We start from the raw sequence: 141,208 nt of genomic DNA on the forward strand, positions 1-141,208 counted from the left end.
TGGAAGAAAAAAACAAACATAAAAAATTGTTGATGATTGTTTTGCGTTCAACCTTTCCCACCAAGACCGACACAAATGTTGGTGTTCTTGTACTGAAAATGAAAGGTTAACACATCATACAGCCGTTGACTGACCATGTGAACAGCATTAATAACTAATGTAACATTATTGTTTATCCTATATAATCAGGTTTTATAGTTTAACTTTTACAATGACTACATATCATTTTTGACACATAAATCCTCTACAGCATAACGTTAGCCAATGCACATGGATGTTAATATGTTACCTAAACAACGAAGTGTGTTTAGCCTAACTACTCACTGTCACAGTTAAGTTTAACTGCTAAGTTACACTTTCTCAGATGCTCTGTTTGTGTTTGTGTCTTTATAACCTTGTTTGTCACTGTGTTGTGAGACCACAAATTGATCAATTAACAATATAGATATAGTTATGGGACAGTATAAAGACAACTATGATGTCGAAGTCCAAGAAAATATATTGATCACATGAGCAAAAGTTGTTGGCCTGTTTTTATGGCATTTGAAATTTGTGGATATCTAACCAGCTGTGCAAATAAAACAAAAAACAAATAAACAAAAAAAAAAACTGCATGGCAAAATACGAACGTTTTGGATTCAGTGTGGAAAGGCTCATAGAGATCAAATTTTTTTTTTACCTTAATGTGCAATTAATACGCACAAATTAATCACTCTTGGTCTGAAAAGACCTTAAAAATGGTACTTTTTTTGCTGTACAATCTTAAATGTGTGTTCAGACTGAACACAGAGCAGCTTTCAGAGACGATGCGATAAAGCCAATCAAAAGATGCACATGGAAAATCATTGGAGTTGGTGTAAAGTGATGTCAGTGCAAGCTGAAATTATTTCAGCACTCAGCTTCATGACCGTTAGGTTAAAAAAAAAAATAAAGAAAAAAAAAAATGTGACCAAAAGCAGAGCAACCACTCGTACAGGTGTGAAAAGTGAATTTCTTTTGTTTCAATTGCATGACTTTCACTGCTGGAGTGTTTTTGCATTTCATGTGCAAATGGCCAGTGTACAGAGCTGTGGCTGTTAGCTGACTAACAATATGTACCAAATATGTGTGTTTAAAGCAAACTAGAGAAAGTGGCTTAGCAAAGGTCATCATTGTGTCCCTGTGAAGAAGGTGACTATAGTGCTAGCACTCGTAAATCACAATACCCTCTTAAAGACACAGTGAAATTTAAAATACATTTCCCAAGATCTATGCCGGTGACCCTGTACTAGTTGTTCAGTAATTACTTACAATTAAAAAATACAAACCAAACTTTCATTCAAGGCTTTTTGCGGGCCCCCTCCCATTGGGACCCTGGGTTATCAGTCCCACGAAGGATTTAAATTCCTCACGTTGTTATTCTCCATTTTCCTCGAGAGTTCGTCACATTACAGGAGCTGAAGATGCTCTAACTGCTGTTTCACTGTGACTTTAAGAGATGCATTTGTTCTAAGCAGACCAAATGTTTACCTGTACCTGTACCTGCTGTGACATCACTGATCGGGGTGTGGCCAAAGGTTTGAACCTCAGAGAGCAGCAGCAGTGAATCAGTGGTTTCTAATCAGAGTTTACATGTGACCACTTTAACTGAAGCTTTTTTGTTTTCTTACAACATGGGTCGTCTTGTACTTTTGGCCAATATACCCATAGGCTAGCATAACATTGTACTCTCAGCCATCATTGTAGAAACTGTGGACACGAGCGCTCCCCAATGGAAACAGATTTACAGCAGCAGGGGAAGTGCGATCGTCAGACAACACCAGAATATTCCTTTAAGCACACAGATGCTCAGAGATCAGACAGCTCCTGTTGCTTCGTTAATAAAACTACCTTACTGTCACTTTCCTCTGACTGTGAATAAAGATGTCGTCCATATTATCACCATGGTGACAAGGGCAACAGAAACAACAGTGTCTATAGCAACGGCCAGTGAGCTGAAGGGTGGAGCCAACATGGCCGACAGTGAAAACTCTGTAGATCCTCTGAGCACTGTGTTCGTTCATGCAATGTGTGCTATAGTCATCGTGTGCTCTTTGGCTCTGTGTGTGTGTGCGAGAAAGACTGAGTGTGTGTGAGTGTGTGTGTGTGCACTGTATATTGTACAGCTGTTTTCTGTATAATTGTATTAAACATTCAGATCTCCACTCCCCTCCTGGTATCATTTTATTATAGTCTTTTGTTTCTTGTACATGATATTGCAGGGTGTATGAACTACAGGTCGAAGGTCGTCTTTACACAACAACAGGCTCACCTCACTTTGTGGGACTGGCAGTGAGCAGCAGCCTGATGGGAGAACAGAAACCTCAAATCAGTGAACTGTGACTGTAAGCTCAGCAAGGTAACCAATCACATCTCGGTTTCTCAACCGTTTGCAAAGTGGTAAATTGCCTCAGTTTCTCAAGGCATTGCTCAAAGCAGTTGGTAGGTAGCTTAAAGCAAAAGTAGCATCAAGAGTTTTCAGGTAAGCTGTCTGAAATGTCTAAAAAACAGCTGGTGAATGTATTGGAAGTGTCAGACTGCTGATGTAGGATGGTTACGGGCTTCAGGGAGAGTCGGGCAAACAGGCGCAGGGTAAAGGGCACATGCATTAGACTTTCTCCTGACCCAAACCATGGATGTGTTAGGAGAACTGGATACAGCATCGAATGTGCGGCCTGTTCTCTCCTGGTTCAACTTAAACCAATTGACCTATGGCTAAGTCCCGCCCTCAAACGTGACGAGCCAATCACAGTGCGTATAGCCATTCCCATACACTGGGACATTCTCTGCCTGGACGTCCATTGAAATGCATTACAGAAAGTCAGTTTTGTTTGGTTTTATGAGCTTTTTCAGAGATTTGAAGTTTAAAAATGGTCAAACGGTGTGCATGGGGTACATGCACCTCTGACACAAGGTATCCTGAGAGGCTGGGCGACCAGGTGTATTTTTTACACTTTAAACCACATCTCAACCGAGAAAAGTGTCTCCTTTGGATAAAGTTGTGTGGTAACGTTAGACCACAACATCAACTCAACGTGAATAAGATTAACAATGATGTCTACATCTGTTCTAAGGTAAGTCAACATTGTGTTTGAGGCAACATATTGTCACTTTGCTGGAAAGAAATATAAAGTTATCTTTAACATCTCTAGCTAACGTTAGCTAAAGTTAGCCTAACGTTAGCTCCTAGCTGCGTTGTTCATCATGTCACCTTGTTTGCTGGGAGTTCATTAGCCTATTTTGTTCTAGTTTTGTACTTTGGTGATCGTACATCATTGTTAGCTGTTGTCCAAAGGGCTCTAGTTAAGCTAACGTTAACTTCTGGAGCTTAGCTTCATTAACTTATCTGTAATGGCAGAGATAACAAAGGTTGGCAAACGTTATGCTGAATGATTCAGTGTAAATACTGTAGCACCAAACTAACGGAGAGACACTCTTGGTAAAGATGGTAAAAAGGCCGTTATCCTTTTCTCATATTCTGAGCCAAAAACCTTAACTTCAGTGGCACTTTAACTTGTTGTCTTTGATGGTGACGGCAACCAGATGCGGTTCACAAGCGTACACTGTGACCTGTAAATTTTGGCTTGTAATTTAAGCTTTTCATCGACCTTCTCAACAATAAAATGATGAATATATCCCTCCAATGCGTAGTTTAGGCCCTTTTGGTTACTTCTCAATGACATCTGATCATTATGTCCCCAAAAATTGCCTCCTGTGAAATGCCGTGCACTGTGACACCTGCCATAGCACCGGTCACTGAATGTTGATAGTTTGTCCAAGTGAGTGGAGGGGGGCGTGGCTTAGCCATAGGTCAATTGAGGAAGTACACTAGAGACGTACGGCTGCCGAGCTCTGCTGAGTGTGACCTAATGGCTGACTTCCGGCCTAGCACTCGACTAAACTGAATCAGTATTTAATCTTGAAGCTCTTCTAGACTTTATAGATGTTATTGGACTGATTAAATTACATCCTGATGTCAAAACGAGTCATTGTGTAGGGACTGTGACGGTCAAAAAATGCATTAACTGATTTACAGACGTGTCTTTCACCATGTTAAAAGTCTAAAAAGCCGGAAGGGCATCAAATGACAGACCCCAGAAATTGCAGTATTACTGTATGACCACTACAAAAACAGGCACTGACTAATGGCGCACTTCCTAAAGGCCTGACCCAACCCCCTGGAAAACATTACATTTGGGTTAAAGAAAATGAAAACATAGACTTAAAGATCCAGTATGTAAAATTTAGGGGCAGTTAGGCAGTTGAGGCAGTCAGAGCTTGTTACAAACATAAGTTACATTTAGCTTTATAGTCACTGCACAGCCTCAAAAACATATGCCAGCTGATCAACTGGAAGCTTCTCCACCTCTGGCAGCAGCTTTGCATTGAGTAAGTCAGTGCTTTGACCTGTTCAGAAACCTTTAGACAGTCTCCTCACTCACACACTGAGACACTGTCAGGAAAATGTAAATACTGTCAAAAGAGTTCAACAGTAAATTACTTCCAATCTGATGCACTTCATTTCAGTGGACAGCAGGGGACAGTGTGAATAAGCCAGTGTGCATACTGGAGTGGAATCCTCACTCTGTGGCTGAGCTGTACATACACTCCACCACCAGAGGGCAGCAGATACTTTAAACGCCAAACATACTGTTGCTTCATGATGGTCAGTGAGGATTTTTTGACATCTCATAATCTGTATTTCAATTTAAAAGCAATTTACAGTCACTTATAACCATTACAATATACACATATAAATATAACATTAAAAAGTGACAAATAAAACTCACCCTTTACTAAGTAAAATAAATAATAAGTAAATAAGTAATAAGTGTAATAAGTAAAATATGTTTTTAGTGTCTCAGCTCATCAGTATTGCAAATATAGGTTTATTGACAAAAAATAGAAATGCAAAAAACCTTTAAAGGGACAGTTCAACCCCAAATCAAAAAAGACACATGATTTCTGCAAAGAGATATTGTTGCTGAATTTCTTGAATGTATTTTTGAGCACGCTTTGAGCACCACAAGCTGAGCTCCGTCTACTTCCATTATATTGGAGAGAAGGCAGACATCACTACGGCTGTTATCTCCAACACTCTGCAACTCACACCCAAAGAATCTAGACTGATAAACAGCACTACAGGTAAGAGGAAGAATATGTATTTCTGATTTTGAGGGGACCTGTTGCTTTAAAAAATACACAAAAAGTAATACATTTGATCTATTTATTGTCTGCTGTTTGTGTATTAAATGATCCATTTAAAGCAGCTTCCAAAATGTTGCTTTGACTTTAGTTGCTGAGACTACATTTGTAGTTAAAGTAGGTTTGGATCACATCAGTCTGCCGTCTCCAGATTAAACCATCCTCAGCACTTTGTCTCTGCACTGAGGCACTCTTCAGCTGCTGCTGCTGCTAATCTACTGATTAGTCCAGTTTAGAAACAGACAGGTGTCTTCAATCACAGTCAGTCAGGTCCTGATTAACAGCAGCAGCAGAAACACAGGGAAAGACAAAGTAAACACTCGACACCGTCCCTTCTCTTCGGTCCAGACCTGTAATCCTCTAATGAAAATATCTCAGTACAAATACAATGTAGACAACCATGACTGAGGAGCAATATCAGAACATTTCATCAATGACATTTGAACATTTTATTTTGTTGTATTTCGTCTATTTGACTCATGACAGTGAAGACAGACAGGAAATGCTGGGAGAACTTTCAACAAAGCGACTGTTTAGACCTGGTATCATCATGCATTGTGACGATCTGAACACAAATGGACAGTCGAGACACGCCGCTGTTACCTACTTACGCTAGCGGTTGTGTCGGTACAGCTAAAGAGATACCACCATCAGCAGAATTCAACACGTGTCCTTCCACAGGGTAAAACGATGGATGGTCACACAACACTTCGTCCAGTGCAACATAAAATAGAGCTTTTAGTGCACTGTCACCAAAACAAACGCTACATCCCGCACCAATGACGCAGTCCTTGTCAGGGATGTGTCAGGACGCATAAGTGTTTATACTACAAAATATATGTGGTCAAATGTGTCCCAGACCACTTCAGCAAGTGGTGAGAGTGATGGGATCACAATGTTGATACAAAGTCTAGACCGGCTCAGAGACAACACTCACCACCGTCCCCTCTCTTCAGTCCAGAGCTATGAAGCAGCTGCTACTACAAAGAAATCCTGTGATGAAGATAGTTCAATATTGATAAGATGTGCACAGCCATTTGTGAGGAGCAATATTAGTTCAGTTCATCAACAATGTTTAGACTGTACTACAAAGGTCTTTGGCCAGAGCTGACATTTTATCTGTCCCCTCTTCTCTTCACTGTGTACATGAATGACTCATCAAAACTATTGCATTTGTGTAACACAGGCTGCCTCGTTGGAAACTGTTGTCAATCACCTTATGTATGCTGATGATCTTGTATTCTTATGTCCAAATAGTACTGGGCTGCAGCAGCTACTGAATGTGTGCTCATGGTTCGGCAGGGGTGTCCAAACTTTTTTTGAACAGGGGTCAGATGAGATAATGTGAAAATACCTGGGGGTCCACTGCTTATAGCATCATATGGGTTATTTAATAAAATCATATACATATTAGGCGACACGGTGGTGCAGTGGTTAGTAGTCAACTTTCTGCTGCCCCTGAATGTGACGGCCCTCGCTGTCAACGTTATACTTCTGTCTTAGTTTGCTTGTTTACCGTCTGCTTATGAAAACCCACAAGTTCCACTTGCATTGGTGCGTGTCTACAAACTGGACGATGGTCCTGCCTTTGTGAGGTGAACGTAAAAAATGCAACATTGTCTTGCCGGATTAACCAGTTCTGTGTGGTGGACCACATTTAGCATATTTTGTAAGATGAGCCATGGGCTGTTTGATATCTGTCGGTGGGTCACAGTTGGCCCCTGGACTGGACTTTGGACATGCCCGCAGTACTGCAAAGATTATGATATGAAATATAATGTCAAGAAGAGTAAGATAAGAGTCAGAGGCAGAGAGGAAATATTTTTTTCCCGTGTTTCACATGTGTGATATTCCTCTCATGAGATGCAAAGAAATAAAATACCATGGCCATTTTCTTATGGATGATTTGAATAATGACAGAGATATTTAACGACAGTGTTGTAAACTGTATGCTCAGGCCATTATGTTGCTCTGCAGGTTTGATATGTGTTCACTGTAAAATGTTCATTATTTCAAGCTCTCTGCACACTGATGTCTTGAGCTTACCTTTGCACTATCTACAGGAAAAGCAGTATGCAGAAACTCACAGTGGCTTATAATGATGCCATGAAGTTGCTGCTTAATGTTCCCAGATTGCATCGTGACAGTCACTGTTTGTGCCCTCTGGTGTTCCTGCATGTGAGACACTTCCAAGACATCTAATGTAGCTAGCATGTGAGTCAGAGTACAGCATAATAGAGGCTTTAACCAGCCCGAGGATGACCTGCTTTTGGTACATATCCAGGCTCAGAAAACACTGGCAAGAATCTGAATTAAAGTTTATAATGAAATTAATACAGTCAGCCAAATCCAGAGGTCATTTTAAAGGGCCAATCCACTGATTTCTACACATGAAGATCACTGTACTCCTCGTGCAAAACACTTTTTACTCTGTAAAAACAGCTATGAAGTGTTTCTGAGGCTTTCTCAGCTTTGGTTTGGAGACTACACATTTTTAAAATAAATTTTAAAGCTTCACTAATCAACATTTGCTCGCTGACAATTAACCACATGACCACTTGTACGTTAAAAGGGTCAGTTGTGGTGACAAAGTGAGAACTCTGCACCTCCCCTCAGCCCTAAGGTGTTTTATATTCCAGCTCTCTGTTTGGTTTTATAGCCTGCACCCTCACTGCTCCCATTAGCAGCATTTTACACACAGCAGGAAGCTGTTTTTTTAAATACATAATAAGATGTAAAAAGCCCACTGTACTCTACCTGCTCAGCAGCACACAGCAGATACACACAGTTAGACACTGGCTGGTGAACAATGTGGAGCATTTAGCTGCTAAAGAGACAGGTGTTTCCCTCAGCAGCCGAACAGACAGTGAATATCAGCTCTCCAAATTAATGATAATGATTCTCTGTTTACCGTATCAACAGAAACATGATCATTACAAATTATAGCATTTTTCAAATTATTCTCATGCCAGACATTTTAGTTGATAGGACATAAAGACAGCTCCAGTAAAAAGTTACTGTCTGTCTTTTATAATGCCACTGGGGGGAACCAAAGTTGGAAGATTTTAATCTCTACATAAAGTCTTGGTTTTATGTTTCCTACATAATTTTGTGATATGGCTGTGTTGCATGCAATTATAGGAATCTTGATAGCAAAACTGTTTCCTTTACAGTGACTTAAAGGAATACTTTGCCCCCCATATTCCTATTTGTATATCAGTTACTCACCCTGTGTTATGCTGAGTTTGTGAAGAAAACTTTCTCGTATGTCTCCATGGTGAACAAAGAATCCAAAAACAGAGGATACTCCTCAAGAGTTAAAGTCATAGGGGTTCTCATTATAATGCATGTTTGGGGAGAACTGTGCATACCACTGGATAAATGAGACAGTTTGTAAAGGGATGTTTTGGCATAGTTTTGCTGTTGTTTAAACTGGAAATCCATGTGTTTAATTCATGAAGGATATTCTCAGTTTCTGGATTCTTCGTTCTCCGTGAAGGCCTGCGAGAAAAACAAAATTTACTCCACAAATCAACGTAACTTGAGGTAAGTAATTGATATATAAATGGCCATTTGGGTTGGAAGTATCCTTTAAAGGTCCAGTGTGTTGGATTTAGGGGGATTTAGTGGAATCTAGTGGGGAAGATTGCAGAGTTCAACCAGCTGAAACTTCTCCTGGTTAGATTTCCTTCAGTGTTCATTGTTCAGGAGGTTTTTACCAGGAGCTGAATTATCCACAGAGGTCTCTTTCTCTCCAAAACAAACAGAAATTAACCGGTAAAAAAGCAGCTTCACATGAAAAGTCAGTGTTTCTTTGATGCTGTTTTTGCACGTCAGAGACCAGCAGCTAGCCTAGCACCTGCTCATCTTTCTTCTCTGATAACTTAAGATCTAGATGTTCAGAAAGTTTTTACCAGGAGCCAAATTATCCACAGAGTCTCTTCCTGTCTGAAACAAACAGACCTGGTGATTTTAAACTGGTAAAAACATTCAATAAAGCAGTTTCAGGTTAAAAAAATCAGCGTTTTTCCAACGCTTCTATTTCAGAGGGTCTGCTAACAACAGTGGCAGATGTGACACCACAAATGTCCCTATGCAGAGCCAGTGTTTGGTTTGTCCATTCTGGGCCACTGTAGAAACATGGCAGTGCAACATGGTGATGTCTGCAGATGAGGACTCGCTCCCTATGTAGATATAAATGGTTAATTCTAAGGTAACGAAAACACGCTTCCTTATTTTAGGTGATTAAACACTAAAGAAAACATACTTATTATATTATATTATATTATAGCCAATAAATCACCTTAAATCCTACACACTGGATCTTTGAGTTGATCATGAATTTCTCCTGAAGTCACTTGAGCGGTCTGTTTCTGTGACACCTGCATCAGTCTGTGTTAGACGCTGGTTTTACTATAGCTCATAATCAGGCCATTTATAGGCTGGAACATGATAAATGTCACAGTAAAGGAGCGTGTCACTCATTTGTCAGAGTAATGAACATCCAGCTGACTCAGCAGAACCTCCCAAACTGAAGTCTGTGGCTAACTGAGTTTCACTTTCTGAGTTTAAAGGGTCAAACGAATGGGTGACAGCAGCAGCAGCCGGTGAAGTCTGGCCAAACTCATTATAATTAAGACTCTAATTGTGATTGTCAGTGTTTGCCAGCAGACACTGGCCTTGGTCAGCAGCTGGAGAAGGCATCACCTTTGCCAACTTAATTAATTCAAAGTGGCATGGCCCTGATCGAAGGCTGAGCCTCGCGTCACTTTTGAAAAAATCTCCTATTTACTCTGCGCATATGACATGTTGATTGATTTTATTGATCGCGGGGTGGAAGTTAGGTTATTGCAGCAGCAAATGGGGATACAGCTGAAAAAGAAAAAGACAACAGAAGCACTGACTGAGTTGTCAAATTATTAGGNCTATTTACTCTGCGCATATGACATGATTGATTTTATTGATCGCGGGGTGGAAGTTAGGTTATTGCAGCAGCAAATGGGGATGCAGCAGCAAATGGGGATACAGCTGAAAAAGAAAAAGACAACAGAAGCACTGACTGAGTTGTCAAATTATTAGGTACAGCTAGCTGAATTCAGAGTGGTTGCAAATTCAAAATGTTTGTTGTTACAGCTAAGAAGACACAGACCATACATTCCAAAGAAAACCTTGCTAAATCTAACTTATGTAACTTTAAGTAAAGTGTGTAACTTTATGTTAAGTATGTAACGTCATTCGTTTTGGCGCTAATTTGTAGGATATCAAATGAACCAACTGGAAGTGGTAACATTTACCTCAACCTTTGACTTGTCTTAAAAAATTGGGGTTGTTGGCACTAAGGAAACTAGTAGTTAAATAGTTAAGTGAAGTGGGTGTCATCCAGAAGTGACTGAATTCCACCTCATAACTTATGTTAGAGTGGCCGCTATCACTATCCATGCTAATATCAATGCTCTCGCTTTGACATGTACAATAAAACAGCAATCTGGTTGTCATGGTAATAGATTACGTCCGATAATTAACCACATAACCATTGTCTGTTTGAGAAAGAATGTTAACATGAAGAATAGAAAGTAACACTGAATGCAGCACAGATGTGTCAAGAAACCTGGATACAGCGTTGGAGACGGATCCCTGTTTATTCCTATGAAAGTTGCTCAGTGGTGCTTTAAGACAAAAAAACTTTATTTTACACATTACGGGGCCCACAGAGCAAGCACAGTAGAGACTTACGAGTGCAGTATGATGCGGTACGATACGATATGAAATTTGTCTTAGACTCAGGAGCTGCATAAGTATTGCTGACTTACAATAATAGTCCAGAAGAAATACTTTATATTTTAATCATAAAGCTCATCTAGACTTTTCAAATGTTATCAGATTGAATAGATCAAATCCTGATAGTGAAACGTATGTTTTTTTGCAGGGTTGTGACGCTCAAAAAATGTATCTACTGATTTACAGACGTCTCTTTGACAATGGGAAAAAGTCTTTCGGGGCCCATGTGCTCACAATACTGACCTGAACGGTGTGATTCCATTCCGTTCCTGTGCGCTTGGGATGGAGTGAGGCTTTATCTTTTGTCCTGAATATTTAATCTTGAGTGTTTCATGCTGAATCTGAAGAAGTGCTCCAACTGTGACTCATGTAACTTTGTCTTTGTAAATGGATAAACTGTTGATTCGCAGCACAGGTGTAATGATTAACATTAAAGATAGCTGCGTGACAAATACCAGAGTCCTGAAACTACTAAATGAAAAAATCTTTAATTTTACCTTTGATAGCACTTCAGTGTTTTTCATGTATTTTCAGCGGCTAACCCTGGAGGTCACCTGTCCCGTTGTTACCGTTTGATCACGTTGAGACCCGACAGTTTGAGGCACAGCTGACATCCCAAAGGCACAACATTCCCTCAAAATGAAAGGGCGGCAGGTCAACACACTAGAAAGCTGTACTAAACTTTAAATGAATCTGTCTTTGCAGGAAAACAGGAAAAGGTCTTAAAGAGTGTCAGATTCATAACGTACGACCAAAGAGAAATGCCCCCGAAGCTGCTCTCAACCAGCAGGCTGAATATCGACTCAGGTAACGCCTGAGGAGTCACGTTGAGAGAAAAAGGAGGTTGTTGGAGCTCGTTCAGCTCTGGTGAGCAAACATCTTTTCTCTGAAAGGAACTTTCCGTCTCCACTCTGTGATTCAATGGTTCAAGTAGAGGGGCAAAGTTAGAAAAGCCTTTTGTCAGCTGGGAATCCTTTCATTTGGACGAGAGCTGTGAAGTAGCCGGAGCACAAAGGAAGTGCATGTGATCTTCACAATCTTAAGCTGGTAGTGCAACAGAATGGGAAGATGTACCTGTGGCACTGTTTGATAGTCAATTCATGAATGTCTGAGTGACTGCCACCCTCAGAAATATTTTGACATTCACTCAACAATGTTTGACTGGATAAAGGAAATGAATATTTTTGTGGGACTCTGCACAGAATATCAGTAAAAGTTTAGTTTACAGCACACAGGTGACATGAGGTCAAATGATTCACACAAGGAAAACACAAACTTGTAATCCAGCCTCACCTGCATGTGTATTTGACTGGTTTTGAAGCAGCTGTAACTGAAGCTACTGAGGTACCAACTCCTCCAGTTAGATATACATATTTGGAAATTAGAAACCATATTAAATGAAATTTAATGACTAAAATGCAGCTTTAATATAAAATTTTAGACTTCATGTTTTAGGGATGGCAGTGGCTGTCAGTCAATGCTAAGTGGCAACCTCTGGAGCTGAAAAATGAAGCCAACAGTGAAGTGCCAAAAACTGCAATTCCTCTAATGGCCACTTGAGGCTGGCTCAAAGAGTGAGTTAATCCTCATAGACCCTAACGTTAAAATGTCCAGCATTACAGCAGAAATAAACATGTTTACAGCCTGGTACAAAAACAGTTTTGGTCTCTATAGCTAATTTCAACATTCATGACAACTGTACAGGGCTGAATTTTTATATAACTCACCAGTTTCAATGTCATTAAGGCTTAAAGATACATATATTTAAGGGCGTGACAGATGGGTGCCGTCTGTTGACAAGTCAGTACCACATCAACAGTGTTGGTTAGGTAACATAACCATGATGTAAACCCAGACTGACAGGGTATAACCGTAGCCATAGCTGTCACTACTTCACTATGTTTTCAGTTAAAGAAATTTAATTGTAACATTTCAGCAAAAAACATCTTCAGTTCAGTGTTTGGTTGTATTAGAAGACCCTCTAAGTAGTCGGATGTTCAGTTTTTCCAGAAAGTATATTTTGTTTTAATGGTTTTAAGCCAGTTTTTTGCTAGCAAAAATTAGCATTGTCATTATCACATTAGGCGGCAAGGTGATAGAGTGGTTAGCATTGTTACCTCACCACAAGAGGGTTCCTGGTTCAAACCTGGGGTGAGGGGTTCGAGCCAAGGGTGGGAGCCCTGTGATAGTCTGGTGACCTGTCCAGGGTGAACCCTGCCTCTCACCCAATAGCTATGTTTCCATCCAAAAGTGATTAGAATCATTGGGAAATGCGCATTAAAAGAAATACGAATCCTGTGTGTTTCCATTAAATGTACGGACTTTGGTGAAAACTACGAACTCATGCGAGTTTTCCGCAGACTTGGAAACAAAACGAGTCTTGCATTCTTCTTCTTCTACGTTTTCTGGCGGTTGGCAACCAGCTTGTAAATGCATTACCGCCTTCATAATAATTCATCATAATTTTCCGATGCGATACTTCTAGATGCGCATCTAAACAGGCTGATGGAAACATGGCTAATGTCAGATGGGATAGGCTCCAGCAAAGGTTATCTCCATCCCCCTGTCCACATATGGTCACATCTGGCTCCCAAAATATCCAAGTTGGTGATGGCAAAAATGCCAAACTGGATACTGAAAACAGGAGTCCACAAGCCAATGGCTGACGTCATGGTAGCTATGTCCTGTATTTTACGCAGTCTATGGTCAGTCCTCCATTTTAATCCATACTTGAATATCTAAGCAAGTATTGCAAGTATAGTCTCTTCAAATTCATCCTGAGGGGAGCATGTGTCATCAACAACTTAATTCAATTTCAGCTTTAAAGGAATAATTCACCCAAAAACATTATAAGTTTTATATAGTGCTTACCTTCCTTGGCTCTCTATGGTCCCAGAAAAAAGTTATCAAATAGTGTTAAGGAGATGGGAGCACCTAAAGGTTAGAAAGTATTTGAAAAACTGTGTCTATTGTCTTGAATCTATGTGTGGGCTCTTGGAAATCCAAAGAACTGCTTTACAGATTTTCGCCAATCATCAGAAAAAACGTTGTATGTTATTATAGAGTGGATCGATTGAAACTTTGCGTTTCAACAATGCTGTGGTTAACGAGCACAGAAACCACTCGAGAATGGTTCGGAAACGATCATGTTTGGGCTTAAAATACCTGGTTCAGTGACACAATCTCTGCAGGAAACACAGCGATGTCTCAGTAAATAAACTACTGCTTTTCATGGCACTATCCTCACTGGAAGCACAGCGACAGGTTGCTAGGACACAATCAGTTTTGTTGTTTGTTGGACTCGACGAGTGGTCTGCAGGCATCTCGCCTCGGTGACACGCCATCCACCATTCCATCCCATCCCATCCCATCCCATCCCATCCCCCCCTGACGACAAAGTCAGCTCATTTGCTACGCCACTTCATAAACTTTGGTATGATAAAGATGAAACGTAACATAATGGTGGTTTGCAGAACTTACAATGCTGACATCTTCCTCTGGCGACTGGGCTGCACACAGAGTCTGGGGAGGTGAGCACTATATACACTTTATATTGTTTTGGATGAGCTGTTGCTTTAATTAAAGGTGTTGTTATATTGACTTGTTTTACACAGGGAGTTTGCTGTCTCCGATCTCTCCCTCCTCCCAGACAATAATCCGATCCCTGACAGTCATAAACCAACTGTTCCACCTTTGAAATGAAGCCACCGTTTCCCTGCTCCATTTGTTAACCTCCTTTATTACTGTGCTGCTGCAGGGTGCCGATTCTGAAATGAGAGAGTGAACTCATTTGGCGCTGGAGGAAACTTAAAATACCTGCCAGTGTAGAAAACAACTGATGGCCAGTGCGTCAGGAAAAAAGGCGTTTAAATGAAAAAGGAGTGGTGGCCCTCAGAAAATCATCAAAGGCTCTGGGAGCGATGGCCGCCCGCCGCTCATTTGTCTGTCTGTTCACATGTGAATGAAGCGTCTGTCTCATTGTCAACACTCAGTGTGTCTGCTCTTTATTCGGGCTGATGGCGTGACAAATGCCATCAAACTGAGAGGGAGGAAGGGGTCTCGCCACACTGAGGATCATAATAATTGGATTGTGAATACAGTCATTTAGTTTGCTGCTGAATGGGGATGTTATTAACTGTGTTTGTTTCATCACCCAAACCTAATCCCTGCTGCTGATGAACAAGAGGTGCAGCTGCAGAGACATCACACCCATCAGATACAAAAATACATGTTTTCTGTCAGCATTCATATGAAAAACTGACTTCAAACAAAATAACCCACCATTATTTTTCCATTTAACTACATAAAAGTCTAAATTAGATTAAATTCTCTTTTTAAAAACGAGATCTGGTCACGAATGAAAATAATTTTGCAACACAGACACCATAAACAGGCTGAAAACAAAACTAACAATACACAGAAGTGCAGAGAGAATACCTCAAATTTAATCTGACCTCACCCCGAAACAGAGACCGCCTCTCCTGTCATTGATTGATGGAAAGGAACACGCTTCTCCAAGCGTGTAGGCGAGAGTTTGTGGCGATGTGAAGTGAGTTGGTTAAACACCAAATGTTAAACGGGACAGATTGGCTTGTGTTTAACTTAAAGGAGAATCTGTCCTCCATCACTGCCAGAGAAGATGTGTTTGTAGGTAAAGGTTATCTGGCAGGACACAGTTCTCTATGTATGTTTGTACTCTTCTTTGGTGATTAAGTGTTTGTTTGTGGCCTGCTGAGGCTGAGAGAGCTCAACACTCAACTTAAGAAGACCCACGACAAAAAGAGAGGAACTTTCACCACTCGGACAGCACACCTTCCAGAGAGACTCATTCTGAGAGACCCATGGAGTCTAGACACTGGTGGTGGCAATGAAGGTAATGAGGTGAAGAGGGAGCTGAGGATCTGGATGTGAGGAGGAGTGGAATTTTGATGAGCTGATCCTGGGCTCTGGATAAGGTGACTGGAGGTGAATGGGATGGAGGAGGGCGCAACGATTCCACCTCAAAAGACAGCTGACAGGAGCAGAGAGGAGGACAGATTTAAAGTTTGGCAGCAGCAACATGAATGGCTGAAGCAGATCGTGGCTTGTCAGTTTGACTGACTATAGAAAGAGAATTGTGAATGGATATAGCATAAAGAAAGTCTTGCTGATTAAACTAAGGCTGAGCTTTATTACAGATGTGCTGCAAATTGTACACATCAGAAGCATTGAGTCGAAGTCGAGTTTCGCAGCCTGGTCGCACAGCGATACATGAAATGACCACAACCTTTATTTTGCAAAATGATCTTGCCTGATAATCCAATACAGTGTGGCAGGCAACATAAGCCCCTTTTACACTGCCAGAATTTCGGCGAATGTTGGGCCATTTTGCCGGCAAGCTGCAAGCGTTTAGACACAAAGATCTGGATTGGCGAGTTGATCCGAGGTGCCCAATTTTCCGCCTCGTAGGGTAGACATGTTGGCGGAACCCTTTTGGTTTAAACAGACCGAGGCACATTCTGTATAAACAAAAGTAGGTAGGCGGCATTTTGCTGCACTCCCCGATTTTGTTTTTATACTGCCAATGCTGAAAGAAGACTGATTGGGCTTTACTGCAAATTTGCACAACTCCTGTCTAAAAAGGGCTAGTGTCAGCTGATTGGAATAAGCAGTGGGAGTTGGATCTGATGAGAACTTTAAAGTTCTCAAAAGTACAAGGATGAATGAACCGTTTGGTTCTTGTCGGGGTGCGTAGGTGTTTGTCCTGGTTTTCTAACTGTATTTTGGAGCTTCTTTTGTGTGTGTACAGTACGTTTTCCTCAATATGCTTTGGTTCTATGGTGATGTCACTGTCTTGCTATATGTGCTTGTGTGCTGTTGTCCTTGCTTTGTGCTTTTGTGTGTTTTTGGTTATATGGTTATGTCATTGTTTTATTTACAGTGCTTATGTCTTGTTGCTTTTGCTTATGTGCCTTCTTATGTGCTTTTGTCTATGGTTATATGTTTGCTCTGTGCTCATGTGCCCTTCTGTGGACATGTCATCAATCCACTTTTATCTGTGTTTCTGTACTTTATTATTTTAATGTCTTTTTCTTAAATACACATATACCATCAACCTGTCAGTGACTGCAGATGAAAATGCGCCTGTATGGCTAAATCTGGCACATTTATGTGACTTAAGCGATGTTAATTAATGTGTACTGTCCCTCTCTAAATCAAATAAACATAAACATAATATTTCTGCATGTGACTGTGTATCTTTTGTTTTTTATTGTGTTGGTATTTGGCTGTAACTTTTTTGTATGCTGCTGTCTTGGCAGGTCTCCCTTGTAAAAGAGATAGTTGATCTCAGTGGGACTTACCTGGTAAATATGGGTTTAATAAAGTGAAAATAAAAAATACAGTATATTTTGAAAGTCAAGCCAAGAGCTGTTTAAAATTTTGGACATGCCTGAAGTAGCTGATACGACACTGTGGTAAATGTTAGGTCAGTTTTAGGCACAAAATCACTTGGTTATGGTTAGGAAAAGATCATGTTTTGGCTTAAAATACCCAGTTTTGGGGGCAGAGACCTGCTGGAAAAGCAGCAAGCTGCTTTTCAGCTGCTGAGAAAAGTCTCAGTAAAGAACAATTGTGTTTCTTGCCACCACCTCTGCAGGAGAAACAGTGATGAGTCACTACAAAACACTGTGTTTGGAGCCTAAAAGCTGCTGGAAACACAGTTGATGACTTGGTAAAAAACTGTTTTTGCTGTTTCTTGATCTTGAACAGCCATCTTGCTGAAGTGACACAGCATCCACCACCCCCTCCACCTCCTGATGACAAAGTCAGTGTATATACTATGTCACTATGTACGTTTTGTGCAGATGTAACATATTTGCAGTTTCCAGCAATTTAGAATGCCAACACTCATCCTGGTTTTTGCTTTGTATTGAACAGACAGACATGAGAGTGGTGTCAATCTTCTCATTTATCTGTCGGCAAGAAAGCGAATAAGTGTATTTCCTAAAATGTGAAACTAGTCCTTTAAGTTGCTGTTCATTTACAGTCGCTCCCCCGGGAACAGTAGCTGCAGAGCTTTTTAGTTATCATCTGACAAAAAGTGAAAATGGTATCATCGTTTCATAAAATACATTCCCGTGAGAACTGGTTGCCATGTTTGTAAGTGTCTGGATGTGTTTATGAGAGCGCCAGCATGCCTGCGTCAATGTGCCCAGCGTGCCAGCGGAGATGCACATGAGCACGCATGCTAATGAGCGCATGTGCGTGTGAATGATGTCTCTGAGCAGCGTGTCTGTTGTGTTGGGAGGAGTGAAGAGAAGCAGCTCTCTCTTTCTCGAGTGCGAACACCTGAACTCGGGCTTCCTCTGAGACTCTCTGCCGTTGTTCGGCTTCACCTGTGAGCTGAATTTTAATGTGTTGCGGCCTCAGCTCCCAGACGTGTGTCATATCACCATTCACCATGCCTTATGAGTAGAGAATGAAGTGCCTCTGTGGGAGTAGTGGGCTGTAATGAGGATGTGATAGATACAGAGGATACATAGAGGCACTTCATTTCAAAGCAGATTGAGATTTCACATTGCAGCCATTTATGAAATGCATTTCTGATGGGCAAAGACGACAGAGGACAGTCTCTGTGACATTAAAATGCCACTTACTCCTCTGTTTTATACTCTGACCCTGTCAGAATACTCAGGATTGTGCTCATTAATCTCCTCTTTCATCAAATATTTATCATCTTTCTCTCATGTGCTGAAGTCCCTCATGAGACGGAGAGAAATTGAGTCATAAGCAAAGCTGATTGAGTTTGTAATTTAGTTTGTATCTCGTGTAGATTCGATAAGCCTGCGCAGTAAGAATGAAAGTGCGAGCATGATCCCCACAGTGTGTGCTCCATCCTTCATACTGATGATGTGTGTGTTTCATTTGTATGTCTGGGGAGAAAATCATGAAACAGACAGTTTGATAGTGAAGTGAGACACACAGTCTTTCAGCCCACAGCTTTCACACCTCCTCATAATGAATGTGATTTTATCATTTCATATATTCAGCATTCTTCTACTGAAGCTTTAAGATCTGAAAACGTAATTTGTTCCCAATAGTTAATTTGCAAGATGGCAGATACCCATGAATGAGGCAAAAGAAAAAAGTTTACATACTCCTGCTTATTCTTACTCACTCCTGCAATCTATCTATCTTAAAAACTTTACGTGCCCTTAAAGGTTCATTATGCAGGACCTGTTGGTTACTTTGTAAACAGTACAGCCAGCAAATGTAAAAGTGAAAGCTAACCTCAGATTCACGCAGTGTTTTGCCTGGCTGTATTTGCATTTTGTTGGTGCTTCCTCTTGAATACATGCTGCTTGTGGTCTGGCATCAGGTCACATACCTGTTTATAAAGTCCCGTCCTCCACCTGCACGCTGTGCTCAGGAACATCCCAAACACAGCATAATAAGAAGAGAGTAATACAATAGAGGTAGAGGGCAGAGTCTCGATGGATAAAAGTCTCTTTTACATTGCCATTGCGGGAATTTTGATGCTTTCTAGACATCGTGATTTCCCAAAACTGAATAAATACCACACATAGGAACACAAAACTGCTTTGCTAGCTCAATCATGTTGTAACTAAGATATATTTTTTTCACGGACCGTTTATTGAGTTACTACAGACACCACTAACAGCTAACGGTTAGCCCAGCTAATCTACGATAACCACGTTGTTATTTACCAAACGTCACATCCCGCCTTGAGTATATCCAATCAGCACCAAGTAATCCCCAAGCCTCACCCAGGAGTTTCTCGGGGCCGTTCTGAGTACCTACTCCGAGGCAGGGACTTGTTTAGCCCCTGTAAAAGTTCCGGAACTCTGTCCTTCGGGGGTGGTTCCTGCGGTGGAGACACGCACCAACGGCCCCGGCTCCGTAAAATTACCTCGAAGTTCCTGCGGTGGAAACGGGCCTATAGAGAAGGGATTTTGTAGCGGCTCTTATCTCTGTGTAAAAAGGGTTACTGGAAAAACATTTTTTTTAAACTTGAAGCTGCTTCAGTGTTTTTATCAGTTTAAACCACCTGAGAGACCTCTGCGGAGAGAGATGCACAAGACGTCTAAAATATTTTTATTTGATGGAATGATGCAGAAATACAAATCACTGATTTAGTGACTATGTTTACATTGACAAAATATTCAGTTTTTTTGCTCTTATTCTAAAAGAGACAAAATTCCTACTAAGCTCTTTACATGGCTAACGAAAATGATTACTTCACTAACATTCCTGTTTACATGCAGCTGTGCAAACTCTTAACAAAATAACAAAATATCAAAAAAATAAAATAATATCAAAATAGGATATCTTCCAAAGTTTTCCACCAGTGACGGACTTGTTCATTCCTTCAACCACCTTCTTGAAAAGGAAGGTGTTGTGGTGTTTGCTCAGATCCTAAAACCTGTTGATATCCAAGTCTTTCTTAAAGTTTAAAAGTAGGTGAGTTTCTCCTTCTGACCAGAATTGTGGACTTCTTCTTTTGGGCATGCATCTCTACGCCAGCCCTGCAAACTGTTGGCAGGTTAGTTTGTGTACAACGTACAGAGCTGACTGTAAAAAGGCAAGAGGCCGTGTGTCACAAAAAAACGCAGGTAAGATACATACTCTGAGTGTGCTGTACACATGTCCAAAGAATGCTCCTAAAACCTGAATAAAATCAGCATATCCCAAATGTCTTAATCGGAAATTATATAACATGACCTGTATCAAATAAGGAACATTGTCATATTCAGAATAATAGTGGAATATTAGTGTGCATTTAAACCTAGTTAAGCTGCTGTACGACACTGTCAAATACTGCAGATAATTTTTTCTTGCCTAAAAGCTACTTAAGGAGAAACTAAACAAAAGTGGTAAACTGGATGTTAAGGGGTTAACTGTGCTGCGTTCTCAACAAGTATTAAAAAAAATAATGAATGTTGCTGCTGAGAGATAACGATTCTGACTGGATGACAAGCAGGAGAAACAGTTGGTGCTTTTTCAGGTGGATGTCTGGGTGTTTCCTGTCTACTGTCTGATGGTGAGAAGATAATATCAATCACTCATCTGAGGACTGAGGCAGCATGTTTGAAAAGTCACAGCAGAGGTGAGGTCATGGTGTGAGGGTGAGTTACAAACAAGTGAAAATTAGAAGAAAAAAACAACAATGAAGAGGTGAGAGGATTCTTAATACTTAGTACTGCAGACTCAGCAGAGCAGCTCTTATTCTAACTGCTGAAGTGCTGAACAGAAGACTTTGTGACTAACCATGACCTCTGACCTCTGAAGAAATTCAAATGTACAAAAACATTTCTGTAGCCTATTGTTCTCCTAAATCTGTTACTTTTTTTCTGAGGGTTTGTGTGTGTGTGTTCAAAGTGAGATTCATCAAACTCTCACCTGTAGAAACCATCTTGATTGCTCGTTACAGCCTGATGAGTTCCACCTGCTCGCCTGGAGGTGTGAGTTCACTCAGCACAGACCTGCTGAGTCTGGTAGATCAGTCTTCACTCTTTGAGCCAAAATCATGGCTAAAGTCAGCCCAATCACGTACCCATCACACATGAACTCAAACACAATCTTACATTATGAAATCTTGTTAAATCTTATTTGATTTACACATTTGAAAAGGAGTGACAGGAAGTATAAACTTATTGAATCCCACCCCGTCATTGTGTTAAATGAAACAGACAGCTTCCTTGTTTTGATAAATCTGTACCTAAGACTTTTCTAAATATACCATTTAACTTTTAACTTTGTCACACAAAATAACCCATGCATATGTATATAATTACCAAATATCTCTCTTACAAAATAAATTACCAATTATCCGTGACTCACAAGTATAAACCAGTCTGAATGTAATGATATATATAGCATATACCAAAAAAATAAAAATAAATATTGATATTACATATATATCTTCATCAACTTGTCCTGCTATCTTTTTATATTTAAACATAACGTTAGCTTCTTTCTGCCTGGTGGTGGGTGTTCTTTGGCAGACAGAAAGTAGTTCCTACATGAAACTGCTCTCAACCATTGATACATTACCGTACGGTACTACCGTGCACAGGCCTAGGGGCCCAAAGTGTCAGGGTTCCCCCTCGCCTTCACCTGCAAAATGTCAAAATGAACAAGTACTGACCAGGAACAGACACAAAATGACCACCAAGTCTTTGTGTCTTGCGTATCTGTGCCCAGGGGCCCACTGTCTCATATCCGTCCATGCTCACAACAAGGTCTGAGGATTATCTTGAGTTTCTGGGTCATGATTTCTAGAAAGAGACATGGATGTTGAGTTTTTCCAAATTCCATCTAGTTCCATTATATTGCAGAGAAGGCAGACATCTCTACGGCTGATATCTCCAACACTGCAACTCACACCAAAACAGTCTTACTTAATAAAGAGCACTATAGGTAAAATATGTATATTTGATTTAAGGGTGAATTGTCCCTTTGAGGCATTATGGTGTGGACCAGTCAAACATTTCATTCATAATTGCTGAATGAGACAAGTTCTCATCACTCTTACTTGCCATTTGAGAACCAATCTGTTGGCACCAGTGGGTCTTGAATGAGTCTGCAGTAATAACAGAGAGATATCAGGTGTCACAGTGTTTAACTTAAAATGTAAATGTGTGCAGCATCAGCCTCTTAAAAAGAAAAAAGAATTAACATTCAGTATTTGTCTGTATCCCTGCTTAACTTAAACTGAAGGTTAAGACTGATTTGCCTGCGAGTGATTTCACCCTTACTCAAACCTATTATCAGTGTTTTTCAAATATTCAGCCCTCGCCTTTATCTCTGACTTTCACAACCACTTGGCAGCTGCATGTGCTTCATAATTGGTATTTTTGATATCTTACAGTAATGTGCTGAAAACATTCTTTAAAGCCACAGAGCCGTCAGTTAATGCCAACATCACTTCATGCATTACAACAAAGCTGCGCTGGAACGGTGACTTGCCCGGACCTTTGAAAAGCGTGTAATTATAATTATCATAATAATGTGAGGTTGTAATTTTACGCCTGAGTGATGAACTCTGACAGCAGAGATGAAGTGTTGTGCACGCTGACCTTTGAGAGACAATCCAACATGGTGGCAACTCTCTTCTCATTGTTTTTGTACAACATGGTCCACCAGAAACAAAGAAGAGAGGATCTGGAACTTTACTCAAGGTAAGTCACGACCAAAGGAAACCCTCCAAAGTCTTCATGATTTTATCTTTTGAAACATCTTTTCTCAGACCAGACATTTTGACATGTGTTGGCTGAACCGGGTATTTTTCAACAGGATGTTGGGACATTTTTAGCCATGTTTGTGGTGACCTAATCAGGTGTTTTTTTAACAAGACGTTGGGACATTTCCAACCATGTTTGTGGTGACTGAAGCGAGCATTTTCTAACAAAATGTCACGTCATTTTTTTAGCCATGTTTGTGGCAACTTATCCTGGTACTTTTTTTACACAAGACATTTGGACATTTCAAGTCGTGTTTATGGTGACTAAACCGGGTATTTTTGAACAGGACATTGGGACATTTGCAGCCATGTCTGTGGCAACTTCGTTGGGTATTTTTTTTAGCAAGATGTCGGGACATTTCCAGCCGTGTTTGTGGTGACTAAACAAAGTAATTCTTTTACACAAGACATCGCAGCATTTCCAGCTGTATTTGCCGCAACTAAACCAGGTATTTTTTAACAACACATTGGGGCATTTCCAGCTGTGGTTGTGATGACTAAACCAGGTATTTTTTAATAGGACATCGGGAGATTTCCAGCTGTGTTTGTGGTGACTAAACCGGGTATTTTTTTAGCAAGCTGTCAGGACATTTCCAGCTATGTTTGTGGTGACTAAACCGGGTATTTTTTTAGCAAGCTGTCAGGACATTTCCAGCTGTGTTTGTGGTGACTAAACCGGGTATTTTTTTTAGCAAGCTGTCAGGACATATCCAGCTGTGTGTGTGGTGGCTAAACCGGGTATTTTTTTTAGCAAGCTGTCAGGACATATCCAGCTGTGTTTGTGGTGACTAAACCGGGTATTTTTTTTAGCAAGCTGTCAGGACATATCCAGCTGTGTTTGTGGTGACTAAACCGGGTATTTTTTAGCAAGATGTCAGGACATTTCCAGCTGTGTTTGTGGCGACTAAACCGGGTATTTTTTACCAGGACATCACGATATTTCCAGCTTTGTTTGTGGCGACTACCTTGGTATTTTTTAACAGGATGTTGGGTATTTCTAGGCTTGTTTGTAGGGACTAGATCAGGTATTTTTATTTTTTTTAAAGATTTTTTTGGGGCATTTTTAGCCTTTATTTGATAGGACAGACAAGCATGAAAGGGGGAGAGAGAGAGGGAGTGACATGCAGCAAAGGGCCACAGGCTGGAGTCAAACCCGGGCTGCTGCGGCAACAGCCTTGTACGTGGGGCGCCTGCTCTACCACTAAGCCTCCCACGCCCTGGATCAGGTATTTTTTAACAAGACATTGGGGCATTTCCAGCTGTGGTTGTGATGACTAAACCAGGCATTTTTTAACAGGACATCGGGAGATTTCCAGCTGTGTTTGTGACGACTAAACCGGGTATTTTTTTAGCAAGCTGTCAGGACATATCCAGCTGTGTTTGTGGTGACTAAACCAGGTATTTTTTAGCAAGCTGTCAGGACTTATCCAGCTGTGTTTGTGGCAACTAAACCGGGTATTTTTTACCAGGACATCACGATATTTCCAGCTGTGTTTGCGGCGACTAAACTAGGCATTTTTTAAAAGGATGTTGGGTATTTCTAGGCTTGTTTGTGGGGACTAGATCAGGTATTTTTTAACAAGACGTTGGGACATTTCCAGCTGCATTTGTGGCAACTAAACTGGGTATTTTTAAAAGACATCAGGACATTTACAGCAGTGTTTGTGGTGACCTAACTTGGTATTTTTTTAACAAGACGTTGAGACATTTCCAGTTCTGTTTGGGATGACTAAACAGGACTAAAAAGACATGGGGACATTTCCAGCTGTGTTTGTGTCGACCAAATTGTGTATTTAATCCCAAAAAATGATCTTTTAGTTTACCCTAATCAAATGTTTTTTGTACCTTAATCTAGGTTAACCACAGTGATGTCTCAAAATAAAGTCAAAAATTGAAATGAAATTTTGTACCATATCTGCTACATATGAAACGTACAAATTTAACATATCCATTGTTTGCATTGTACAATGCCAACATTTAGTCTGGTGATTGGATTGACATCTGCAGACATTTTGACTTGTCACAGTAAGAGATGCACAGTTGTTACAAACACTAATAGCAGTAGGTGTTACTATCATTAATTACAACTGTGTTTAAAGCTGTGCTGAACTTTTGATGAAGACTTTGATGAGCTTAATACCAGATATTAGTGTTTGGCTGATTTGAAACCAAACCTTCATTAAACATGTTTGTCTGTCTGCTGCTCAGCAAGCTGCCAACGATCAGGATACTCAAAGTGTGTTTACATTTCCTTTTTCCAACAACAGCGCGACTGATTGCTGAGGGATTGCTTGTTAAATATTTAAAGTTGTTTTCAACACATTTCCTTTCATGCAGACACTCCAGCTGCACTCGCTGCAGTCGGGCCCTGTGTCAATTAAAGTTTTTTACACAGCGTCCCGACCACAGGGTTATTACTGTCGAAGTTTTTCCAGACAGTGCGCCTCACTTTGATCCAGAATATCTACTTACAGTCTGTCTGTCCTGCAGCTGCTGCTTTGCCTTTTGATTCTGAACCCCTGCTTCTAAATGTTTTGATACCTCAAGGACTTACAACTCTACTAAAATTCTAATGAGGTTCTTATTTGTTACTAAGTGGAGAAAGTAATAATTTTTAACTGCCATCTTGCTATCTATACATCCATCCATCACTGCACAGACAGTAGAAATGAGTTGTATTTATCAGGACAGTCTCAGTATTATCTGTTCACCTGATGACGTGGGGTTGTTTCCTGTTTAGGTGCTTCAGCAGATTGATTCTTGAGTTTGCTGCTCTGACAGGTGAAATTAAATTCTGTGGTAATTTTCTTATCTTTCATGGAGTAATTTCAAAATAATGGTAGTATCTCTATTATTAAGTCTCCTTCGCCATGTTGTACTTTATCTACATTCTTCAGGCCTGGAAACTGCTCAGACAGCTGAAGGGACAATGAACCGGAGGCAAAATCATTTCCCTTGACAGATATTGATAAAAGTTTGAAAGCCAGAGAGCTTTGAAAAGGAAATTATAAATCACATGAAAAAAAGACAGATATTATTTTGTGTTTTCTTGGGAACATTTTCAGGTCACTTAGAAAACAGCAGTGGAGCTGTTCATTGAATAAGGAACATAAAATGTGAGAGCCTTGAAAAAAGAGAAATTTTAGGTTTTCAAAATAGAAATCATGCCTACAGATTGTGTGACAGTCACCAGATGAAATGTTGGCATTGTGTGTTTCTGCAAACCATGAATATGTTACGTATGCATGTTATTATGTAGTGGTTATTTTCGAACAATGTTTCGACAACACTGTGGTTAATGTGTGGTTAGGTTAGGCACAAAAACACTTGGTTATGGTTAGGAAGAGACTGTGTTGTGGGCCGAAAATGGGGGCGTAGAGCTTAGTTTCAGGTCTATACCACCTTCCTATCAAGTTATAGAGTGTGCCAGTAAACCCGGAAGTCCGTTAGCGCTTTTAGCACTTCCGGTTCTCTCGTCTAAAAGTCAATACGTTTTTTGAATGGGATTTTGGTAAAATGCCTCAAATAAGGTCTGTGGTTAACAAAAGCTTAAGCGAGTTTCAGGTTTTGTTCTACGACATAAAACACGTCAGTAAATACCCTACTTGTGAATTTTGAAGCTTTTACGTGTCGTAAAAAAGGCGGTTGCTAACAAGTTGCTCAATACGACTACAAACCCTGTCGGGGACATTAAACGTCATCACCCCCGAACAGGCGAGAGTGCTGGCAGTCCGCCATTACAGCTTCTTATTTAGCTTAAACAGTCCGATTTCCCCATTATACAATGTTTTTAAAATAAAGCGGCCGAAATCAGTTGAAAGCTTAGTGGCGGTGACGTCAAGAGTCATGCGACCGTGGAGTAGTCATGTAGTCCGTTAAAGCCTAACGTTAGCTTTTTACTTCTGGCGATCGCATTTAAGCTTCAAATGCGGTATGAAAGGTGTTCATATGTGAAGATTATCTCGCTGAACAAAACCTGTAAGTATCATAAACTTGTGTTAGCCACAGAGCTTATTTTCTGACATAATCCAAAACGCAATGCAAAAATCACATTCACTTTCTCTTCCAGGAACCAGCGCGATGCTAAACTTCCGGGTTTTGACGTCAGCCCTGGCACACTCTATTCAGGGCCATACCTTCCTGTTTGTCGACCTGACTCCTCGAGTGTCGAGTTCACCCACTTCCCAAAGTCGTAGAAGGTCAGGGGTGGGCTCTATTGATGCGGAAGGGCAGGAAATGGGGGCGTAGAGCTTAGTTTCAAGTCTGTACCACCTTCCTATCAAAAGTTATTGACAGCCATACCTTCCCGTTTGTGGACCTGACTCCTTGAGTGTCGAGTTCACCCACTTCCGGACGTCCTAGAAGGTCGGGGGCGGGCTCTATTGATGCGAAAGGGCCAAAAATGGGGGAGTAGAGCTTAGTTTCAAGTCTATACCACCTTCCTATGAAAAGTTATTCGCGACCATACCTTCCCGTTTGTGGACCTGACTCCTCGAGTTTGAGTTCACCCACTTCCCAAAGTCCTAGAAGGTCGGGGGCGGGCTCTATTGATGCGGAAGGGCAGGAAATGGGGGCGTAGAGCTTAGTTTCAAGTCTGTACCACCTTCCTATCAAAAGTTATTGACAGCCATACCTTCCCGTTTGTGGACCTGACTCCTTGAGTGTCGAGTTCACCCACTTCCGGACGTCCTAGAAGGTCGGGGGTGGGCTCTATCGATGCGGAAGGGCCTAAAATGGGGGCGTAGAGCTTAGTTTCAAGGAGTCAGTTTCTATACATGATACGTATGAAATGTGCAGATGTAACGTGTTCGTGGATTGCAGAAAAGGACAATGCCAACATTTTCTTCTGGCCTTCATTTTAATTTGGCTTTAGTAAATCAACTGAAGAAGAAAATAAATTACTGAAGGAAGGAAAATAATGATAATATTAACAATAACAATAAATAAATTACATTAAAGGAGGCTGCCAGTGAAGTCCTAACATTTTTTTTTGCTGCTGTAAGGCCGACACAAGTGCAAGTTTCTAATGAGACCAAAGATCTAAAGAGGAAGTGTCATTCAGTAGGAGCAGCTTTGGACAACATGGCACCTGAATATCAAGTAGATTAGTTAAATTTGCATTCAAGGGGTCATTTTAATGTCAAATTTCTGCGGCTATGTTTTTTGGAATTTACCTTTTTCTGTGGTTACAATTTGTGGAGATAAGGCTTTTATTTTGAAGGCTTTGGGATGGGATATGTTGCTGCTGCAGGGCGAACACAAGCGAAATCCTTCTCAGGAGGATAACGCAGAAATGTTCCTGAGATAACACAGAAGTTTTCACAGACTGCTGAAGTAGGTCCTTTTCTTCCTCTGCGTCCCTGCAGGCTCTGCACCACAAGACTCCATTTGTGTTATTGTGTGGACATTTTGAAGTAACTGCACTAAAGACTGCTGTGTTACTGAGGACAGTTGAGATTAAGTCTGTTAAACCCAGATACCTACTGTATCTTCTACAAATTATGCTCCTATAAAATTAGATTGTGTTTTATCAGATAGAGTGATAATGTTTTGTTCATCTGACAATCAAACGTCTGTTTGAATCATCTTGTAGTTTTCATGTTTCTCAGAAATCTGAATATATATTGTTTTACTGTTCCCAGCAGACGTCTGGTTTCTTATTTATGTTCAGTGCAGCGCTGGCTGGTTGGTCCGCCACGGTGGACCAACTGGACTCAACTTTATTATAGTCCGTAGTATATTGTGTTTTCACAGCTCATACTGTCATGTATGTTCACAATGATATGTTTCTAGACATGCTGCTACCTTCTTTTTCTTTCCAGGGAAATCTGCTGTATGGGATTATGAATTAATCGCTCGCTACCTTTGTCTTGAGGAGCTGCAGTATTTATTCATAGACAAACCGACACCTTTACTTGACAACTTTACCGCTTATTTCTCCTCTGGTCCGATCGCCACTGTCACCCTCTCACTCTTTCTCTCTCATTCAATCACAACATGCTACGCACTCAGTCAACACATTCTCACTCCGACCTCGTCACATATCGACATTTGGTCATGAACTTTCCACGTTGACATCCAAGGTACCCTGGGTGTGTTGGTTGTTGACGTTCTGGGACGCCGTGTCAACTTCAGCCTGTTACATGCATTGTCTGACTTCAAAATACACTTCTGTGCACAATTTGAATTTGCTCAGCGAGTCTCTCTGGCAATCAGTAATGATGCTCATTACCCATGCCGTTGGAGCCGAGCTGCACCAATCACATCGGTGTATCTGATATAGGCGGGCCAGAGGCGAGCTAAACAGATGACGACAGTGCTGCGACGACGAAGTCCGGAATCAGTCAGTAAACATTGCAAGATGGCTACGGATGAACACCAGTTGTTTGAAACGGCTTTGGCCGCTACAATGAACGAGTTAGACTTGGCTTTTTCTCTAAAAGAGGAACAGAAGACGGCGCTCGAGTCTTTCCTTTGCAAGAAGGACGTTTTTGCTGTTTTGCCGACCGGATACGGCAAGAGTCTAATCTACCAGTTAGCTCCGCTGGTAGCTAAGCTCTGGATACGTCACCCCGTGTATTGTTCTGATTGGTCGTAGTGTTATCCAATTGCGTGCAGTGATATTTTCAAATGCATGCTTGGTGCCGCCCCTCGAGTTGGGCCATTTGCATTACTCATAGCCAGACTCTAAATCTTTCTAGATTTGGGTCTGGATTTCCAGGCTACAGTTTGCATACAGTCTCTTTCAAAATAAAAGCACAATGTCGGTACAACACTGCAAACTGACTTTTTTTTCTTCAGCAACACACACGCGTGGTTATGTTTAGTGTTATGCTGGTTGAGTTTAAGCAACAAAAGCATGTGCAAAATGACAGGGCTTTGGCTTTACAATCACACAGAAAGCTAACACTGACCCTTTGGCTTTACAATCACACAGAAAGCTAACACTGACCCCAGGGCTAAAGTCGGTGGGTGTTGTCTCGCCGTGTTTCCCCTCGACACGGCCAGGTGCTGTGAAACAATAACACCAACCAGCCACATAAACAGCCGACATAAAAGGACGGCTTTGGAGTGTTGGACATTTCTCACACTCAGTGTTCGTAATGTTGCCTACGTAGCACAAGACATTGGACCACAAATGCTTTTCAAACTTGTGAAAATGGCGGCTGATCAGGAGAGTAATAATTTGGTACTGCAAACGATAACGTGAATGTTAGCTTGCTTCACAGCAGCACACTTTATCATTAGACATTGACGTTACATGTGTTGTGGCATAAACTACACAACCTATGGACGTAAAATATGTGCGTAAAATCTTGTGACCGTCATTTCTGGTAAGTACGCAACGGCTGTGATTCACTTTAGACAACTCCACACTGTCAAAATTCACACACTACTTTAGCAAGAACAGTGTATTGTATGTACTAATGGAAGTATCTGATTTGAGACACAGCAACAGGACTGTTAAATGAATCTGCCCTTTATCTGCTTCGTGTATCATCTGAGATGACATTGTTAAAAAAAAAAGCAGACTTAAAGATGAATTACACAACTCAAACAAGTTTTGCTTCATACATAAATGAGTTGAAACCAACGGCTGCCTGGAACTATTAAAAAATACATCCATAAATCTCAGACTGAATATATAGACAGCCTTTAAAAATGGTCAGTGAAAGTCTGAAGTACATACATTTTTGTCGTTAATGACCTAAAACTTGTGTTAAAGTACTCATTGTTTCGGCAGCTGAGGCCATTAAGTGAAAAATAGTCGTCATGGTTACATTATAAACTGTCAACACTGACGACTATAGCCTAATGAGACAGGATATGAATGATGCCAAGTTTTAAGGCAAACACTTCCACACCCATCCATCACTAGGATCATTACTTCCTGGCTCAACACTGACACACATACCTCACACTCAATGTGAACTGATGATACACAGTAGGAAAACATTTTTAACCCTCTCTGCTGGTGACACCTTTTCAAAAGATGGACACAAGACAACTTCTTCTGAGAGAATGAAGAAAGGTTTAATGAAACTATGGTGGGAAGTGGAGGAAAACTAAGTGCCAGCAGCAGCCCAGAGGTTGGTGTTCCCTCCTTTGTTCGGCCACTTCCAGCATTTCTTTCAGAGGAACAGCTGGAACTGACATCTCCTGCAGACTGGGAGCTGAGTCATGCTTTATTTTGCCTAACTGGGCTAAACTGCTGGTTCATTTGTTCATCGTGAACAGTGTGTTTGTACCATCGGACACACTGGATTACAGAACGTTCCCTCTGACTCGGCACATTTTCCATCCAGCTAATTCTCTTTTAAAGATAACACTGGAATTATCCTGCTAACAAGCCACAGCCTCATACACTGTAGTTTATGTGAGGATATTGTGTTTCCATACGTGTACACATTATACAAATCCTGTTTCAGATTATTATTCAGGCATTTGGGGTTCTGGAGAGAATTAAATTGTAACACAGAGCTGCTCCTTTGGTGCTGATGTGGGATGGAAACCTCCAAACGACAGATATAAATGTAACTCGTAAACATGTTTGATCAGTGTGCCTCTATTTCACATTTTGCATGGACATTTGCAGAGAATTGAGATGAAATCTTCATTTTACATGCTTTTAAATTTTCAGAACAGGTTACAGCAACAAGTCCTCCAACACATACAACCACACAGGTCGTTTGTTCCGACCCTCTAATGCTCATTCATGCTTCATGTAAGATACGGGATGGACAGAGCCTTCTGTCAGTACTACTGGGGCTAACACGCCACAGTTATATATTACATTTTAGCCAGTAACAAAGTAATGTAACACATTATCAACAGGATTTCGGCTAATATTATTACCTTTACAATGTTACATAACACGTTATCACCCAAAATAATCTGTTAAATTTTTTTCATTTTTCATTTATCCACACTGATCTACACCGTTCCACTTCCACCAGTGTGCCACCACAAAAAATATCCCCAAAAAGTTGCTGTGTCTTGTCGTGTCATAGTACACTACAAGAAGATACTGCAAAATACCTGCAGAATCTATGGGAACTGCCCATTGGTCCGACAGCCCATTGTTCCGACCATATCAAATTCATTGTTCTGAAGTCCCGTTGTTCCAAAATCATCATGATGCCCTGTGTTTAAGATCTGGTTAAGTTTAGGCACAAAAACCACTTGGTTAGGGTCAGGAAAAGATCATGGTGTGGGTTAAAATGAAAAAAAAAAAAGTGGCAAACACATAAGCCGTGAGTCTGCTTCACCTCAAGCCTTTCCCAGCTGACCCAGAGCCGGTCACGGCGCACCATCAAAGTAGAAATACGCCCGCCGGGAGCCGTTCAGCACCGCAGAGAGCTCCCCACACAACCCCGACCCCAGAGTTAATAACAGGAGGTTATGGTGTTTCATTCTCTCCTCTCTATGACACTTGTATCTCGACCAGTAGCCTACTTTTGTTGCGTTGCTGATTCTCTATGGTACACAAATACAGTATAGCCTAGTATAATCACATATCGGAACAACGGGACGTCGGACTAATGGGCTGTCGGACCAATGACATGGACCCGAATCTATAACGTATCCTGTTCTGCGTGCTACGGGTGCAAGAAAGTAGCGGGGATAAGGAGCTGGCCTCCGGTTTGTTTTTTCCTCGTCCCGAAGTCTGGGTGATGGTAGTATATGTTGTGTTTCCATCCACACCCCCTACAACAGCAGAGCAACGCTGGCACACAGTGCCATTCTTATGCATAACTCTTGCTACGGTGCTGTTGTAGCTTACCGGCACATTCAAATGAAAGTAACTAGTAACAGGCTATGTAATATATTATATTTTGAGAGTAACTTGCCCCACACTGCTGGAGATCGTTAAGACAGTGTGGTGTCATTCAAGCGAGATACAACCATAGGAGACCACAAAGAAATTTAAATAATGGGAGAACAAATCGGTAGTAAAGTGAAAAGAATTCCTCGTCCATATGTCGGGATGTAACATTATATGGCCGTGCAGACCGCTGCCATCGACAATGTTATATTGTACAAAAGGTACACTATAATGACCTCCTCCACTGTCGCTTCATTTGTTGCTGTGTGAAACTTTTGACTCTGCCCTCTAGTGCCTTCTATTGGCTGTATCTTTACCAACATTAAGGACACATGGAAGAATGAGAGCAGTTAACAATGTTTGAAACCGATGTATCTATTTCAAACATGTTTCTTAAAATAGTGCTCCATACCAGTGGCAGGAGATCAACATGTCCTCATCCCTAAACAACAGAATATGCTGTATATGACCGTTAGATTTAAGCAACAAAATTACATGGTTAGGTTTAGAAGAAAAAATTTGTTACTTAACTTACGTATGTAAGTCCATATGTTGACATTATGCAGATAACTGCATTACGCCGTTAAAAAAAAAGTAACATAGGTAAAAGAACTCAATGTTGAGTTTTGGTTTGACACGAGACATGAACAGCAGTTTCCCGGATCAAAGTCCTGTGTTTGTTTGACACATTTGTCCACTCTGACCTCCTGACATGGACTTTGTTGCTCTTTAGACTACGTCACCTGACTTTTTCAGTGCTTTCGTCAAGATTACTATGAGCTGTAGAGGTTGCCGTCTAACAATGAATGTAAAAATAGGTCGTAATAAGCTGTTGTACAAACAACCTGTGTGAATTTTTTTTGAAAGTGGACAGTCTCGGTTAAAGTGTATTATACCATAATTAATGTGAATTCTAGATTTTGACTGGCTGGAGGGTGTAGATAAAGTTTTAGTAACTGGACAGTATCACCAGACACCTATGAAGCAGGTGCTTTTTTGCAGATCTTAACTAGACTGAAGGTAAAACTGGAGGTAGGACTGTAAGTCTCAGCCAAAGATCCTGGAACTGGGGTTATTTGTGTAACCACCACCAACTGTTGAAAACAAAAAAAAAAAGATACAAAAGCTGAAAAACATCCAAATTTCATTTCCAAAGCTTTTGATATTTATGAGAAACTGGAGGTCCAAACCATCTCACGACAGGAGGAGGTGAAGCTGCAGCCTGAGGACCAGCTGCAGGGAAGAGGGGAAGGAAACGTGATCGAAGCTGCACAAAAAAAGAAAGAGAAAGTATTTGCAATTAAAAGTGTGAGATAGAGTCAGAGAGCTAGTAGTTAACTAGCATGAGTGTGAGGGTGACAGTTTTAACATCAAGTTCCAGTACGCAGGCTATAGTTTGGGTGTGTTCAAAATCTAAGTCTCTCCAGCCTTCAAAAGTATTTTAACACTCCTTGATCAGTCTCCTGAACCTCTTCTGTAAAGCTAGAGGTCGTAAAGCAATGCAAACCGCAGAAATTTTGCAGCTAAGGAACTTTTTTATGATATTTTAAACAGTAAATTGAGATCAGGTTAAAATATGGGTAAATAAACCACTGGTACTTTTAATTTAAGAACATGGCATTTTGGGGGCAAGTGCTATGAGCAGGATAATACCCTCCAAGGTTATGCAGAGGTTCATAGTCATGGCGAAAACTTTATTCATTACAACCATGAAGCGTACAACTTGTTATCATATTATTATTTCTTACATTTTCACTGTAACTTACAGCTATCTCACATGGCTTGACTATACAGGTGTCCACATACATCTGGCCACGTTGTGCACTTATAAACTTAGCAGTAAAGTTTAAAATAATGTCCCACAGTTCCAGTCATGCGTCATAAGTTTTTGTCTGTGGAATCAGTTTACCCAGAAGCCATCAGTGCGTTCGCCTGAAGATGGAGCTTCACAGGCTCCACGGTACGTGCTGGAACATTCTGCAATAATGGCTCCATTTGTTTCATGTGCAAACACGTATTATGAAACTACAGTTACTTGATGCATTTGCAATCCGTCTTCAATCTGCCCGTAAGCCTCAATATTACACCACACATCTTCTTTATATATGTAGAGAAGCCAATGCATTTTATCAAGCCGACATCTCCCACTGAATATAAATGAAAAGATTTTTATTCAGAATGCTCGCTGTTAGTACATCTGCTTTTTCTGGGTTGAGGCTATAAAACATAAAACATTTTGTTAGGTATTCTGAGTTATTATACACTGTATATATTAGCTGCCTGCTCTGTGGTGTTAGTGTAATGCAATCTAGTTTCATGGACGTGATGTTGCGGCCTGTTTGTCTGTCAGATATAAACCCAGACTCTGATTTATTACAGACGAGAGCCTCGGAGTCGATCAATTCCTACACCTCCACCTTGTCATTCATCACACTGATTGAAGATCAATCATTCAGTTTTTACTCTTATTTTGTTTTTCTTCTCAGGATGGCAACATTGGTCCATCACTTTGGTCCAGACTGAAATATCTCAACTATTATTGTATAGATTATACATTTGGGTCCTATCAAGACAGTAAATGGCAGCAAAGAAATAGACGCAGACCTCCTGTCCATCATTCCTTCATCCAACACAACACAAAGCAGAGTCAAGTTAACTAACCAGTTTCAGAGGTTTCTCACTGATTTAGTTAGCATGCTAATGTTAGCATTTAGCTCAAAGCACCAATGTGCCTTATGCTGTGTTTTAGACAAGTCACAACTTGAAAATTTCCAACTTTCTAACACCTTGTCCTAACTGGATGCAAGGCAAGTGAGCATCATCGACTAAATCAGTTTGACTGCATTGTTTTCTATGGACTGTCCTAACTGTGTAAGTGCCACATCTCATTGAGTCGCACCATATTGAGTGAAACTTTTCGTATTGAAAGCGCTGCAATGGATGAGGTATGGCTGTTTCACAAGGCTGAAATGAGGTGTAATCTATACGTCCAATGGGACATGTAGTCCAGTGTAAAGTAATGCGGCGTGACAGCCAGAGGTTCGCTCGCTGTTAGGACACGTTGTACTAGAATAAGTACAGATACCATCACTCAAAGTTTGAATTCCTACTTGTAAATTCAGGGAAAATCCATTTATGAAGAGGAAGCAGTTGTCTGACATCACAAAACAATGGCAGCACCAATGGAGGCGCACATCGTAAAGGTAAACCATCAACTAAAATGCAACATAAAGTATATCTGCCTGAATGTAATTAAAATAGCACATACTGTCATATAGTCAAACCAGTTCTGCATGTAAATTGATGTTAAAATATGTTACTAACTTAATGAAGTAGTTGGTTGTCTGACTCAGTGGGTGTGGACAGTAGCTTTTAAGGCCCGAACATACTCGGGCGTACTATAAGCGGAACGGACTCTGCGAGGAATGTCCGCAGTTATTCGGGCTTTCATAGTCGAGCGCACTTCCGTGTTGTAGTTTCCTGTAAAAATGTCCGTGAAAAATCCCCGCGATGTGACTGCCGAGCAGTCACTGGTGCGCGGAGTAGAGTCCGCGCGGTCGTAAAATCTGAGCTTTGCGCGCACAGGGCTTGCGGACGTCCTCTTTGAGTCCGCGCGGACCTCCGCGGAGTCCGTTCTGCGTACGTTCCGCCCAAGTACGTTCGGACCTTTAGCTTCCTTCCGCAACCTACGTGCTAAAACATCTCATGGTGTTTAATGTGATGTTCACTTTTGCAGGTGTTTTAATGCCACCACTTACCTCTTCACCAAGACAAGTTCCGGCCTGACACTTATTTGCAGGGGCACCATGGCTGTATCCTGGGATTAGCATCGCCCAAGATGATATTGATGGGTTTAAAGCAATACAAACAACGCAGACTCCTTTTTCTCTTTTGGCTATGTGAGAATATTCCACTAGTGGCACATGTCTTGATGGTGGTCAAACACTTTGGCCCATGACAAAGGACCTGCAAAATGATGAGCTAGATTTCCATTAGAATTTCTGAGGATGAGATCAGTCTCCAGAGGATGAATTCTAATAATTTCGGTGCCTCTCAGATTTTTTTTTTCTAGTGCCACAATCAGACCAACAATTCCATTTGTTTTTACACAAGAACTCTGAACAGTTTATCATATTCCCCAGAGTATGAACCATTTTTATTTGGCCATCCAAATAATTCTCCCTTCAGCCTCAGGACAAAATCTCAACTGTTACACAAGATACTATATCTTAAAATCAACACAGGTTTGTTGTTTAATTTGTTGAGCACATTACTGCTCCCCAGAGGATAGATCATTCCCATTTTGGATGTCCATGAGCTTCCCCTCTAGTGCTACCCTTAAGACAAAATGTCAGCCTTTCACCCAAGATACCAAATCTTATAATCAACAGGCAGGTTTGTTGTTAAAAGCATTAAGCATATTCCTGCTCCCCAGAGACTAAACCCTTTTGATTTTAATGACATCATGGTACAGGGCTCGAGTATACTACTTTCTAAATTAAACTGTGTTTTTTTCAGAAACTGTTGTCTTCAAATAAAAGTCATTGTGAGTGAAAATCTGTCCTGAGACACCACAAAGTTTTTTTTAGTTGTTTTTGAGAGATAATCCCCAAATCCAAGGCAAAGACGACACAAGTACGGCAACAGAAAACAGAAAAATAGACAGTATGTTTGTTCAGTAAACCAAAGAAAGAGGCGGAATAGAGAGATGACTCTTTCTATCAACAGATGAGGAGTGCAGATGAGGAGGGGGATGTGTTGTAACATGTTTTGTGTTGTGGGATGTAATGAACAATGTAGCCTTTAGGGGATGCTCAGGGGGCTTATATTCACAACAGTGACTAGTTCAAAATAAACTGTGTGTCTGCACTGTGGACAAATCATCAGTCATTATTTTTAATGTTTCAGAAACAAATAATAATTCAGTAAGAGAGAAAACAAAGACTGTTAGAATCCAACAGAAAAAGTTCTACCATCATAAAGATTCTTATTTCTGATGCTGCGTCTCTGTGGAGGTTGAATCCAGGTTTGATCTTCTGTTTCTGAACTTTCCACAGCAGATCATGAATTATTCCTTCAGACACTATTTTGAACCTCGCACAGTTGCTCACATGTCTCCACATAATGCCAGACTTCCTTTAAATTCTGTGAAATCTAACTTTACAGTATCTATATGAGAGGACGTGCCTGCTCTCACCCACTGTGTCCTGATAACAATCATAGATAGTGACATTTCCATGACGCCTCGCTCCTTTAGAATAATGGGCTCCACAAGTGGTTGTAAAAACAAACATAAAAACAGGTTTTGCATAAACAATAAAGAGCTGCTCTGTTTTTGTTAAACAAATATATTCTATAGTAAGGGGTGGGTGATGCCATGCATGTTATTTTAGCTTATGACTTTGATATCTGCAGGTCAGTTTTATTATATCTTATGTAAAATCAGAGGGGAGCCCTTCTGTGTGGAGTCTGCATGTTCTCCCTGTGTCAGCGTGGGTTTCCTCCAGGTGCTCCAGCTTCCTCCCACAGTCCAAAGACATGCAGGTTAATTGGTGACTCTAAATTGTCCGTAGGTGTGAATGTGAGTGTGAATGGTTGTCTGTCTCTATGTGTCAGCCCTGTGATAGTCTGGTGACCTGTCCAGGGTGAACCCTGCCTCTCACCCAGTGTCAGCTGGGATAGGCTCCAGCCCTCCTTTCAACCCCAACAGGATAAGCAGTAATGGAAAATGAATGAATTATGTAAAATCATAATCTGCAAAATGGTTAGTAACTTCATAAATATGTGGTGGGGTAAAAAGTACAATTTCTCCCTCTAAATGTGAAGGAGAATAATATTATAAGCAGCATGAAGTATCTAGTAACGTACAAGTAGACTTACCTCAAAGTTATTACCAATCAGTCGATTTATATATCATATCATATCATATCCTGCTTAAGTAGAAGTACAGAATAATTATTACTTAATGTACTAGGAGTGTCAGAAGTAAAAATGCTCATAATGTAATGTTAATACTGATGCATCAATGTTAAAGCAGCATCTTATTACTGTAGCTGCTGCAGGTGGAACCAGTTTTAACTACTTTAAATACTGTTAGCTAGAGTAATCCAGTGGTTCCCAATACAGGGGTTGGGCCCCTCCAAAGTCCCCAGATAAGCCTGAGGGGTCATGAGATAATTAATGGGAAGGAAAGAAGCACCTGTCTTTAATATTATCAACCCATTAAATGGCTTTTATCACCTGTCACCAGGAGCATAGATCTAAAGTGGTATGGCTCGACTCTAAAGTGGGATTTATACTTCTGATGCAGAGCCTACTGCATAACACACGCCACAGCCTGACACGCACCTCCTCAGAGATGCAAGTACATGTTGCGGTGACGCAGACCTCCTGTCTGTTTCTGTGAGCTGAAACCATTTCCCTCAGTGGAAACAAAGCTTTTATTTAATTTCACAGATAAGAAACAATAAATTGTGAAGACAATAAAGCCTCCACACAAATAGCATTTAAAGTCCTGTGTGTGATTTATCCTGGCTTCATATGAGCAGAGGAAATCTCTGCTAGCTGCTAGGCTAATGTAGATTCAAGATTCAAGACCTTTATTTGTCCCCGAGGGGCAATTGATTCTGCCGCAGTAGCAATAAAAACAACAGCAACAAACAACAATGACAACAACAAGGTTGACACACACAAGGCAACAGTCACATAAAATCAGTCGTAACTAAATAAATAAAAACGCATACTTGAATAAAATCTGAACTAATGATGATGCTACCTGTACTGTACAGAGTTAAGCAGTGAGATGGCAGAGGGTATGAAGGAGAATTTGTATCTGTTAGTTTTGGCTAATGGTTGTCTGAGACGGGAACCAGAGGGCAGGAACTTAAATTCTGAATGCAGGGGGTGAGTGCTGTCGGACATAATGGATTTTGCCTTCTTTGATAGCTGGTTATTGTACAGATCTGAAAGGGTTTTTTGCTGAGTGCCAATGATTTTACTGCTGACTTTTGTTATCTTGGTTAATGAGTTTTTCTGTTTCAGATTTAGTGATGTAACCCAGAAAATAAAAGAAAAGGTGACAACAGACTCAATAAAAGATCTATAAAACATTGTCATCAGAGATCTGTCGACCTGGAACTTTGCCAACTTCCTTAGACAAAACAGACGCTGCTGGCTTTTCTTGATCAGCATGTTGGTGTTTTCCTCAAAAGACAGTATATCGTCGATTATGATGCCCAGGTACTTGTACGAATCGACAATCTCAACAATTTCTCCATTTACAGTGGCGTTGGTTGCGTCTAAAATCAGTGCACATGTCCTTTGTTTTTGTGGCATTTGTGATGCATACAATGTAAAATGCCATAGGCTTGTGCTAATAACATTAGCATGTTGTATTTGTTTGGAAAACACATCCAGTAAAAGACAAGTGCTTTGTCTTTGAATCCTGCGAGTTATAGTGAAGCTGATTTGTGTACTTCTAATTGAAACTGTTGCTATTAAGCCATGTGTAATGTGTGTTTAATGTGTGTTTTGAATCAACTGACCAGTGTTTTGGAGGTGTAACTGCAGAGTGACACAGACACACCACCAAACAAGTATAAATGCTCCCAACAGCATAGGCTCTGCATAGAACTAATGCACAAGTATAAATCTCCCAGACTCCACTCCTAATTGGCTCAGAGGGATATAATTTATTTTTTAAAAGATGTATCCCAGCAGGGTGGTTCAAATTTGTTCGGTGGTGGCCTCTAGTGGTCATAGTAATTGTGACTGGAGTACAGAAGAAGTCAGGTGATGTAATATAGAGAGAGGAGGTCAAAGTGGATGTATGGGTCAAACAAACACAGCACTTCCACCCTGGACACTGCTGTTTGTGTACTTTGTGAAACCAGAAGTAAACGTTGACCTGTGTTAACTTCCTTAACAAACAGACTTATTTTAACCTTTAACCTATTTTAATATTTTTCTAAACTAATCAAGTAGTTTGTTTCAGCTGTCAATGCTGACCATGTTTTAAAACTGCGACCCTTTCTCTCTCTCAACACGCAGGTAGACACAGTTTGCCCCGTCTGAAGCATCAGAAATCGTATTAAACTTGATGACATAAACATCCTGAAAGGGTCCCTTTGTATTTCCTTGCATTGTATGTGAATGACATCAGCTGACAGGAAGTAAACATGGACCAAAGCTGTTGACTAGCAACTCCAGTGAAACTGTCTATAGTGGTGGTGATAACAAGTGATAGCAGCCATTTAATCAGCTGATAACATTTAAAACTGGTGCAAGAAGAAGAAACTAAGTTCTGATACACAAATATGTTTTCGCTTTTTGTAAAATATTGGACAAAATGACCTGTTTGCACCTCATTTGTTGAAAAAATGAGACCCAAGATAATTTGGTTCATCAACAAAAAATGAACTGCATTATGCAAAATGTGAAAATCACAGATGGAGATGCAACAACTTCCGACTTTGTACGACATTTGACGTTACACAAAAAACAGTAATAGTATTGTAGTTACTGAGATAATGCTTATGCAGCAATCATCACTGCGTATCTGACAAAAATAAAAATAGAAAGTAAGAAATTAATCATTTAATTGAATCGCTTTTTTTTAATAGTGTATTTATAGATTTTCTTAGCCTGGAAATCCAGACTCAAATCCAGAAAGATTTTGAGTCTGGCCCGATAGCCAATCAGAGCAAAAAACAAGGTGAGGTATTCATTGCACTAAGCCCGTTGGTTTGCCGACCAGTGGGGCTAACTGATATATTATGCTTTTGCCGTATCCCGTTGGCAAAACAGCAAAAACGTCCCTCCTGGAAGCGAAGGCTTCTAGGGCAGTCTTCTGTTCCTCTCTCAAGGAAAAAGATAAGTGTAGCTGGCTTAACGTTTCTTCCAAAGCTAAATTGAATGGATATGGTCCTTCGGCAGCTGCCATCTTGGCTGTCTTCATCATGTTACGCCTGCCCAGAGCCCGCCTCTGTCAGATAGACTGATCTGATTGGTCCGATATGCAATTCACTGGGCTCTGCTCGTCGGGGCCAGATCCCCGTGCCTAGCAAATTCGAATTTGCTAGGCACGTGGATCTGGATTTCCAAGTTAAGATTTTGTAGCTTATATCAAAAAAGCACATCATTTTGTTTTAGATAGCTACTATTTAGATTTAATAAAAAAGGAAACCATGATGGCTTTGCCTTTTTGAGGGTCTATACAGCAAATGACGCTGTTTTTAAATCAATAATATTCTTTTTTTATAGGTTTATTTCCAAGGTTGCAGTCTGAATCACTTGCAAGGGCCAGCTCTATCCTCAACCCCCCCACCCCAGGGTTCCCGGTGCCATCGCACTGCCTCCACTGTCTGTATTTACGCCCCTGCATCCATGATTGTTAAAATGACAGTACATTTGACAAAGAGCTTATTATGACTTGCTCAGGACTCAAAACTCAAAGTTTAAGACTTTGGACTCGAGAGCAATGACTTGAGACTTACTTGTGACTTGCTAACACTTTGGTGACTTGGTCCCACCTCTGCTTTCCACCACTGTGTTGCTCCTTCTGCACACATCTAGTGTCCTTGCTGTAGTGTTGTGTGGGAGCTGTTTCCGTGTCTGAGGGTCTCTCTCCACAAACCCTTCACCATTACCAGTCTCTGATAATAAAATAACTGTTCCTGTCTGTGTACTGTAAATCTGCGTGTGGAGTCAGAGCCATTTGAACCAGTGAAGTGACATCATGTGTCCCGGTGAGGCCCCTCCCTGTCCCGGTGACATCAGCCGGAGCTGTGCTGCTTTCCTCCAGGAGCCCACGGTGGATCCGCACACACACATCCAGCACCACCGGGAGAGCTCGACGGAAACTGCGCCTGCTCGGCTGTTATCGCCTTCTTCATGGGACAAAACAAGACTTCTTCTGTGCCAGGTAAGCTGACATGTCTCCTCCTCTTCATCTCCCTCTGTGTCTGTTCAAAACGCATTTCTTCCTCATAATGTGAAAGTGTGAGAACATGTTTGAACGGCTCCACCTGGGAGCGACGGAGCTTCATCCTGGCGCACAGAAGGAACTTTTCACTGTGGGGACTCAGCTGGAGTGGAGCAGATTTGGGGGAAAACGACGATTAATCGACATCAAACTGGTCTGCTTTGGATTCTTTGCAGTCTTTCCAAGTTCTGTAAACACCCAGAGTTTAACGGTGAAGCTCCACGTCTTGTTTTTCCGTCTCGGTGCGAGTTGGACCGTTTGAAGCCTTTCTTTCTGTCTGTGGGTGGAACTGAACCGTACCTGCTGTGAAACTACTGTAACGGCTCGTTGCAGCGTTTGTCTTCATAACGCCGTCGTTTCAAGTTTAAAAGCAGCCTGAGAGAAACTAAAGCTGTGATGATACATGTCACATACTGTGTCATAAGCTGGCGGTCCGTTAAGTCTCTGTGCAGCTGTTTATAATGAACACGGTGCTCTGTCTGTCCGTCTCTGTGTCTCTGTCTGTGGCTGGAGTTGGGGACACCAGTTGCCATAGCATCAAATACACCTCCTCTGATTTCTAGTGAAGATTTGGCGTCATCATCTTCATCATCTTCATCATCTTCACAGTACGTGTTTGCAGGAAACCCGGATCACAGAGGTTTCACATTGCACGAGCCGTCTGAGTCTGAACTGTGGAGCCAAAAATAAACACAGAGAGGAAGATGATGATGAGGAGGGATGGAGGTTAGAGCTGCGATTATTTATCTGACTGAGTCAATTAACGGAAAAATATTAGGCAACAACTTTGATATCTGATTGATTGAGAAAAAAGCAAAACAACACAAAACAAATAAACAAAAATACAAAACAAAAACATAAATAAATAAGCAAAATCAAACTCTGGGTTCAGCTTTTCAAAATATTTGCTACTTTTATGACTCTTCTATGACAGTACATGAATATCTTTTTTTTTTTTTAAGTTTTCAGACATTTGAAGATGTCACACAAGGCAGTTGGAAACATCATTTTCACAGTTTTCTGTCACATTATGGACCGTTTAATTAATTAATCATGAACATTATCTGCAGATAAGTGGATAATTGAAACAATTATGTGGCACCGTGCTAATTAAAATTGTAAAATGCTAAATTTTGGCTCATATCTCCAACAAATATGGGTTTGAGGTTCTTATACATTAACAAGACAGTAATATATATAGATATATATATATATATATATATATATTTATTGGTCAAAAGTCCCTTCAGCTGGGCTATTAAAAAGCTGTGGCAACAATATATACTGAGGTATTATATTTTACAGTTGCTGAAAGTCAACAGTCAAAGATGGAAATTAACAGTAAATGTCAATGTAAAATACTATTTAAAAAAAATGGAAATAAGATATGCAGAAATATTTTGAAGTTGACTTAAGGTAAGGAATCTTAATTTGTTTGGCACCTTAAACACAGAAGCAACTCAAGGAGCTTTACATGAGGAAAAGACATGCATCACAACAGCATCAAAGAAAGAGTTATAGGTAGATTAAAGTGGTTAAAATCTAAATACATAATAAATACAGTTTATTGCAGTTATAGTAAAAATTAGAAGAGAAAAAGACATACAGAGCTAATATCGTCAGTGTGCCCCTGCCCTACGCCAAAATACAAAAACTGTACAGAAACTGTGAAAACAGATTTTATCATTGGATTTTCACATTTCGGACGGACCCTGGACACATCGTGCGCCGTAATGCTCAAGTCTGAAAAAAAAAACATGACCATGCTTTTAACTTTAAAACATTAAAGGGTACGTTTTAAAAATCAAATCTAATAACAAATTTATGGTGGACGGAGGGTTGTGCAATTTCCGCCATTTTTTTCGAGGGTCCAAAAAAACCCACAAAACAAATCCTAAAGTTACACCCCCTCCTCTGATAAATAAAGAACAGTCCCTAATAATGTATTAGTGTCTTTATAATCAGTTTAATTAATGGTTAGTGAGAGTTAAAGGACCAGTCTGGGGGACTACTTCTTTGCAGAGAGCAGCGACTTCACAGAGTTGCTGGTTGCCTGGCAACGTCAATACGACAACTAGACTCCAGGAACTCACTGCAGCTTGACTGAGAGATAGTCCCAGTCCCACACATAACACAACCACCTGTAACATGGAAAACTGTTAATTTTACACTTTGATATTTGTATTAGATAAAGAATGAGATGCAGCATGTTAGTCGTTGAGCTTTAGATGATTGTCTTACCTTTGGACAGAGCCAGGCTAGCTGTGTCCTCCTGTTTCCAGTCTTTATGCTAAGCTAAACTAAGCAGCTGCTGACTGAAGCTTCATATTGAACTATGAATATGAGAGTGATGTTAATCTTTGCAAGAAAGCAAATAAGTATCTTACAAAAATGTCACAGTATTCCTTTGATTGAAGCCACTGAAAATCATCCTAAAATAAATTTGCAATATCATGAGTGTGAAATGGAAACTGAGCATATATGTCTCCTTTCTCCTAATCCCTCACCCGTATGTTTCCTGGCAGTAGAGGAGAGAAGAGCTGTTAACATGCTGAGGCCGAGCCTTCTGACTTTTTCTTCTTCTCCTCTGAGCCGCCCTGCTGCTCTCCACACATAGCACCTTAAGTGGTTTAGTCAATATCTGACAGCAGCATGCTGGGTTTGCTCCTTTGCTTAAAGTTTGCACTTTTAAGCCGCTCTTTAAAGGAAAATGTGTGAGTGTTTCGCTGTAACAATCCTGAGTCATATTGTAGCTTTGAACATCATTTATATCATGATAATGAGTTACAAACCAACTCTGGCGCTGAGACGTGAGGATCCATATGACAAGTTTTCAGATGATGTGGTTTTAAACTGGACTCAAACCAGTCATCTTAACCAAATTACTTGTAAGGCAGATGCTAAAGTTCTTATGTAAGCTGTCTGTTGTAAACACAGACTTCCTGCTTCAACTTTGACCCACTGGATTTGGTGTAATTCTGTGCTCACACTTTTCCTCTGCAGTGGGGGCTATTTATGCACATTTAGGTGTGGGCAGTTTGGTTTCACCTCTAAATGATGTGGTTTTAGATGAAATGCTGAACTGGGAGTTTGTTTACAACCTGTGTGATAGCTGGACTTGCCACACTTCCTGCTTTGTTGGAGTCTGACTTCCTTTCATGAGAGAGCATCTTCAGTTCTACACAGTACTGAGGTCATGTTTGTGGGGCTTGGATCTTGGGATGGAAATGTTGGTCATGTTTGGTCCAGACTGAACATGAAAGTTGGTTCAGATATTTGTGTTTAGTGTCTGAATTCATCGAAAACTTTTGAAGTATGGACAAAAGAAATTAAGATTAAGGAACCAGGTAAAGAAATTTCCTTGAAGTCTGATGTGTGCTACGTCACGAAATGCAGGGTTTCCCATACATTAAATTATTTGTGGCAGTCCACCACGATTAGCACATCTGCTGCCGCACATTAATATATTTTTATTTTGTTAAGGAGCTGGACTGTTCACTATACCGTTCAGTTATTCATTTCTCCACACACTTCATTGCACTGGGTCTTTAAGTTTGCCTCTCATCCATCAATCTGGTCTGATCAGCTCTGATCAGATCGACTGATCAATTATCCACCCTGCAACTCAAAACTCCACAAGCTGCTGCTGAGAGGAAAAACTGACCTCATTAAAGGGATAGTGCACCCAAAAATGAAAATTCAGCCATTATCTACTCACCCATATGCCGAGGGAGGCTCAGGTGAAGTTTTAGAGTCCTCACATCACTTGCAGAGATCCAAGGGGAGAGGAGGTAGCAACACAACTCCACCTAATGGAGGCTGACGGCGCCCCAGATTCAAACGTCCAAAAACACATAATTGAAACCACAAAATATCTCCATACTGCTCGTCCGTAGTGATCCAAGTGTCCTGAAGCCCCGACATAAAAAGTTGTTTGGAAAAACGTCATTTGAACTCTGTTTTTAGCCTCATTGTAGCCTGTAGCTCTGACTGCCTCTCTGTGCACCGCGCTCACGTGTGTGCGCTTGCGCGAGACCGTGAGACATGGGCACCGCCTCCATGTGTGTTCACGTGCTTTCGCTGGTCTCGTGTGCAAGCGTGCACACATGAGTGCCGTACACAGAGAGGCAGTTAGAGCTACAGGCTACAGTGAGGTTCACTTGGATCACTACGGACGAGCAGTATGGAGATATTTTGTGGTTTCAATTATGTGTTTTTGGACGTTTGAATCTGGGGCGCCGTCAGCCTCCATTAGGTGGAGTTGTGTTGCCACCTCCTCTCCCCTTGGATCTCCGCAAGGGATGTGGGGACTCTAAAACTTCACCTGAGCCTCCCTCGGCATATGGGTGAGTAGATAATGGCTGAATTTTTTGGGTGCACTATCCCTTTAAGATTTACGTGCTGCGTTCACGGACCCACAAAAACCTCCCGATTTAAAGGGGACCCCCCACCCTGCCACCATCAGCTACCTCCACATCTAATTTTGTGGGAAACACTGAATTGATCTGATGATGTAGACGTGACAGTGACAAAGTCTGTGATGTGTGTCATCTCAGGCGAGTGTCAGCTGTCTGCAAGTTGATTTTTTATTGCACTGAAGTCATTTCAATCAACGGTTTTTCTGACAAAAAGGCACATTTGAAAAAAATACAATAAAACATGATAATGGAGACTGAAGAATGTGTGATTTGCATTAAACTCGTCAAAACTCACATTATCCTTCAGATATGTCAGACAGTTTATTCAGTTAAATATGAAAAGAGGATGTGATATTTTCTGCTGCGGCACAAACAACATGGAAAATAAACTGGGTGATTTCCCAGCATGCTCAACAACAGCCATCAGTTCCTGGTAGATTTGATTTAACTGGTAACCACACACTGTCATCGAGTCTTGATATAATTTCCATATTGAATGATACATGAATACCGTCTGTTTGATTTAGAAGTGTCTCTCTCTGCTCCAGCACTCAGTGAAATATGTGCTCATTTCCAGAAAGCTGCAGCCGACAGTGTGACCGTGACTCACTCAGTCTGTGTGTTCACATGCAAAAAGCTGATGTGCGTCTGAACACTGTTATGGAGGAGGATATAATGAGAAATGTAAAGATAAACCCTAATGTAGGCGTATCACGGTTGTTATATCTAATGACTCATTTATATTTGAATTAAAAAACAATTACATTAGCAGTGGTTAGATTATGAGGCCTCTCATGTTTCATATATGAATTAAATAATGTAGCTTGCAATAATTAATGGCACCAGAGACTCAACAGGCTCAGTGATGGCCTAGATTGATTAAAGGATGGTGTATCATATTGTTTTAGTCCTCTAGCTGTTGTCGGCTATACGTTAGGTGAGTACTAAAGTATCTGCAGACTGTTTTTGGACAGTAATGGAGCTCTGTGGCACAGAGGAAGAAGATATATTACTTTTGGTTTTAGTGTGTTCATGGGACCTGTTGTCAATAAGAGAAATGGGGAACATCTCCAAAAGTTGTGTGTTGAAGAAATTCCCTTTAAAGGTAAAGTAGGCAGACATACACGCTCCTCCTGCTGCTCTCTGTCTTAAGCCCCTCCCACCAGATGACCACAGACATGTGCACGCACTTATTACAGTAACCCAGTGTTTAATCTTCAATCTTATTTCATTGTAGAGTTGCCTGCAGCTCATTCTCTCAGTCCCTCTTTAACCTGCTCCTTCTCTCTGTTTATCAGATCACAAATGAGACAAGAATTAGCTGCTAGCCCCACAGTTCCCGGGCCTCGCTTCCCACAGCCGTGGACTGTTTCTCTGAGGAGGAGAGTGGGCAGCAGCACGGGAGACAGACCTTCATTTGGCTGAATTCGGCCAGCGCAAGCCCCCCTCAGTGCAGGGTGTTGGGTCTAACCTGTGTCACAGCAGCAACAGAAAGTTTGCTGATCCAATGGGGAGTCGAGACTGTCTTGTTTGTCTGAGCTGGAGTTTGCGCTGGCTGGATTCAGATTGCTGCAGCCACTGACTAGGGGTCTCCGGAGTTCCTGCTCGCTCTCCTCTTGGCGAGATGGTCTTTAGTGGCGGGGAGTGAAGCGGAGGACACGCTGTGATTGGAGGCTCTAGCTAACATCAGCTACTTAAACGTGAACTTGAAGCCACAGCAATGAATCTTTGAATTCAGTTAGCAGAATGCTAAACATTAGCAATATTTTCTCTCCATCTCTTAACACTTTGCCGATATTGACACGTTTTATTTCACATATTGTCAGACTCTCTCTCAGACGGACTGACCAAAAGCAGAGTCTGAAGGCCACGAAGCAACCCGAATGCTTTGCGGTGCAGGCAGTTGTTGCCAATGCTAGGATAACAACTTTCCCTGCAGAATTCCCCACCACTGAATCAGGCTTTCACCATCTGATAGGACGTGCACGCTTATCTGCATTTGTAGATCAGCCAATAGAAACATTGTCTCTCTGAAATGACCCGAGATTGAGCAAACCCTCTGTCACAGGTTTGATTTTTTAAAGACTGAAACCGGAGCCAAGAGGAGGTGCAGGAGTTTAGTTTTCCTTGAGACCACTTGAATTACAATATGCTCAAAGTTTATGACGGGATTTTTGCTCAATGACACCGAAATAAAACTGTCTACCCAGCTTGTAGACTCTAAGACAGTTTACATCAGTGGTCCAGCCACAGGGTCCAGATTTCTTCTTAGTCATTAGTTCAAGGTCCACGCAATTTCATATACTCAGGCTCATACTTGTGTTTGGACACACTGTTTAGTAGCTGTCTGTTAGTGACTCACTCTACAGCAGGAAATGGCACTTCAAAATAAAATTTCTGAGCCAAAAATTCACTGTACTTGAAAATGATGTGTATATTTTTGGAAACTTTATACTGAATCACTTGTGGTCCAATTCAGGATGAACCCGCGACCCTCTTTTGGACTGTGACCCACCAGTTGGGAGTTTCTCATTGCTCATCCTTAGCAACAAAAATAAGAAAACATGACTTTCAACAGCAGCTGTCTTGATTAATATAGAGTAAGTGTGAAGATCTTATCTTGTTTCATCATTTCTTGCAGTATGTGTTGCTTCACACTGAATGATACTCTGAGATCATTTTAGTTTTCTTTTGGCAGATTGTTTTCCTTCTCAGTCCAGATTCACTCCTCCCTGTCAGACATTTCTAACAAGCACTCACTAAATACACAGACAGCAGCATCATTGTTGATTGCAGATTTGAGTAACTGGAGCATGAAGCAACTGTAACGGCAGGTCAGTGAGGAATTACTTAGGATTTGACTTCAGTTCATGAGTCTGACCGTTGAAAGTGGTTTCTAGATGTTTCACCACATTCTGAGTAAAACCTACTTCATCTCTGTGTGTTTGAGGACCTGATGTTGGGTTACAGCTGGACTTGAATAGACTTCATTGTTTGAATGAATGCATGTGATCCCAGATAAGCCCCCCCTCTGCCCTCCAGGGGTGAACGTGCGTCTTCTGGTGTCGCTGAAGCTCCGTTCCAGCTGATTACAGCACGAGTCATGACCGGGAGGGCACGGCTGTAGTTGGCATCAGATAGGCAGCTGGTACCACCCTGCACTCCCCCCTCATCCCCCGTCCCAACCCCAGCCCAGGGCCACCCTTGTCATCTTTGCTTGTCAGAGACTGAAGCCAGCCATTATATCAGGCGTGAGTCATCCTGTTGCTCGGTCTTCCCTCAACAACCCCCACCGCCCCGTTCCTTCATGCTCAGCATCAGCTGGAGCGCAGAGTGAGTTCACTGTTCCCTCATCATCATTTCTATCTGTTATCAGAGAGGAAGTACACTTATATTAGATTGATTTGCATCCAGCCTTTGAGCTTTTGAGCTGTGATGGCAATCAGTGTTATGGGCCTTTTCCACTGTCACTTTTGCCCGCGCTGAGTCAAGCCATGTTGCACCGATTTGTGTTGCTGTTATCATTTAAGACGTGCTCTGCCATGCCGAGCTGTGCCAGAGATGGACCTTTTCCAGAGTAGGTCCAAAAGCCAGGTCGGACACCCTCAGGTGGGTAGCGGTGATGTCTCGCTGACTGCAGCCAAACCCTGATGACCCTCCTCAAACAAGCTGCGTGTTGTGCGAGACTCTCCTCACCTTTCTCTGCAGGAGACCAGAGAGAAAGGTGTTTTTAAAAGTCTCTGTGTGTTCAGCTCTCAGTACGTCTGTAGCTTCTAACTGAATCTCTGTGGTTTGGAGTTTAGTTTCTCTCCTGCGTCCTGTTTGTACTTTAGATATCTGCTTTATTTTACTGTTTCATGTTCGCTCTGAGCTGTATTAGAAGTTGTGTGAAGTTGCTGCTTGAAGACTCAACATTTCCTTGTTTTGCTGCTTCACAGTAAAAGTTTTTCATTGTGAAGAATTTAAATTGTTAGTGGCTTTTCTTCAATAAAGGCAAGTCTAATGGTACCCCAGAACAAGAGTAAAATCAGAAACAGCCTCAGTGCTGCAGACAAACAGATCACCTCTAACAGGTAAACTTCTTTTACCTGCCCTGCTGTGTGATGGAAAAACACACGCAGCAAAAAATAACAAGGGACTTTTAAAGTCATCACTCAAGACAAACCATTGTCAGTTAAAGACACACCTCCTAGTTGGTAGCCCTGTTGTAATGGAAATGAAAATCCCTGCTGTGCTGTGCTAACGGCCCAAACCAAACCAAGCCAGCTCATGACTGCTGAAAAGGGGAATTACGCTCCCTGTGTTTATATTCAGCATATTAGCACGCTGTGTCAGTCAGTCTGTCGGTTTGGTCCAGAGTAGAGTTTGTGGTTTCTGGCACAACTTTATATGTCTGCAGGGTGCATGAAATATGGGTCAAACTGCAGCGACACTTACAGTCTTAAGAACAACTTTATTGCAACAACTCCTTTGGTGATTCCTGACTTTTCATATTTGTCCCACTAGTGTCTTTTTCAGTGGACACAGAAGCAGGGAGGGTGCTTTGCTGAGGAGCAGTTTGTTTAACAGGTTTTACAATCAAAGAAATGCACCAATTTAAGACTTGTTACAAGGCTTGAAAATGTATATTCAATGGTGCACCTAACTTTTTTCTTTTTAACCTGCACCAACGTTCCACATCCACCAGAGCATCTTTTCTTGGCTGAAAGCGACAGGTGCTCCTCGGGATACGCCCAGCTAGGAGCTTTGAGATTGCTTGGGAGGCGGAACATTGTTTTTTTTCATCTCAGACGCTTTGATTGAGTGTGGTTGCTGTGATGCAGAAAATCCGTGGACGTAAACACGTTGGCACAAGGTGGAGAACTTGCATTGGACGAGGGGAATGCTGAAGCAGGCAGGAAGAAAGGACGGACCTGCTGGTCTGTGTGGGTCATGAGAGGAAACATAATATAGGCCTATATATACAGATTTCTACTCCATTGTTGTTGTTATTCAGTGCTTGTACTGCTAAGATGTGATGGTTTGTCTTTGTGGTATTTGTCCCTCCCCCGCTGTGACTGAATGGTAGAGCGTTTTCACATGCCCTTTTTAGATAGGAATTGTGCAAATTTGCAGGAAAGCCCAATCAGTCTTTTTTCAGCATTGGCAGTATAGCAAGTAACAAAACGTGTAGCTCAGCGTGTGACGTAAACAGTGACGTGGCCGCGGCTGGTCAGTCCTTCAGTGATTCTCTCGTAAGTCGGCCCGTCCTTCACCGTCCCCGTCATCTGACGGTTAATGGCCTCTTCGTTTGCGAGGACAAGGAGGGTGTGCAATTCCTTGTCTCCCCAGTTGCTCATCTTTACAGTGTCTGTCAGGTTTGTGTTTCCCTCTTGCTACTAGCTGTTCGCTAATTCCTGCTATCAGCTGTTTCCAGTTTATCCACCACCAGTGGCTCGCACATGCGGCGTCATCAACAGCTCCTCCCACAAGTCATCAACAGCCCCTCCCGTTGCAGAAGGCCGCCTTGGCCTTTTTATACTAAAAGGATTCTGCCAATATGTCTACCCAACGATGCGGAAAATTGGGTACCTCGGATCAACTCGCCAATCCGGCTCTGTGTGTCTAAACGCTCGCAGCTTGCCGGCAAAACGGCCCAACATTTGTGGAAAATCTGGCAGTGTGAAAGGGGCTAGTGTTTCACTTTCACTGTTTTGTGCTGCTGGATTGAAGGTGTGTGTGAAGCGTCCATGTGTTGTAATATGAAGCTTCTTTGCAGCAACATCTATATTTGAAGCATTGTTCACTGTCATGGCTACACATGAGTCTGATTCACAGAGGCATACAACTGCGAGGCAGTGATTCTAGTTTGGTGTCTAAAATGTGAGAAACGATTGCTAAAATGTGAGTCGTCCTTTGTCCTTATTGGGCGCTGCAGGCACAGATAGACGTACATCAAAATCCAAGCAGTGGGTGGCTTGACGGAAGTGTTTTACAGTGCTGCTGTTGAACTGTGCTGCTCTGTCTTGTCTGCTCAGCGACCTCTTCTCATGCTGTGATGCTATTAGTTATAAATTACTAAAGTTATAAACTGCATGAGAAGATGGACGTGGAGTTTGCAGCCCTGAAAAGTAAGGTGCACTGGTGCATGTAGACCTAAGAAACAAATTTTACGGGCACTACCATGCACACGCACGTATTGTTTCAAGCTCTGGAATGGTTACTTATAACAGTCTGTACAGCTGAGTCCATCTCATCTACAGTTGTCGATGTTTTGCAGCCAGTTTTCTGTCGCTTATTTATATGGATATCTGCGGAGTTGGCTAGATAGTTAGAGATAACATCCTTTTTAGGAGAAAAGCTCTGTGGAGCTTTGGCCCTTCCTTCAGGACGCACGTCACAATCCTGGTAAAGAACAGCAAAGTTTCACTCGTCCATCAGCTCTGTTGTCTGCTGGCGTGACTAGCCATGTTGAGGAAAGCAAAGGGAGTGAAGTGTGTGTGTGTGTGATGGGTGATGGGGTGGGGGGATAGAGGTGGCAGTGTAATGTCATTGTTTTCTGGTTCGTGACAAGACTGGCAACAACGAAAAGCAGCCCAATGAATTTGCTGATAAAAGCCCAGAGTGACAGTTTAACATGCTCTCTAACCTCCTCTTTGTCGTCACAAGAATGATGCGTTTTCCTTCCTTGCTCCTTCTTCACATGAATAATACATGATTTCATTCGGAGCTCGGCATTCCTTACATTCCTCCCCGCTTTATCCCCGCAGCCATTCCACCTTGCTATGTTTATATCGTCAAGTAAAGGGATGAATGATGGCTGCAGCTGCTGCAGCACTGACGGAGTCTACTCACAATACATTTCTGGTGGCAGACGCAGAAAACAAACCAATTGAACTGCTGTCTGCGTGCAGAATGTCTCGTAAACATCTGTAAATATGTACTTTAGCAAATGTTCCCTCTGACTGACAGAGCCAGAGGTGTTTGCAGCCCCAGTGTTTTAGCATGCAGTTTATTGCCTCCAGCCAGCAGCAGAGCACTCTGAGGAGAGTTTGTAAGTCAACAAACAGACTGTGCGTCTCATGAAATATAAAAAACAGCATTTAAAATTCTAAGTCTACGAGTCTGTGGGTTTATCTCAGATCAGACAATTAGTCCTCGGGCTGTGTGGACCTCAGGGTGTCAGAAGTGTCGGCTGCAGACTCCTGACAGCTCTGACGGTCAGAGGAGTGAGAAATAATGAACGTGGTTTCTAAAAAGGAGCAGGGATATGATTCGTCCTCTCACCGAGGCTGGCACATCACACAGGGTTCGCAGGGTTTGTTTTTTTAACCCATTTATTTCATAGCCTGCGCTGAACAGCCGAGGGCGCAGGGTTCATTCCAACATGGGTGAGATACGTATGAAGCAGGAGGTCCTTCTTCTGGAAATTTCGAGCGTCAAACACTAAATTTCCTGCTCTCTGGTTATAGTGCACCAGTTTATGGTGGAAATGTTTTTATTTATGTAAAGGAAAACACAAATTCAATTCAATATATAATGGAATATACTGCAGTAAGACTCTCAGGTGTTCTGCATTGCTTTGCTTCAAATATTTATTCTCCTTTAGATCAACTTTTCTGCTGAGTCAATACACCTGCAGGCGTAATCTACTCCTCAGTCTTCCTTAATGTCTTTGGGGTATTAATCTCTTTAAATGTGCATGTGGCACCTATTCACCTCAATGATAATTTAATTTAATTTAAATAATTCATAACCACCCGGGGTTTAATAAGTCACGTGTTTTAGCAGGATTTCTGCTCATGTTCAAAACTTTCTGCAAGTTCAAAACAAATCCAGCACATCTGTGCACTCTGAGATTTCGAGAAGAAAGGTGAAATATTTTTGAGAAAAAGTTGTAATATTACAAGGACAAACCTGCAATCAAACCTTTGTGCCCTGTGGTCTGCTGTGCATTACATTATTCAGAACCATTCAGGACTTTCTAGATAAGACAAAGTTTAAGGAGGCGGCTGCACTGCTCTGAAAAAAAGAAACTAACTGAAAATACTTACTCAATTAGGCACAAATCTCCTCACTGTGTGACTTATTGTCCACATAAATGTTAACTTTACCACCTGCAATAAAGTCCAGTTCACAGCTTTTTACCCAAGCTTTAATTAGGAGGCACATACGTCGACTCAGAGCTCCAGGTCAGCGGGATGCATGTCTAGTTGATGAAGCCAGATGTAGCCACAGTCTCTCATGTGTAAGCAAAAGTGAGTCCTGTTGGTGATATTGGGTGAAAGAAGCAGGAGTCTTCTTAGAGAACAAGGTCTGTTAATCATTGGTGTACCATGGACTAGACACTGATGGACAACAGTGATTAAAAAATGAATCCTTCGCTAAGTCCTGCGCCTCGAATGTAGACGATCATAGCGTAGCATCAGCCAGCTCCGACAAGGGTCCGACAAAAACACGGCTGTGCTCACAGACTGTCACGCAGTTGTTTCAGATTTCCTTCATTTTTCAGGCTGATTTTGTGGATTTCCATTTGCAGAGGATGGCTTCCCCCAGGGCTTTCCACCCGTCCATCACAAAGACGTGGCGCTCAGAGGAGGGACAGTTATTGCAAGAGACAATTCAGTAGTTGCTGGATATTGTTAGGAACATTGTCCCTAATGTTCTACCACACTCTGTGACCTAGTGTTCAGCGTTCTGTGTACAGACACTTTAAAAATAGTGCTGACTGTACAAGTAATAGATTGGTCGATCGACTTTAACTCAAAAGCAAAAAAGACAAATATTGGCTGGTGTTAGCTTCTTTTATATAATTATCTTTGTTTTAATCAAAACGTTCCAGGAAACAGCACTGATGAGGTGAAACCCCACATCTCATGGCTGTTTGCATTTCCACCACATCTGGAGACTCGTAGGCAAATCAGTCAGATGACGGATTAAAAACGTCGGCGCCATGTGAGATGCAATTTTCACTCAGGAGGAAACTACAACTCAGTCTTCCTGTTGTTGCTTGTATTTCGTCTTGCATGACTCTGATGTTTGAGTGAATGTCATGAATAAATTAAAAGGGGACATGCAGAGGTGGAGACGGAGACGGAAACCTCCAGAGCACCTGTCTCCACAGGTGAGTTATTTATTCAGTAAGAAGTAACTGCTGTGAACGAAATAGCACATTTTGGATTTGCTTCCCTGGTTCCCACGCTTTGTTGACTCGCCTTATCTCGCTTTCTTTAGACTCTTTGAGAAAGTCAACAGCATCAAGACACATCACAAGAAATGTCCATCCCTTGTTCTAATATTGGTTCTAGTTGCACCCACTGCTACGCACTGTGTGCATGAAGCTGTGCACAAGTTGTATCAGCACAAGATTTTGATCAATGGCTTTTTTCCCAGATGTGTCAATGGGAAAATGTCAGCAGTGAGCGCACATACTCTGCAGCGTGTCTCCACCTGGAGATATCGGAGCTTTGTTTCCAAACACTTAAAGCCTCGGCCGTGTTGACTCGGTGTGAGACTCTGGCCGAGCTGCTGCCTGAGAACACAGCATCTGGGCTTCTCTCATTATCTGATGGAGCTAATTCAAGGTCTGCGAGTTCGCTGAGCCAGTGCTCGCCAGCGCCTAAATCCTCCGTCACTGGAGACACAACCAGGCGACTCTGCGTGTTTATGGCTCTGAATGTGAGGCTGTGCTGGGATCAGTTTGACTTCTGTTCAGTCCATATGTGGTTAGAGAAGAGATAACGAGAGTTTGCTTGTTTTCATCTCTACATCTTAAGCAGATTAACGCAAAACAAACAGATATTAAACTCTAAATGTTGCAGCAGCACTTTTGTTTATAAAAAACATTACCTGTGTTGTAGAAAATAACACTTGGTTTGTAAAGCACAGTTTTGCTAAGTCGTCCTTCTGCTGTCATGATCCACAGTATGTGTGTTGTATAATACGAGGTGTGTCTATAGAAACATTGTGCTGCTGTGGATGGTGTTGTTGTCACAGCATTATGTAAAGTGCTGTTTAAAGATGCCCTGTGGAGTTTTCTTGGAAACAAACACTGTTCTGTTTATGCTCAGTGTGTCCTCGCCAGAATACGCTGCATGTATCCTTGTTTTTTACACTCTGAAACCACATGTTCCTCGGCACATGTAGTTGGCTTTATACTGAGCTGCTTGTGTCAACCGGAGTCCTGTCGTAGATACAGATGGTGCAGGGTTTGATTTATAGTTCAGTGTCTGATGTCACCAAATCATTAAACTGGTGTATCAAACATGATCAGACTTAAATTGTCTTCTCCTCAGCCTAACAGGCTTTAGGGCTCGACATGAACCTTTTGAGGCACGTTTAAATTTACTTGGTGAAGTAAATTTACTTTTCACGTGTCCAGGCACATACGTCAGAGAAAGAAGTGAAAATAGCTGACTTTTATTTTGTTTGAAAAAATGCAGAATTCAGACGATCAAACAGTTGAAAGCATCTTAACTGTGTCAACATAGTGAGCAACCAGTAGGGCAGGGTGTCGGTGCTCGGTACCTTTAAGGTATCAACTGACTGATTCAGTGATTGCAGGTCACAGTTCTCTATGATGCTTAGCTAACGTTATCTTTACCGAGGGAATTATACAGCTGCTAATGATAGCTTGCTAACATCGCTTACTTTTCAGACAAATTGAGTTGGCAGAATGTTACCTCTTCCTCTTTGTTTTAATGAATCCAGTGACATTTGTCTCTCCAGCTGCTGACGAATTTCTCTTTTTGATTCATGTGCTGCAGTAATGTTAGTTTTTCTTGTGAGCCTTTTCCATTGTCACTTTTGGCCATGCCGAGTCAAACCATAGCCCCTTTTACACTGCCAGATTCTCCGCGAATGTTGGGCCGTTTTTCCGGCAAGCTGCGAGCGTTTAGACACACAGAGCCGGATTGGCGAGTTGATCCGAGGTGCCCAGTTTTCCGCCTCGTAGGGTAGACCTATTGGCGGAACCCTTTTGGTTTAAAAAGACCGAGGCGGCCTTCCGCAACGGGAGGGGCTGTTGATGACTTGATAGCAGGAATTAGCGAGCAGCTAGTAGCAAGAGGGAAACGCAAACCTGACAGACACTGTAAAGATGAGCAACTGGGGAGACAAGGAATTGTGCGCCCTCCTTGTCCTCGCAAACAAAGAGGCCATTAACCATCAGACGACAGGAAGAAGGCACAATTCCTGTTTAAAAAGGGCTCATGTTGCGGCGATTTGCATTTACGTAGTCAGTTTCAACATGCCAGACTGCACCAGAGATGGACCTTCTCTGAAGCAGGGTCAAAAAGGCGCTGTCCGCCTCCAAGTGGGTAGCGGCGATGTCTTGCCGACATCAGTAAACCCCCGACAAATCCCCTCCTTCCCCTGACACAAACTTGTGTGTTGCGAGACTCAGCTCACCCCTTTCTGTGAAGGAGACCAGAGAGAAAGGTGTTTTTAAAAGTCTCTGTGTTCAGATCACAGTACTCCCTTAGTACTAGCTTCTGTCTGAATCTCTGTGGTTTGGAGTTTAGTTTCTCTCCTGCGTCCTGTTTGTACTTTAGATATCTGCTTTATTCAACTGTGTTTAGGAGTCATGTTAAGACACTGCTGATGAAAACTCAACATTTCCTCATTTTGCTGCTTCACAATGAAAGCTTTTACATGACAAAATAAGGGGGAACATTTCCTGCGAAGAATTTATAGGAAATGAAATGTGTTATTACTGAATTAGCGGAACTTTGTTAATGGCTTTTCTTCAATAAAGGCAGGTCTAATAATACAGCAGGGAGGAAGAGAAAAAGCAGAAACAAGAACTTCTTTTACCTGACCTGCTGAGTGATGGAAACAGCTGTTTTTAAATGTCATCACTCAAAACAATCAGTTAAAGACACACCTTCAAGTGGGTAGCCTTGTTGTAATGGAGACGCAAATCCCTGCGGCCTTGTGCTGATGGGCCGAGCCAAACTAAACCAAACCAGCACATGACTGTGGAAAAGGAGTATTGGTGGATTCCCTGGCACTTGGCCAGGCTGCGAAAGCCTGAAGCTGCCGCTGTTCTTGTGAGGTGAAATGTTTTAATTGCAGCAGTTCCTACTCTGCATATATATGGGAAGACTGCATTAGTTTCAAATCAGTATTCTGAGTGTGTTCATTTAACTAAATAGCGGAATAATGAGTGGCACAGAAGGTGAAGACATACAGTGGGTTTTTTTAATGACTGTTAACTTGTTGGGGAAAGTCTTTTTTTTTTCGACTCAACCTGCAAAAAATCCTCCTGTCCTGGACGAGCCTTAATGTCCTGCTCTGGGCTTTTAATCACCTTGTAACACGAGCAACAGTGGGAAGGTCATCCTTGTTTCATTAGTGAATATGAGAATGTTCCGTGCTGTCTCTGTGTTCTCCTGTTCATTGTGGTAGAGAGCGGGGGTCGCAGTGAACAGACGGTTCGCAGTGCACAAGTCAAGACTCATAAAGTCAGTGAACTAGTGGCGCATGAGCTGCTGGTCAGACCAAGAAAAGCTGTAGCAGCAAAACCCACAATGGTATTGAACTGAGCAAGTGTGGGTTTGATTGTTCACAGATTTAACTTCTGCTGTGTGAGAGGAAGAATTTATTTCCTCTTTCAGAAGTTACACAGTCTCTGTTTAACTGTTTAAAATAGTTCATAATAATGTGTTCTCCCTGATGCGCGCTGCCTGCAGAACCAAAATGAAAGCTCACTTAATTACATTTTGAAAGTTCTGACGCAGTTGATTAATTTTCTAAGGAGAGAACAGAGCAGGTAAGAAACAAAAGCATTCCCTGAACTCAGCCTGAACTGCTGAGCAACATTCAGAGTGGAGTATCAGCTCATTTTAGGAGGACAGTTTTCATTTTATTCTTTAAGTGTCATCACTTCCTGTGTGGAGATGATGTCTTGCCAGTGTCCACACAAAATGGAATCTGATATCTCTTCTCTTCATGTTGAGTCTCAAGCATCCTTCTGCACTGTGAGCGAGCAGATGAGAACAATGCGTCAAAGGCGGTGCTTTGAAGGAAATGTAGCAGGCAGGGAGAGCAAGCAGAGATTTGGCCGCCTCTCATCACAAAGGCATTTCCTCCTCAGCCACTTCCTGCTCAGGAGCAGTCGTCCTTAAACTCACAGCAGAGACAGGGCCTGCTCCGAGGGGTGATACGGAGCCAGTCATATGGGCTGTCGTGATGCTTTTATTGCTGCGGGATGAGCGTTGTTTTGTCTTTGACCTTGTACAGTGACCAGTTTTATAGCCCGGGCCTCATTAATGATCTTCCTCTGCAGTCGTTTCCTCTGTACAGATACACACAGAATATATTGTCCTATTAATGTAAGCAACAGCAGAAGCTGAACATGATGAGTAAGCAGGAGCTTCAAGACACAATCCGTGACCCAAACGTCTTCACAACAGGAAGTGATGGATGTTGTTTTCTGTCCTGGTACAGGAGGGTGTGCATGCTTTGCAGAATTTCGGGGGCATCTTGAGGGCTGGGTGATGTGGCCAAAAATGTCATCATGATAACAAATTTCCTGTCAGTCGATATAGATAATTATCACGATAAATGTCATATCATTATTTCTGTCAAGTTTAAAGGCTGATTTTTGAAACAAGATGGTTGATGGTTATTTTCTAAACCAACCCACGTGCCTTTGTTGCACGATGAAATTAACATAAATACGCGGTGTTTTACGGACGTTGTAAGTTTATTTTGGAAAAGACCGTCTGCATCTAACGAGCAGAAACTCTTCATTTCCTGTAAAAACTAAGTGTATTTTGAAGACACACTACACGTAACAGGCGTAAATTGACACAGCGTCCCAGAACATCAACAACAGACGCACCAGGATACCTAGTGTGTCATATGAAGACGTGAAAGTCCACTGATGAAGTGGCAATATGTGACCAGTTGGGAGTGAGAGTGTGTTATTGTTAATGAAAATCTGACGCGATTCAGGCAGAAATCATGTTCACAGATTAATACTTTGATTCATGTCATGTGTACGTACCTTTATTTATGTTTTGTCACTTCATTCCAATTTGTGTGGTGAATTCAGTTTTGGGGTAGTGTTGGGCTGTTATCTGTGGTCAGCACGGTCAAACTAAAAATAACTTTATGAACCTGACAATGTTACGGTACGTTTTAGCTTGGTGGCTGGTCTCGGTCACTTCTTCTCCTGTTTTGCGGTGGCTGGCAACTTGTGTCTAATTACCCAGCGACACCAAACTGACCTCAAAGAACTCGTGGCGACAAAGGTAGACTGTTGCGTTGCCTCATGCTGTCTGAGTCTCAGCCAAAAAGTTGCATTTGAACACGCCACAAAGACAACAGCTAACGGCCAACTAGCATGTGCGTTCTGCGCATGTGTGAGAGGAAATAACTCTTCACACCAGCAGACGACAGTGGTCTGTAATTGTCATTCAGAAAGGGAAACAGCAAGACTGATGACAGAACTCCAACCATAGTCTAACTGTAGATCAGTGTTGAGTCAGTGCTTCTTTCTGTCACGTCTAAAAAGCATTGTTGGAAGAAAACGTTGTTGTGTCTGGTGTTTGTAGGTTTTGATCATTCACAAGTCTGTTGCCAGCTTTTATGAATCATATTCAAAGCATAAAAACTAAAAATACATTTCACTATCAAGGCCCATAGTGAGGACTCGTGATTTCTGAACCTTCGATCTGTGTTCTCAGTAGAAGGTGAGGACCTGCTGTGTCCTATCAGCTGATCAAAGCTGCTTTGTGTTTTCCCCGTGAATCTGTAATAAAATACCACTTGGCAGCGGCCCTTTCCCGGGGGACATCCACCCCACAGGAAGTGAACTGCTGAATAAAAGGAGTGGGATGGTTGACAGCTTCATGGAGCACTTCCTCTGTGGGGACTGTGAAGGAAAGGCTGAGTGATTTTTTTTTCCCTTTCTCTGAAGACGGGCTGTTCTCCCACGGCTTCTGCAGTGAATTCAAGTGTGGAAATCGGCTTATGGTGCCTCAGCAGGGTCAACACGCTGCTGCTCCCGCTGCCCGCTGACAATGACCACCTCACTGCCCAGACAGGAAATGAGAGCAGAGGTTGGAGAAGGGCAGACATGATTATAATTTTATATTCATAGCTTTGGTTTGCGTTGGAAGAGTCCTATCAGTCTGAGGCAGCGGCCAACACAGCAGAGCCTCTCTCCTCCTGCTGCTGCAGACAGTTTGAAGGACAGAGCAGCAGGCAGCCTGAGGCGGCTGAGCTTTAACAGGGCTGACAGCGGATCTGTACCGTTAGACTACTCTGCAGAGAAGGCCAGCAAACAAAAGATATGACCAAATTATCTTCTTACAGTCTGCAGCACAGACCTCTGCACCAGAGCTTACTGGACGATCTGGAGCCTGTTAAATGTTCTATGTAAATAATTTAGGGTTTTATTGCTTCTTGCTCCAACTGTGAAGTTGTTTTGGTCGATATAAAGTCTGAATGCCAACAGCTGTAAAAGGAACAATTAGTCTTTTTTACAGGTATGTTCATGCAAATATGAAAGGTTGAGATTGAGAGACTGACATAAGAAAAAACAAACAGACCAATCAAACAAATCAGTTTCTGCTGAAGACTGGACTAAATTTCTTGCATTTTTCTTTGCAAGTGTCACTTTTTAACATCTTATTTGAGCTCTTAATTGAAGGCACATGATGTTTACACTGAGTGGAACAGTGAAACCCAAGACTCCATGTTTTATTACAGCTGCACCGAGACATCACATAGAAATGTTCAAGATGTTTTGTGCATCATTTTAGACAATTTTCCCCACAAAACATTTTTAATATTTTTGGAAACTTTGAGATCCTTACTTCAATTTAAAAAAAACGTTTGAATAAGATTTTACATGATGATGCAACCCAGTGGCAGCGTACCTTTCTGTAATCCAAAGACACATTACATTTGTACATTATTATGTAGCGGATACGCTGAAACAACGCTGTGTTTATCCTGTGTTTAGGTTTAGGCCCAAAAACCACTTGGTTATGGTCAGGAAAAAAATCATGTTTGAGTATAAAATACATGTTTCATTATTTGGCACTATCCTGACAGTGACACATGGCTAAAAAACACATTTGTTGGCTTAAAAGCTGCTGGAAATGCTGCAATGACTTGCTAATAAAACAACCAGTTTTGTTGTTAGTTGGTCTTGAACAGTGGTCCGCAGCCCGGCAGGCATCTCAGTGTCACACCATACACCATCCCCTCCGACTCCAGATGACAAAGTCAGCTCATATACTACACTATCACTTTAGAAACGTTGATACGTATGAAACATACAAATGTAACATGTTTGTGGTTTGCAGAAACATACGATGCCAGCATTTTCCTCTGGTGACTGGGCTGTGTGATGAAGTCACAGTCACACACACAAAAATCCCTTTTCTTTACAAATATTAAACCTTCATGGGTAAAAAATCATAATACAAAGAGTCATAACTGACCTTATTTTTAGTTTAGAGCATCTCTCTCTTTTATAAAGGCGGTCTGTTGGGAAAATGCTTTTTGGGCTGCAGGGGACTTTTTTTGGTTGCAGTACCTTCGTTGACCAAGTTGAGATAAAACTTTATTTTTTGCGGTTTGAAATCACTGTGCAGCCATTGTAATACAAAGTGGGAAGAGTGTAGATATAAACTGGGATTAATCGGATATTAATGGCTAAACAACATATTCCATTTGGATTTTTAAAATTAGGCCTTTCTGAATCTTGCATTTTGTGATCAAGACGTGAGATATGCCGATATTATTTGCTTTTTAATAGCATTATTTGGGCCTATACACAACACATCTCAACTGGGGTTTTTACTGCAGTTTGCAACACACTGCCTCTTGCCTGTTTACAGTCGGCTCTGTGCGTTGTCATGGAGACGTTGTACACAAACCAACTAGCCAGCAGTTTGCAAGGCTGAGGGTAGAGATGCATGCCAAAAAGAAAAGCCCACATTTGTGGTCGCTTAAAGAAACTCACCTACTGTTAAACATCATGAAAGACTTGAATATCAACAGGTTTTTGGATACGCGGTCGTTGAAAGATCAAAAGTGGGCGGCTGTGTTCACACGATCCAACAAGTCGAAGAAAACTTTGAAAAAAAAAAAAATCAAAAATACTTTCATGTGAAGAAGCAAAAAGGCACAAGCTGCTCCAGCTGTTCCTCTTTTCCATATTTTGACATGATGAGGACACGTTCGTCAGAGTATGCAGGGCTGCATGTACATCAGCCATGTAAAGAGCTTAATATAAGTATTGTCTGTCTTGGAATTACGACAAAAAACAGAATATTTCGTGCATGTAAACATCGTCAGTGTGCAAAAATTGTCAAACTGAAACTTCAAACTATACTCTGTTTCCATGGCAACTAAAGCGTTAAAGACAGGATCAAGAATATCGACGTCACCTTCCTGCATCAGAGCCATAAAAAAGCAACAGGAAAAAGGCCACAAATATGGCGACAAGTGAGGATGAGATGGATGCAGCTGTACAGCCTTTCAAATTAAATCAACATATGTATTGAATGAAGTTGTGAGAAATTGAAATTGCTTCTATATCGCTGCTGAAAATGACACCGAGGGGATGTATACATCACTCACCACACAGTGTTCAGAGCAAAATAAACTGTCCCCCTCCCCCCAAACAAACTGGAGACTGGGAGAAAGGCTTTACAATCTACTGTAACACTGCGTCCCAATAATGAGCAGTGACCAGCTGCTGCACTTTTCTCTGCATCGGTCCAGTGACCTCAGAGTCAGATCAGATCCGTTAGGCTCCAGAACTTAACATAAAATGTAATGTATCAGATAAGAGAGGACAGGTGGAGATCCTGGGATGATTTCTGATTACTTCTGTCTCTTTGCTCCACCCAAACATTCCCAAAGACTCCAACAGCAACATTAGCAATATAAACCATCAATCAGCAGTTAGATCTTGTGTTCATGTTGTTGAGGAAAGTACCGGCATCAGAGCCAAAGACTTTGCTCTTGACACAATCCCCTGATGAGACACATGAAATAGTGCTGGCTGTTAATACCACACATAATGAAAGTCTGTGCGAACGGCCGGGCGGTTAAACTCTGCAGAAATGTTATTAGAGAGGTCCAGAGGGAGGGTTCCTGACATGCTGTAAGCAGGGGAAGCTGGCTGAGCCTCATTATGGCCTCTCCAAGCGCCTTATTACCAGGCAACATGTGGTGATTTGCATGACAGAGTTGTTGTTGTGCTTTTCTCAGATTTACATGCCAGCAGTCCCCACCCACCATTGTTCTGTGCTGGGAGTTAAACAGTGCAGTGTGGTCAGGCTGAGGTTTGGATAGCTGCTGCAGACCACCCAGACATATGACCTGACATCACNCCACACCTCCCCCGCTTCAAAGAGATGAGATCCAGACGTCATGTCGTCGAGGAAGCAGAGCGCGGCAACATTAGGATGGAATTAACGGAGTGACAGAATTTCCCTCAGGGTCTGACTGAGCTGGAATATTGAGTCTGATACTGATGCTTTTTATACACATGTACTAGTGCAGATCAGAGTCTTTACAGGAGGCAAGAATGACCGCTGCAGATTCAAATGTGAGTGAAAATGAGTCTGAATGAAATAAGATATAAAACAATAAAAACAAAACGGGCAGTCAAAGATGAAAATCAGATAAGAGCCATAAACCTGCCAGGCTAAAACTGTAGCTTTTAAATTGATGCATAAAGCTGTCAACACTGACTCATTCCAGCAGCTCAGAGCATTAAAGCTAAAATCTGCAGCACTTCTTGTTCTGCACTTTGGAACGACTAAAGCTCTCGTGCAGACGACCTGAGAGGCCTTCTTTGTTCCTTGTGTACTAAACACTGACCAGCAGGCAAAAGACTTAAAATCTATATTATATAATCAACATCTAGATGTGCTGTTTAGAAATAACCTGCCTCCATGGAGTGAGTTATTTTAGTCATTGCATGTGTCACAGTGGATTTTTCCACTTTCATCACAGTCATTTTCCAGCCAATCACATAGTGACTAATGGTTTACTAAGTGCTGAAATGATAGTCGATTAAAGGGATACTTCAACCAGGTTTGCATCACAACAATGTGGGCAGTATTCAGTGTTAATTTTGACAGCTATTTTAGATTTTATCATAGTCTTGTGATGAAAATCCTCATTTGTTTTAGTCACATTTAGTCTTTTCTATCCTTCATAGTTTTAGTCTAGTTTGAGCTGATGTAATTAACACTGATTATATGTGTAAATGAGCTGTGTTAAACTTCCCTTCATGTTGCCAGTGCCCAGATCTCCCTGGTGACACCTTTTGCATCATCCGGGGTGGGTGCGCTCGCGCTGACAGAACTTTTTGGGTACGCTCTAATCAAGCAATACAATAAATAATCAAAATATTTCCATGTTGAGGGGCAATTAGCTCTCAAAATAAAAAGCCTTGAGGGACTGTTGTCTCAGTTTCCATGGAAGTACATAGGGTCTGACTAAAAACTGGAAAGGAATCAGTCACGTCAGCAGACTGCTATATGTAATGAAACCTAAGCCCTTTTTAAACAGGAGTTGTGCAAATCTGCAGGAAAGCCCAATCAGTCTTTTTTCAGCATTGGCAGTATAAAAACAAAATCGGGGAGTGCAGCAAAATGCCGCCTACCTACTTTTGTTTATACAGAATGCACCTTTTTCGGGGCGATGGGGGGCGTGAGCAAGTAACAAAATGTGTAGTTCAGCGTGTGACGTAAACAGTGACGTGGGAGGGAAGCCGCGGCTGGTCAGTCCTTCAGCGATTCTCTCATAAGTCGGCCCGTTCTTCACCGTCCCCGTCATCTGACGGTTAATGGCCTCTTTGTTTGCGAGAACAAGGAGGGCGCGCAATTCCTTGTCTCCCCAGTTGCTCATCTTTACAGTGTCTGTCAGGTTTGTGTTTCCCTCTTGCTACTAGCTGCTCGCTAATTCCTGCTATCAGCTGTTTCCTGTTTATCCACCGCCAGTGGGTCGCACGTGCGGTGTCATCAACAGCTCCTCCCACAAGTCTTCAACAGCCCCTCCTGTTGTGGAAGGACGCCAAAAGGGTTCCGCCAATATGTCTACCCTACGAAGCAGAAAATTGGGCACCTCGGATCAACTCGCCAATCTCAGCTTGCCGGCAAAACGGCCCAACTTTTGCCGAAAATCTGGCAGTGTAAAAGGGACTCTAGTCTACTACTCCAGCAAGTTGTTCAAACCATAGTAACAACCTACAGACCTGTTTATAGTCCCTGAGTCAGCAAGCCAACATGAGCTTCATACTTTTGAGAGATTGTTGGGTTTCCCAAACTAAATTAATACCCCACATATAAACACAAAACTGCTTTGCTAGCTCAGTCTTGTAACGACTAAGATGTCTGCTGAAAAAAATAATTTTCCATAAACAGATTTAGCTCTTACATACTCAAACTTCACATGTTTTTTTAAGCTAGGAGCGTCGTGTCACCGGCTCAGCTGGTGTCTTCATTCATTGCTAACTGAATATTAGTTGGAATGTTGGTCAGCCAAAATAAGTAATGTGTAGGTCATATTGGGAACTCGTGATGTGCATGTGTAAATTTGTCTGGACAGTTTACAGTCAAAATATTGGTGATATTAATATCTATTCATCAGCTGCAGCCCCAGATGACTCTACTTTGGGACAGTGCGCTCTTGAACATATCTACTTTGTAAGAGGCAAGTAACTGTTGTAAGAATAATGACTGTTAAATGTCATAAAGGTGCAGCCTAGATATTCTTGAACTTTCCTGCACTGAGAGTTTTTCTCATATCTCTCACAGTGATACAGATTTAATGATGTCGTCTTGTTTTGCTCAGTCTAATGTGGCTCAGGCTCCGTACATGTGTAGGTTGATAGAGCAGGCTGTGATGCTGCTGTAAGGTTTATGTTCTTTCATATAGTAACCCCGCGGGGTTTATCTATCAGGATAATATTTCAGCATCAGTGGATGAGCTGTTAGTGGTATAAAATCACAACAGAATAACTCCTCTGAAGTTCTAAATGTCACAGCAACACAGCGGGAAGTTGTGAACATGGTGGCTTCTGGTTTTGCTGCAGAAAACAAACTTAAAAGCAGAACACAAAGCAGAACAGCTGCTTGATGGCTTGTTTCAATCTGTGCGCTCTTTGTATCTCAGTTAGTTCTGTTGTTTCTGCTGCTGCGTAACTGCAGTGTGACTGCAACAGAAAAGTGCTGTCATTTAGATGTTGGAACAAACTGGTTCAGTCAATGGAAGTGAGCAAGAAAGAGCTGGGTGATGTGGTTAATTCATGATATTGATCATTTTTTTCAAATATCAAATATATGCTACAGCTGTCCCCCTTAGCATTTAGATTCCAACCATCAGTTGATAAACCCCTGAGTCGAACCTCATTTTGTTGGTTCACTGACTTTTAGCTGCATCATTGTACACAGAGAGAACAGCATGATGGGAGATTATTCTTTTAAAAACCTGTCTCAAAATCACCCGACTACAAAGCTAACTGTAACAGGAATAAACGAGGGGGAATACTCAGCCTGAACTGACTCTGACTCTCTCATTGACTACATTTCCATGCACACAAGTATTCCATCATCATTCAGAATAATTAGTTATTCAAAGAAAACAATAAAACACAGGATGCTTTGGGTCAGCCTCAGATAATTTAATATCAGATACTGACAGTTATGATTGTCTGAATTCCCACTTTCAAATACAAATACAATGACTGCGTGTACATGCACCCTAATATTACATTACTATTGGACATGATAGGGGTTATTTAAACAGTATATTATGTTATAATGATTCCAATTGGGCTTCAATCCAAATGATGCATTTTCCGATTAAAACATGCTGATATTCAGGCTGAGCATTCTTTGGACATGTACACAGCACATTTAGAACATGCATCTCAGCTGGGTTTTTGCTGCAGTTTGCAACACACGGCCTCGTGTCTGTTCACACTCAGCTCTGTGTGTTGGACACAAAAGTCTGCACGGCTGGTGTAGGGATGCAGACCCCAAAGAAAAGCCCACATTTGTGGCCAGAAGGAGATTCACACCTACTTTTAAACATTATGAAAGCCTTGGATATCAGCAGGTTTTGGATATTTGCAAATATCTTAACTCTGACCTTTTCAAGATGGTGGTAGAAGGAAAGAGGAAGGTTGTGTTCTCCCAGTCCAACAAGTCCATCACTGTTGGAAACCAGTGGAAAGTGTAGATGTGTTATCTTCACATGTTCAGGAGCCACATTTCTATGCAATGCTTCCAATAGTTGAGAACAGACAGAACATTTTTATTTCATCATGCTCAGATGTATACATTTAGACAATAGAATTTTGATGACATGATGACATGATCATGATAGGACCCTTTGACAGAGGACGTTCTGTCACAGTGGGAAAAACACTGGTGCAAATAAAGTTAATGAGGGTTGAATTCCATTTAGCAGCTTCAGTTTCAGTTTCTTGGTGTTGTCCAGACTCACTGTGATGCCTCAGGCCTCAATCACACAGACAGACGCACCACACCGCCTTATTTTTTTTTAAATTGAATACCACTAGTAAAAAAAAAAATGTTGGTGCACCTTTTTATTGTTGCCAGGCAACTACCCTAAAGTAGCCCTCCTGTGTAATCAGTCTACTGCTTATTTATTTCTTTTTTCCACAGTAATTAGTATCTAGAGAGTATCTAGAAACAGAGATCTGTGTGGGTACATGAGACCCTAAAAAAGAGGCTGGATCATGGGGAGTACCACCAGTTGGTCCAGGAGCTTTTCCTCCATGATGGACGTTTACAGGCATATTTTAGGATGACTCAGGGGCAGTTTGACAACCTGCTTTCTATCGTTGGGTTGTATAGCTCTGGGTATGCAGCAGCTGCTACCACCAGTTTCTCCTCCATCGTTTACCAGCTGTAAACTTGTTGTCGTGACCACCACAGAAGGCCCGCCTCACAAACCATCCCATTAGACAATGGGAAAAAAGATGACGACAAAAAGAGATGACGTGCCGGAGTGCTCTGATCCGAGGCGCAAAAAAAATCCAACCCAAGACGCATCGCAATGCAAAAACAGCATTCTCATTCAAACCAATTCCCAACAGCCGCCTCCAGCTGCTTAAACACTTGTGTGTGATCATGGCCTTGCTCATTTGAATAGAGCAGAGCCATTGTTAATGTGATTAGCACTGTAACACCTGTGCTTTTCTTATGAGTCAGAATATCCTCTGTGATAAAGGCCTCTTTGCTTCTCTCTTGATAGGCTACCCAGTATAGTGGAGGAGGCGGCACATGATAACACTAATTACATTAAACTGACAAAACAGATCCAACAACAGCGGATTATCCCTTTAAAGATTTCTCTGTTTTTTCGTCCACTCAACTCACCACTGAATGTGTATACATATAATATTGGTGACGCAGTTTTCACTGCAGGTTTTACAGACTGACAAAAGCATAAACACTATGATATTGTCTGATATAAAAATATAAGATCATCATAACTGAGTGGAGCAGTCGTGGCCTTTGTTGGCAGAGTTTGTCAGAAGTTCCAGCTGAACGTCTCCTGCTGTAGAAGTGCGTCAGTAGTGAACTATCATCAGCCTCTTCCTCTCCGTGCAGTGTCGTCCCCGAGCTGACACCCTTATGAATTATGGATTTAAGTAAAAAGCCTGGTGTCTCTCAAACCGCTGTGTTCCACTGACCCACATCTGCTGTTTGCACTCTCAGCCCTCTGCTTTTTGTTTCAGTCAGTGAGTTTACATTGTACAACAGTGGTGTGAGTATTTATAATACCATTTAAAGGTAGCAGCTCCAGCTGAACCTGGGAGGGCCTGGGGAAGTCGACAGTGTAACTGTTGGATATGACTAAATACAAATGGCTGAGGTATGAAGTCAGTGTTTAACTTCCCCCTCTACAGTCTCCAGAAAATGTTTCATATCTGCGGTTTGTGATAACTGAAAACAGCAGACGACAAACCAGAATGATTCTAACGTTTCTATAGATGCCAAAGAAAAGGGCAGAGTTACTGTCGGACGTTACATGTTTTATTACAATGATATGTAGAGCGATTAAATGCTTTCACACCAGAGTTTAAAACAGGGACAAAGCAAATCTGTGTGACTTTAAACTGAGTTCAGCTTTGTCAGGTGAATTTGCACGGTTGAGTTGAAGTATTCATTTTCATGTAACCTCCATTATCAGTGACAAATTCACAAAAAGGTACTTGTAGCAGTTAAACCTGCAGAAATAAAACGAAAAGAAACTGTAATTCTTTAAGTATCTGCAAAGGGTGAAATGCACCTCCAACTGCACTGCCAAGCAAAGAACATCTTAGTGCTCCTGTGCTATTTAAATTAAGCAATATGCATGCATTTGGGACAAAATTGGCCACTTTCTATGCAAATGAGCCTGATTGCCAGATAGTCTAATTTACAAAGATCAGAGCTAACAGCCACACACAGTTACAGTGGAATTATTAGCGTCTTCATAGAGTTGGTGATAAGTGAAGCACGTCTATAAGGGGGTCCCAGAGGGCCCAGACTTTCCACTCTGCCTGTAGTTTTGAGGAATGTCTCTGCACCTCATTGGTCAAGACCTTTAGCTCACAGTCAGAAAATGTCAGTTTTATTTTTTACTCCTCATTGTTCTGCCGACTGTGTTCTTGGTGCAGAGGCAACACTCATACTTTGCCACGTGGATAATTGCAATCAGATGCAAATGTAGGCAAAGTGCACTGAGCTGCAGAACGTAATGGGCGTGATCGTGCTGTAATATTACAACAGTGTCTTTTGTGAATTGGAAGTATTTAGTATAAAGTGCTCCACAAAAGAGGAACACTTTGCGCACCCTTAACAGACAGGAGTCAGTGGTACAAACTAGATACAGTGTTTGGAGGCAGGGCCCCGTTCATTCCAAGAGCATCCGTATTCTTACAGACATGGATGTAAACTTAAATTGCACGTAGACATACTTCCGCGGGGTGGTGAGTCTAGTTTTCTATGATGAAAAGAATTAAAGATGTTGAAATATTTATTTTTCTCTCAGTTTACCAGCGTGTTACTGATCAAAGAGTCATGTATCAGTGAGGGCTGAATCAATATGAATAAATAATCTGATATGTCTGAACATCACACATCTCCATTTTTGAGTCAAAAGGGAAATTTCTTATTCTGTTTATATTGATTTTCTGTTTCTTCTGTTGATTCTGTCCATGAAGATCCAAACTCCTGAGGGGAGGCTGAAGGATCACAGATACTAACAACTTTAATCACACTCATATGTATTCACATTTACTTAAAACTGGCATTTATTGCTTAGCTTATGTTGATTTGTAGCGCACTGAAAGCTCATGAGTAGAAAGCCAAAAACATTCTGAATTAAAAGTGGGCTGAAAATGTTGTGGCTGATGGAAATGGTCAACATCATCAAGATTCTTTATGTTTCACACAGAGCACTGGAAATCTGAAGTTATAAATAACAAGCAGTTATTTGTTTTATTAAATATGTTCCATAACCCAAATGTCTCCTGTGTCTTTCAGAGATCATGGGAGGCTGCTAACTCGGCCCACCAGCTGAAGGAACCCCACTAGAGTAGCCTGAACACACCGGTTGGTGCTCAGCGAGAGGTCTGAACATGGCCGCCCATCGAATCAGAGCCACCACTACCAACAACACTTCTCTGCCACGCTGCAAGTCCGAGGGGACGCTCATCGATCTCAGTGACGGAGTGTCAGAAGCCAGTCTGAATGATGTCAAAGGTCAGCTGCTCAGACAGGAAGAAAAAGTCACATCAGTAGTTTTAATGGCATTTGAACTGGGGGATACATTTATTTAATCTGATTCTTTTGGATTTGTGGATATTGTATGATGTGTAAAATCTCTAAAACATGTGCCCTTAAATGTCAGCCAAAATACCAGCATAGTCTTTGTGTACCTGCTTCAGTTTACAGGACTGTTGTGGCTCGCAGGGACAGACTGAGAAAAGACCCTGCACACATCTGTTGTTGGTGTTTGTTGATGAGATATTGACCCACGTCTGGTTAGAGAGGTGAAACTGAGCAGTGCCTGGATTTACTTTGTTCAGCTTGTCCCTTCAAGAAACACAAACAGCAGGAGCAGATGAATTAGTGAGCAGACTTTCAGTTTTCCCCCTGTCTGAGCTGAGACAGATTAAGTGGATGTCTGTGCTCTACTTAGTTTGAGCATCTGGTAGTGACAGTCCAGAGCTGCGTGGGTTAGCCTGTGTTTTTTAAAGATGCATAATGATGAAGTCCTTGCACGCATTGCAGCTCTTTGTTTTTCATATCAACTGTTTTGCACATGTAGGCCTCAGAAATATGTGTTCCAATTTTGTTTTCACTCGTTTAATACTTTGCAAGAAACAGCAAACCCTCAGACTGTAAAATAATGGGTGTAGCTAACGTGACGTCACCCATTGGTTTGTGGAGTCACATTTTGAATCCTCAAGTGTGGCATTTTGGCCGTCGCCATCTTGAATATTTGAAGCCAGCAGTGACCATATTTAGATGAGAGGGTTGAGATAATGCTAGCTGCTAGCTTGGTTAGCACAGTGCATTTACTGCTATGGTTAACTTTGATAATGCTAATGCTAATTTCATTGGCGAAAACAAAGGGTTAGAACCATTAAAACGTAATGTACTCGTCCAAAAAACTAAAGCTCCGGCTCCTCAGAGGGTCAGATCCGAAACATTTAGTGGTGATTATGTGCTGTTACCAAGTCCTGATCTGATACTTATATTTTTCTAGATACAGCTGCACAGTGCATGCTTAAAGTGTTCTCTCTGAAAAATGTCTGTGTGACAGTTGACATAAAATGGAACAGATTATGCTCCACGTAGCTCAGTACAGCCAATCCTGATCAGTTAGAGAAAATGCCTCGATGGGTCCCGATACTGATCTTGAAGATCATATCGGTACATCCCTAACAGCTACACCTACACTTTGTGAATCTAGGGTTATGCCTTGGTTACGTTAACTAACCAACGTATGTTTGAAATGTCTTTCAACAGCAGAACATAGTCAGAGTTTGGCGTCTAGACCCTCACCTCATCACTCACCACAGATACGTTTTTATGAGATGTTGGGGAGTGATATTTAAATATCTTTGCCTGCAGGTTGATGTTGGGCTGAAAGAGCAGGCGGCAAAACTGACGCAGTGTAGCAGCGGCGTTGACAAGGCAGAGGGAAAGCTTGGAAAGTTCTGCAGCTTAAATAGACCACCATATTGGGAGGGTGTGTTTTGTAGATGACATGATATGGAGAGAGTTATGACACGTGTGTATGAATCGGTGCAGGTCGAATTAAGTGCCTGAACTAGCTCGCCGGTGTTGCTACATTTGTTGCAGTGGTAGCGACTTGTCAATGGCTAATACCCACCTGTCAATCAAAGCGACCAAGCCCCTAATTATGCATATTTTTAAGCCTTAGTAACATTTTAAGTTGTGAGTTTTATAAAGATTCAGCCTCTGTACAGTTGTCATGAATGTTGAAAGTAGCTCTAGAGACCAAACTGTTTTGGTACCAGGCTGTAAACATGTTTATTTCTGCTGTTAAGTTGGGCATTTTAACATGGGGGTCTATGGGGATTGACTCGCTCTTGGAGCCAGCCTCAAGTGGCCATTTGAGGAACTGCAGTTTTTGTTACCTCCACATTGGCTTCATTTTTCAGCCCTGGAGGTTGCCAGTTGATTAAACTCCCATGTCTGGGACTTTTTTTAAAATTCAGACTGAACTCCACAGTGACATATAAAAAAGACACTGTGGTGGACACCAGTTTATGCCGATGTGCCCCTCACCTTATGGATCTGCACCTATTTTATACCATCAGAAAAATGTGAAAGATGTTATAATCCCAAGTATTGCTACTGGTATAAAACTTTAGATTTGATGTCTCTACCTGACATTGTGTTTTGTTTTTTTCCTCTAGTGCCTTCTCCCAGTGCCTTACGACTGGATGCGACTGCCTCCTTTGGCGCTGCCAGGGAAGTCGTTGCCATTAAGGACTACTGCCCATCCAGCTTCACCACCCTGAAGTTCTCTAAAGGGGACCGCCTCTATGTTCTGGACTCGTCGGGAGGAGAGTGGTGGTACGCCCACAACAACACAGAGATGGGTTACATCCCTGCAGCATATGTGGAGCCCATCAACTACAGAGACTCGTCATTCAGCGACAGCGGGATGATTGACACTGTGGGAGACTGTAACGAGGAGGCAGCCAAAGAAATGGACCTTCTAGGAGAGTGGGCAGGGGTGATCCTGAAACCAACCACCTTCCAAAACGGAAATCCTTTTGCAACAACCCATACCTCTACAAACCCTTTCCTAAATGGGGGTCCTCAGAGCTCACTTGATCAGAACAGTAATGAGAAATCAGTTGACCTTCTTCTGTTTGATACGCTCACTCCATCAGTGCCCAACTCCACCAGCAGCACCGCCATCAATGGTTTTGGCAGTGGCGTTTTTAACCCGCTCAGTCCCACTGCAGGGGTGGGGCAAACATTGCGCAGAGACAACCCGTTTTTTAGAAGCAAACGGTCCTACAGTCTGTCTGAGCTGTCCATCCTGCAGGCTCAGTCCGACGCCCCTCAGGGCTCCTCTGGTTTTTTCGGGGGCCTGAAAGCACCGGCGCCAGAGCAGTTCAAGAGCAGGGAGGACTTCCGGACAGCGTGGCTCACCCACCGCAAGCTAGCCAGGTCCTGTCATGACTTGGACTCACTGGGTCAGAGCCCAGGCTGGGGCCAGACCCAACCGGTGGAGACCAACATTGTCTGTCGGCTGGACAGCTCAGGAGGGGCTGTCCAGCTTCCGGACACCAACATCAGCATCCATATACCCGAGGGCCATGTGGCCCTGGGGGACACCCAGCAGATTTCTATCAAAGCTCTGCTCGACCCGCCACTAGAGCTGAACAACGACCGCTGCACCACCGTCAGCCCTGTGGTTGAGATCAAACTCAGCAACATGGAGACCAAAACCACCATAACCCTGGAGATGAAAGTGTCCGTCGTGGTGAAAATGGAGAGCAGGGAAACGACAGAAGTCTTGTGTGTCAGGAGTGATTGTAAAGAAGGACCTTACACTCCCATTCCTCAGGCGTACATGTATGGGGACACAGTCCAGGTGTGCCTGGATAACCTGGAACCGTGCATGTATGTGTGTGTTGTGGCTCAGTCACAGTCTTTGTCTCCAGACTCCACAGTTTGGGAGCATGTGGTTAAAAAGATCACCTTAGGAGTATACGGTCCCAAACACATTCACCCGTCCTTCAAGACAGTCGTGGCTATGTTCGGCCATGACTGTGCCCCAAAGTCATTACTGGTGAATGAGGTAGGCAAGCAGGCGCAGTCTGCTCCATCAGTAGTGTTGCAGCTGTGGGGTAAACACCAGTTTGTCTTGTCCAAACCGCAGGACCTCCGTGTTGGAGTTTACTCTAACATGGCCAACTATGAGGTAAAGGCTAGCGACCAGGCCAGAGTGGTGCGAGGCTTCCAGGTCAAACTAGGCAAAGTCAGCCGGCTTGTCTACATCATTTCCTCGCGCAACACTGAAGATGTTTCTGACTTCACCTTAAGGATCCAGGTCAAAGACGACCAAGATTGTATTCTGGCTCAGTTTTGTGTCCAGACGCCAACACCGCCACCCAAAGCAGGCCCAAAGACATCAGTGCAACGGCGCTTCCTGAAGAAGAAGGAGGTGGGTAAGATCGTCTTGTCTCCTCTCGCCATCGCCACCAAGTACCCTGTGTTTCAGGACAGGAGAATTAATAACCTGAAGTTTGGAAAATTAATCAAAACCGTCATCCGACAAACAAAAAATCAGTACTTGCTGGAGTACAAAAAAGGAGACTTTGTAGCTCTGTTGAGTGAAGAGAAGATCAAGCTGAAGGGCCAGCTGTGGACAAAAGAATGGTACATTGGATATTATCAGGGCAAAATGGGATTTGTTCATGCGAAGAATGTGCTGGTGGTTGGCAAAGTGAAGCCCATTTACTTCAGCGGGCCCGACCTCACGACATCACTGTTACTGGAGCAGATACTGAAGCCCTGCAAGTTCCTCACGTACATCTACGCCTCTGTAAGAACTATACTGATGGAGAACATCGGCAACTGGAGAGCGTTTGCCGACGCCCTTGGATATGTCAACCTGCCCTTGACTCATTTCTGCCGCGCAGAGCTGGACAGTGAGCCTGAGCGGGTCGCATCGGTGCTGGAGAAGCTTAAGGAGGACTGCAACAATGCAGAGAGCAAAGAGCGCAAGTCCTTCCAGAAAGAGCTCCTGACGGTAAGTTACAACCCCTGGCACGCTCCCCTGTTGCAGTGACTAAGCATTTTCTCCGAGTCATTGATTTGAGAAATGCAAATTGTCCTCCCCTGTTTTAAATTTGGAGTCTCAGTGGCGTCTTTTGTCCTTCACGTGTCAAATTAAACGGTCGTGTGTTTGTGCCTGTATCCTCCTTGTAGGAGATTTCTCTCTCAGAGCACAAATCTTTCCTCTTTCCTGTTATCTGCCCACAGCTGCTTCAAGCTTTTGGCTTTAGGCTGTGGTTCAGTCTGTTAATTCTGCTGGGAGTGCAGTCGATAACTGCTGTGTAGGCACAGAGGTCTAATCGGGACCTGAGGAGCTGTGGAGGGCAAAAGAATACTTTGTTACTCAACAGAGGCTGGTATGAAGACAGTTAGTGTGCAGTATGTGTACTACTCAGATAATTCTCTTTCTTTATGTACATATGAATCAACGCCCACGGGGACAAAACAGTGCAGTGAAACAACTTTATGAAACAGCCCCATACATTTATATTTGCAGTATAAAGTCATTTGAGAAATTAGTGTACCAATATTATGAACTGTTCGTGAGCATCTTAAAGGCAGAGCAAACAAAGCATAACCTTTCTCATTATGCAGCAATGATAGAAGTTTCTTTTCCAGAACGTGTTCTGCTTTAATTTGAATTAAGGCTGCAGGATATTGGAAAACACTGACGTTATTTATATTGATGTATATGATGGATTTGATTTTAAAAAAGCTGCAGACTACTGACTACTGTAACTTGGACAAAGCATGTGTGTGTGCTAGTCTACACACACTTCCCAAAAAATAACATCACCAGACTATGTCACATGCACATGTAGCCTGTCTTTTCAGTTCAATTCAACAGAACTTTATTTAACCCCAAGGAAATTCTTGAGCCAGGGAACGCTTCAGTTACAGTAACACTATGTACCGTAACCACAATGCAACGCTAACAACTAGTAACAAACAGTGGTTTCCCCGGGTCAGGGTCACTCACTGGGCCCAGTTTTAGAGACAACAGAGTGTTAAAATATACAAATATACAAGGAGCAAAGCAAAACCAGTTCCTAACAGAGTAACAATAGGAATTTAATGAGTACAACAGTCACTAAAAATGAACTGAAATGGTGGAGAAAAGCAGACTGTGCCTGATAATGAACGAGATATTGAAAAGTAGTAATGTACACCATATAAAGCAATAGTGCAACTGATGTAGGTGAATATTGTTTTCACTGTCCTTTGTTTCAGCTCTCCTCCCTGCAGACGGGGGAGGAGTTACACAGTTTGATGGGCACAGGTAGAAAAGATGTCCTGTGGCGTTCAGTGGTGTGTGTCTACGTCTGAGACCTTTTGTATCAAGCAGTAAAAAAGTTGTAGCATGAAGTGGCTGAGTTAATTTAAGTTACATGACATAGCACATCCTGCAATGCGAGTGTCGATGCTGGAACAATATATCGTGCAGTCCTAGTGCGCAATATGTGTACGTCATTTTTCATCAATAACCAATACTGTATACTGTTGCTGAGTATCTTAAAAACAGAGCAACCCACATTCAGCAATGACAGAAGTTTCTTTTCCACAGTGTTCTACTGTAATTAGAATATCAGACTTCAGCCCTGTCAGCCATTAGTTTGGATTTGACTCGTGCTTTTCTAATAAAAGAACAGATGTGTCCGCAGCAGATGAACAGACCCGTTCATGCCTCATGCTTTCCTTTCTTTTTTTTCAGTACATTCAGCTTTTCTTCAGAGAGGACAAAGTGCTGAGCTGTGTTCGCTTTAAGTGCGCTAACAAACTCTCTCAGGCACTCGCTTGTGCATCTTCTGTCACGGAAATGTGGGTTTTCATTGTCGCCTCAGGCATTCAGGGCAGCCATTCTCATCCTGAGATGTCTAAACACACTGAACGCCCTCATCATAGCCAGTCTGACACACACTTATGACCTATAATGCTACATAAACCTTTGCATTTTCATTATTATTCTCTGCGCCTGAAATCCTACGCTCTCTCAGAGTGGTGCTCAGCTTCCCTGCTGCTCCTCGACTTAGTTTCTCTGCCAGCACATGATCCTGCTGGGAGTCTCTGTCAGAGGTCACGGACGTACTACAGCTGAAGTAACACGGAGCCGAAACACTGTAATTTACGCGAGGTTGTAAACACTAGTTAGAACCATTTATAGATGGAGAAACTGCAGTATGGAAAAGAACATAATAAAAGGTGGTGAGTGAAAATATGGCCTTTGAGGGAGTTCTGTACAATTCATGTCTGAATATAGGTCTGTGTTCCTGCCAGGATTACACCTAAACTACTGGTTGCTGCGGGCACAAAGCACGCAGCAGTCCAGCAAATTTGCAATCACGAGGACGCTTTGTTTAACCGGCACAAATATGCTGTTTGTTCCATGTGCAAACGTCTGATGTTTGGGGGGTTTTTGTCCTCTGAAAAGTGGATTTTGTCTTGTGTGTGGGCCTCGGAGTAAAGCTGAGTGAGTCTAAAGACTGTCAGATGAAATCCTCGTCTTCCTCTCTTTTCTCTGTCACAGAAGACAATCTTTCATGATTTGCCGGTGTGTCATTTGACATGGACGGACGTCTATTTTTAGAAGAAAGAGAGGCAAATCAAAAGCGCTGTGGTCGCTTTCTTTGTGCTCAAATGTCTGAATCCATTGTGGTCTGCTTTGATTGTGGGTGGAGGAAGGGGGTCAGCAGCAGTGCATGTACCAGATACAGTGGATTTGTTGCAAATATAGATTTTTCATTTCCATCTGTTGTGTATTCTGCTTCACAGGCTGGTCAGTGTCGCCTGTGCATTTGTCTACAGAATATCAAAACAATAGATATTAGCGTGTTGAATATGTGAACAATGGCTGCAGATGTTTTATAAAGCAGAGCAATGTGAGTGTGTGCAGCTTGGACTTGACACTTTGACTCAAAGACTCAGCGTTTGTGCTTTTTGCATCAGGTGATTATTTATTATGTTTGCAAATGATAATCAGTTGTTCAGAGGAAGAGTGCACACCAACAGAGAGGTTAGTAGCAGCAGGCAGTAACAAGCCCGAGGTCTCAGTGTGAATCTCAGCAGTACAGGTTGAGATTTATCATCACGTGTCACCGTGCCAACTGCCTGATGGCTGCGTGCCTCTCAGAGTCTTTATTCTAAACAAGATGAAGGAGGAGCAGAGTGTTTCCTCTGTTTGATAACACTGCATGCTTTTCCTTTTCACTTTTCATCTTGTTCAGCGTTTCAAAATATGACAACAGTTACACAATATTTCTATTTGACTTTTACTCCTTCAGTCATCTTTTCTGGGGGATTTTGGAAGATTGAACCATTATCTGTCCATTTATCAGACAGTGACAGTAGATACCTGACAGTGAATGAAGGAAAAGAGAGAGATCGGGGAAGTCCTGCAAAGGTCCATTCCAGACTTGAAGCATGGACGTTGTAATTACACACTCAGTATCTAAAACCCAGAAAGCCACCAGGAAACCCTGTCTGTGTTTTCTTTTCCTGGATTGTGATGTAATTTTCTAAACTTACCAAAAATGATTTGCCTTTAACCACTTTGTCATTATATTCACATTACTGAGGATTGTTTATCAAAAATATCATAGTGTAATTCATTTTTTGAAGCACCAATAGTCAACCCTAGTTAGTTCAGTTTAGGATTAGATGTTACAATCCTTTCATGCACATACTTGAGGCTATGAGTGGTAGTGATAGTACCGTCTGGGGGTTTCAGAGTGGGAGCCAAAGGGTTAAGGTGAGGGAGATAGAAAATTAAGAAGGAGCATAGAGAAGGCAGAGCCAAGGAGTGATGTCTGTGCGAGCTCTACCCTGCCGGACTGGGCTGTACACTCTACCTTTCCCTACTCCCTCATTTGATGAGGCAAGACATTGTGAGTGATAGTTGGAGCCATGCTAGGGGCAGAGGGTTGTCAAAAGCTTCATTGGGGTCATCAGGTGGGTACCCTTCTTCACTGGTGTTTCAATGACAGGCCCACAACACCGTGAGAGGCCTCCCTGGTGTTCCATGTTTGCCTTCCTCCACTTTTAATCCCCTGAGCTGTGCTGCTGTTAGTGGCATTTCAGGGCTCAAGTAGTGTCCCTCCTCTTAGGGGCCGTACACATGCCGCTTCTTTAACTGCTTGGAAAATGAAAGGTCAGGGGCTGGGCATTACTTATGTGCCTTTTTGCCAAGCAACCTTAACAAGCACTGCTTCATGGCCTGTTTACCTGAAACCCTGAGTGCAGAGCTGATCTTCTTCCAGGAGCTGTTTATAAGTGTCAAGTCAATTTTATTTATAAAGCCCAATATCACAAATCACAATTTGCCTCACAGGGCTTTACAGCATACAACATCCCTCTGTCCTTATGACCCTCGCAGCGGATAAGGAAAAACTCCCAAAAAAACCTTTAATGGGGAAAAAATGGTAGAAACCTCAGGAAGAGCAACTGAGGAGGGATCCCTCTTCCAGGACGGACAGACGTGCAATAGATGTCGTACAGAACAGATCAACATAATAAATTTCCAGCTGCGTTGCTCAGCGTGAGCTACCAGCTCGGTGTATTTAAGGCTCTTGCACTCGTAGGCCTCGTCCACAGCATGCTCCCAGGGCACAGTGAGCTGAATGATGTAGACGAAGCGCAGTGAGGAGGACCAAAGCGTAGAGGCAATCGCAGATGAGGAGTACAAACTCTGATTCAGATCTGCCAGTAACCTCTGGTCTCGTGCCCCTCCCAGTTGGCTGGTGTCTGATTTTACTGTACAGGCCTTGGATTGGAATGATGCAGGAGGTGGAGCATTGACGGATGTCCATCTGGTCTCCAGGGTAGCTGCTAGACACTTAAGCACTTGATTGTGCTGCCAGGTATAATGAACTTGTGTCAGGCTTGTCTTGCAGCCAACCAGAACATGTTTCGTGTTTGCTGGAGATGGACAGATGTGGCACAAAGGGTCTTTGGCTGAGGTTCCCAGGAGATGGCAGGACGTGCCTCCTTGTCCCACAGCTCCTTCCAAGAGAACTTTCTCCTCTCAGCTCCCTCCTATCTCATCCACTGACCTTGCTGTGCTTGAGAGGCAGCCTTTGCGTGCCTCAAAGACCTACAATTTTGTCGTAAAGTATTTGATTAAACATACCGATATTTGTCTTTTTCCATGTCACCCAGCCCTAACTCCACTTTTAACTTCATGTCATCAACCTTCTGCATGTTTCAACAATATATTCCTCAAGGAACCTCTCACACTCTGTGAAGCCACAGTTGTGTATACTGTATTTGAGTGAGAGTGTGTTTGTCAGGACTGTGTGTGTCAGCAGAGTGGTATGAACCTCAGCAGATGGTGTTTTTGTAGCTTGCTCACTTAGGGGATCTCTTAGCAACAGAGTTTTGTTTCTTCTCTTCTTACTTGTGACATCACATTTAGTCTGGAAGGAAACAACATTCATAAACACTTTGACTTGTAGTTTTGCTTCAGGTGTCTGTATGTATATGTATGTAGGGTGAGAGTGAAGCCAGACATTTTCACCAGACTGAACAATCACTCATTCAGTATGTTTACATGACATTAGAGAAAATCTAGTTCTTATGTTAGTCCGACTAAAACCTGACTTTTAGAATACATGTAAAGATGTTAGCCCGACCTAAGTCGTACTAAATCAAATTTCTTAAAGTCGGACTAACACACCCAGATAATGTAACTCCTGCATGTATATATTCAATCAGACCCAAACTAGTCTCTGCGCTCTGCACATGCTCCACAGTTTCCGCCCTGGACTTTGACCTGGAAGTCGAATAGCATTAACTGCGAAACAGAAGAAGAAGCCAGTAACAACATGGCGAAATCTACATCTAGAGCTGTGCATTTTTGGACAGACGAGAAGTCACAGGTCATAGCTGTAAAGTTGTCCACCATGGTACCAGTTAGCTGCTAGCTAACCGTAGCTACCTTGTATGTCCATTGTTTGGTCTGTGACGTAATAGGTCAACCAGAAAAAGGTCCAATACTAACAAGCAGAAAGGGAGGCATATCTCCACCTATCACAGTGGAGTCAGACATACTTTGGTCAATAAATGGATTCCCCTCCCGTGCTTGTATACTGGGACAAGGACAGTGGTCCAATTAAAAGGCCTAGTCGAGCTATAACTGTACCTTGACTTAGCTGCTGCTGGTTAGAAGACAGATTTACAGTGACCACACATTGCAAATTTGATTAGAGGGATGTTGCTGCAAAACTTTCTTACTGCAGGATTAACAACAGAAGTAGAACATCATGTGCATCGTAATGTTTGGTTTTAGATGCTTTGTAAGGTAGTGACAAGTCGCAGGGCTACTTGGTGAACTACTTACCTCTAGAAACAGATACGTGTGTGTATATGTAAATGTAGGCAACAGGAGAGGATTTGGTATCGGATGTGTTCTAGTTTCTGTTTGTCATCTGAGTAGTATTGAACAATCAAATTGAGCAAGCTTTGGTTGTTTGCAGGCAAACAGTACGTGTGGAGAGAAAAAGAGGCGTTACGCATCGGCCAGCATGCAATCATCTGTGTTTGACTTTTTATTAGCTTTTTTATTTATCTGCATTCACAGTTAATTGAATATTCGCCATGATCATGATTTTGGCTTCCTACGATTAAGTAAACATGATCAACTGTAATATTGACGTCTAACACATGCTCTGCTCACAGAAAACTCTGCTGCATATTGAATCAAGCACTCCTCAAACTAACAGCCTGCCTCCACTTTTGAAGAGCTGTCTGCTACATGCGCACCCAGCAGCAGCAGCAGCAGCAGCAGCAGCCTGTGAAAAACTTTCCTGAATGTTGTGACTGCACACGAACAAATTGAAAGTCATGCATTCATCAACCACCATCATCTGTTGTTTGGAGGAGAGAACAAATCATATGCAAACAGCACACGAGACTGTCTGTGCTGCAAAGCAACACAACTAACTCAATACACCACTTGAAAAGCACCACAATCTGCAGTACAATGAAGACATGAAGACCAAGAAGAACAACACTGCAGTGTCGCTGTCATGGAAACGTTCACATTGTTTATTGAAAGATGTGTTTGTATCATTGACTGTCTGCGCAAAACTGTCTGTAAACTGCTCCTCTTTTCTGGAGCTTGTGGAGACAGCTTGTTAACAGGCGAGTGTGTGAATTCTCAGCTCAAATCTCATCAAAGTGGAACCTGAAGTGAAACCTCTGCTTCACCTGCGACATATCCACTGATCGTTACCGTTCCATTAGTATGATCTGATCTGGCTGCAGAATTTTAATGTTTTTGATGTTGTTGTGACCTTTGAGGTGAGCAGTGAGAGATCTTATGATGTAGTGTTTTCTGTCTTTATGTAGACAGATCTTTGTGTTTTTCAGAGGAGCTTTTGTTGCTTTTAATCATGTTTGACACTGCACTTGAGTTGTAATAAGTCTTGAAAGTGACGTGTGTAGAGAGGAATTCATAACACTGCAAAACGGACTGAAACAGACTCTGATTAATTGATTTTTTAAAAATAGTTTCACTCATGTATTCATTCTGGTTGTTCCCAGGTAATAACATCTGTGTGTGTGCATCATATATGAAACCGAGTGGACCCTCTGGTGTGTGTGTGTTGTTGGTTTGTGAAGAGTTTGTGTTGTTGTCATTGTCAGCGGGTGATGGAAAGGATCCAGGTTGTGTCTGTTGCATCTCAGGCCTGCAGATGTTTCCTGCCTCATTGTTCAGAAACTAAACAGAAGCTCCAGTTGTGGACCTGCAGGCGCCTGCAGCCCGTCCCACTTCCATGTCCTTCCCATAATCCTCCTTGACCCAGACGCCCTCTGCATATATGAACATTTACAGCTAACTGTCACACTAACACACAGTTGTTCTCTGTTAGATAACAGATCATGATTTCTGTTTGTCAGTGCACGGCTGCACTGCACATTTTACACCATTCATTAGTTTGATTAATAGTCAGTGTAATTACTAAGTGATTAATCATTCAGGTACATTTCACTCAGATGTTCTTGTGCTCTGCTTTCCACATTTAAACACACGTGCTGCCACAGTGTGAGAACACAGAGCTTTGTGTGTTTGTTCAGATTTCTCTGCATGAAACCTGCAGTTCAATCTAAAAATGCTAAATTTGGTCTCTGTTTGTGAAATCAAATCTGTGCTGCAGAAACTGTGTGCTTTCTCCTCTGGAGAGCTGGAATTATGATTCTCCAGGGTGCACTCACTTGAACATACACAGGTATTGTGCGGACACATTCCCGTGTGTTTTTCTTTTGTACTTGCACAGATTGGAGGTATAATGCATGCGTCCACGTGGAAGTGTTGTCATGCTTAGCAAACCACAATGGAAAGCAAACAGTGACTGGTGACAGGTTGAAGAAACCAATACTGTGAACAATCTGTGAACCTGAGATGGGAGAGAATTTGTATTCATAGTTGTGGTTAGAAGTTTACATACACTTAAAAAAGAACATGTCTTGAGTTTCCAATCATTCACATCTCTTATGTTTCTGTGATAAATTATTAGAGCACATACTACTTTGTTTTTGTCTACTTTGACAAAGAAAACGGATGAAACAAAAATTTAAGCTATTTGGCCACAATGACCAGAAGTATGTTTGGAGAAGAGAAGGTGAAGCATTAACCCAGAGAACACAATACCTACCTTCAAGAATGGTGGTGGTTTATGCTCTGGGTCTGTTTTGCTGCCAGTGAAACTGGTGCTTTACAGAAAGTGAATGGAATTATAAAGAGGGAGGATTACCTTCACATTCTTAGGGAAAACCTAAAATCATCAGCCAGAATGTTGGACACAGTTGACCCTGAACACAACACTTAAAACAGTGGTAACATAATGGTGAAATCAGGCTAGAATTAAGTTGTGGAATGGCCTTGACACAGTCCTGACTTAAACCCTGATCACACAGAAAGTTTTTTGCAGGGGCACTGCCTTTTTATTTTTAGTTCTTTTAATTGAATGCCACTATTAAAAGAAATTGTTATCATTGCCAGGCAACCACCCCATCACCTCCTTACCCTGACCTTCCTGTGTAATCAATCTACTGTTTATCCATTTATTTATTTGACAGTAATCAGTGTGTAGTTGCTGCCATGTTGAGGCAGAGGGTACTGTCTGTAGCTCTGGTTGAGGGTGAGAGGCTGTCAGCAGATAGTTTGTTGGTCAGTGGGAAACGGAGATCTGTGTGGGTACATGAGACCCGAAAAAAGATGGTGCATGACAGGGAGTACCACCAGTTGGTCCAGGAGCTTCTCCTCCATCATGGCCCCTTCATGCACTGCGCTTATATGCTTCCACTAGAGTGGGTATTACCACTGATTTCCTGAATCAATTTACAAAGTCCCAGGTTGATTCTATTTCTGATTTGACTGGGGATATGTCAGCTACAATACCAATTTTTGCTAGTATCTGAAGAAGATTCTCAGAGAGCTAATACTGTAAATTTACAAGGAATTATTTTAAAAAAAAAAAAGAATAAATTCAGAACAAGAATACAACTGAATATTGTCAGACTAAATGTTGTTTCTAAAGCAGCAACAGTTATATTAAAACAGCAAGTCACAATATAAACTCAATAACTCAGTGGAAACAAATCTAACATGTCTCATTGGACAGGAGTTGGTGGAGACCATAAACAGAGTTTAAAGAGAGAATATTGGACTGACATTCATCAGGTGACACAAACATAAAGACTCCTAATGAATCATGTTGCTCTGTCTCTGCTGGATGTGGAAAGGAGAAACTATTTGCTCACAAGTTCAACATATCAACTGAAAGATGATATTTTAGTATTGTTTTTCACAACTTGTTTTCCCCCATAACTGCCCAAAGATCCCACATTGCAGGGATTGTCCAGACTTGAGAAGGTCTGAGTCAGTCAGAGATGTGACCTCAGGGCAGCTGACACATGACGCTGGAAGTTTCCTCAGTTTTTTAATATGAGGACTGTACTTGATTTCAACAAAGCATTGTGAAATGACTGTCACAGGACAGGCCTGTACAGGTTCGCCCTATCTCTGGCTCTGTGTCTTAAGCTGCTGCAGATGTCTTTGGGGATTTACATAGAAATTAAAAATGCAAAACAAAACTAATCCACCCGATCTCTCTTTCTCTTTCCTTTTGTTTCTCTCCGTCTGCACGTGTCCTGCTGTAACCTCTCCTTCCACATGATGTTGAGGCACATACAGGTTTTACAGTGAAATGTAACTCTTCCTCCAGCACATTTTCCCACAGAGCTCATTCTCTTATCAGTAGAGATTTACGATTGCAGCAACAAATGCACATTTTAATGGGCAGTTCCAGACTCCCAGTCACCTGACCTCCTCCCCCATCTCCTCACCTGTTCCCACTTTACCCTCATCAGCCCTGCAGTGTTCAGACCTTCCCTGTCCACTCTCAACACCTGCCTCCCATTTCCCCTCATCAGCCCAGCGGCACATACACTGCTTCATTTTCAGCAGTGCTCTGTCTGTTTGTGAAAGTTGCTTTCTTGCTTTGTGTTTTTGCTTTTGGGCCTCTGCTACTGTCACCTTCACCTGTACCTGTCTGCCTGTACGCTTTTATATAACCTTCACTTTAAACTGAGTCAGTGACTGTCTGCTTGCTTTGTTTGCATTTGGTTTCAATCCTGCACTTCTTCAGTCGTGACATTTTTCATTAAGAAGCAAGAGTAAACTTAATAACGAAGAGAAATATAAATGTTATAAATATTGAACATACAACGGATGTACTGATTGTGAAATTCTGGGCTGAGAGCCGATACTGGTGTTTTTTTGTTGTGTTTAGTTTTTATTATACCCCTTTTTTGTGGAGGGTAACAAAGAAATCTTAAATAGGTGTAATAATAATAATGTATATAAATATAAAATAACTGAAACTGTGTTTAAGACATCTGGTCTGTAATTACACTACCTTTGAGTGAGCACAAATTTAATCATGCACATTTGATATATACTTCTTTCATATGAAAAACATAACAAAAAAATAATGTTTATATTGCTGTGAAATCAACACATTTCTGCCTCAAACAGCTGTATTTATTCGAGTTTCTTGCCAAAAACTACATTTTACAAGATTACATTGAACACATCATGAGGTGTTAACCTTCAATAGTACACATTTTTACTTAATAAAGCTTGAACGCATCAAGATGTAACCCAGTGCAACCTTCATCAGCAGTTAGTTCCACCAGCTGCCAACAGCTAACGTTAACTAACTTTCCTCCTGTTGATTACAGGGAAACAATAGTGTGGGTCCACTGATGTGTCAATACTGCGTCTTTCCATCCAAACAGCGTCCCTGGGAAGATCTCGGACATGCTCTCTAATGTCCCCGGGCAACAGTATGCAGTTAGTTAGCCCTGCTTTTCAGCCTGTGCAAAATTGATGTGACACAGCAGAAAAATATCAGCTGCTGCCATCGGTGAATGTCACCTTATTTGCCTAACGGTTGATGGCAGCCAGTAAGGAGAATATCGGCTGATACCAGTGTTAAGCCAACAAATTGGTGCATACCTAAAATAAAATCTTGAATCTTTACCCATCAATGGGTAAAAAAATAAATAGTCTATATCAAATATTCCATATCCAGCTGTTGGATGGATTGAACATTCAGGGTCTCCAGAGGATGAATCCTCCTGACTCTGATTTTAAATTTGTGTTTTTGAATGAAATTTACCAAAAAGCTATTGGATGGATTTTGATGAAATGTGTTTTGTCACTGAATTTCATTTATGAACTGTAATAACTTTGATGTTCATCTGACTCTTCATCAGGTCAACATTTTATTTTGTCCAGTACTTCATAAATCAGTGATATGTCCAGCAGCCTCCACTGTATTTTGTGTTTTGTGCTGATTTACAAGTTTGACGGTGAGCACATCTGCTGAACATTAGCATATTGTCATTGTGAGCATGTAAACATGTTGATGTTAGTATCTATTAGGGCGGCCCCCTGATAGTCGGAGGTTCAGGTCAGCAGTCGGAGACCCCACAGTCGACTGAGATTCCTTCAGGTGGAGCAGTCAGGTTTTTTTTGTTTGTTTGTTTTTGCCAGTTGGTATGCAGTGTACTGCTAGGGAAGATTCATGCTGCTCTTTGGTCCAGGCAGCTGCAGACACAGAGGCAGCTGCCTGGACGAGGAGAGGCTTTGCTCTGTCAGGCTTTGGTATTATGTTAATCTTCTGCCTTCTGTTCAGAAGTTGTGACTTAGTTTGATACAGTCTGGCTTTTGTTTGATATTTTGTGTCAGCAAAAAATGTTGCACTTCTCCTATCTGTCGTTAGCGCAATCAGCTTATTTACTATCATAATAAACTCCCTGAACGTCCCGCTGAGCCCCGTTTAAACTCTCAAGCTCTCGTATAGACAAATAGGTGAATATTCATACTGAACAGCCAAATCTGATTTGACTGACATAACTCTGAGCCGGGTACAGCCCCAGTATTTATCTCAAAGCTCTGTTTGGCTAAATATAACCTCACAGAGCTGCGAGCATGACTGTAGACGCTTTGTTTTGAAAAATTAAGTTGAAAGAAAAGCTGCTTTGTTTTGAACGAGACCATGCCAGCATTCATAGATAATCCTAGCTAATAAACTAATTGACTAATTAATGCTTTACATATTAAAATGTGCATTAGAGGCCGACCAGAAATGAGTGCCCTCCCAAGAGTCACTGCTGTGTCTGAAAACTGTTGTTAGTGTTGATGTTTATCATCAGTAATGACACTGATTCATTTATTGCTAAATATATGTTTTTAAAAAAAGCCATTTATTGTGTATTTTCTTTGTTAGTAAAGGACCAAACACTGAAACCTGCGTGCACAGTTTTCTCTTATTTAATATTTCCAGTTTCCTATGATGAGAATATAACTGAAGCTTCTCTCCTGCTGCTTCTGTTTGACTTCCTCCAGTGCTTCTCCTCCTCCTCTTCCTCCTCTTGTTGCAGACGGACAGTAAACCGACTGCAGGTTTTATAACATCTTGAAGCCTGAGACCACAGAGGTGGAACTTTTGTTGTGTCTTGGTGCTAAGAGGAGATTTTCATATTGAAGCTCTCGCTTAGCTCTGCAGCCGAGCGTCTGACCCTTCTGAATTATTTGCAGTGCGATCAGTGGCAGGTAGAGCCGGGAATAATAACAACATCCTATTTCTGGAGCAGGACTCTGACAGTCAGGCCCATTATGTGCGATAAGCTCTCTGCTTTGCCATTCTTGTACACAGATCTGGATTTTTGTTTTTCCACCATCTCCGGCCTCCTTCCTCATTTTTTTCCCTTCACTTCCTCCTCTCCCTTCCTTCTGTGGCTGGGTGTGGTGAGCTGCTGCTTTTGGAATAATTGACTGAACAGCAGATCACTCACTCTCTGGAGATTTTGGTCTTGTTTGGGAATGTGGGAGTCGTTTCGGAGCCAGGCTATGGAGAATAAAGGGAGTTCACGTGTTGGGTAAAGTGCCAAAATCAGCACCCACGGTCTGTAATCCCTGAGGTTTAGGTTTGTTCACAAAAAGGTGAAGAGACGAGCGAGCAGGTTTTAAAGCAAAACTGGAAGAGGAATGAAATTGCAAAGCCACAGTGCGGCTAAGATGGAGTGGAAAGGCAGCAAATGGGAAAGGTGGAGGAAGTCAGATGGAAAATGAAGATGGGATAGAAAAATAATAAAGTGGAGATTGAAGTGGAGAGATTGAGTGTCAGAGAGGAAAAACAGAAACAGGAGGACGGAAGAAACAAGTCATTTATCAAAAAGCTCACTGTTGGTTACACCGAGGGTTTGGTTTTGTCGTTTTCTCCGAACGCGAGAGCAGGGAGGGACTCTGTGTGTGTGTGTGTGTGTGTGTGCTCTGCTGTGCAGCGACAGACATGATTGAAGCGCCCGCTTCGTTTCCACATCAACGTTATCTCCGAAAATATGTCTGCAGGAATTTTCTTCTCGTTTTGACAAGCAGATGATTTATGCAGCGGGGGGAGCTGCAGGGCTTCAGAGCACTGATTGCTGAGCTTGTGAAACAAACTCTGTGGCATTTAACTAAAGCACACACACACACACACACACACACTCAGAGTCCCATAACCCATCCTCATAGACCAGCTGACATTTAAGAAAACACAGCACAGCATTAATTCCTCCTCTGTCTCGGTGTATTGTTGTGGTGCAAAGGAGCTGTTTGAATTGCTGTAATGACGGTGCGCCCGCCTCCGTCTTCTGCAGTGCAATTATTAGTTTAAAATCAGTCTGGAGACTCACATGGCACAACGCTCAGTGATAAATACTTTACAACGCACCATCAAAGATTTACAGCAGCCGGGATGTTTCCAACCAGGAAAAGACCAAAGTGCAGCTTCACAAAACTTCTTAAAGCTCTGACCAGTCAACTTCATTACATATAAAAAAGTTAAATTCAACACACTTCATAAAAGTTTTGTTGACCACCATCTCTCGCCTGCAGTGCAAGAGTTCATTCTTGACCTTGGAATATTATTTTGACATAATAATCTCAAAGCCCAGAGCAAACTGCTAATGAAGACCATGAAATGCACTTGAAAGCTCTGAAAAAGCTAGCGTGTAGTCAGTAACAGAGATAAGATTATTCATCAATGTTCTATCTTATCACCTAATTGTCTCAATCATTGTTCAAGCAGACAGTGTTGCTGCTGCAGAGCTACTTGCTGCTATGAGATCTGTATTGTCACAATTGAAAGCTGGTGTTTCCCTAATTTATGGAGCTGTGCAAGCCACTGCATTTTAATAACACAATCCTGCAAATATTTCACAATAAAAAGCCTTTTGTTAACAAATGAAGGGATTCTGTCCACAGAAACATTGTCAGTAGGCTTTTATTTTGAAACAGAAACATGAGGTGTTGAGTTGAAAAATATTTGTTTTGTCATGTCTGTGACAGATGTAGACATTGAAACTGTTGACACGTGGTGAAAGAAAGTAGAATGTCAATACAGGCATCAAAAGACTGTTTTCACTGTATATTTTTGCCCTGACCTGTTAACTTGGACGCAGACAAAAAGAAACAAAACAACAAGTAGTTCTGTGACGCACATGCGCTGCTGACATAGGCAGCGTGGCTCAGGCTAGCTCATTACACTACTCGTTATATTACTTTTCTGTCTTACCCCACATATTGGTCAACGCATCCTTTCTTTTTGGACTTTTAATGTGTGTGTCTGTGTGAATGTCAAGGTACTTTCCAATAAGCGCAGCTGAGGCTAGCTGTGGATAGCTTTAGGCCTGTCGCGATATGCAATAAGTCGGTTAATTGCACGGTAAATTAAAAGGGAGACGGTAACTTTTCCGGGCTCGATTAATTGCCGTATTCATGCGTGTTTGTTTTCCTCATCTCTCTCCACCAAAGAGATGACAAGAGCGTTCACTGCTGTGCATCGCCTGGCAGCCAGGTGAGTTGGTTCATTAGCGTAATGAACGGAGGGAAAGCTCTTGTCATCGAGTGTCTTTGTCTCTGTGGGGGAGGCGGGGCTATGGGGTTTTGGACGAGCCGGTGTGCCGGGTTTGTTCTAAAACCATCTCAACAAAAAAAGCGAATACGACCAACTTAACTGCACACCTGAGAGTGAGAGACTCAGTCTATTTTTTTGTATTTATTTATTTCGATATTTTTACGTGCTATTTCGGATATTTACATTTTATTTTTTGCATTCCTAAATATTCATGTTAAATAAATGTTTATTTCTCTTTAAAAGGGTGTACTTGCATCAATATGCCTTTATTATCATTATAGAAGTTTAAAAAAAAGGTCTAAAAACAGCAAAATTACAACAATAATAAAAATGCTCTTAAAAGCACAATATTACGCAATATTATCACTTATCGCAATAATTTCTGACGCAATTAATCGCCCAGCAAAATTTGTTGTCGTGACAGGCCTAGATAGCTTCAAATGATTTTTTTTTACCTTAGGTTCTCTGTTGCCTTTGAGTGGTATTTTCCCAATGATCTGTGTGAAAGACAGAGTCCATTGTGGCAACATTTCATCCAACACGTATCAAGCCACAAGCTTCATTAATTTTTTGTCTCTTGTAGCCTGCAGCTTTCCACGATTAAAATCCATTTTGATTGTTTAGTATACACCTTTGTCGGGGTGTATTTCCTGGAGTTTCATGTTGTGCTGTCGGAGTGTTTCAAGAGGTTTGAGGTTGTGTTTTTGCAGTGGAAAGAGTCGCACAACAATCTTCCTCATTTCTTTCCTCCAGACAAAATCGGAGCAATGCAACGTGCAACAGTTACAAAAGTGAATCCAGTGATGTGATCGATAGTTAGATTTCCAATCTAAAGAGGGGAGACAACAAAAGGTTGTAAAACGTGATTTTTTTTTAGGGTAACTAAACCAACACTGCACCTGAGGCCTGCATGTCTTCGCAGTTTGGTGAATCTACACAACGTCAAGTCATGCTGCATTAGCTACTAGTTCTAGATTGATTGTAACCATGGAAACAGACTATAATCACCTTAGATTTGATGCTGGAAAAAAAAGTCTGAATTTGATGTTGATAGTTAAAGATATGCAAAAATAAAGATAATCTTTCTTGTGTGATTTCAGAGTGTTACTAAACGTGTCTTATTGTGATTGAATATTTGAGTTAATGGGGACCGTCATCTGAGATCTCTTCACAGTGCCTTTAAGCTCATGTTAAACTTCCCAGAATCCTCTAGCTTCAGAACCATATCTCTGTGAAGAACGGATCAGGTTTACTTTAAGCAATTAAATTTGATCTGGAGGAATTAATAGTCTGCTGAGAACAAAAAGAGGCACCAGGGAGTGATGCAGGAGGAATTATTGATCGAGTCACTCCTTAATTCACCGTCTGTCTTTTCATAATGGAGAGGTTTGATGCTTTTATACCTTCACTAAGTAAAGAGTCCGACACTGGCCTCTGAGAACTGCAGAAATCACATGATGACTTCAGAGGAGGCTTTCCAGCAGTGTTTGTGCAGCAGGCTCTGAGGGGACACACACATCTGACTGTTCAGACTCATTTCTTGTACACAATTACAGACAAATACAAAAAGAGAAGGAGGAAACTAGTAGGTCCTCTGATGGATAAAAATTCCCCAGATTTTACTCCGCTTGCAGCAAACGCCAAGTTTGCATGTGAAGAATGCAAACTACAGCAACAGAGTGCACAGAAAGCCCTGCTGCTCATTAAAATGATGAATCTGTTCCTGCATGTTCTTAAATCATAAACTGTGTTATTAATGAACTGCCAAAACCATAAACACAAACAAGCAGTCTTTATGCTAAGCTAAGCTAAATGTCTCCGGGCTCCAGTTTCATATTTACCACACAGACATGAGAGTGAAATTAATCTTTTCGTCTGACTATTGGAAAGAAAGTGAATAATTTCCTAAAATAGCCAACTAGAACTGAGCTGATGTGAAGAAATAAAGGTCTATATTTGCAGAAGGTTCTAACTATGAGCAACCCCAGACACGATCTTGATGTTTATTCTGTATTAAAATATTTGCCTGACTTTATCAATCCAACTGTATATCGGCACTGTTGAGTGTACCATTTTGGTGCTTTAGGATCTCAAGCACAGCTTTTGACACTGTGGAAAGGCCTAGTCAGTGGGCGGGTATCTCTGGAAGTGTCCTTGACTCGTATTCCTCCCATCTTTCAGAGAGGAGTTTCTCTGTGTCTCTTGGTCCCTTCAAGTCTGAAATGGCTGTTTTTTCCTGCGGTGTTCCTCAAGGCTCTGTTTTGGGTCCTTTATTATTTGCTATAGATATGTCTTAATTTGATCATATTATTAGCCAGTTAGGTGGTATATCCTATGTTATGCTGACGACATTCAGCTGTATGTCTCGTTAAAGCCTGTTAGCAACTGTTTCCAACTGTGTCCAGCAGCTTTTTACAGTTAGAGTGTCAGGTCCCTCTTCTCAGTAAAATCGTCAAATCTAAGAAACCTTGGTGTTATATTTAATCGAGCATGCATTTTGATCACCATATCAAATCACTGATCTGTACTTGTTTTTTACAGTAAAAAATATTGCATTGTTCTGTCTCGATCTGAGCGGGAGATGATTGTTAATGCTTTTGTGTCCTCCTGACTGGACTACTGTAAATTTCTAAATCATCTCTGAACCATCTGCAAATAATCCAGAATGCCGCTGCTAGCCTGTTAACCAGGTCCAGCAGGACAAGACACATCACTACTATTTTAGTTTCTTTACATTAGCTTCACATCAGGTTCAGGGTTAATTTTAAGATACTTATTCTCACATATAGAGCCCTCCATGGTCACGTGAGTACATCTGTGACCTTCTCCATCCCTAAATCACCAGTAGGTCTCTTAGGTCTCTTGACCAGGACCTGCTGGCTGTTCCCTGTTCCAGACTGAAAACAAAAGTTGATATTGTCTTTGAGGTGGACCCTTTGGAACTCTCTTCCATTAGGTAAACACCCTGCAGTCTCCTTAGAAATCCTTAAAAAACACCATAAGACCCATCTTTTCAAAATGTCTTTTGTTCCACCCTAAGATGTCTAGTGCTTGTCCTTCTGCGTGTTTCTTTTTGGGGGTCCTCAGTAGCCTGTTTGTAGTTTGTTTCATGGTCTTTCTTTTGCTTTTGTTTTGTAGCTTTTGTTTTTATTGTAGTTTTGTCTTTGTTTTATTGATTGCGTGTTTTAACCGTCTTTTTTTGTGACACACTTTGTGAATTTTCTTTTTGTGAAAGGCGCTACACCAAATACATGTAGTTGTTATGCAGTATTGTTACCAAGCAGCTCTCCTGTGCAGTGATAGACTTAAACCTGTAGTAAGACAGAAAGTGGTCCCCTTTATTTTGGTAGGAATTTCCTGTCGTTGTTATCCAGTGAGGAAACAGGTGCTTGTCAAAGAGTTTATCTCCCCGACAGCCTCTTCCCCCCAACATCCACACAGACCCAGAAACAAACAGATGTTGTGAGAGGCCTCCAGTCTGACTCAGAGTCAGAATAGAACGGATTTGTTTGTGTCTTTGATTTGGTGGCAGCTCAGTGTTCCTGAAGAACAGTCAGCAGCATCTGATTGGCCCACGGCCGCTGCTATCTCATCCTCTGGTCTCGTCTCAGAGTGAGAGAGGCTGCTGGAGCATGGCATCTGCATTCCTCCCCCACCTCCCCCTCTCCACCCTCCATCCTCCATCCTCCTCCCCCCTTCATATCCTGTCATTCCACACATTCCTGCACATGGAGCTGAGGCCCAAAGTGGAGCTTTAAATTCACCTTCGCTCTGTTGAGTCTGCAAGTCACTGCGTCCCAGTGTGGCGGGCCATCTGTGTGTGTGTGTCCTTCTGTCTTTGTGGGGACCAGTTTAAGTTTTAGACCTGCAGAATGAGGACATGTGGAAAGTAGGGACATTTTTGTAAAGTTAGGACTTGTTTATAAAGTGGTCCACATCCAGATAAATCTCTCTTAAAATAAAAAAAACACTTAAGAACTTTGGAAAAAACAAACAGTACAGACTTGTTATGAATGGCTACATGTGTATCCATCAGTGCAAATGCACATGTATTTGCATGTGCCACATTTGTATTTGCAATTCCCCTGTGACGTGCTGCGGGTTGTGTCGGCTGCAGGAACAGACTGAGTCTCCACAGTGTTCTCTGTTCCCACTAACACCAGTCTAATCTGGGCAGAACTGATGGAGACAGGAAGGTTACAGAGGCTGATGGGAGTAGCCAGACTTGTGTTCAGACCAGTGAGACCCAAACAAACAGGAGCCACATACATCAGACCAGCAATGCATCACTCAGAGTACGCGCTCATCACCACGCCCCCTATTGGGAAAACAATTCAGCATGTCCACGTAGATGGCAACAGTGTAAACAGAGGAAGCTGAAACATGTCTCCAAACTCAACACTGATTGTGAAACTGTGGGTCATTACAGATACCGATGTTTGAAATAACAATTAGCCAATAGCCGACATTGTTTTTTTTTTTTATTGCTGTTTGTTTTATTTATGCTATTATTTATTTATTTATTTAAAAAAAAAATTGAGATATTTTTTGCACATTTCAGCCTTTATTTGATAGGACAGACAAGTGTGAAAGGGGGAGAGAGAGAGGGAGTGACATGCAGCAAAGGGCCACTAAGCCACCAACACCCCTATGCTGTTATTTATTTACACCAGTGCAACGAAGAAATCTGAATCATAAAAGATAACCTGTTTTAAAGTCATTCAGCACTTTATTACCCGACCTTTAAATGAGAACAGATTATATCATACACATATAGGAAACAACTTCTTTTTTTATAACCTTTCAGATGAAAAATGTCTTTAAAGAAATAGTTGTATTAAAAATCTTTTTACTATATGTAATATACCATAATCCCCTTTCCAATATCTATTTTATATTATATTTATTTATTTTACAAGATTACATTGAACACGTCATGACAACCTTATAATTTACATTTGCCTAATACTAGTTGTACTGAATAGAGCTTGAACGCATCATAATGAAACTCACTGCAACCTCCGTTAGCCGTTAGTTCTGGCCACCAGCTGCTAACAGCTAACATTAACAAGCTCTCATCCAGCTGATCTTAACACGTTCATAATGTAGCATTATCAGGGAAACAATAGGGTGCGTCCTCTGTGAGTTTACTGCGTCCTTTCATTCCTAAGGCATTCCAGGGAAGATCTCTGCTCATCCCAAACTAGTTTCCTACTGTTGACAGGACAACGGGATGCTGTTAGTCTCAAGCCCTGCTTTTAAGCCTGCGCAGAACTGATGTGACACAACAGAAAAACATCGGTCACTGCCATCGGTGATTGTCCTCTTATTTGGTGATGGCAGTCAGCAAGGTCAATATTGGCCAATACTGAGTTTAGCGACAAATCGGTTCATCCCTACCAACACTAAATCCAAAAATGTTCGATTTCTTCCCTTATCATGTCGTAAAAATGATCCGGATAGAAGGGCTTTGGCTCCAAGCTAAAGACTTGAGCAGCATCGTGCCATCACTGTTGGCATCGCCATGATCTTGTCCCCTTTTTGGGGAAGGAGTTCCGCTGTCACTAAGGAGAGAAACTGAAAATATGAAAAGCTTATGTGTAGCAGGTTTACCGAGACTTCACACTGAGATTTGTGGCTCATAATATACGTGAATATTCACTGTCAGTGTGGTAAATGGCTAAATGATGCTGGTGACAGTGACTGCTGATTCGATTGCTAATGTTAGCTTGAGTGGGAGGCTGCTGTAGTACAGTCCCACAGCATCGCAGCATCAGACTGTATCAGATCTTTATCTGTCCCCCAAAAAAAGGCATGGCCTTGACATTTTGCGGAGTACCCATATGTGTTGGTCAGATGTATCTGCATGTGTTTTCTTAGTTTGTGCCTCACTGGCAGCAAGACTTGTTGTTGAGCTGTCTAAACTTTAGTGCAGAGCAAGATAACCTGACAATTATTGTTTATCACTGACCCTGACGTTTCCAACGCCCCCCTGAGGACAGACGACAGATAAATCATCAGTATGTTGCCTTCAGGAGACGCTGGCGAATCTTCATTCTTGTTAAATACAGCCTTGTTGTGTCCTGCTGTGCAGCATTGTCTGTATCAGTATTGGTCACCAGGCGTTTTCTTCCCCTCGGTTCAGATGGGACGTAAATCCTGAGTGTTGCTGTTGAAGCAACTTGAGACTCTTATTTCTGTTTCCAGCAGAAAGCATGTGAAACATGCACAAAGCTGAGATTTACAGGGGGATTGTGGAGACAGGCTGGAAAATAACAGAGGATCAAGTCACTGGAATGAAACCTGTAGATGTACATTTATTAGTCGCTATGTAGTGTTTGGTTTTAGTCAAACTTCACCGGACTCCTCGTTAAGAATTCAGTGTTGTCCTCTCTCTTACCCCGTCCACTGATTCTCAGTCAGAGCTCATATTTGATTATTTTGTAATATTCAAGTCGTGCATGTCTCTAGAATCTGATTCCACCATTTCAGGCTGTACGTTTCTCTCCTCTTTTATTTATTCACCTCAGTCTATATCTGTCTTGTGTCCTCTCTCTGCAGGCTCTGTTGAAGATGGACTGTCAGGGTCTTGTGGCCAGACTGGTCATGGACTTTGTCCTCCTGACCACAGCGGTGGAGGTGGCCGGACGCTGGAGGGAGCTGGCCGAGAGGCTCGTCAAGGTGTCACGGCAGCAGATGGATGCTTACGAGGCGCCGCATCGTGACAAGAACGGGGTGGTGGACAGTGAGGTACGTCCATCTCATAGGAAATTACTGATGTCTTAGAAATGGTTTGTTAATTCAGGCTGGCTGTCCGTGTTATAAAGCAACTGGAACCCTTTAGTTTAATGGTGGATGGTCAACAGCAGCATACAATATCACCGCCATCTGGTAAGGATTGTCGTGGGAGAGATCGGTGGCCTCTGACTCATGTGATTTGAATTTTATTATAATGACACTGAGCCCTATTAGCTAATTTGTTACCTATGGGCAGAAATGTCTCTAACCCTAGGTAACTGACGTCGGTTCATGTTTTTTTCCTGCAATTTTCGTCATTATAAAATTAGTCATTTCATTCTGAGTGGCATTAAAAAAGTCTTGAATTTAACTTTTGCTTTCGGACCGTTTACACTGTTAGATTTGGTGCACAATATGACAGGAACATAAAATCTGAAAGTAAGAAAAATGTAGCACATGAGGTTTGGTTATTAGAGGAGCTGCGTTGGCTCGATGGTATCAGCAGAGTAACAGTGAGAAGTGACAGGTTATAATGGCCCGCTGTACACCTGCTAATGGGTCTATGACTAATGAGTCATTACTCATAACTGGATAAAGATATTCACATCTCCATAATATTCACAAATGTATGTAATGGAGAGTTGATTTGGGGAAATAAATCTTAGTATCCTGATGCTTTGGCGAGCGTCCTGCTGCAGAGGACATGCAGGATTACACAGCAAACAGTGGGTTATTCTGTAATCTATAATCATGTCAGTCAAATCAGATTTGGCAGTTCAATACAAATATTCGACAATTCTGGGTAGTTACGTTTTTCCATATAAAGTTTGAACAGGTTCAGCCGGACAGTCAGTGTGACAGCGACATTCATGTAAAACAAGCTGATGGCGCTAACAGTGGATCAGAAATGTGCAGTAACATTTTTTCCGACACTAGAGCTCAAACAGAAGCCAAAGACTGTGTCGTATTAAGTTGCTGTGAGCTGTAAATTCAACACTTCCAAGCAGAAGAGAGAGGATGATGTTATCTCAGAGCCTTACATGTATCGTTTCCACTGCAGCCTGTACTAAAGAATATCGAGACAGTCGACAAGAAAAGCAAACCAAAACTGCTCGACTTGTCAGCTTAGGTGTCGCTGACTGATGATGTGTGTCTCTGACTTTACAGGGGTAGGTTACTCTTTCTGCATGAGCACTTTATCGAGAGAACAACCCAACACTCAGTGTGCTGGTGTGTCCATTCTGATTTAGTGGAAATCTTTTTGGGAGAGTCCTGAACACAAAGTTGCCATTACTGACTCTTGATTTTTGGGTCATAATGTGATATTATATAAGTGTCTGAGTCGGAGGTGATTATGGCATCGCCCTTTTAGCAAAATGACCAAAATGCATTTCCTTTGTTTGTCTGCCATCTCTCTCCATCCCTTGGGTCTGGGCCCAGATGCCATCCTATTTGGACACAGACCTAAAGCCGATAAAATGTTGAGAATTTCAAAATTTGGGGGCGCCCAGTGGGTCAGTGGTTGGAGCAGGTGTCCCACGTACAGGGGCACTGTTCTTGTCCCTCTGCTGCATGTCATCCCCTCTCTCTCTCTTTTCCCTTTCATGCCTCACTCTGTCCTGTCAAAGAAAGGCAAAAAGCCAAGAAAATAAAAGAATTACAGAATTTTTGGCAGAGTGCAGCATTTGTAGTGTTGGTTTATCAAGAATAAACAGACTCGTACTCTTAGTTCAAAACCAGTGTGTCCCATCATGTGCTCCATAGCAATTATTAAAAGCTGCAATGTGAAGTGCCACTATGAGACAAAGCACAGAGCATTTTTTTAGTAAACATACCCACTTGAATCCAAACTGTGGCCACAGGAATAAAATATTTCATATGTCAGTGAATCATAACTCAAGTTAAGATAAAGAAAACTTTTATTTTCATGCAGGGTCCAAAACTAACACTCGCCACTCGCCAATTAAGGATAGATTTTGTCTCTGGCTGGTAACCACTCGCCAATTAAGGATAGATTTTGTCTCTGGCTGGTAAATTTTTAAGACCACTCGCCACTCTGGCGAGTTATTTTTTTTACCAGCGAAAAATGCATTTTTTGTTACTGGAGAACGATGCTGGTATCGGCTGGTTTCCTGACAGAGTAATGTGTATTTCAGGCAGAGATGATCTTTGGTCACGTAAGTGCATCACATTAGCCTGGTTCCAGACCATAGACCCCGCCCACTCAACTGAGTAGGCTTGCATCTCTGGTCTGGCATACTGCAATGAATTTGCGATTTATCTCATCCAAACGATGGAAGGACCAATGAACGCCAGGGGTCTAGCGATTAGCCAATCAGCGCCATGCTGATGTCAGGCTGTGCGCCGGTGGGTAACTGGTGAGGATAGCAACAATGGCGACCGCTACAGATCCTACAGACCACATTAATGATGCTATCGAGGTATTTCGCCACTGCTCACATTAATGAAGGACCAAATTAAGGAAGCTGCTAAACTGGATTTAACGGCGATGCAGCAGGCGTGTACGACGGACGGAGACATTTTAAACGGGCAATGCTTGCTTGTTTTCGGCACCCCCGAGGCATGGATACTAATGCCGTCACATTCTGGGTGAGTCGTTGATCTCTACTGATTGGTTAGGGAAAAATCAAATTCCCTCCCCCTTGTAAATCGCCTTCAATGGAGGCGATGTCAGACTGAAGGTTCTGGGAGCTTCAGTCTGACACTCAGGTTAGCATCACATGCATTTGTGACTAAAAATAGTTTTGTGCGAGCAAAATAAATCATTCAGCACGCTGTGCGAGTACAGATTTCAACCATCAGCAGAAACGAAAGGCAAATCCCGCCGGTTGTGGGTTGAACGGGGGTCACAGACACAGACAGGAATACGTATTCCTGTCAAATACGGCAGCCATAGTGCTCCGCAGCGCAAGATAACGGCTTACCGGCGACCGAGAAGTCCGGGCTCCAGGTCCAATAATTGGTGTCATGACTGCCCGAAAGTACCTGAACAGCCGAGCCGTGCCGGCACACAGGTGTGATGTGTCAGAGGAGAAACGAGCTGTTCACATTTCTCTCTTTGTGGCAGATAACGGTCCACAAACCTCACCGCACTTTAGGGACTGTTCTTAACTTGTCAGGGGAGGAGGGTGGCTGGTTGATTTTCATTTTATTTATTTATTTTATTTTGATCCCCACTATGTTAATCAGTTGGTGCAGTTTCACTTAAGTAAAAAAAATGACAACTTTCACTTGTATTGGAGTAATATTTGACCAAGAGTATCTTTACTTACTGGATACTTTGTCCACCACTGGTCAGACATTCATGTTTATATAGGACAGGCCCTGCTGTTGCAGTCTGGTCGAGCTAAAATCTTATGTCTCAACTGTCCAAAGGAGACTGAAGTCAGTGATTCATGTAAAATTCCTTAATGAAAGATTCTTTTTGCACTGTAGTAAGAATACTACAGAATTTATTAACCAAAATATTACACTTAACTGTTGAAACAGTTATTCATATTTTAGCATACATTATTACTAATATTCGTGCACACTATTAAAATATTGATTGAGAATCGCATACAAGACCCAAATGACNATGAAAGATTCTTTTTGCACTGTAGTAAGAATACTACAGAATTTATTAACCCAAATATTACACTTGAAACAGTTATTCATATTTTAGCATACATTATTACTAATATTCGTGCACACTATTAAAATATTGATTGAGAATCGCATACAAGACCCAAATGACATGCTAAATAATACTGATAGCAAATTACAACACTTTAAAGCAATTTTTATTTGGTTGGCTGATAAAATATCTGCCTGGCTGGTAAGTGAAAAAGTTCGTTTTGGACCCTGTTTTCATGCATGCCTCCAGTGAACGAAGAATCCAAACCCTGAGAAAGCTGTTGATGAACTGAAGTCATAGGTTTACGTCTGCGTTTAACAACTGCAAAACCATATAAAAAAATCTGTGTAAAAACTCTCACACAAGTTGTGCAGTATAATCCAAGTTTCATTTATCCAGCCATATGCTCAGTACTTCTTTAAAAGATAATCCTTTCTGCAGGGGGGCTGAACTATAAGTAAAAAGTTATCTATGCTCTCTTTAAAGCCAGACTTCGTTGACAAAAACTACAATTTTACCTCGCTGAATATGGAGGTGCTGGTCTGCTGCCTCGATCAGTTAGTTTGTGTTATTGTGAGACTTCTGAACGAACCCTTTAAAACACCAAAAACACACAAGTTGTGTGAGAGTTATTAAACGGATGTTGTGATGTAGTTTATCAAGAATTTTCTCAGTTTTTGGATTCTCCGTTCACTGTGGAGGCATGCAAGAAAAACAAAGTTCACTTGAGAAATTCAATGCAGGAGGAGTGAATAATTATATTTGTTGTGATGAAGAAAGTATTATTGTATTAAAAAATATTTAGCTCTGTCCGCATGAATATTTAGCAGATTATGGGATGTTTGATCTCTCTCTGTCTACAGGCCATGTGGAAGCCGGCGTATGACTTCCTGGTCACGTGGGCCGCTCAGATTGGCGACAGCTACAGAGACGTGATCCAGGAGCTGCACATGGGCTTAGACAAGATGAAGAACCCCATCACCAAACGCTGGAAGCACCTGACCGGCTCGCTCATCCTGGTCAACTGCCTGGACGCCCTGCGAAGCTCCGCCTTCAGCCCTGCCGCTCAGGATGACTACGCCATCTGAAAGCCTCTCCCTCACCGCCCCTTGTTAATCCTGCTGGTGTTTCCCTCCCCACACCAGCTCACCTCGCTCTCCTGGAGCTTCTGAAAAGTTACACAGTTTGAAATGCTGCATATCAGCTGTCTGCTCACTCTGAATGCCACTACTGCTGTCGTGTGTTGTGCTGTTCCTGCGGTGCTGCCTTCAGCTCCTCGTGCCCAGGGGAACGTCGCCGGACCGCCCCCGCATCTCCGCGGCTGCCGGCCAAACAACACAGTGCTGTACGGAGCTCGCAGTATTCACAAAGACTCTTTTAATAGTTCCTGTCTTGCATAGTTCTGTATTTTTGTACTCTTGTTATGGCACAGCGTTTTTTAAAGCAACACTTTGAACCCTTTGGTTAAGAACTTCTGGATCGAACGCCAAGACAGACACTTTTTCAAGAAAAGACACTTTTAGATATCGTATCCTTGTTACCGTAGCCTTGTCACATGTGTCCAATCTGTTCTATTTATTTGTACATCAAAGAGAAAAGTCACTTTTTCTTCTTTTCTTCAGGTTCTCTCTCTCACTGTGGTCCCGCTCATTTCACACATCCAAATATTCGGCTGTCAGTCTGTGTGTTTAACACCTGGCACCGAAGAAAACAGAATCATTCTTTAATCCTGTTTGAATGAAGCTCTCCAATAGTGCCAAAATATTTAGTCAGTTAATTGAATTGTCATTGAACAGGAGGTTAATCAACAGCAGATTAAATGTCTAGATTCATTGGATTTAAATCCTCTCTGGTTTCAGCTTCTCAGATGTGAGAATTCGCTGCTTTCTCTTTTATATTCTCATTAACAAGATGTTTGTTGGTTGGACAAAACAAGTCCTTTGGAAATTATTTCTGACATTTTTCTCAGTTTTCTGACTAAACCATTCTTGTATCGAGCCACACAGTTCATCTTTGACCCAAACAGCCGTTGAAGAAACAGGCTCAACTCAAGATCTACTCACTCACTTCTTCTGGTGCTTTTGACCAAATCTCAGGTTCTTCATCAGCAGATTCAGTTCACTCAGTCTCTCCATGATTGTGAGTTTAAGGCTCAATCCCAATACACCCCTTGCCCCTACCACGTAGCCCTTACAGGGTTGGGTACTGAACTCGATACCGACTGAATAATGTCAGTACTACCAAGTGCTGGCTTGTGTAAAATCAATTGGTGGCAAATTTCAGTCCCAAAGGACGCATCTAATGACACCACTGGTATCAGACAGGAGGCGGAAGCACCAAGAAGCCACTCATAGAACTCCCCAGTTTAGGGCGCTTCTCAGTGGAGCAAAGGAAGCTCTCTGGAGCTGTCAGGCTCAGAAAGGAAGCATAAGTGCCACAAAATTTCTCAAAGAAAGGGAGAAGGCCAAACTCCAGAGGCTGCCTTAACTATCACTGCAGCGTCGATACTTTTGGTGTCTGGTCTATTTTCTTTTCTATTTGATTTTGGGAACAGCCAAGTATCACGGCTTTCTCAGTTGTGTCTAAACAGAGATCAAGAGAGACGAGTGCACAACACACAGACAAGCAGACAGACAGACAGACAGACAGACAGACAGATAGATTGTGCTTCTCAAAGTCAAGGATGCTTCCTGGGTAGGAAAGGTCCTTCCAAATCGGGTCCCACAGAGGCTAGACAAGACTCCTTCCTAGCATTCGGTGAACACACATTGGAACAGGCTGGTGAGTGCCCAGATGTGCCTCACTGAAGAGGCCCCGCCTTCAATTCTGGCAAATCATGTGCAAAGCATTATGGGCAGCTTATACCTGCAAAGGATACACACATGCATCTTTGAAAATTCCCTGAAGGAAGGACTCGGTCCTCATTAGATTTCGAAGGATCCTTGACATTGGAACAGTCCTTCCGCAGAGTTGGATGAGGTAGCCTCTTTGACATTCAGCCATTAAGGATTCTTCCACAGCTGAATATTCAACATAAAAGCTCCAAGATGGTTATATGATCAAATTTGAAATTCAAACAGATTTTATTAGTTGTAGTTTATTGAAAGCATCTTAAAATCTTCAATCTACTCCACTTTGAAATTCTACTGCTCTCCATGCTTTCATCTAAGCTTTAGACAGCCTGTACGTAATTTTAATTTCTGTAAAAAAATTTTTTTACATCTGACAGTATTACAGTTTAGCCTCTAGCTTTTCTAGCAATGTAATTCAGCTGTGCGCTTCTTTAGGTAATGAAATCCAGCTTCCAGCTCCAGTTTTACAGTTCAGTTTGCAGGTTTTCCAGCAGTGAAGTGCAACATGTTTGTTTTACTTTCTGCAGGAAATTCACGCATTTTCTAGTTTAATGACTTGTTTGATCGATTGTGTGAAATGTTACTGTGATAAGGTCACTATTGCCATAGTTGTAAATGCCATCGATAATGTCACTGATGACTATAGGGTCTTGATGGGGTGACCCATTTCATAGCGGAAGATTTCAACCACTACCCCGTGTAACCTTTCCAAGGGGCAAAGGGGAACTCAAAATCAAGGGGTAGGGGTAAAAAAATAAATGGAACTGGGCCTAAGTCAATATGGATGAAAAATCTGCCCGAGACTAAGAGCTCCAGAACAAGTGAGTGAGTAGACTGAGTTAGAATTCGTCGACGATTAATAAGTTTTTTGATTAATCAATTAAAGATTTTCAGCCTTACCTCCTCACAAACTGTCTCCACTCTTGTCTCCACTCTTTGCTGTCTCTTGCCTGTTCTTCTTTTGTCCCATCAAAGTACCTTTTACCAAAGCTTGCCAAAACTGACTCCAGCTCTACACACACGACCTTGTACAATGTTGAGACCACTGTTGTGATGACACTGTCTGTCAAAGCTTCTGGTTCAGTTTTGTCTCAGTGCTGCATACTGTATAATGTGGTGACTTTGAAAACCTTTTTGTGACTGCATACTTTTGTGGAAAAGACTCTAAATAAAATGTAAATATTTGTACACACAATTTGTGAGATCGTACCTGTTTCTGGCTGCTGTGATAGTCTCTCTGTAACAGCATACAGCGAGCAGTGCATCAGTGCCTTATCTGAAGCAGGAGTGATAGGCCGCCATGTTTTGTGTGTTATCAGCGTTCTGTTTGTGGAAAACACCCTGAAAATACAGCATCTGAGAAAATGTGCAGGGGAAAGTGAGGGGGACGCTGCAGGAGGGAAGACAGGCCGGCCTCGGGGGGGCAGACAGCAAGGTCAGAACACAGAGGCGAGGGAAAGATAAGTGAAAAAGAGGATTCTGCAGCAGAGAAGTCTCGATGACCTCCAGCGGCTCGTCCTCTTATCTTCACGCTGCCCTCATCGTTTCACGTCTTATGTGTAAGACATCAAACTGCTGCTGCTTCAAAAAATGGTCTTACATTTTAAGTTGGAGCTTGACTTATTGTCATATTTCCTCACAGCAGAGCTCTCCTGGAGGGAGAGATAATCATGTTCATACTAGAGGAAGAATAAAAATCTACAGGCATCCTTTTGATCATTACATAGAGAGAAGCAGAAGGGCACCGTGAGAGCGCACACTTGTGCCCAGGCTAAACACTGTATCATGTGAATGAAAGTGAAAAGTAGTTTATTCACCAGAGCATGTGAGTGGCGTAGAGTGGTGAGAATTTCTTCTCTTCACTCACGGAGCTGTTCTTTACCTCCGCACTAAGGTTCTCCAGGCTGCTCCACTCAATATCGCTCCACGTTCAACTCAGATTTCACCCTGCTCCTCTTACATCGCTCGTCGCTGGCTCTGAAAAATGGAGGTAGCTCACCTGTATGACTTCTCATTTCCCTTTTGAAAGTACTTTGTAAACTCAGTTGTAGAGCTTGCAGCAGCAGACTTTGTGCTACACACAGGCAGGCTGGGTGTGCTTTGAGCTCATGGTGTGAGCGGTACTGCAGCAAAATTGGAATTTGAAAAATTCCCTATTTGGTCCTTCCAAAATCCATCTGTTGCTTTCACACATGCTCTGCTCATATTCTCTGGTTTCCACCCTGTGATTTGGATCCAGTTCCAAATTTAATGGGTTCTTCCGTGGCCCATGCTGCACCCTTCCACCACATCTCATGAAAATTGTTCCAGTAGTTTTTCCATGCTACTGCTGACAAACCAACAAATACACAAACCAAATTAGAAACATAATCTCCTTGGCAGAGGCAGGAACACTTTGGATGGCACTGCATGTTCACATGGTTACATACAAAGACTCTTAATATGCTGACAAGTAGCATGTCAGCTTATCATGACATGCTAAACATACATGCTAAGCAGGCCTGCCATCAGGTGGGTTCAAAGGCTGCAGGTGAGCCCGGCCCAAGGCCAAGGGGCGGCCAATGAAAAGGTTGACCTTTAAATGGGATCATGTACCACAATTTACTTACAGACTTACATCGCTAACAACACAAGTTACATGTATTTACATGATAGATAAATGTATTTATTTCATTAAAACACATTTCAGTGTGCCATCTGATACTCCCACCCACTAGCCTGGAAATCCAGACTCAAATCTAGAAAGATTTTGAGTCTGGCCCTCACTGATACACCCTTCCTACCCAAGGGGCGGCACTAACTGAGGCATATCAAATGCCGCTGCACACAATTGGATAGCACGATAGCCAATCAGAGCAAAAAACAAGGTGACGTATTCATTGCACTAAGCCCCATTGGTTTGCCGACCAGTGGGGCTAACTGATATATTATGCTTTTGCCGTATCCTCTCTGCAAAACGGCAAAAACGTCCCTCCTGGAAGTGAAGGCCTCTAGGGCAGTCTTCTGTTCCTCTCTCAAGGAAAAAGATAAGTGTAGTTGGCTTAGCGTTTCTTCTAAAACTAAACTGAATGGATGTGGTCCTTCGGCAGCTGCCATCTTGGCTGTCTTCATCATGTTACGCCTGCCCAGAGCCCGCCTCTGTCAGATAGACTGATCTGATTGGTCCGATGGCGATTCAACAGGCTCTGCTCGTCGGGGCCAGATCCCCGTGCAGAGCAAATTTGCTAGGGGTGGGGCATCTGGATTTCCAGGTTACCCACCCACTGCAGGTACCTTGGAATGGTGTGGTCCATCTGACATGGGTCAGGTGCACGATGTGCAAAACTCACAAGTGCCGCTAATATAAATATATGTGGTGGACTGCTGCCTGATTAGGTAAGTCAGAATGCCTCAGTAAAAATCAGGAGGTCCTAAACAATAACAAGCCAGGGTACAAAGAGAAAAGAAAACGAGAAGAGCAGAGAGGCAGCAGCCAAATATCTCGCAAGTTTTGAAAGGCTGCAATCACATGACCAATGTGCTGACGGCAGTAAACAAGCAGTCCCGATCACTTGTAAGGAGGCAGGCTGGGGTGATGGGGTGATGGATGAGTAACTAAACTCCAGACTGTCCCCCAGAACTTTCCCCTAAAGTTGTGTGTTTGGATCTGCGTGAACTTGAGTCATTCTAAGGCACGTCCTCACTATGTTTCTCCTCCTGAACCTAACCACAGTAACTTTTATTGCCTAAACCTATTATTTTTCGTAGGATATCATACAAGCTGTTCTATGAGAGAACACTGAATGGGAACACCAAGTTTTGTGATTGTTCCAGTATTAAGTAAGAAGGCTGCAGCTGACAGAAACAAACCAGGCTGCAGGCTAACATGTACATCCATTAAAAGCGTTTGTCACCAACAGGTTCAGATTGTTATTCTAAATGTCTGACAATTTTATGGAAATGATCCCTACAGAGAAATGAAATGCTTTTCTTTACCTTCTGAAATCTTGCAGAAGGAAAACAACTGTAGAGAACTTAGTGAGAGTTGGAGAGAGGAGTGTTAGGAAGAGTTTGTTGTGTGCAAGTACACAAAGTGTAGCTTAGTATTATCTAGAAGATTTTCAGTGTCATGGCTGAAGATTTAACTAATTTTGATGATGTGGAAAAGTTCATGAGATTCTTCTCTCTAAGTGAGACTTGGTTACACGCTCTAATAAGCAGACTGGATCAGCGAAAGGTGAAGAAAAACATTTTATTTCTATGTCAGATGGTTATAATATCAATCTGATCCTGTCAGTGGCAAAATAAGCACTTTTAATGGACCTACACTGACAGAGTATAATTGTCCCAAGTGGTTACATTGCAGCCTGTTTCTCAACTGCTGGCTGCAGCACTCTCACTCAATACTGGACCAGTTTCAGAAATGATTGTCTCCATGAGTCACTTAGACACACCATGTGAAAATATGGTCCATGAAGTGTTCCTTTAACTTCCTCCCCAAAGTTTTGTGTAGCTTTACACAGACACATACTTTTGACCTTTTTAGGAAGGGACCGGATATTTTGGAACTCAGTTGTTCATGTTTTGTACAAATGTTTCATGCTGATCCAAGTTGTAGAAGAGCTCCAAGTCATGTTTTACTCTCAATGGAAAAATTAATGGGACATTTGCCTCCAAAACCAGGAGCGCCTGAAATAACTCTGCTTGCTTTGATGCCTTATGACGGGAGGTTTTCCCATGTTTTCGTAGACATGGAATCAACGTTAACATTTTAAGGTTCCTATATTACGCATGTTTATGCAAGAAAATAACCTCTTGGTGAACGAGGATTAAAATTCAGGGATAACTAAAGTTACATGGATTCATCCTCTGGGGAACATGAAAGTCTTTACAAAATATCATTGCAATCTATCCAACAGTGTTCAAGATATTTCATTCTGGACCAACCAACATCACCGTCCCTAGAGCTTTGCTAAAAGAGTTTTGGCAGCTCCACATGCTGGACATCTTACTCATGTCTTGACAGGATGAAGAAGATGAAGATATCTGGTCACTGGTCATGTGACTACAGTGCATCAGATAGTGTTCTGGGTCAGAGGAGGCTGGGGAAGACCTGCTTCTTCACTCACATAATTGGGAGACTTCTCCATAAAATCGTGTGGAGCTTAAAGGCTCATCTTCTCTTCCCATTCATCTCTGTCCTTTTTCTGCCTCTCTTTCTCTCTGTGCCGTTAAAGCAAGCAGACCTTAATTAAATACACAGATTAATGGAGGAGAAAAAAAGAGCCAAAAGGGTTGGAATTAAATACGGCAGAGTATGGGCTGACATGCTTCAAATCCTAGCCTGGAGTGCCGGTAATTAGCTCCCCCAGGGTGACGGGGCTCACAGAACAGCACGTGGCTCCGCACTCAGCTTCAAGATCCAAGGATAATCTGTACAAAGACGGGACTCGGGGGCGGCTCATTCAACATGTTGACTTTTCATTGTCATGTCCGACGTGTACGGGCTCATTTGACTTAAGGTTTTAGTTTAACCTTAAATACTTTACTTGCAAATGACGCTGTATCATAAATGAGTGGATTATAGTTTAAGCCTCCTAAAAACCAGCAGGTCTCACTTTGCACACAGACGCAGGTCAGAATGGAAAATTAGAAATTAATAATCTCCCTGTTTCTTTGTCCTGAATCACAGTGGCTACGCATGCTGAACATTTTTATAAAGGATAAAGTCTTGATGTTTCTGGCTCCCTCCCTGGCTCCTGCTCACTGAATGATAGATTTCCATTCGCATAATGCTGTTTCTAAATTTGGCCCTTTGTGGTGACCGAGCATGAAGCAGGAAATCAAAGTTCCCCTGGGATGCAGACAGGCCACGCAGAAGCACACAAGTTGCTTTTTATCCTCCTCCAAACCAGAAACCCATAATTTTTTACTTTCGTTTTCCTTTTTACTCCTCAACAGTTGCACCATCTCAGGCAGCAAACCAGATTTTAACACGTGTTACATATGCTGGAGTGGAATCTGAGAAAGTCGTTCTTGATGCCTCAGCAGTTTCAAGATTGAGTCAAGAGTCCAAACAGTCTCGAGATGAAGTCAAGACACAGATCATCATCAAATAAACCTGCAGTAACTGTTCCATTTGTCCACTTGTTGTCACCAGAAACAAGCTGCTAACACATTATTTTGTATCTTCACTCTCCAGCCACATTTCCACTTCTCCAAATCTGCCCATGGACATTTTATACCTGTCCATTAAATGCCCCTTGACGTTTCCACCTGCCTCAGCCCTATCAGTGGGTCCTTTTCATCATGCTGATTTATGCTTCCTCACCTCCTCTCTCCTGCTGTGACCTGGAAATCGTTCTACCTCTGCCATCATGGAGGACCCTCCAATTCCTTAAACGCACCCTAAGGTGCGGACACACCAAACCGACATCAAAGAACTAGCGGCGACGAAAGCCAACTGTTGCGTCGTCTACGTCGCCTCACGTCGCCCTGTGTCAATTGCATTTGAACACACTACACGGACTACATCCGACGGCCAAGTAGCACGTACGTTCTGCGCCTGTGTGACAGAGAGCGGAGTGAGAGAGTGGTACATCCTGTCAGCCGAGGGGTTTCGAGCACCGCAGCACCTCCACGGACTATTACATCCAGACGGTCCCGGTGTTTCCTCCGCAGGCTCCACTTCACTCAGCTGCCCGATAAACCCGCTGCTTCATCCCACTTTAACCTGAATAACAAACCAGGGCTCGGTGCTCCGGTTGGATCCAAACGGAGAGCCGGGGCTAGCTCAGAGACTAGCGGAGGCTAACTGGCTGTGCTTCCCTCCGGTCATGCTGCGGCTAACGCTCCGCTAGCCTCCCAGCTAGCCCCGGCTCTCTGTTTAGAGCCGGTGCTAGCTGAGAGACTAGCGGAGGCTAACTGGCTGTGCTTCCCTCCGGTCATGCTGCGGCGAACGCTCTGCTAGCCGCTCCCAGTTAACTCCGGTTTGTTATTCAGGGGGGAAGAAGCAGCGGATGTGTCGGGCAGCTGAGTGAAGTGGAGCCTGAGGAGGAAGCACCGGTTAGCCCCGGTTTCACTACAGGCAGATTCACTCACTACAGGGGTGAGGAAATAAAACCTGAACCGACAAGCTCCACCGCCGATTCAACATGCTCAATCTGCTGAAAAGCCGCAGACGCCGAAGTGCCGACGGTACAGGACAGACCGCAAAAACTAGGGCGACAAACGCTCATCGACGGCCCGACTTTGGTCGACGGCCGACCGTCGGCTTGGTGTATCAGGGCCTTCAAGGAGACGAGAAGAGAGGTGGAGCTAAGAGTGGGGAAACATTGGTATATTCTACATTTTTATTAGGTAGTGTGACTACAGAGCTCCCCAGGGGTCATGGTGAGATCCTTTTCTTGCGTTCTGTGACATATTATTCTGCCCCTCCTCATGATTCTTTATTCACTGCTCACATTTTAGTATTGTCTAAAGGGTGTGACAGCCCTGCTGAAGCAGCAGGGCCTGCTGTGTGTTTTCGCCTGGTCTGTCTGTTTTCTCTTGTCTTGCAGGTCCTGGTGGGCAGAGCTAATGGGTGCAACTGGGAGCACCTGGCCAGTCTCTCAGGAGCAGCTTATTTAAGACCTGCCTGTTCAGTCAGCTTCCTCTCTCCCTAAATCTGAGTTCCACACCCTGCAACACCATACACACAATACCCACTCATGCATCTGCTGACACACTGAAACACAGATTTACACACCTCATGACTTTTGAAACTATCTATCTATCTATCTATCTATCTATCTATCTATCTATCTATCTATCTATCTATCTATCTATACTGTAAGGTCATACAATGGTGCAGCACGTCATGTGTAACTGATGCTATATGGAACCAAGGATTTCTCATTCAGCAGCTTCGGCTCCTTCTTCCTTGCGTCCCTTTCTCGCCTCCCCCGCTTGCATCTCCCATAGGAGGGACTAGACAAGAGGAGAGAAAGCATGTGAGGGAAGTGAGGAGCCATGTTAGCGTGATGAAATGCACCCACTGACTCCAGCCCCTCCCTCCTGCCCTGCACACCTGACCTTCCCGCCCACTCACTCACCTGCTTCCCATTTCCATTAATCAGCCCAGTGGTACATATACTGGTTCATCTCTACTTGTACTCTGTCACTTCATCACAGTTGCTTTGCTACATTGTTGGTGCATCTGCATGTTTGTTTTTCTACCTGTCTGCAAGCTGATTTATTCAAAAACTCACTGAAAATCCTCATTTTTGCCTGAGCTATCTGCACCTGGGTCCTTCCTTTGTTTCCTTGCACACAACAGCCACTACAGGACATGTGTTCCCAACTGTAAGAAATGTGCAGCAGGCTGTGTGAACCGAAACAAGACTTTGTACTCATTTTCCACTTGTTGCCTGCAGTAAATATAAGATACAAAACAGGAAATGGAACAAATGAGAAACAAGGTGGGCTGCATGAGGTCAGTAGTCAGCAGCCAAACAGAGACGAGGAGTCTCTGGAGTCCAGGACCAGACTTGAATCATACAGCTCATTCAAATAATTCTCTGACAGCAGAAAAGTCAACACCTGCCGTCACTCTCATGAGTCTCTGCCCAGGTTTTATAACCACTACATGGTGCACTACGAGGGCAGAAGGTTGTAGACGCTCAAACATCCCACCCCATGTGATAGTCAAAGGTTTAAATTTAAGAGTGGCTGCTGCTCTATAAGACTCCCCTCCTTTAGTTTAAGTCTTCCACTGAATGTTGAACCTGCTGCAGAGATTTGCTCCCATCCAGACACGAGAGCGTAAGAATACTCCAGTCAGCAGAGAAAAATGCTTGCATTGTATGTTTCCGCAAACCATTAAAACGTTTTGCACATGCATACGGTTTTATACGCATTATATCATTGTTTATGAAGTAACACAGTACATGAGCTGACTTTGTCAAGCTGCAGACCATTGTTCAAGACCAACTAACAATAGAACTGGTTGTGTTTTAGTTACCCATTGCTGTTTTCCCACTGGGGATATAGTGACATTTACAGTTACATGTACATCACACGTGGAACAAGTTGTGATTCATAGAGAGTATTATACAGCCCACTACTATATGAAATGCAACATTTCAGCGTGTCTGCTTCATAAATACCATCAAAAGTGATGGATCTATAATTTGCAGAAATGTACAATGCAAAAACTTTTTCCTCTTGTGAATGAGCGGGGGATTTACTCCCATTCACACACCAACGTTAGAGGTCTAAAGGTGCGGACACACCAAACTGACATCAAAGAACTAGCGGCGATGAAAGCCAACTGTTGCGTCGTCTACATCGCCTCACGTCGCCCTGTGTCAGTTGCATTTGAACACACTACACGGACTACATCCGACGGCCAAGTAGCACGTACGTTCTGCGCCTGCGTGAGAGAGAGCGGAGTGAGAGAGTGGTACATCCTGTCAGCCGAGGGGTTTCCTATCTGTGCAGCCGAGCACCGCAGCACCTCCACGGACTATTACATCCAGACGGTCCCGGTGTTTCCTCCGCAGGCTCCACTTCACTCAGCTGCCCGATAAACCCGCTGCTTCTTCCCACTTTAACCTGAATAACAAACCAGGGCTCGGTGCTCCGGTTGGATCCAAACGGAGAGCCGGGGCTAGCTCAGAGACTAGCGGAGGCTAACTGGCTGTGCTTCCCTCCGGTCATGCTGCGGCTAACGCTCCGCTAGCCGCTCCCAGCTAGCTCCGGTTTGTTATTCAGGTTAAAGTGGGAAGAAGCAGCAAATGTGTCGGGCAGCTGAGTGAAGTGGAGCCTGAGGAGGAAGCACCTGTTAGCCCCGGTTTCACTACAGGCAGATTCACTCACTACAGGGGCGAGGAAATAAAACCTGAACAGCCAATCAGAGTGATCTCTCTCACAGACGAGCTCCACTGCCGATTCAACATGCTCAATCGGCTGAAAAGCCGAAGTGCAGACGACGTGGGACACACCGCAAAACCTAGGGCGACAGACACTCACCAACGGCCCAACTTTGGTCGACGGCCGACCATCGGCTTGGTGTGTCAGGGCCTTTACACTGATCAAGTCTGGCTCAAAGTCAGTATTTCGGTTCATCCTGAAGGTGCTGGATCAGGTTAAATTTAGGACTCCTTTCTTTCTAGTCAAGTTCTTCCACACCAAACTTGGGAAGCTATTCCATCCTCATGGAGCTGGCTTTGCTCTTAGAGGAATTGTGATGGTGAAACAGGAAAGGAACAAACATCCGTTGTTGACACAGAGTTGGAGACAAGCTATCGTCTAAAATCTCACTGTATTCAGCAGCATTAAAGTTTACCTTCACTGGAACTAAGAGGCCCAAACCTGGAGTAACAGCTCAGACCAAACATGCACAAAAGGTGTGAGTGTTCACAAACTTTTGGCCGCATAAAATATGTATTGCAACCACCAAATGCCACACAACCCATTTTTGGATACAGCGATGACAGCTAAGTCAAAACTTATTGTTTCTCAACAGAGTTCCAGTGTTCACAAAGTCTTCAACAGTTTTGCATTTTATCTTCAACTTTTCTCCGATATCCATCCCAGAATGTAAACAAAGCACTGACAGAATAAAGCCCGGCCGTCTTCTGACACAATGATTGTGATGTTTTGTTTTTCTGTGAAGAGCGACGGCTCCTTCTGTCATCAGCAGCGGCCAAATGTCACTTTAACTACATTTGAGACTGTGGCAAAAGCTGCGACATCCCTGCCAGCTGAAGAGGAGCTCAGTGTAATTTGAGTCATTTTTTATCATTGTGCTGTCATTTCACTGTGGCAGCTATCAGCAGCTCCAAGAAAAGGTCAATGTCTGGATGAACCACTCAGCCCGAGAGCCTCTGAGTCGCTTAATGGAACCATTTTCCTCTGTCTCTGAAAACCCTAGTCTTTTGAACCCCTGCTCTCTTGTCTTCTTCGGAGGTTTAATAGGTTTTGGCAACATCCTGTCTCATCTGAAACTTGCTGTTAATCCTGCAGAGGAACATGTAGAGTATGCAGGGTCAGATCAAACACGATTCATAATATACCTGTCTGACATTTTATAAACCAACAGAGTCAATCCATCGTCCACAGCTGATATTATATAAACATTCTTTATGTTGATGACAGATGCCTCCACTTCATCTGAGAGCTGACACGTCCATGTTGATCCAACTGTCTCAGATGAGTTATGAATGACAATTAGAGTTTAAGACGCACAGTTCATGCTGTAACACTTTCCAGGGATTTGTTGTATTTAAAGCTGCACTAATCATGTTTTACACAAACAGTGACCAAACAGTCTAATGTGAGAATGTTTAGTCATACCGCAACCCAGTCGCCAGAGCAAATGGTGGCATGTTATGTCTCTGCAAACCACAGCGTTATGTAACACTGTGGTTAATGTGAGGTTATGTTTAGGCACAGAAACCCACTTGGTTATGGTTAGGAAAAGGTCATGTTTTGGCCTTGAATACCATTTCTTCAGGCACAATCCTGGCTGGAAAAGCAGCAACAGGTCCCTAAAAAGCCACTGGAAACCCAGCAATGACTCACAAAAACACAGCTGGTTGTGTTGTCAGTTGGTCTCCAACAGTCGCATGCAGCTTGCCTAGATGACACGCCAAGTCAGCTCATATACAGCATCACTTTATAAACATTGATATGACATAGGCGCGGATGCTTCCTGTCACCTCTCTGTCAGTTCTGCTAAATTTGTGGTATATTTAGGCTCTTGTGTTTATTTTACAAGTGTTGTTGGTGCTTTTTGTGTATGGCATTGGACGTCAGTGGCGTGTGGCTGTGAGTCACTCATCAGGATGAGGAAATCAACTCACCAGTCTGTAAACTCTCCTTGTGCTGACTTCTGCTAGGTCGAGGCTTTCAAACGGAAGCATCAGTAAACATCGAAGAAAGATGGAGAGGATGGACACCAGCTGAATTAACTTCCTGCAAGCTGTTGTACAGATGTTTGAAAATAAACTGGACAACATCCGTGCTGCATCAGTTTCCAACGTGATATCAGAAATTGTAATATCCTTTGATTCACCAAAACTTGTCTAGATCCTGGACAGTGCCATTTTTTTATATGCTAATCTGACAGATGAGAGAAGGAGAGGAGGCGAGTGCTTTAAGTAAATTAAGGACTGTGTGACAGTGAGATTGTGAGCTGCTGTCGTGTTCCTGCTGTGGATCACTGCCGCCCATGTTCTGGGGGAGGGACTACGCGGCGGTCTTTTTTAGGGGTTGGGATGTGTGGACACAACCAGAACCATCTGGAAACATAGAGTTTCGTTTAGTTAAAGGAGCTGATGCGATCACATTTCACTGAAGATGCACATTGTATAATTCCATTTACAAATAAATGGTTGAGATGAACTGATATGTATAAAATTAAATTTGTGGTTTGCAGAAATGTACAATATCAATATTTTCCTCTGGCGACTGGGCTGCGTAGTGACAAAGAATTATCACCTCCTGCAGTTCCACTGAGCTTTTCAGCCTCTTTTAGTACATTTACGCTACATTTCCATGTGATCCAGTGAGGATCCTAGGGGATGCATTTCTCCCCTGAACTGGCTGCTTGATGGGCTTTCCACTGGTGACATACTCTGTCATGGAATACACCTGCCTGGATGAAAGTGCTGCTAGTTGGGCGGTCCCTGCATTTCTGCTTGCCTCCTCAAACAGGGCGGCCTGCTCATAAACTTTTTGTTTTTCAATTCAAACAATCCACCAAAATGTATTTCTGCAAACATTTGAGGAGAGAAATGGGAAATGTCACTGCTGAATCTTGTCACCCAGTTTGACAGCTTGGTTCAGGTTGTGTCAGCCAGGTGCATCGCTTAGCATAGACTCATTTGCATAAAGTTGACTCTAGTTGCTATATGCAAATATAAACTGACGAACGCAACATCTCATCCAAACTCCCCTGCAACACTCCCAGCATGCACTGCTTGGCTGCCTCTCCTGCCCTCCATTGGAAATAAATAGAAAGCACTGAGGCGCCCTTCATTGTTGGATCTGGTGGAAATGTCCAGTCTTAGTGTTTCCAGCAGCAGACAGACACAGCCAGAGACAAACTGGTGAACACAGGGGAACATTTAGCAGCTAAAGAGACAGATATTTCCTCAGGAGGTGGTGGAGACCAAAAACAGAGTTCAAAGAGAGAGAATATTGTCTTGTTGGATGTGTAAATAAGCAACTTTTTGCTAACATGTAACCCAGAACAACTTCATGAGGTCATAACATTTATGTTTTAGCTTCTTCTGCTGCACAAATGGCCGAAAAATCTGTAAATTTGGTGTCAATGTTGTCACGATCCTCTAACCTGGGCTTCCCCGCCCATCTCCCCACCTACACCTCATTCCCTCATCAGCCACTCAGTAGTAAAATCAAAGTTGCCATGTGCCTTGTGCCTTTGCTTTCTAGCTTTTGTTATCTTGATGTGATCTGTTAGCTTAAAACCTGAAACTTTGACCTTCTGTTTGCCTGTTTGGACAACCTTCCTGATTTTGGCCCTTCCTGCTTTGCAGCTTTTTAAGTTTGTGCAGCTTTATCAGTAAATCACTGACCTGGTCCCATATGCCTGCTTTTGTCGGGATTCTTCCCTCGTTACCTGCGTTGCCCTGCCATGACAAATGTCCAGCATTTTTTGTTCACCATCAGTTGGCCATAAACCGCAGAATATCTCATTAGCCACTGATCAGTTTTCCTTGTGAACAATTTGTGTTCCCCAGAGGATGAATACTTGTTATGATGTGGACACCTCGACTTTTTCCTCAAGTGTCAGCATCAGAATAAAAGTCCATTTCTACAGGATACATATTACAGTTTTTCTCGATTGCTTAGACACATTTCTCGAAACTAAGCTCCATTCCTCAAAACCCTAAACACAAATCCAAAACTGCACACTCAACTCCCCAAACGTCAGACTTCCAGGTCAAAACCAAACGTTGCCTTCACACATCACACAATAGTCCAGAAAAACACACACACTACAACATAGTCTTAGACACTGCGGAGATCAATTCATAACACTGCCACAAAAACCTAAAATAAATAATGTTGCTTCTGGTTCTCCCCCACAAAATCTCTTTAAATGATAAACACAATAGACAAATGTTTTTACTTTTTTTATTCATAAGGGAGGAAAAAAAGAAGAAAATCATATTTACACAAAAATATAAATACAGAAAATGGCAAAATAAAATGGCAAATACAGAAAATATTTCACTCTTGTACAGCATCGCGTCTCTGGTCTGGGTCAGGCCAGAGAACCTCATCCACATCACATGCAAAAACAGAAGTGGGATGGGATACTGTAACTGTAAACAATTTTTTTACTGTAACAAAATGGGCGCCTACAGTAATTCCACATTACATACTGTAACTGAGATGCACACAGAATGATAGAGCAAACAGCTACAATACTGTAAATATATACATGCTGTACAGTACTGTAAGAGCTCAGTGTACAGCAATCTAAAGTAGAGTACAGTAGAGAGCAGTATGTACATAAAATACTTACCTATTTTCCTGCCTGAAGGTCTGTATGATGGAGGCAACAGTGAAGCGGCTATGGTTTGGCTGCACTCGTTGCCCAGCCTCCCTCATTGTCAGGCCATGCACAAGGACATTTTCATCACTCACTACTTGTCTCCTCGGCCTTGGCCTCGGCCTCCCTCTTCCTCTTCCTCCTCCTCTTCTTTGACCTCTTCCTCTTTCTTGCCATCCAGGATCCATTGTTCTAAAAAATGAACTGACCCAGAGCCCTTTTAGACGTTCTGATTGGTGTGTGAACAATTTTGTCTCCTAGTGTTTTCAATCAGGTAATTGTGTGCTAACTGGGTTCAGCCTTTGCTGACTGAGTGAACAATATCGAATGCTTGTGCTTTCTGAATGAACACAAGGTGCAGGCAATGATAATTAAGGGGATCTGTGTGTACAGTTTTGCACTAAAAGTTAAACTAATTTGAATCGTGTGTGTAAACAGCTCAGTACAGTTAACAGTTTAGGAAAATGGGTGTGTCTTTTGGGAGATGGCATTATGCATTAGGATATTTAGTTCATAAGTCTGGCAATAGTGTGTAAGCAATTGAGAAAAACTGTAACATCTAAAAGACAGGCTGCTGTTGTATTTCAATGACCCCTGTGATGTTTTCTCTTGCAGACAAACTTTACATTTTTAGCCCCTGAAAAGTTATTTTCACTTTAAAATCTAATCTTCGAATTTGAAAAACAAACAACTTTGTTTAATCTAAATGGTGGAAGTGAGACGGGGAAACAATCGGCATCACAAATCTCAGGGTGAAAGTCAGATTTCCCAGTCCACACATTTCACTGTTTAAACTCGGACAAACTCAGCAGCTCTTTGATGTTTTCTCTCCAATTTCTCTTCACTTTCTATCAGTCAAAGAAGATTTTAATCTGTCCTCACCACCAGAGGAGAAAATAACTGTCTTCTGGTTGCAGCAAACAAACTAAAACCCTCTGATGTCAAATCAAGCTGAAAATCAGTCAAAAATAGTCTGCTCTTTTTTAAATATGTCAGCATTTCATAGTCATTTATTACTGTTCATTTGTTACTGTTTATTTGTGTGTCTATATTTTAGTTTTTAAAAAGTGAGACTTACGTGTAACCTGATAAATGAATATCAAACTGCCTCTGCCTGCAGTCCTTTTCTTTTTGAGGAGTATATGCATGAATAGAAACAGGTGAATAGTGTTTTGTAATCTTCCTTCTGCAGCAGGAGTGCGTGTGTGTGTGTGTGTGTGTGTGTGTGCTGACATGGGCAGAACAGGAGTGTGTTTGTTCTCGGAGCAGCTCTCTGATGAGAAAGGTGAGTGAGATCGAAACCTGGCAGGGAGGCCGACTCTCTCTGTGTACTCAGCAACCATCAGCCCCCTCCCCAAACCAAACCCTCCTCTATCTCTCTGCTCTGTGTGTGTGTGTGAGTGTGTGTGTGTGTGTGGGGGTACAGTCCACTCACTTAACCCTTTGTGTGTCTGTGTGCACTGAACACATGCAGGTATGAGGGGAGATAAGGAGCGCTAACAAACAGGAGCCAGAGACGTCGACGCGAGGAGGCCCGCTCCATGTTTACATGACACACAGGTGCGACTGAAGGCCGAACAAGCACAACATGTTAGAGACTATTTCTAAACTCATAATGCATTTTTCCACTAAATTAATATTAAATCATTTTAGATTCAAGCAAAGGAGAAATATGCTGGAAGGTCAGTGAGAACAGTTTGGTTTTGATTAGACAAAAAGCCCAAATACACTCATGCGTACACGAATACACACTTGTGTATATGCACACACGTCACACTCTGCCTCCAGGTCCTTCCCTCCAGCCACAGCCTCACTTGCCCAAACCTGCTCATTTCCATTCTCTACTTGTCATGCAGAGGCCTTCCTCTCTCTCACTCACGTTTAGGCTAGTGGTGTCCCAAAACAGAACTGAGGTAGTGGAAGTGGTTTCTAACACTTAAAATACACCCTAGATTCCAAGGGACCCGACCCACACTTACAACGAAGTGGAAGATGAAATTTCCTAGAGCACCTTGCGAAGTCAGCAACTTAGGCAAGTTTTGGAAAACAATTTGTTACTGTACGATCGTAATGTAGGCTATACAGACAACAGATGGTTGGACTAGCGTGAACTCATCAGCAACTCGGTTGAACACAGCGTCAAAATATTTAAACAAATCGACTTACCCGAACAAAATGGATCAGAACTAGAAGACGTCGTAGGCGCCTCCTGTTTCTTCTCCACTGATTCATCAGACGGAGAAGAATAAACATAGCACATGCCACAACACAAGCGCTGGAGCCGGCACTTTCATTGCGTTGCTAGTACGCGTGACGTATGCCTGCACGTCGGCCATGCCGATTTGCATGAAGTGGTGTCTCATTTCTTAGGGAAAGATCTCTACTCTAATATTTCTCTCTTCCCTCATCAAGGGTTATCTCGCAAACGAGGGCACTCAATACCAAGTGGAAGATTTAAGGCGTAGAAATGGAACAGGCCCTTTATCTACCTGCTCACCTCTGGTTGTGAAAGACACATTCACTGTTGGTAGGAAATGAGAGAGGACTATCTAACACCTTATCAAGATGTGACATTCTCTTGTTCCATCAACCCGCCCCAGCCTCCTTCTGTGGACTAAACAGCTCACCTTCAATGGCTTCTGCTCCCAAGTGACCAAAACCAGAGTCAATTAAAGCAACATTATGCAGCTGTTGGCGTTCACACAGTCATGGAGGAACTGGAAAAGTCTTGAATTTCTAATTCTCGTTTGCCAGGACTGGAAAAGTCACAGTATTCATAAAATCCTTAAAAGTTCTGGAAAAGTTCTGGATTTATTTATGTTTAATGGAAAAGGTGTTGCAGTAATCGTCCACAGATAACCTTCCACATGATGAAACATAACAATGAACTTATTTCTAGCTGCTGACGTAGCATAGCTGATAATGCCTCGACGCCTGACGTTTTGCTTGCTGTCACATGACACGTCTTCATTTTCTCCCTGCGTTCCATCTCTGACACAAACCATTGCCCTTTCACTGTACATTAGCTTTTTTTCATATTGACTTTATTTCCATTAAATCCAGTAAACACCACCCTAGAAAGAAAACCATCTCTTCAAGGCTGGAGAGAAGCCCCATTCCCTGACAACAGACAAGACCGTGCCGACTGTCCACAGCCCCAGACTGGCAGCTGAGAGTGGATCTTGGAGCACAACTCAAGTTCCCTGATCACATCGCGCTCACGGGACTCCGCCCAGACTTGATCATCTTCTCAGATTTCACCAAGCAGGTGATGATGTGGGAGCTGTGTGTTCCCTGGGTGGAGCACATGGAGGAGGCTCATGAGGGGAAGCTTGCCAAGTACCAAGAGCTGGTGGAACAGTGCAGAAGCAGAGGCTGGTGGACTGTCTGCGAGCCAGTTGAAGTGGGCTGCAGGGGATTTGCTGGGCGCTGAATCTGTAAAGCACTGGCAGGGCTAGGAGTAGCCAGAGCTGCAATGAGGAGGGCCATTCGTACCATCACTGAAGCTGCAGAGAAAGTTACTCGGTGGACGAGCCCATGGATTGCTGCTGCTGGGATGCAATGCTGGACTTGATCAACCCCGGATTGGTCACCTGGAGGAGGGAGTCTGAGGTTGAAAGACCCGACACCCTCCATGACCCCAAAACATCACTGATGATCCATCCCAGTGCCTCCTAGAGATGTATCTTGGCACCATTTTATTGAGGAGATTATGAAAAGAAACAGCTATCATAGATTAAAAATGGTTGTTAATTGTACTATACAGTTCTGTTCATGCACGTACAAGTTTTAATTGATTGTTGAGTCTCATTTCCAGGTCGTTAAATACCAACATTTTCAGTTGGTAGACTGAAGCACAAACCCAAAACGTCAGTATTTGGCGACCTTGGAACAAGACTCAACAATCAGCAAGTTGCATAATGTTGCATTAATACAGCTTTACACTGCATACTATTGTATCATCAAGGCAAACGTCTTTTCTCTTGCTTGAATAAAAAATCTGTTAAATAACAGGCTTTTAACCAGAACCAAGAGACGTGATCACATCGCTTCAATTTCTTCAGTATCTTTCAGAATAGATTTTAAGATTGTACTGATTACTTTTAAGGTTCTTCATCGTCTCTCTCCCGGCTTTATCTCTGATCTCTTAGTATCGTACATGTTGGTACGTACTTTGAGATCCTCAGGGAGGGGTCTTTTGTCTGTTCCAGAGGCCCGGCAGAAACCTAAAGGGGACAGAGCATTTGCTGTCAGGCCCCCGAGGCTCTGGAATGATCTGCCCAAGGAAATCAGGTCAACTAAGTCAGTGATCGCTTTTCAAGTCTCTTCTTAAAACTTACTTTTATGTTAGAGCCTTTCCTGATTTTGCTTGAGTTCTAATTTCCTTTAAACCGTCTTTTATTTCCTCAGTTTTATCCAGCCTGTTGATTTTATGACTTGAGTGTTTTATTTTGTCATCTGGTGAAGCACTTTGTGATGCTGTTTTTGTAAAGTGCTCCAAAAATAAAGATTATTGTTATTATCATATTCTTGTAGCTGGATTTATGTGTTCAGAATATTAAATGACATTGGCAGCACTAAGTCTGTGCAGAGAAGAGCTTGGTAGCGCTTGAGGGAATGCAGAGCATCGATTAGCTGCATGTCCTGCAGACACAGTCTCCACACTGAAGCCAGGGCTTTGGACTTTTGTCGGATTTTGAGGCTTTGCTGTTGAAAACAGGCTGTGAAGGTAAAACTGGAGAGAAGCCAAACCACTCTTGCAGCTCGCAGAGTGCCAGAATGATGGACAGAATATATCACTTTTTAGTGGCGACACCTCAGTGTCCGAGGGTCTAACAGGCACCAGCTCGATGATCGCGGCCTTATTCTTCCCCCTCCCTATTCCTCTCTTGTCGACAACAGGCTGCGGGTGACGTTAGCCGTTTGTCTCCTTGGAAACCTCATCGGTTTGAAACCGTCTTGGTTTCAAGGAGGATAGGTTTGCCAGAGATAAGACGTTTCATCAGCATTACACTGCTTAAGAAAACTCCTGCCTTTTATCACCAGAGCAACACAACTGAACATTTCACCATCGATCTAGACTCTTGCAGCTCTTATGTCAAACTTACTTTACCCACAATCTTACAGATGACATTAGAATCTAGATATTAAATACAGTTTGCTGTATAGAGGAACTGATTGAGTGTATTTTTAGTGTCTGGATTTTCTTTTCCTTCGGGGTGAACAGCAGCTCGGCTCACTCTGAGCAGAAGTAACAAACAGAATAAAATATTACAAAATGTAAGAGTTACAGAGAGAGTCTCTTTATGCTGTTATCTAAAAATGTGAAGTAATGCCTCGCCGGATGCTAAATTTCACTGGATTCAGACGATTAATCTGTTGATGTGTCTCCTCTGCAGGCTCCCCTGACTCTCTTTTAATGCACACCAAAACACACAGGGAGGTTTTACATTTTTAATGTATGAGCAGCTCTAAGATGGAGACTGATAGCAAAAGTTTATGGTAAAAACAGCATGACTACATGATAATAAATTGTATTTTTCTTCCTATTTGCAGCTGAAGCGAGGCTGTAACTCGGCACACCGCTGCTCCTCTCCCTGCAGTTCACCCTGAGTGCTGCGCTGGGTGCTTCACAGCCTCTTCAGGGTTGTTTTTCAAATCATCCGATCATAGATCATTCCCGGAGCACAGCCCCTTTCTCACTTTCTGTCTCGCCCACGTCCTCCTCTTCCTCCATCACAGTCATTATGATCCATTCCAGGAGTCAGTAAACATCCAGAGCTGCGTTCAACAGGCTCAAACAAAAACGCTTTTATTAATTTGAGCTGCTGGAGGAGGCAGAGCGACCGCCACGCCAACAAAACACTCTGCTCCGAGTAAAAAAACTGGTGCCATGGCAACCTCTGGAGCACAGCATGCAAATCTCCATAGCAACCTTTGTCTGTTTGTCATGTCATGTGTGTGCGTGTGTGTGTAAGATAGAGACAGTAGGGAGAAAAAAAGAGAGGTAATGATTGAAAGACATCGAGACAAATGACTGTCAGAAGTGCAGCAAACACAGAATATATTTGGAGTCCAGGAGATGAATAATGTGAGAGCTGAGGGAAACAACAACAACAACAGTTTCCTCACAACAAACATCTCAAAGGCCTCTCATTACTTCATTTTTCATCCTCAGCTTCAGTTTTACCAGATTCGTCTTGATAGATGGACTTCTTAAAGTCTCAAACAAAAGCAGTCAATGAAATTTCATTGACTATGTTTACATGGACAAAATATTCCGGTTTTCGCTCTTACTCCAAAAAAGACAGTATTCCTACTGAGCTGTTTACATGACTAATGAAAATGAATATTCTGCTAATCTTCCCGTTTACAAGCAGCCATTTATACTTCAATTAAAACTTCAGTTTTCCAGCGGTGGTGAACTTGTTGGACCGTGCCAACACAGTCCCCTTCTTGTATTCCTTGCATTGATATTTGCACCAGACTTGAAATAAAAGGTGATCGTACCTTTAAAGTAGTGGCTCCAACACTATGGAACTCTCTTCCATGAGGTTTACAGTCTGCGGTCTCTTTAGAAACTTTAAAAAAACAACTGAAGCCCCATCTTTTCATAATGGCCTTTGTCTCATCTTATATTGTCTAATGCTTGCTCCTTGGTGAGTTTCTTTTTGGGTCCTCAGTAGCCTGTATTTGCTCTGTTTTATGGTCCTTTCTTTTACTTTCTTTTTGTTGTTTTAATTGTTAAATTGCTCTTGTTTTTATTGACTGTATGTTTTATTGTTTATTTGTTTGATTGTATTTTTGTGAAGCACTGAATTTTACTTCTGTGAAAGGTGCTACATCAAATAAATCGTATTATTATTATAAATTATCCAGAAACCTGTTGATATCCAAATCTTTCCTTGTGTTTTTAAGTACATGTGTTTCTCCTTCTGACCAGAAATGTGGGCTTTTCTTTTGGATGTGCATCTCTACACCAGCCTTCAAACTGTTGGCTAGTTTATTTGTGTACATCACAAGCAAGCAAGAGGCAATTTGTTGCAAACTGCAGTAAAAACCCCAAACTGGTATGCCTCACTGTATATGACCAAATGATGCTCCTAAAAGCTGAATAATACCAACATATCCCACATGGACTAATCTGAAAATGCTACATTCATAAAAAGGCTGTATCAAATTCTGAATATTGCCATATTTTGAACAATAGTGTGCATGTAAATGTAGGCAGTGTTACCAGGGCACAGGAAGGAGATGTTGCTTTTGAGGACTCTGAGAATGAATGTTGGTCAGTTAGTCGATCCAGCGCTTTGGGCCAGACTGAAATATCTCATGAACTGTATGACGAATTGTCATGACGTGTACAGAGACTCCTGGTCACTAGCTGATGAATCCTCTCAACTTTAGTGATCCTCCAAAAGACAATCTAAAACCTGGATTAACAGAACCAAAACTATCTGCATGGATAGATGCCATGACAGAGAAATGACAAAGCCTGTCTTGTTTTTTTCTTTACTAAATCCTTTACTGTTTCAGTTCTTGATACTTGATTCCCCAGGCAGAGGAGTTCAAGTATCTCAGGGTCTTGCTCATGAGTGAGGCTAAAATGGAGCGATAGACTGTTTGGTGTGGCGTCAGCAGTGATGTGGGCGCTTCACTGGACTATTGTGTTGAAAATGGAGCTGAGCCGGAAGGCAAAGCTCTCGATTTACTGGTCCATCTACACCCCAACCCTCACCTATGGTCATGAGCTCTGGCTGAAAGAATGAGGTTGTTGAAACAAGCGTCCGAAATGAGTTTCCTCCGTGGGGTGTCTGGGCTCAGCCTTAGGGGGCGATCACACCGAGATGAAATGCTAGAAGCGCGATGCCAGTAAAACAATTGTTTTCTGACCGGCGTTCAAGCGTCTTTTTAGATGGGCGTTTTTGTAGACGCTTCTTTTTAGACATGCGTTTTTAGACGTGCGTAGACACTGAAAAGTTAAAATATTTTCAACTTTTTGAGCATCAGACGCCAGTAGCACCAATCAGATCAAATCCTCCTTCCTGTTTTGTTGTGGCAGTTACGGCAGTTTGGTCAGTTACGTCAGTTTTACGGCACTTACGAGCGACAGACAACACAATGCAATCCGAAGACGAGAATCTTATCCTGACAATATTTGATTTTGAAGAATTATACAACTCACGCACACCTCAGTACTAGTTTCATGTAAGCTACTGTCTCTACTGTCTTTGAGGGAAACACTAGATTCAAGCAGAGATGACAGGAGGTGTGTGTGTGTTGCGCACGCACCCCCGCTCCGCAGGTGCTCCTTGCTGTTTGTTTTTTTTGTCTAGTGTGCATTGAATAAGTTTCTGCGTCTCATTTCTGTGTGATCGCCCCCTTAGAGATAGGGTGAGGAGCTCAGACATCCGGAGGGAGCTCGGAGTAGAAGTGCTGCTCCTCCACGTAGAAAGGGGTCAGTTGAGGTCACCTGAGCACCTCCTGTAAGAGGTTTTCCAGACATGTCCAGCAGGTAGGAGCAGACCCTGAACATGCCGAAGGGATTATATATCTAATCTGGCCTGGGAACACCTCGGGGTCCTTCAGGAGGAGCTGGAAAGTGTTGCTGGGGAGAGGGACGTCTGGAGTGCTTTGCTCAGCCTGCTGCCCCCGCGACTCAGCCCAGGATAAGCGGTTGAAAATGTATGGACGGAGGGAATTAACACTCTTTTTATATCTACAGCCTGATATATTTTCTTCCTCTGTGCCATAGGGCTAATTATCTTATTTGCTCCTCTTTGTCTGACTAAATGTTTCATTACAGTAAACCTGGAAACATTGTTCCCAACAGTTCTCTATAAATCATGTTTATTGATGTACATTAAAAGTTCTTTTGTCATGACCTCTGTCTGCTGCGTTCACAGGATGTTTCTAATTGCCTCCAGTCTTTCAGAGACACTGCTGTGACCTGCAGCTATTAATTTTTCAATCAGTGTTTCTCATTTGCATCCAACAGGAGGTGTTAATGAACGGAGCTCACCGCTGTGCGTATGAGGCCGCTTGCTGGGTCTCCATCTCTGCAGACAATCACACACCACTTTGTCCTCGCTGGGGCTGCGGTGATATGACTCGGTGATGTCGGTGACTGCGTTTGAAAAACAGCTGGGTGCGTCAGCGTTCTGCCTGACTGGAGTCTTAAACAGGCCATGTTTCCTCGTAGAGGTGATGAGTTTTTGCTCTGTGATACAGCAGTACGCAGATGTTTGTCAGACAGTTTCTGCAGCAGTCAACAGGTGGAGTTCTGCCCAAACAGCAGCACATCCCTCCCAATGTGTCTCACTGAGGGAGAATGTTTTGGTTTGGAGGTGGGAGGGCAGACAGCATGTTGTCTGCTCCATCCTGTGGGCGTCCTCATTGAACAGTGGCACTGATAGCATTATATGAAACACAGTTTAAGCTGCATTTATTTTGTAATGCATACCGTGCTGAGAGATTGTTACGCTGCTAGTCTATAGATAACGCAATATCTGCTTCCTACTGAATATTAGAAAATTAGTTCTCTTTCTGTACAAATAACACATTTTTTGGATTGGTAGTATAATTATCCGACAACATAACGGAAAGGAGAAATGAACGTCTGTGTTTACCTTTAGCTGGATTCAGACATGTTCCTCTGCCTGTTGCTGCTTCCTCTCTCTCCTCGTCCGCTCTTCAATTTCAATGAGCTCTGCATCCCTGTACATCCGTGTAGTCCGTGTTCAAATAAATACGGGCGCTCATCAAATTCAAATGGCTCATCCAGATCCAGTTGGTCAAAACTGGGTAAAAATTCAGACATGTTTGTTGTGGCGAGTCAAAAGACTCACTCAGAGAGTGAAAGTCTGGCTCTGAAATCTCACGTCTTGCGAGATTTGAGTTGTTGCAGGAAGTTACCGCTGGAGTGACCTTACCAAACGCGAGGAGTTACTCTGTTTGGAGTAGTCATGGCTGAATTTTTACCCGATTTTGACCAACTGGATGAGCCATTTGAATCTGATGACCGCCCGTATTTATTTGAACACGGAGTACACAGACACAGAGCTGGACGAGGAGAGAGAGGGAGCAGTATTACTTCGGTAGCACATATACTAAAATTGCAACAGGCAGAGGAACATGTCCGAATCCAGCTCAAGGTAAACACAGACGTTCATTTCTCCTTTCCGTTATGTTGTAGGATAATTACACTAACAATCCGAGCCTATCTGTGTGGAAAAAATGCACTTTTAGTGGACGTATTTTGACGTTGTTTGACGCTGTCTGAGTGCCCTATTATTTAATATAGCGCGCGCTCACAGGCTGCAGGCAGGTCAGCCCTAGCTTTGTACTGGAGAAATGTCACATATTGAACATCCTATCACTCATTTAGACAAAAGCAGATCGGCAAATAGGGCCCAGGTTGAAAAAAACGTTAGTTCCCTTTTAAGCCTCATATCAACCCATCTACGACAGTGAAAATGACTCACAGGACACTTCTCAACAGGTACATCTCTGATCGGTCTAAAGCAACGCACAGTATGATGTTCTACATTAAATATTTTTTGCATGGCAGGTTGTTTATGTTTACACACACACAGAAACATACAGAAAAACACCACTCCACCGCCATCAAAAGCTCTTGAGTTGAGATGTGAAGCCTGAAAGCAGAATTCAGGCCATGTCTCCATCTCTTTGATTCTGCCCCACCACTCTCTCTTTTCATCCGAAGGCTTTCTACAATCCAGATGCGTTCTTCAGGGAGGATATTCCGTCCTGTCAGCTTCCATTATACCTCAACACACACACTGTTGGAGGCACACGTGACACTGAGAGCGATGCTTTTATCTCCCAACAGCAGGAGCTGAAGGAGCCATTAAGACGGAGCTCGCCGGTCTATCAGGCTGGCTAACACAAGATCTGCAGCACACCTCCAGCAGCAGCAATCAGCCGGCTCCATCAACATCCTCCTGCTCCATCAACGTCCTCCTTCAGGCTGTTCAGAGACGTTTCCATTCAGCTGAGGATGGAAAACAATATGTAGGTTTGCACCATCAGGCAGAAACTTCCTCCTACAAAGAATACAGAGTTTTATGGTTATTTCCTTGAGCCCTCAAAACGGCAAGAATAAACTGCACAATACATCAAAGCAGAATTATTTTGTTCTTTCCTGAACAGGTTTGAAGATGTGGACACTCAACACCAGCACGATATATTACAAAGTGGAAACTTTGGATTTTCTCTGTGGCCATATTTCATGTTCAAAGCCACTTTATGAATATATTTATGTAATTCCAGCATCTTTAATACAACCTCTGGGGGTCCTGGTCCTTTCTCTAGTCTTGCTCTGTCTCGCTCTCTGGGTCAAAAGGCAAAAAATGGCTGAATCTGCATGTCTGAACTAGAACAGGTGATGTCCTCAAGAAGACCTGAACATACAGCTGTCAGATTCTTCAGCTAATATTAGACTTTGTGCAGAATTTCAAGAGGAAAAGAAACTGAACACATGCATGCTGGGACAGCCTCCCATGGCCTGACTGCTCGTGGAGCTCAGGGACTGTTCTATATTTATCAGAGAAGGGAGGTAACTGGGGTGTGACTTTATTTATTTATTTATTTCACTTGACCCTCCCCGAAGCTACAAATATTTCTCCTTGAGCCTTCCTAAGTAATAGGGATAAATGCTCTCCCTTCACACCAAATGCAGGTATTGGAGCCAATGCAACAAGCAAACAGCACAGAGGGAGTGATGTATGTATGTGGGATGCTAATTTGTCCAGAAGGGGTCATTGTTCTGTCATGGGCATCTGTCAATACAGGTAGGGACCATTCACTCAGGGACAGCTGCTGCCAGACGGAGGAGTACATAAAGATTTTTGACCACAACGCTGGGTCATGTCAAGCCAGGTGTACGCTGCTAAATGTAACGTTGAGATATTGTACTTTTGAATGTTTTTAGACACAGATTCATGGAAGGTTGTATCTTTTTCATTGAAGTCTACAGTGGTGAGAAATAAATTATGCGTCAAAGACAAGAAGAAGAAATGGGACTCTTTCTTTTCACTTGATGAACAGCAGTTGTTCATGGCAGGCGAACGTGTCAGTTAGTAGCCTGTCTGCAGCCCCCTCAGTGGGTTTAAGTTTAGGCTTTGCTGCTATGCAGCTAATATCTTCGGAAAAATGCAAATCCTTCATCACACAAACTGCAAATGCAATTCAGCAGAATATTGGTGCATGACAGCCACACCAAACTAACAAACGTGGTATTTCACCATACTTATTCTGGTATGTCTGTGTAACAGCCACAGGAGATTGTTGTTTCCATAATCTTATATGTATTAATCTGAAATAATAGGCCAAACATTCACTCTATTTGCCACAGAAAGCTGGTCTTCTGTCTTCTGTCAACGTTATGTCACCTTAGCTGTGGTGCAAACGTAGTATTTGACTGGAGATATGCTGGAATTTACCCCGCAATTTTCCCTTAATGGCTATAGGAGACAGTTGTTTGCAACATTGTTGTGAGTTGTTTGCATAATCCTGTATATCAATACAAAATAAAACCCAAAATGGGGTGTCAGTGGCTTAGTGGTAGAGCAGGCGCCCCATGTACAAGGCTGTTGCCGCAGCGGCCTGGGTTCGAGTCCAGCCTGTGGCCCTTTGCTGCATGTCATCCCCTCTCTCTCTCTCTCTCTCTCTCCCCCTTTCACACTTAGCTGTCCTGTCCATTAAAGGCAAAAAAAAAAATCTTTAAAAAATAAATAAAACCCATAATATCTAGAACATTAATTCATTTTGAAGCAGAGAGCTAAGGCTTCTGTCTTTTGTCATTACACTGTAAGCTTACAATGATGTCATTACACTACCTTACGTGTGGTGAAAACCACACAAAAAGCCAGTGGCACCAGAATAATGAATGATGAGTCATTGCAACACCTTTTTATCCTGCTCAGAAAAATGAGCACATGTGAAAAACTAAATAATGTGCATTGTTCAAGGAACTTATAGTGTTAAGAAATATTTTCTTCATGTTTCTACATTTAAAAATCTAAATCTGTAAAAATGTCAGATTTTTGTATTTTTAAAGACACAGTTTCAATACTTTAATCAATTATTATGGTTTATTGACTTGCAAAACCTTTTAGTTTACATTGTACTTCTTTTAGGGATATGAAGCATTTGAAAATACTCCAAGAAATGTCATCACAAAAAGCAAAAATACCAGTGTAGATATTGGCGGACCATTTCTGTTGCAGAGTTTAAACGGTGAAAATAAATATAAAATAAAGACATTTAAAGTTGTATGTTCCTCCCCTAAGCTAAAATAAAAACATAAGTCCCTCCCCACTGCTTAAAGGGAAATTTCGGTTTATTTCAACCTGTCTCCTATCGTCCTAAATTTGTTTCAAGTGACCAGTGACATAAAAATAATAGTTAGCATGTTAGCCGTTAGCCTAGATACAGCCGGTGTGCATAGTAGCGTCAGACCTGTTAAAACGTAAGTGAACGGGCAACCTTCAAGCAGCGATCTCATACCGTGCCTGAAATCTCGTGAGCTCTAGATAAAGCCCAGCTGGATACTACTCCAGGTGGAGGTGTCTCGTCCTCGGTCACATCCGGACCTTGAAAATAAGGCTGCAACCGGTCCCATTCCTTGCAACAGAGGCATTCCTCTTCTGTGGGCACTGGGGCACAGCATTCACAGGTACACCACCAATCTCCAGAGCTACGCAGCCTTGCAGCAGCCATTACTCCTCTCTCGTCCTCTACCTGTTGTGCCTCTCTCTCTCTCCTCCTCCGTTCTTCAGTTTCACGAAGCTCTTCGTCAGTGTATTCTGGCTCAAATAAATAAGGGCGGCCATCAAACTCTGCAAAATCAAATTCCTCCTCCACAAAGTCGAAGTCTGGCAAAAAGTCAGCCATTATTCTATAAATCTTTCATAAAATAAATGAATGAACTTTTCAGGCTACTGTCCGGTTCTGCCTTCCAGCTGTTGCTGCTTGTTCTCGCGAGATTTCAGGCACGGTATGAGATCGCTGCTTGTTCTCGCGATATTTCGGCCGCGCTTTGGAAAGCAGAGCTAAATGGTAAACAAACATGGCAGCACACCGGTAAGGTAAGACAACACGTTTACATGTCGTTTTCTATATGTTCTCTGACATTTATCCTAACGATATGAGGCGGTCTTTGTGGAAAAAAAGCTTGTTTAGTGGACTAACTTTGCACTTGAAGGTTGCCCGTTCACTTACGTTTTAACAGGTCTGACGCTACTATGCGCCCCGGCTGTATCTAGGCTAACGGCTAACATGCTAACTATTATTTTTATGTCACTAGTCACTTGAAACAAATTTACGATGATAGGAGACAGGTTGAAATAAACCGGAATTTCCCTTTAAAATATTGTTGGACATGTCTCCTCCATTTTGCACCACCCCTCAGAAGTAACGAACAGTCCCTTAGTGACGACAACACTTCCTGATATTTTTCACTGGCAGTCTTGAAAGAAATCTGACTTCCTGATCGAGGTGCGAGCTCGGCCCGACAGCCACAGACCCTGGAGTCATTTAACATGATTGCACATGCAAAGGTCTGGGTTGCATCACTCATCCTCTCTGGCTGCTGCGGTCCAATTTTCCATGGCCTTCCTGTCAAAATGGGAGAAAAAAAGCTTCAGAAATTCACTTTAGAGTCATTAGGAATATCTGGATGTGAAATCAGCGCTGCCATCCTGCAGATCAGACTTTGAAGTCTTCATTAGCAAACGGCTCAGATAGACCAGACTGCACTGGAGTGAACTCTTCTCTCTGTCCTTGAATAAGACCAACATTCAGTTTATCTCCCTCCATCATCCATTCATAAATTGTGCTACATTAAGCGCTCAGCGTCCTGGCTACACTTTTATTTACTAAATAACATTTCACAGTGACAGATATAGACACAAGGCAGCTGAGCATCATTTAGACAGAGTCATCCTCTCATGGCTGTTTGTACTGATGTGACCCACTTTGATATGTGAATGTTTCATATCTTCAGATGACACTGAAACACAACCAGCCAAAAACAGAAGCATGAAATTTATATGTGTTTATGGAGCTGCAGCTGGTCTGCAGAGGACAGAGCTTAGACACACCCAGGCATCAACATGCCCACACCGCCTCCAACAACACATTAGAAAACTCCCACATGAAGATGCTTCTGGAAAACATGCTCGATAATGTGAATAAATCATGACTTTGAATATTTGGTTCATACACATGTGGGTTCTTTGGTTGCAGGCAGAATGGAGTTTTAAATCCACAAACGTTCCTCAGTAATGGAGCCACTGTGATGACACAAACAGTCTCATTAGTTGAATGATTTTGCAGTTAGTTGAGGGATGTGTTTTGTAGCTAAGCAGCCCATCTACAGGAATTAGCTGTCTTACATTTGTGCTGCAAAACTTCCACCAAAAATGGTCAGATTGCAAATTTCATCAATGTCCTTTTCCTGCGAAGCATGCTAACACACTGACATGTGTACATTGAACCTATTAGCATAGTAACGTGTCATTTGTTTCAGCGTTGAAGGTTCAAGGTTCAGTTTATTGTCATTCAAATATGTTAAAAACATGAGGGAACAAAATTCAGTACCCACGTCCAGCAGCGTGCAGAATAAGTAACATTTTAAGATAGACCTAAAATAAATATAACCTGAAAGCCTCTAATAAATAGAACACATAATTGATAAGAAAAAACAAAACAAGCAGCATGTTAAAGTGCGTAATCGTGCATCTATAGCTTCACACGTCGCAATACAAAGTGCAGAGGACAGACTTTAAGCCAGAGTTTGAGCATCAGACAATTTCCCTCATTCTGGTGAATTTTCATGCACCAAAAAATGTCAAATATTATTTCTAATTTTTTTTAAAATTTTTTTTAGATTTTTGTTTGTTGGGATATTTTACTTGTACTTTTCAGATATTTTACTGGTATTTTTTTTTTTATATTTAAACTTTTTTGTCAGTCTTTTTTTTTTGGCTATTTAACTTTCTTTTAAAAATTTGTTTATATAATACAAGCATAATACTAATATTTTTTCACAGTTTTTCAGGGATTTTACCAACATACCTATAGATACTTATTTCTTTTTTGCTGTTGTTGTTGTTGATTATCTTTCTGCGATGGCCCCTGAGGTGCTGAGCTGGTTATGGATTACCAGTAACTGTTTTTCCCTTCTGTTCCTGAAGGCATCACGGGAGTGCAGCAGCTGATTTGGAGCACCTGGGCTGAGGGCACCTGGGGGATTGAAGCCCAGCTCCAGTGTTGGACTCATCCCCTCTGGCGTCAGCACATTTTGGCCTTTTGTTTGGCTTCGCAACACCTCACACTTTACTGTGTTCACTCACATCTACGTCTCTGACTTACTGATTAGCCGCACATGTTGTTTTTTGTTGGTTGTTTACTGTGTAACAGTAAATACCTTTTGATTAAACACCATCCACTGTGTCCCACCCCGTCCGTATATGTCATGGCCTAGGAGCTGGGTTATTACAAACTGGAGCTCCTCTGGGATATGAACCCGGGACCTCCCCGGATATTTCATAGGCTGAAACACAATGGTTTTTTTTCTTGAATGCTTTCAGTTCTTTCAAAGCACAAGTTTTGCCCCCTCCTTTGCAAGCTAGCTGCTATCACATTAGCCTCCATGTCACAATGTTTTTTCTTTCCACTGCAACATAAGTTCTTTTTACACAGAGGTCGTCCATAGGGCCTCGATGAAGTCCCTTCTTTATGCCGCCTTTGCATTTGACGGCATCGTGGCGCTCCAGTGTGTGATTTTAGACAGCATGCCGGTGTCTGTTGCTCTGGTTGTTCTGTCCATGCAGACATTGTTTCAGCGCTGTTGCTGCCTTTGATACTGCCTCAAAGGGGAGATAACTCTGTCCCCCATTCCGTGATTGTACCTTTTTATTCAGAATGGTGCGGCGGCATAGTGATGTCAAATTCCCACCTTGGAGAGGCTGTGTAAAAAGGTTATTTTCATGGAGTCTGGTGCCCACGTTGTACATGAAATTACTGTCTAATGTAAAACCCAGTATAGTCTGAACTCTGATTTTTTAAAAAAGGCCTCATAGTTGGGCTTGTGGTGTTAAAAGTACCAGAAAACAACAGTCTTCACATGGACAGGCATTAACCTTCACAGTTTAAATGAATGTAGACATGATGTGTTTGTATGGCCTGTATAGAATGGACGCTGATCAGAGCTGCAGCTGAGCGTCAGTTTGCTTTTACCTCCACCTCATGTGTGTGTGGGCGGTGGGTTAATGGCTCCTCTGTGCTCCTGTGAAGATAACAATAACCAACAATATGAGAAAAGAGAGAGCTTGAATGTGATTTGTGCCGAGGGTAAATGGAGTTTATTTATGTTTATCCTCCACTAGCCCCGTGGTAATGACATCCCTGGAAAGGAATCAGGCTTTAGGGAATGGATGCAGCCAGCAGAGGCCTCTCACACATACAGTCAAATGTGTGTGTGTGTGTGCGTGTGTGTGTGTGTGTGGTGTGTGCGTGTGTTTTTGCATTTATTTAGAGAGAAGAGGAGGTGGGTGGAGTGGTGCTCCTGCAGGTATCCTCTCTGGAATAGTGATGAAGGAGAAATGGAAGACGTGTGTGCACATGTTCACTGACTGTTTGTTCTTACAGGTAACCAATATTTCCTGTAACTGTGTGTGTGTGTGTGTGTGTGTGTGTCATGAACATGCTCAGACCTCTCTCCTCATGTATTCAGATGTTATCACCTCCATCACCACACTGAGCTGTTGAGCTCCAGCTGTCTGACTGTCTGTCTGTCTTTGTCTCTCTCGTGCAGAAAGTCAAGATTAAACATCACATGTTATCTCATATTCCTGTCACATCACGGCTCAGTGCACACTGTTCTGATGAAACAAAAACACCTGACGGCTGAGTGTGGGCGACAAACACAGTCTGCCATCTAGTGGATGGAAGTGGTACAGCAGGTTACAGTTTGTCTCTTGAATACACGACAAACTAAACTATGGACACAATTCTGAAGACTTGGAGCCTCAGTAGCAACAACAGGGCTCCTGACTGGTTTCTTGGCCAAAACAACACTGGTCTTTGCCACATTCTTGACTGTGCTTGATTATGGGATGTATTCGCACCCAGTGTTTGCATGTGCTGGGTTCTGTGTACCATGATGCATTGAGATTTATTACCAACTGTAAGCCCTTAAGTCATCACTGTATCCTGTCTGCTCAGGTTGGCTGGCTCTCTTTACAATTTCTTAGGCTTTTTCATCTGCATTCTCTTATTTACAAAGCTGCTCTTGGCCTTCTTCTGCATATTTATGTGTGTACATTAAGCAAAAAATTGAAAATGGCTCTGCTCTCCATCTACAAAACGTGTTTTTATTGTCTGTATCGAGGGTACATACAGAGTTTGGCAAGCGTGCATTTATGTCTGCAGCTCCTCATACGTGGAGTCTTCTGCAGAAGAACTTAGAGTTGCACTCAGTAGTTCCTCTTGGTCGTTTCAAAGCTCTACTGCAGGATTTTTGTACACAATCTTCTATATGCCAATGTCAGGGTGTATCTTAGCTGGTCTTTATAATCATGTGTAGTTGCCCTTTTTTGCGTTTTTATGTTTCACTTCTTGTGTACATTAACATACTTTATGGCCTTTCTTTGTAGTAATCTTATTTTGTGTTATATATCCTCCTGAGGCCTCCTGTTGTCCTTGTTTGTGGACACTTTTTGTGCCATCCAGTTGTAGTAAGACCACAGTACACTACTCCATGTAAAAACAAGATGGCAGCCATCTCTGCCAAGTCAGTCTGCAGCCGATCTCGACACAAAAATGGTAAAGGTCCAAAATCTGATCAGTTTTTATGGTTGAAACTTGTTTATTTATGAATAATAATCATGTTTGATATGCCAACAGATTTGACCAATTTTAGCAACAGTAACAAGATAAGATGCTGTTAATTAGGAAGTACTCGTTTGAGGACACTAGGACTTAATTATTGTCAACAACGTTTAGTTTTCAATGCTTATCGGATCCTACTGATCCCAAATAGCGAGGAGAAACTAAAAAAGCATACCAAACAAAAGTTTGGGTCCCGGGAGGATACTGCTCCTTTTAGAGCTTTCCATTCTTATTCTGTATTCTTGTTCTTTGCTGTCTGTTTGTAACTTATGTTGCTGCCTGTCTCGGCCAGGACACTCTTGAAAAAGAGATTTTTAATCTCGAGAGGTTTTTCTGGTTAAATAAAGGTTAAATAACTAATAATTAATAAAAAATGCCACTGTTTAACACAAATAGAATTTTAAAGCACTTCTTTGCTCTGAGCTCAAATCTCATAGTTTAGCAAACTTTGTTTACCTGTAAAACACTGGCCTTCAAAATGCCACACCCTCATTATCAGGTGCTCTTCTTCATGTCTCACCTGTTCCATCTCACAGTCATGGACATCAATCAGTGCAATCATGTGTCAGAGTATAAAAAGGCCTCAAGTGACCTCTGCTGCGTTAGGTAAAAATAGAGCAGCATGAAAAACAGTTCTTTTGCAGTCAGTTCTGTCTCCTGAACATTTACTGTATTACAGTAACAAACAAATGTTTGCTTTGCTACGTTTTGCATTTGAGCACTGATTTCGTCATCACATCCTCAGAAAGACCATCTAAACATTTTCTTATTGCAGTGTTCCTTATTTTATTTTCAATACTGACTGCATCAGTGCAACATTTAGTTGTTATATTCACAGCCATGACAATACTTTATATTATATAGTCCANCACATCCTCAGAAAGACCATCTAAACATTTTCTTATTGCAGTGTTCCTTATTTTATTTTCAATACTTATAAATTCTCAGAATCAGTGTTGCAGTAAATGAGTTTACAGTTTGACTCTGGAAAGCTGGGTTGTTAGTTTCAGCCCAGCTGGAGCTCATTGACAAATGTGCATATACTGATACACTGACTGCATCAGTGCAACATTTAGTTGTTATATTCACAGCCATGACAATACTTTATATTATATAGTCCATAGCCATTGGTAGCTTTGTCACCTTCTACCTATGCCAATCCTCAATGCCTATGTGCAGTTTCACATAGATTGACCACGTCAGTGAGTAGAAAAACGTGGGACAGACAGAATGACTGACTGACAGAATGACACACTGACAGTTTCCATGATT

The 141,208-nt window shown here is 42.3% G+C and overlaps 2 protein-coding genes across 2 annotated transcripts in view; both read left to right on the forward strand.

Annotated features, from left to right (window-relative positions):
• The window catches only part of pde1a (phosphodiesterase 1A, calmodulin-dependent), a 47,135-nt gene extending 45,001 nt beyond the window's left edge, over nt 1-2,134 (forward strand). Inside the window, exon 18 of the mRNA XM_050048749.1 lies at nt 1-2,134. This exon is cut by the window's left edge and continues 1,883 nt beyond it. The gene's annotated coding sequence lies outside the window, so the exon portion shown is untranslated.
• Nucleotides 2,135-42,859: 40,725 nt separating this feature from the next.
• Nucleotides 42,860-107,668, forward strand: LOC126393136 (SH3 domain-binding protein 4). Its single transcript, XM_050049023.1, has 5 exons — nt 42,860-42,993; nt 72,995-73,213; nt 75,403-77,756; nt 99,808-99,996; nt 104,485-107,668. The coding sequence occupies exons 2-5, from the start codon at nt 73,090-73,092 to the stop codon at nt 104,707-104,709; spliced, it is 2,892 nt and encodes a 963-aa protein (XP_049904980.1). The 5' UTR covers nt 42,860-42,993; nt 72,995-73,089; the 3' UTR covers nt 104,710-107,668.
• The last annotated feature ends 33,540 nt before the right edge of the window (nt 107,669-141,208 follow it).

Source organism: Epinephelus moara, chromosome 7, assembly GCF_006386435.1.
Source record: "Epinephelus moara isolate mb chromosome 7, YSFRI_EMoa_1.0, whole genome shotgun sequence".
Classification (NCBI taxonomy): Eukaryota; Metazoa; Chordata; class Actinopteri; order Perciformes; family Serranidae; genus Epinephelus; species Epinephelus moara.

Bases quoted from the DNA above. Each gene is read 5' to 3' on its own strand.
- LOC126393136 (XM_050049023.1), top strand. From the start codon at position 73,090: ATGGCCGCCCATCGAATCAGAGCCACCACTACCAACAACACTTCTCTG. The intron at 73,214-75,402 runs GTCAGCTGCTCA...TTTTTCCTCTAG, and splicing joins CAGTCTGAATGATGTCAAAG to TGCCTTCTCCCAGTGCCTTA. The intron at 99,997-104,484 runs GTACGTCCATCT...CTCTGTCTACAG, and splicing joins ACGGGGTGGTGGACAGTGAG to GCCATGTGGAAGCCGGCGTA.